General features: G+C 35.8%; 6 protein-coding genes and 1 non-coding gene across 12 annotated transcripts; 4 read left to right on the top strand and 3 right to left on the bottom strand.

Annotated features, from left to right (window-relative positions):
- The first annotated feature begins 3,453 nt into the window (after positions 1–3,453).
- LOC125496507 (uncharacterized) lies at positions 3,454–6,311 on the top strand. Its single transcript, XM_048641986.1, has 2 exons — positions 3,454–5,274; positions 5,472–6,311. The coding sequence occupies exons 1-2, from the start codon at positions 3,454–3,456 to the stop codon at positions 6,309–6,311; spliced, it is 2,661 nt and encodes an 886-aa protein (XP_048497943.1).
- Positions 6,312–12,123: 5,812 nt separating this feature from the next.
- Positions 12,124–20,709, bottom strand: LOC104891386 (uncharacterized). 4 transcript variants are annotated; one of them, XM_048642834.2, is made up of 5 exons: positions 19,760–20,709; positions 16,638–16,820; positions 13,446–13,634; positions 13,243–13,343; positions 12,124–12,389 (listed from the first exon to the last, which is right to left on the bottom strand). In XM_048642834.2, the coding sequence occupies exons 1-4, from the start codon at positions 20,663–20,665 to the stop codon at positions 13,314–13,316; spliced, it is 1,308 nt and encodes a 435-aa protein (XP_048498791.1). In that variant the 5' UTR covers positions 20,666–20,709; the 3' UTR covers positions 12,124–12,389; positions 13,243–13,313. The 4 variants fall into 4 exon arrangements, with proteins under 4 accessions (XP_048498791.1, XP_048498789.1, XP_048498795.1 ...); XM_048642832.2 differs by lacking the exons at positions 12,124–12,389; positions 13,243–13,343; positions 13,446–13,634 and adding an exon at positions 14,460–15,075; XM_048642838.2 differs by lacking the exons at positions 12,124–12,389; positions 13,243–13,343; positions 13,446–13,634 and adding an exon at positions 14,932–15,168.
- Positions 20,710–29,140: 8,431 nt separating this feature from the next.
- LOC104891387 (polynucleotide 3'-phosphatase ZDP) lies at positions 29,141–44,122 on the top strand. 2 transcript variants are annotated; one of them, XM_048642831.2, is made up of 12 exons: positions 29,141–29,796; positions 35,145–35,192; positions 35,746–35,814; positions 36,585–36,638; positions 36,816–36,884; positions 37,289–37,345; positions 38,109–38,185; positions 38,999–39,080; positions 39,213–39,329; positions 40,735–40,856; positions 40,972–41,041; positions 43,779–44,122. In XM_048642831.2, the coding sequence occupies exons 1-12, from the start codon at positions 29,431–29,433 to the stop codon at positions 43,824–43,826; spliced, it is 1,179 nt and encodes a 392-aa protein (XP_048498788.1). In that variant the 5' UTR covers positions 29,141–29,430; the 3' UTR covers positions 43,827–44,122. The 2 variants fall into 2 exon arrangements, with proteins under 2 accessions (XP_048498788.1, XP_010675377.2); XM_010677075.4 differs by having other exon boundaries at positions 29,142–29,796; positions 35,755–35,814.
- A 1,289-nt stretch (positions 44,123–45,411) lies between these two features.
- Positions 45,412–57,330, bottom strand: LOC104891388 (uncharacterized). Its single transcript, XM_010677076.4, has 8 exons — positions 56,903–57,330; positions 56,009–56,143; positions 54,696–54,887; positions 51,819–51,880; positions 51,505–51,662; positions 49,362–49,510; positions 49,136–49,273; positions 45,412–45,800 (listed from the first exon to the last, which is right to left on the bottom strand). Exons 1-8 carry the CDS (start codon positions 57,251–57,253, stop codon positions 45,615–45,617), a joined length of 1,371 nt encoding a protein of 456 aa, XP_010675378.2. The 5' UTR covers positions 57,254–57,330; the 3' UTR covers positions 45,412–45,614.
- Positions 57,331–87,137: 29,807 nt separating this feature from the next.
- Positions 87,138–90,500, top strand: LOC104891389 (peptide-N4-(N-acetyl-beta-glucosaminyl)asparagine amidase A). The gene is made up of 2 exons (XM_010677077.4): positions 87,138–87,643; positions 88,717–90,500. Exons 1-2 carry the CDS (start codon positions 87,218–87,220, stop codon positions 90,094–90,096), a joined length of 1,806 nt encoding a protein of 601 aa, XP_010675379.2. The 5' UTR covers positions 87,138–87,217; the 3' UTR covers positions 90,097–90,500.
- Positions 90,501–91,265: 765 nt separating this feature from the next.
- On the bottom strand, positions 91,266–91,338 carry TRNAF-GAA (transfer RNA phenylalanine (anticodon GAA)). Its single transcript has one exon. It is a non-coding gene; the product is annotated as a tRNA-Phe (tRNA).
- A 60-nt stretch (positions 91,339–91,398) lies between these two features.
- LOC104891390 (uroporphyrinogen decarboxylase 1, chloroplastic) lies at positions 91,399–97,462 on the top strand. Of its 2 annotated transcripts, none has more exons than XM_010677078.3 (6): positions 91,399–91,552; positions 91,666–91,808; positions 94,667–95,049; positions 95,138–95,422; positions 96,477–96,712; positions 97,081–97,462. In XM_010677078.3, the coding sequence occupies exons 1-6, from the start codon at positions 91,530–91,532 to the stop codon at positions 97,244–97,246; spliced, it is 1,236 nt and encodes a 411-aa protein (XP_010675380.2). In that variant the 5' UTR covers positions 91,399–91,529; the 3' UTR covers positions 97,247–97,462. The 2 variants fall into 2 exon arrangements, with proteins under 2 accessions (XP_010675380.2, XP_019104647.2); XM_019249102.2 differs by lacking the exon at positions 91,399–91,552 and adding an exon at positions 93,147–93,264 and having other exon boundaries at positions 91,671–91,808.
- The last annotated feature ends 21,111 nt before the right edge of the window (positions 97,463–118,573 follow it).

Raw genomic sequence — 118,573 nt, 5'->3', positions numbered from 1 at the left:
AGTAACAGATGCGATTTTTATAAAACCACATCAAAAAAATCAATTAAAAAATGGAAAGGAAATCTGGAAGGAAAATCTGATGTGATCCTCTTGTGGACCGCATCAGATTAATAAAACTGATGCGACTTTTTAAGAATCTGATGCGGTTCCTAGGACCGCATCAGATTTTCTTAAAAAAACGCGCGACCCATTTCCCTCCCTTACAACCCCAACCCACATAACTCTCCTCACTCAACCCTAATCCCCCTCCTCCTCACTCAACCTTAATCCTCCTCTCTGTCATTCACGGCACCCTCACTCCTCTCCCTCACTCCTCTCTCCTCTCTCCTTTCTCGTTCTCTCGTTTCCTCGTTCTCAAACACCACCACCTTCGTTTCCTCGTTCTCAAACACCACCACCACACATCCTCCTCTCTCCTTTGTCGTTCTCAAACACCAACGCCAAGCCACGACACACCGCCAACGCCAACGCCATGAAACCCTAACGACACACCGCCAACGCTAATGCCACCAACGCCAACGCCACCAACCACGCACGAAGGGAAACGACCGCGTCCTAGTCTTCAACGGCGCCCATATCTAGTCTTCACCTCCTTGAAACGCCGACCACCACCCATACATCATGGTTTTTTTTCGTTTTTTAGTTGATTTTGTTAACTTTTGTGGTGATTATTATCATGTAATTTCATATTATTCTAGACCTAGGTTTAATTTCGTTTGATTCTCGTTTTTTGTTTCTTATTTTTATATTAATTAGTTTATACTCTGTAATTTTAGATTTAATTAATTACTTTATTTTTTTCATTTAACTTCGTTTGTATAAATTAAAACCACTAACTTCGTTTGTATAAATTTCATTTAATTAGTTTCTTATTTTTCGTTTGTATAATTTCATTTGCTTTATTTTAGATTTTTGTTGTTGTAATAGCCCCATGTTTTCGTTGTTGTAAACGGATTTCGCTGTTGAACTTTTTTTTATTTTTCAAAAAACACAATATCTGATGCATTCTTGAAAACCGCATCAGATTCTTACCATATTGATGCGGTTTTGGACCGCATTAGTTTTTTTTTTAGCGGCTGCGGGTCCATCTGATGCGGACCAAAATCGCATCCGTAAGCCGGATTTTGACGGCATCAGATGGGGTTTTTTCCACTAGTGATTGTTTGTGGTGGTGCTGGCATTTTTTATGGTGATGGTGGTATACTGGTGGTTATCCAACCCTTTTTGCCCCTACCGTCTCTTTCGTAATTAACTTAATTACATGCCCTCTCTCTTTTTCAATCTTTCACTAAGAAAAATTGCCTAGAAGTCTGCAACATAGAAAGTGTAACATGTAAATGAAACGGAGAAAGTATAGAAAATGGAGTATTTGTTATGAAAAAAAAACTGACATCAAAATGGTTGTAAGAAACTAGAAACCGCAAATAAGAACATGCACCCAAGTACATGTATAGCATGGTGCATCCTCTGCTAAACGACGTAATTTTAATATTTTGAGGTCCGTGATTTTTAATGCGTGCATTGTGCTCCCGGGAGCACAATGAGAACTGTGCTCCCACAATACAAAATAGAACATATTATTTCGAGGGCATTGCATTGGATTTAAAAATTGAGGGTTGTGTGGATCCTAATCGAGGTTGATAAAAGATCCTCTAAAAATCCAATGTAACAGTAACTTTCACCACCATTTTCGATCCTCATCAAAGCTGGAGTCATGGCAAAAGGAGCGAAAAAGGGAAATGGAAGTAAGAAGAAAGGTCAGGAAGGTCATAATGTTAAAGTAGCCCGCAAACCTCAATCAGGAGATGCTCGGAATGAGATAAATATTAATGAGTTGCAGGATGATGCGTTGCTAAGTTGGAGCTCGGAGGATGATGATTCTCAGGCTTCACTTGATTTTGAAGCTTCGGAAAGGGATAAGGAGGCGTTTATTGAAGCTCGAAATAGAAGAAAGAAGTGGATAGCATCAGTTCATACACCGGCAAGTTCGGTTAAGCCAGTGATTCAGCCATCTCCACACCCGATGCAAGAACTGGTTAGTAATGCTGGAACAACAACAAACCCAGGTACTTGGAGACATTCTTTGTTTCGTAATATTGTAGATGAAGGCCTGAATCTAGAAATACCTGTGATGGCTACGGAGGTAGAAGCTAGTGCAAGTAGTGAAGTGAATGTTGTTAGAATAAACATGGAGGATGTTCAAAATGAACTTGATTATTGGAAAAGTGCTGTAGTATGTTATATTTTGGGGGTGAAACCACCATTTAGGATTGTGGAAGGATTTATAAGGAGGATGTGGAGGAAATTTGGAGTGGAAAAGGTGATTATGCTAAAATATGGAAGATTCATGGTGAGATTTCATAGTATTGAGTCCAAGAATAAAGCTATGGAGGCAGGCCCTATCATGTATGATAGTAATCCTGTTATTGTCAAAGAATGGTCCCCAGATATTGATTTAACTGCTGAATGTGTGAAAATGGTCCCTACTTGGATCAAATTACCAAGCCTTCCTTTGCAATATTGGGGACAAGTAGCTTTGAATAAGATAGTTGGATGTATAGGGAAGCCTATAAGAACAGACAGGGCTACTGCTCAGAAGGATTTACTTGACTATGCAAGAGTGCTAGTTGAAGTGGATCTTGACCAAGAATTTCCTAATGAGGTGGCGTTCTATAATGAAAAAGGAAAGTTGCAGATTCAGCAGATTATCTATGAATGTAAACCAGTGATGTGTAGTGACTGTGGAGGTATAGGACACAATATGGAGCAATGTAGGCAAAAAAGAAGGGAAGTTGCTATTGCTAAAATTAAGCCACAGCAGAAATGGGTACCTAAGGCTCAGGTGAATACTGTAAAGCCAGAAGCATCAAGGAAAAGGCCTGAAGTAGTGGTAGGAAACAGTCATGTAGGTGGTTTAGCCTCTATTGCAGAGGAGCCTGAAGATGAGGGGAAACAAAATGAAGATGTTGTTCAGCCAGGGACACAAGAAAGGACTGTTCATAGTTCACAAGAAGAGAACCTGGATAGGCCAATAGAGGAATTAGCAGGTGCTGAGAGGCAGATGACAGTAGGGAGAGAGATGGAGGAAGTAAGTATGCAGGGTGTTCAGGTTCTAAGCTTGGAACCAAATGGATAGTGTGGGATTCTGGAATATAAGGGGATTGAACAGCCTAAATAAACATGGTGATGTTAGAACTCTTCTCAATCATCATAAGTGTGGGTTGTTTGGTCTCCTAGAAACTAGGGTTAAACCTAAGAATGTTGATAAGGTTTATCCTAGAGTTTGTCCTAATTGGAGTATTGTGGCTAATTATTCCTATCATAAAGGTGGTAGAATATGGTTGATATGGCTACACAATAAATTTGAGGTGGAAATTTTGGAAAGCAGAGCTCAATATATCCATAGTAAGGTTACACACAAGGGGAAAGGTATATATGTGTTTCTACTTGACTATGGTATATTGTTCAAATGATCTTGCTGAAAGAATGATGATGTGGGAGGATTTGAAGAGATTGAAGATAAGGAGTGAACCTTGGGTAATTTGTGGGGACTTCAACAATGTGGTTAACTTCAATGAGAGAGTGGGATCTAATGTGACTCTTCATGAGGTGGAAGGGATAAGAAGATGTCTGTGGGACTGTGAGGTGCAGGATATGGTGAGTGTGGGTCCGTTCTACACTTGGTCAAATAAACAAGAGGGGGAAGAGAGGGTCTATTCGAAAATAGATAGAGTGTTTGTGAATGAAGCATGGATGGTGAAATTTGAAGGAGCAAAGGCACACTTCCTTCCTGAGAGTATATCTAATCATACTCCATGTATCATACACTTTGAAGATAATCAGGGTGGTGCCTCAAAGGTGTTTAGATTCTTCAATATGTGGACACAAGCAGCTGAGTTTGAGGCCATTGTGATGCGAGGTTGGCACAAACAATATACAGGATGTGCTATGTTTAAAGTAGTGAGGAGATTGAAGGGGCTAAAAGGGGACTTGAAAGAGCTAAACAAGAGTAAATTCTCTAATATAGAGAATGAGGCAGATCTGGCTTATAAGAAGCTAATTAGCATCCAGAAACAACTGCATTCAGACCTGAGAAATCATGAGTTGCAGGCAAGTGAAAGTGAAGCTAGAAGGAGATATATGGCACTGAATCAAGCTAGAATGTCATTTCTTCAGCAGAAAGTTAAATGTGAATGGTTGAAGGGTGGTGACTCAAACACAACTTATTTTCATGCGTGCTTGAGAAGAAGAGGTCAAAATCACATTTATAAAGTGAAAGATAGGTGGGGTGTGTGGGCTGAAAATCAGGAAGAAATTGAAAAAGCTTTTATGGAGTTTTATAAGGACCTTCTAGGGAATGAATTTCCTAATAGGAAAAAGGTTAGTAACAGTGTGTTGAATGAAGGTGAGAAATTGAATTCAAGACAGCAAGGAGACTTGTGTCAACCTTTTAGTAGTGAGGATGTAAAGCAGGCCTTGGGAGAAATTGAAGACAACAAGGCTCCAAGCCCTAATGGTTATTCAAGTCACTTTTTTAAGAAGCCATGGGAGGTTCTTGGGGAGGATGTCACTGAGGGTGTCCTAGATTTCTTCATCTCTGGGAAGATACTAAAGCAGATAAACAACACTACATTATGTTTAATTCCTAAATGTGAACAACCTCAGGATACAACACTAGATTTGCGCAAGGCCTATGACTCTCTTGACTGGGAATTCATTAAGGAAATGTTGCTAGGGTTGAAATTTCCAGAAAACTTTGTAAACTGGGTTATGTTATGTGTGACTACTCCCAGTTATTCATTGAGTATAAATGGGCAATTATGTGGTTTCTTTCAAGGGAAGAGAGGGGTGAGGCAAGGAGACCCTATTTCCCCTCTTCTATTTGTCATTGCTATGGAGTATTTTTCAAGGTTAATGAAGAAAATGCAGAAGAAAACTCAATTTGACTTTCATTATAGATGCTCTGAATTAAAGCTGTCACACCTGATATTTGCTGATGATCTGATGTTGTTTTGCAAAGGGGTACCTCAGTCTGCAATCATGATAAAAAGAGTGTTAAAAACATTCTCAGTTACCTCAGGCTTGTGTGCTAGTGCTGAAAAAACAACTGCATATTTTGGGAATGTGAAAGAGGAGATTCATAGGAGAATTTTACAAGTTACTGGAATTCAGAAAGGGCAATTCCCCTTTAGATACTTAGGGGTGCCTATTACCTCAAAAAGAATCTCTAAAGAAGATTGTGAAGTGTTGGTGGACAAAGTTTTGAAGAGAATGGTATGCATGAGCTCCAGACATCTCTCATATGCAGGGAGAGTGACATTGATTAATGCAGTCTTAATAAACTTACACACTTACTGGGCTCAAGTGTTTTATTGCCTAAAAGTGTCTTGGAGGCTATAACAAGAATCTGTAGAGCCTACTTATGGGAAGGGAAAGTTTATACCTCTAAACCCCCTCCTATAGCATGGTAGGAGGTGTGTTATGCAAAAAATAGGGGAGGCTTAGGGATTAGAGAATGCATAAGCTGGAATGTAGCTGCCATTGGGAAGTATGTATGGCAAATAACAGAAAAAGCTGATTTGTTATGGATCAAATGGATCCATTCAGTTTATATTAAGGAATCATCATGGTGGGAGTATCAAGCTCCAATGAATGCTAGCTGGTGCTGGAAGAATATATGCAAAGTCAAAGAGAAGATGAAACAGGCTTACACTGGTGACAAATGGTTAAACACTGATGCAAAATACACTATTAAGTCAGGGTATAAGTGGCTGCATCCTGAAGGTGAGAAAATCAGATGGCATAACTGGGTATGGAATTCGTTTAATATTCCTAAACACTCACTAATAGCATGGATGGCTATGAAAGGCAAGCTTAAAACAAGAGACAAGATGCTGAAAATAGGAATAAGCAGAGAAGACACTTGTGCACTGTGTGAACAAGATACTGAAGATGATCAGCATTTATTCTTTAGATGTCCATTCAGCAAGAGAGTGTGTCATGGCATTATGCAGTGGTTAGGGAAACAAAGCTCTGCAACTGAATGTCTTTATACTCATTGGAAGAAATGGGGAAGTAATTATAGAAGCAAGAGAAGACAGAAGATTTGGTATGCTGCCCTGACAGCAGTTGTCTATGAAGTGTGGAGAGCCAGAAACAACGCAATTTGGAACCTTAAGGTTCCTTGTCCTACTGTTGTGGTTCGTAACATCAAAAAGACTGTTTGTATTAGGTTTCAGCATCCGGTGACAAGTAAATGGTCTAGAGAAGACAAGGAATGGCTGGAAAAATTAACAGCAGATGTGAGTTAGTAACAGATAAAATTAGTTGAAGGTGTGAGTTTTTTTGTATAGCTCAGTAGGGTGTTTTTTGTTTGATGTGTTTTGATTGTAAGTAGGGGGTGTGTAGGCTAGCTTTGATGTTGTTTGGTGTTTATGTCTCTGTATTTGGTGGAACTTACTGATTTTGGTATAATATCTCTTACATTTTACCAAAAAAAAAAAAACAAAATAGAACATTTACGAACACAAAAACGAACATTTACGAATAAGAAAACGAACATTTTACTGTTGAAGTGGAACATTACAAAATTCATTTAAGAAAACGAACATTTTATTGTTGAAGTGGAATATTACAAAAATTCATTTATGAAAAAGAACATTTAACTGTTGAAGTAGAACATTACCAGAATCCAAATACGAAGATGAACATTTTTGGTTGAAGTGAAACATTACTAGAATTTAATTACTTAAATAGAACATATACTTATCAAATATAGAACATATTTTTAGTGAAAATAGAACTTATTTTTTGGTGGAAAATAAGTTTTAAAAGAACATTTTTTGAAATTGAACATTTGCTTATCGAAAATAAAACAGATTCACAAAATATAGAACATAATTTTTTGCTGAAAAATAAGCTTAAAACGAACATTTGTTGAAATAGAACAGTTGTTTATTGAAATTAGAACAATTTTTACGAAAACTAGAACATATTTTTTTTGCTGAAAAATATGCTTAAAATGAACATTTGTTGAAATAGAACATTTACTTATCGGAAATGCAACAAATTTACCTGGTGCATGGTGTGCACTGTGCTCCCGGGAGCACAATAGAATTTTCACGTGATTTTAAGAAAAATGTTGTTATTTGTTTCCTTAAATCTTGCAACTTGTTTTACCTTTTAAATAGTATGGTTGTTGGCCATATTCTTTTTTTCAAATTTTAATTTAAAAAGTATGTTCTTTTGATTTAAATTAGATGTTCATTTACAATATGTTCTTTTCATTACGACCTTTATTCTTTTATAATGGAGATTTTACATGTTCTTTAATTTCAAATTGTGTTAATTTTATCTTGAAAAGATGTTTAAAAAGTTCATGTTATTTTGCATGAATGGTATGTTCTTTGAGGTTTACAATGACTAGAAAGTAGAAATTGTTGTAAAAAGTTAATTTTCGCCTTTGAAATTAGTATAAGATATCGTTATTTGCCAAATTTAGGTTAACAAATAGAGAAAGAACAGAAAAGAAAATAACGAGAAGAAAAAGGTATATACGTTAGAAAAGGTGGTCAATGATCGAAATCCGACCAAGGGAGCAACATTTTGCTTTCTAGGGAATTATTTTTCCCTTTCCTCTATTTCATTTTTATAAATTCATGAAATAGATGAACAAAGAAACTCAAAATCAAAATTCTAGGTCATTATGAATTTAACAAAAACATGATTTGGATTGTTGTAAAATGTTGGAAAATCGCCGATTTGGGACCGATTTGTGCGTTTTTTGAGTATTGATAACCATTGTCAAACTAGATGAAGAATTCCATAGGAGAAAGAAAAAATCGAAAGGTTGAAGATGAAGTTGGAAGAAGCTGATTGAACGGACACTTTAGGTAATTACTAAAATGGATTTCGGAACGGACACTTTAGGTAATTACTAAAATGGGTTTCAGTAATTACCAAAACATGACGGAAACTAAGAAAAATCTCAAAACCTCCAATTCCAAAGTGTATTGAATATAAATAATTGAAATAAACAATTATAAGTACAAATTAATCAATATAATATGAATGTGTTAATCTAAATAAGCCAAATAGAGTTATAAAGTCACAACATGTAAGAGATAAGAATGTCTTAATAGGTTTAGTAATGCCCAAAATATTTTTTTGTAATAACCAAAACATGTTTGTTAATTACATGAAAGCATATGATATGAGGTTAATTTGGGCTTTTTATTACAATGAGGGAAATTGGGGGGAACAAAACTCAAATCAATGGGATTTAGTGATGTATTGGGTCTAATGGACCCAGTGGCATGATTTTGCAATCCACATAGAATTGCTTTGATTAGTAATGGGAATGTATTGTGATGGGATATGTTTGGTAATGTCCAAATCATGTTTGATAATAACCTAAAATCATATGATATGTGGTTAATTTGGGTTTTTTAGTACAAGTAGGGACAATGGGTTCCAAAACTCAAGTCAATGGGGATTGGTGAGGTATTGGACCTAATCACCTAATAGAGACTAAATAGCATTATTGTACAATCCTCATATGATTGTTTTGATGAGTAATGGGAATGGATTGTGATTGGATATTTGGTAATACCCAAAATATGTTTGGTAATTACCTAAAATCATACTCCATTTGTCCCAAAATACTCTTTATACTTGCCTTTATTATCTGTCCTAGTATACTCTTTACACTTCTATTTTGGGATGTGACCCACTATTATTTTAATCATTCTACATTTTAACTATTGGCCCACACTCTCTGATCCTCCGAATAAAATAATATCACTCTTATTACCTACCAACTCTAACCATGATCCACATTATCTCTGCTTAAAATAAAATAATACTACTTTTACTAACTACTAATTCTTATCACATCTACTTTTCAGTAAAATAACAATTGATAACTAAACAACAACTTATCATCTAAAAATATGTGTGGTAAGTGTCAAGAGTATTTTGGGACGGAGCGAGTATTATCTGGGATTAATTTGGGCTTTTTAGTACAATGAGGGATAATGGGGACCCAAAAAACTCAAGTCAACGGGGGTTCAACGAGATATTGGGCCTAATGACCTAGCGACATGATTGTCCAATCCCCATATGAATATATGATATTGCTTTGATGAATAATGGGAATGGATTGTGATTGATAGGTTTGGTAATGCACAAACAACTAGAAGCATATAATCCGGGGTTAATTTGAGATTTTTTATGAGTAATGAAAAGGATTATGATTGAATAGTTTTGATAAAGCCCAAAACATGTTTTGTAATTACTTAAAAGCGTATGATCTGGGGTTAATATGGACTTTTTAGTACAAGAAAAGATAATGGGGTTCAAAACTCAAGTCTGGAGTTAGGTGAGATATTAGGCATAATGGATCCAGTGGCATGATTGTTCAATCCCTATAGCATTACCTTAATGAGTAATGGAAATAAATTGTGATTGAATATGTTTGGTAATACCCAAAGCATGTTTGGTAATTACCTAAAATCATATGATTTTGGATTAATTTAGGCTTTTTAGGACAAGGAGGACAATGGAGGGGCCTAAAACTCAAGTCAATGAAGTTTGGTGAGGTATTAGGTCTAATAGAATCAGCATGATTGTCTGATCTACATAATATTGCTTTGATAAGTAATGATAAAATATTGTGATTGGGAGAACATTCTCCACTTAATAGGTTTGATAATCTTCATAACATGTTTAGTAATTACTTTAAAACATATGATTTACGGTTAAATTTGGGTTTTTTTTTTGTATAAGTAGAGACAATGAATGTCCAAAACTCAAGTCAATGGGATTTGATGAAGTATTGGGCCTAATGGATCAAGTGATATGATTGTCCAATCCCCATAGAATTGTTTTGATGAGTAATAGAAATGGATTGTGATTGGATAGGTTTGATAATGACCAAAACGTGTTTGGTAATTACCTAAAAGCATATGATATGAGGTTAATTTGGAATTTTTAGTACAACGATGAATAATGGGGCCAAAAACTCAAGTCAATGGAATTTGCTAAAGTATTCGACCTACTGGACCTAGTGACATGATTGTCCAATCTTCATACGATTGTTTTGATTAGTAATGAAAATGGATTGTGATTGGATATGTTTGATAATACCCAAAACATATTTAATAATTAACTAAAATCATTTGATATGAGATTAATTTTGATTTTTTTATACAAAAATGGACAATGAGGACCCAAAGATCAAATCAATGGAGCTAGGTGAAGTATTGGTCGTAATGAACCCAATGACATGATTGTTCAATCCCCATAAGATTGCTTTAATTAATAATGAAAATGGATTGTGATTAGTGTTTGATAACACCCAAAACATGTTTGATAATTACCTAAAGGAAAAATTGTCAAGAATAAGTCAACCTTTACGTTGACCGCTTTTAACAAGTCAACCTTCATTTATTCCAGTAGCAAGTAAAACTTGTACATGAATTAGCTTTTTTCAAGTTTTTTTAAATGGTAACCTGCAATAGTAGGTTCCAACAGTTAATTAAAGATCCGTTAGGTTTATTGCAATTAATCTTTTAAATTTTTTCCCACCTGTTATAAAACCCACCAACTGCTTCTTCCTCCCTCTTTGATACTCTGCTTCTTCTTCACTTCTTCCTCCTTTTCGTTTTTTTCCTCCCTCTTAAACATGTCATCACGAAGACAAAGCTCGTGTGGATCTGAGAATTCTTCGAATTCAGCTAGGGTTTTGTATCGCCCCTACAATTTTGTTCAGTTTTGAGTTTCTCAGGGAACTTTTATCAAATTCAAGCAGTGCAAATATCTTCTAGAGAACAATTTAATGAGTTCTAGAATACACACCTGTGAGAAAAAATAGATTTTGAAATTCAAAGGATTTAGACAACAATTAAATTATATTTTCTGAATTCTTCTGCGAATGGGACAAAAAATATTCCATGGTCAAATAAGTGATTGTGGCTGATGAGCAGTGGGTTGTTGGAGTCTGGGTGGATGATAGAATGGGGGTGACGGAAGGATTAAGGATGGAGAGAAAGAATTCGACCCTGTTCTCAAAAGCCTTCCCTTGCGTTATGGTGTTTTCATTTCCAAAAAGAATAATTAGTGTTTTCATTTTCAAAAAGAACAATTAGGAAACTAGATATGGAATTTCAGAATTTCTTATAAATGTTGACAGCACAGCCTGAATATGCTCACTTTTGACCAGGCCAAAATGGATCACGGTGTTTACACTTCGTAGCTTGTGAAATTGTGGGAGAAAAGGAATTTAATCATCTTCTGAAAAACTTTTCCTTGTGTTCTCATTTTGTAAAAGAACAGTTATTACACTGGAGATGGGAAATCAGAATATTTAACTTTTTAAGAGGCTTGCCAGTTGCTCAGCTGCTATACTCTTTTTTGTTGGGGAATGGTAAAACTTACTTCGAAGATAAACCATCTTCCAAGGCCATACTGTGGACAAACCACCCTCAGCAATCTTAAGAAATTACAATGTGAAAAAAAAGGTTGCATGACAATTAGCTTTTATCCAGTCATGTCGTGAAAGAAGAACAGGAGAGAGAGAGTGTGTTATAAGAATAGTTAGGGGAAATGAAATGTGGAGGGAATTTTTTTTCCAGAGTCAACAAGTCAAAGGGAATGGTAAGTTTAAAATGAAAGTTTACAGGTTGTTCAGGTCATAAGTAAAAGAACTTGTTAAAAGCTAATTCATGTACAAGCTTTACTTACTACTGGAATAAATGAAAGTTGACTTATTAAAAGTGGTCAACGCAAAGGTTGACTTATTCTTGACAATTTTTCCTTACCTAAAAACATATAATATGAGATTAATTTGGACTTTTTAGTACAAGATGGATGGAACTATTAACATCCACAAACTTGGTGGATTGATGGACTTACTACCACCCACAATTTTCGTCCTTTTTGCTTGGCTTTACCCCCATCTTTCCTCTTAATTTCGTTATAATTCTAACGTTTACATTCAGTCATTTCATTTTAACTCATTTCTAATCAATTGTTAAGCAACACCACATCAGTAATATCTACATACACACATTGCTAGCTGATGGAAAAATTTTGTTAGCCAGTGTCTACAATCTTGTCAAAACGTAGCCAGTGTCTACAATCTTGTCAAAACGAGGAAAAAACAGGAACAAGAAAGACAAACTCAATAAAGTACGAGGAGTTATACGCGTCTCATAGTGAGATGCAAAAAAAGACAAAAAATTAGTACCAAAACTAAGTCAAAGTGGTACCAAAATAAAGTCACAGTACCAAAATGTAACCTCGATACCAAACTGGAAGTTGGTACTCTACTCTTCAATTCTCGAACTTGCACATATACAATGTGAATTTTCATCGAATGTATATCAGGCCTGCAAATGGAAATCGATGTCACAATGATCATATTAGACATAGGAGTATAAATGCATAAACACAATCCCAATGCCACAACTACCAGCTCAAAAAGACAATTTATCACCCTTAAGTGTGCCACAACAATAAGCAGCTGAATAATGTTGATGAATAAAAGATATCTGCTCCTCTTTAGCAGTGCAGACGTCCCTTATAGAGCAGCATCATACAAAACAAAACCTGGAAGCTACTATTAAGTGTTTTTTGGAGTAAGGAAAGGACTTGAGACCTCAGGCCACAAAATCAATGAAATGACTGGGTGTGGCATAGGAGCAACAAGTTGTCAGACAATTCAAACTTAGACATCGCCCACTCATAATGAACAGATCTCTAGACTTCAAGAAATCCTGAACAAGTCTGTTGTACATTTTCAAACACCCAAATCAACTTGAATACTATGCATGTGTGGCTTTTGCTAATAGTTGCACAACAGTAGACTACAACTGAACAAATGTCTCATTCAAAACCAGTTCACTAATTTGCCCTATTCTGAAGTATTTGGAAAGTATCTAAAATGATAGAAATACGCAATCATCTGGGAGAATTTCCATATTAAGACAGAGGTTGCCATTCCTCGTGAAAACTGGCAAGAACTAGCAGATAATTCTAAAAGCAAAAGGCAGGTAAAAAATGGCAGCTTAAATCATATAAGAATAATAAAACAGCAGGAGTTACCCTTTCCTCCTCCCGCAGGGAATATGAGCTTACAAGAACATGAATTGCATGGCCTTCATAAAAGACAGCATTACCAGAACAACATAGAAGTTGAAATGATCATACACTTTGAGCTTTCAAGTATAATGAGCAACTCACGTTTACTATTGGCTATACACTTCATCCTAGATCTCCAACTCTCCAAGTCCAAGGCGCACTTTCCAACTATATTACTTGGCAACATCTCCTGTTAATGATACCTTCAATTCACGAGAGTCAAGCAGGAAACACAGTGTCATTAGCTATGTTCTAGCTCAAAAATTGCACAGAAGTGAAATACCGACTTCATGAACTTAACTCACCCCACAATCAACTGATTCGCCTCCAAGCGCGGAACATCCTTCTAGTAGTTTATTTGAAACCTCCTGAGCAAAATCAGTAGTATTGTTTTTCTCCAACTGAGCATTTTCAGAATTACAACAAACTCTGTCCTCTTGAAAACCTCCTTGACCATCAGTCTCACATCCATTAACAGTGACCTCACTCTCTTTCTGTTCCATATATAAAACAAATCAATTCAATTGTAAAATGCAACAGTACACTAACTCTAAAATTATAACCCCTACATGCAGCCACAGAAAAGGGCTACAAGATACAAATGATCATCAGCATATTCACATCTGAGAGGTCACAATAATCAATCAACTTTAAGTACACATAAACAAGCAACTGTTACATACTTCCATAAACCAGTCAAATCCCTACACTCAGCCAGAGAAAGAGACTACAGGAAACAAATTACCAACAGCATATTCAGATCTGAAAGGTCTTATTAATCAATCCACTCAAGTACCAAGTCAAAGCCTAGCAAGAAAAAGACAGGCAGAATCTAGAGAGTTCAAAATTAAACAAAAGAATATTCTTTTAATAAAAACTCGGATTTTTTTCTTTTTAGAAGGTACATTCTGAAGCAAAGATTTTTACACAATCTCAATACCTAGACTTCTATCACTATGATGTAGATGCACATCTTGGGAGCGAATATATATAGTAGCGCCAATTGCGCATTAAATACGTTGCCAAAATATAATTGCGCATTAAATAACTAGATCAACAAATATTGACATGACATCACATGTCCTTTGTCCCACTGATCATCTAATTATAGAAGTACTCAAGTACGTCATAGATCAACTTATCCAAACAACAAAATAACAGCAATTACATGTTCATAAAATCACGAACCTGAGAAAAGCTATGAAAAGAAAGTCCATGACCTGTTACCTATTACAGAAGACTGGATTACACCAGAACCATACGTAGTGCTATTACTGCTATCATAAATGCTAATAAATTACGCAATTACGAAACATAAGTAGCCAAAATGATGGGAAACATAAATACATGCTAACTTATATACTATTATGAGAAATCATATATGACATGCTCCAAGCTCAACTGGAAATCCACAAAGAGCTGAGAATTGATGAATTCATGGTTGTAACTGTAATGAACTGGCGTCACTAAAGCAGATTAAAGAAGAAGATTAAGAAGGGAAACCGATCTGTGATTGATAATCCGGAAATTGACAGCAAAATAAAGGTAGTAGCAAGCTTTCGAGAGCCTTGCTTCTCTCCCAAAACTAAACTACTAAACCCTCTAATATTCTCAGCAATTTCTCTCTTCTCAATCTATTCTATTTATAGAGTTTCTTCCCCACTAACTCTCTAACTTATTCCTAGAGCTACCCTTAACTAACATCCCTAAGATCCCCCTCCCCATTTGTATCAGTCTATTACAGGTTCTTAACGCACTTTGAGACAGTTCACTAGCAAGAGACCCTGCATCCAGAGCGCTATCATTCTCCATCTCAATAGCATCAGGTTTAACTTTTGTGCCTGGTTCACTATAACTGGTGTTTGCAAAGTCTTCTTCCCTCTTAACAGCAGCAGAATTGTCCTTCCAACCATCAGCATGGTTGTTGACCTCACCCTACAATAATTGCCAACCAAAATTATTGCATTTCAGTACTTTTATCAACATGTCACCCCAACTAATCAGCCTTCATAGGCAGGTGGTTGCAACCTGTTAAAGATATTGATAATGCTTTCAATCAGTTTCATCTGTCTATATAGAGTCAAACTTCAAAGTACGTATTCTATGATACAGGTGTAGGCATGGCAAAAGTCGGCAATAACATGCAGCTATGAGATCTTGAGATCACAATGGAAAAACTATGCAGTGCATTTGACATCTCTGGATATCGATTAACATGAACAAAGCATTCTAAATATCAAAGCAGGAGAGCAAACATAAACACACAACTCTTATTAGTCTCTTGAGCAGGACCTTGATTTTTTTTTTTCTCAGTTGCTATCAGTTTTAAAAGCTCAATTCCAAAATTTCATCTTGCTTTAAAATACTGTTCTAGGAACAAATAGCCTTTAGCAAAAATATCCCTGATTTTCGCATGTTACCCTTTCTGTCTCTTGCGCAAGCGCAATTCCTCCCATTATGGATTTTATCATTTTCTACTCAAGAGACTTTCGTCATTTCTAAAGCTCATTTGGAATCTTGGATGCTAATAATATGCTAATTTCTTATTTTACAATGTGCATCGTGGAACAATAGAAGGGATCATAGCCAGCCATTTATCTCTATCAATTACCATCCTTGTTAGTTGGTACATTATATCTAATGGCTCAGTAAAAGAGTTTCTCCCATTATTCTGGTCTTAAATGTTATGCTTTACAAAAATTTCATTATTTGGGATTGTCCTAAATCCCCTGAGCAATTCATCTCCTCCTGGATAATGAAGTTGTGCCCTTAGGCACCTGGGAAATTCCGAAGAAATAATTCATTTTTCAGAAAAAAAAGGTAAGTAATGAAGAAATAAGTGGTACTCTCGGTTGTAAATTTGTAATGTGATCCTTTTGCGCCTTAAAATTATCTTCTCCCTCCATCCAAGAACAGTCATCATATAGTCCTAATCCGTCATATTTAAGGCTTTAGCATGATTAACCTACATCACCGTATGTAATAAGTGTGCCCCTCATACCTCCTTAGTTCTCTCCCTTATTCTTTGGAAATTACCGAAATCAGGATATCCACACGTCAAGCATATTCGTTAATACTTTAGAAAGTGTACAACTTTTTCCAACATCTCAAAAGAGTATACTCCTTTTCCCCACCTCATCATCTAATATACATTAGTTTTCAAGTAAGACATAGATCAACTTATCCAAACAACTAATAACAGCAATTACATGTTCATCAAATCACAAACCCAAGAAAAGATATGGAAAGAAAGTCCATGACCTGTCACCTAATACGGAAGACTGGATTACACCAGAACCGTACGTGTTATTACTCCTATCATACATGCTAATAAATTAAACTATTATGAAATATAAGAAAGTAGCCAAAATGATGGGAAACATACATACATGCTAACAATATATACTATTACGAGATTTGCTATACAACACATGCTCCGAGCTTAACTGGAAATCCACAGAGAGCTGAGAATTGATGAATTCATGATTGTAACTTACTGCAGTTTCAGTCAGTTCACTAGCAAGACACGCTGCGTCCAGAGCACTATCATTCTCCATCTGAATAGCATCAGGCTTAACTTTTGTGCCTGCTTCACTATGACTGGTGTTTGCAAAGTCTTTTTCCCTCTCGACAACAGCAGAATTGTCCTTCCCACCATCAGCATGGTTGTTGACCTCACCCTACAATAAATTTCCAACAAAAATTATTACACTACAATACTTATTATCAACATTTCACCACAGCTTATCAGCCTTCACACACAGGTGGTTGCAACCTGTTAAAGATACTGATATTGCTTTCCACCGGTTTCATCTGTCTATATAGATTGAAACTTCAAAAAACATATTCCACATGGGCGTAGGCATGGTAAAAGTCAGCAATAAACATGCAGCTATGGGATCTTGAGTTCACATTGAAAAAAACATGCAGTGCATTTCACATCTCTGGATATCAATTGACAATAACAAAGGATAAGGTCTTTGGCATTCTAAAATATCAAACCAACAGAGCAAACATAAACACACAATTATTAGTCTCTTGAGCAGGACCTTGAATTTTTTTCCCAAGTTGCTATCAATTTAAAAGCTGAATTCCAATTTCTCGTCTTGCTAAAGACTTTTTAGGGACAGACTAAGCTCTCTAGCCTTTAACAAAATCTTTCCTGATATTTGCATACTACCCTTTGTGTCTCTTACGCAACCCCTCCCTTATGGGTTTTCTACTCAAGAGACCTTCGGCATTGCTAAAGCTCGTTTTGAGTCTAGGATGCCACTTACATACTAATTTCTCATTTCACAGATGTGCATCATGGAACAATAGAAGAATCATAACCAACAGAGCAAACATTCTAAAATATCAAACCAACAGAGCAAACATAAACACACAATTATTAGTCTCTTGAGCAGGACCTTGAATTTTTTTCCCAAGTTGCTATCAATTTAAAAGCTGAATTCCAATTTTTCGTCTTGCTAAAGACTTTTTAGGGACAGACTAAGCTCTCTAGCCTTTAACAAAATCTTTCCTGATATTTGCATACTACCCTTTGTGTCTCTTACGCAACCTCTCCCTTTCTCTTCGTCATTTCTAAAGCTTGTTTTGAGTCTAGGATGCCACTTACATACTAATTTCTCATTTCACAGATGTGCATCATGGAACAATAGAAGAATCATAACCAGCCACTTTTCCTTACATCGTAATTTCAGATCTTTACCTTGTTACTTTGCCTCCCTTCTCCTATCAATTACCATCGGTTGTTACATTATACCAAATAGCTCAATACTCAGAGCTCTCAAAGAGTTTCTCCCATTACTATAGTCTTCAATGTTGTGCTTTATCAAATATTTCATTATTTGGTGTTGTCTTGAATCCCTTAGCAATTTAACTCCTAGATAATGAAATTGAGCTCTTAGGCACCAGGGAAAATTCCAAAGCTATTAATATGTTGAGAAGATTAGCATGACAATTTACTTATAATAAAAAAGGTGGGTAATGTAAAAAAAAAAAAGCAGTATTTTCATTTGTAATGTGATCCTTTTGTGCTTTAAATCTATCTTCTCCCTCCATCCAAGAATAGTTATCATACAGTCCTAATCTATCATATCTTAGGCTTTAGCATGATTTTCCTACACCAACGTATGTAATAGGTGTGTCCCTCGTAGCTCCATAGTTCTCTCCCTCATTCTTTAGAAAGTAGGGAAATCATGATCACACGTCAAGCATATTCTTTACTAATTTAGGAACTAGAGATGTACAACTTTTCCGACATCTCAAAAGAGTATACAGCACCATTGTATAGCTACGCAAACACAATCTAACTAAGGCCATGTCTTTAATACTTATTTTTGTTGAATTAGAACTTGATATTCGTAAAAGTGAACTTACCCTTAATTCAAATATCACTTTAGTGAATACCAAGCACACGGGACTACGCAAAGCCTATAATATGTGGATACTCCTCCTTAGCTTAAGACTCTTGATCATGCTAATATCACTTTAGCAAGTATGAAGAGTTTTAGTAGATATCCTTTAGGGGGCTTTTAGTTAATGGTATTCTGAAACTTGATTCCCTTACTTGTTGTTTGTTTACTCCATTTAATGAAACCCTTTACCCTCTCTTTACCCCCAAAGTCCTCTACTCTTCTACCCCCATCCATATAAGGTTTCACTTACCCTTTTCTTTCATTGACCATCTCCTTGACCACTCAACCACCAATTGACCACCCAACCACTACCATTTGACCACCCAACCATCGCACAACACCTCGTCTCCTCCACACCAACCAAACCATCGTTCACCCACAAACCACCTCTGTCATCCACCACCTAAACCATTGTTCACCACAAACCCTAAAAAAATTGGGAGAAGTGCAACGCTGCCAAGGATCGCCTCATGGCTGAAAGGGAGGCACGGCTGGTGACGGCGGCAAGAAGGGGAGGGGGAGCGAGAGGAGGTGACGCGGGCAGGGGGGTGACAGTCTAACGCAAAGCGGAGAGGGAGATTGTGCGACGCGATGGGAAGGGGAGGAGGAGGTGCGGCGGGAAGAGGAGGGGGGGCTCGTGGCGCTACTGGGTGGGGAAAGGGTGGCGGTGGCACTACAAGGGAGGGAGGAAGTAGTGGTGCTATGGTGGAAGAAAGGTAGGAGGAGGAAGAAAGAGAATGACTTTGTACCAGCCAAACAACACTTAACATCTAAGGGTTTTGCTTTCCTTTCCCTCTCTACCCCTTTCTTGATTCCATTCCCTTTACCCCATGACAACCACACGCCCCTTAACCTAATTGCTCCACAATAACGACCATGAAGCACATTCCTCTAAATAATATATTCCATCTCTTGCTCAGTTTTGTAGCTGAACAAAATACAGGTCAAATAATGCAATCATGGAACTTCAAAGATTTAGGAGTTATATTAATCTACTCTATCAAATTCAATTCCTTACCGCATTCCTGAACGGCTCAACCTACATCAGAACGGCACCAGTACATGATAAAGAAGAAGAATATAATTTTTCATTATGCAATAATGCTACATTACTCAATGCTCTAAACCACATACTTTTTCAAAACATTTACTAAATCCCCAAGAAAACATGGAATTTTTCACTAAAGAATAGCGCTCACCTGATCCCCAACTGTAGAAGGAACTGACGGAAGCCGGTTAACATCCCATCCAAGAACCTTACAAATGACATGCCCGAAAGCTCTATGAGCATTCCTCTTCTTCGTATTCGAAATCGTGATCGAATGCTGAACAAGAGCAACACAATTCTTATACTTCCTCCTAAGTTTTTTCCCTATAACCCCACAAACCAAACAATAAAACTCCCCATTCTCACAATTCTTCTCATAATAACCCCTCAACTCACTATCCTCCTCAAACACCTTCATAAAAAACTCAAACTCCTCCACATCATCACCATCATCATCTTCTTCTTCTTCCACATCATCATCACTCTCATTATCACCCTCTCTATGAAACAACCCAGAGCAAGAATCCAAACCCTTCAAATGAATCTTCAAACCCAACACCTTCTCCCTCTCCTCGGCCGTGGCAGGCCGAGAAACCGGGGCCGAATGCGGCTTAAACTCGGGCCAAGATGACCCAGATGGAGATGGGCATTTGGGTAATGATTCAACAGGCCATTCTTTATCAGAAATGAGGTGGGCTTTTTTAGAAGTCTTGAATTTTTTGTGGGTTTTTTTGTAGTGAGTTGAATTTGAGGGTTTAAGAAAGTGGGGTGTTTGAGAAGGACGGTTTAAGGTAGGAGGAGGACCTCGATGCCAGAGAGAATGGAGGTAAATAACTTCATCTCTTAGTTGCTCGTAATCTAAGGAACAAGAAGAGGGATGATTAGATGGAGGAATTTGAGGGTTAAATGGGTGGTTTGAGGATTGAAATTGGGGGATGTAATGGGGATTGTAGGGGTTGATTGTTGGTGGGTTTTGAGGAATTTGAGAGGGGAATTGATGAATTTGGTGGTGGGTTGGGAAAGGATTCGTGCGAGGATTGAAGTTGCTGCGTTGCATTTTCACTCAGAAATGTTTCAGCAGTTCTTGAACTTGTGAGAGAAAAAAAGTCGGTAAAGACTAAAGACTACACAGGAGACAGGACTATAGGAGCCTACGTTGTGCACGCGTGGCCGCGTGGGTGAAATTTAGGATTTTTTGGTAAAAACACCCTTATGTTTGGTGATTTTTAGAACAATCCCCCTTATGTTTTTTCTTTTGAAATGCACCCCCAAACGTTTTATAAAAATTTTGGTTGCACCCCCAAAACCTAACGTCCGTCAAATTCAGACGTTTGTGGGGCCCTTTTTTTCATTTTTCCTCCTAAATGTTGCGTGAAATGACATTTGTATCCTTGGGTAATAGAACCCTTCAACTAACCTCTTCATCTCTCTCATTCAATTCCTTCGTTCTTTGAATTCATCTCTCTCACTTGCTTCAGTCAGAAATTTTCAACCTTTGGCTTAGTGTCTTGAATCCTTGCTATTTCACTCTTTTAAAACGTTACTTCATGTGTCAACAACCTCTTCTCCAGCACCAATTCATTAATGACCACCTTCTGCCACTCCTCATGGTTCTTGTCAATTCACCCAAAGAATCCACACCCTTCTCTTCCAGTATGAACATCTGAGAATTCGCAGGCATAGAAACTCCTCCCAGGATTGTCATGCATCCATGACCTCAAAATCTTAGCAGGAATTCGACAATTGCATTTGGTTGCTATAACCCTAATTGAACAATTAACCCAAATTAATTGTAGCAAATAAACCCTAGAATCGCAAAATTACCCAAAATTTAATGCCTAGAAATGAATGTAACACTTACTTGATTTGAAGGATGTCAAGAATTGTCAATTGAGAGTGGAATTGCAATTTTCCGTTCGAAAATTTGGATTACCAGCTTCAATTTGGGGGTGTTGGAAAATTACCATTGTGAGAGAGGGAATGTCCTGATTTGGGGATAAAGTGGTTGTTATAATAGCTTAGATGGGCCCCACAAACGTCTGAATTTGACGGACGTTAGGTTTTGGGGTGCAACCAAAATTTTTATAAAACGTTTGGGGGTGCATTTCAAAAGAAAAAACATAAGGGGGATTGTTCTAAAAATCACCAAACATAAGGGTGTTTTTACCAAAAAATCCTGAAATTTATGTACTCCATTAGTTCTACTTCATCCATGTCGTGAAAGATATATAGAGAGAAACTATTGATAGAAATATACCATAAGACTATAAGAGTGTATTTTATCGGGTTTTTTTTTTTTCAAACTCGCTTCTTATAAATGACGGTATTTATAGGTAAAAATTTCCCTGTGCAATTTGCACAAAATCAACATTTGTAGCGGCTAGGAGAAAATTTACCCAATATGCATTAAATGCATGTCAGGTGAATGTGGGACTTCATTATGCTTAACAGTGGATTTTACCATTTCATTGTTCTCTCAATACTCCCCCCTTGAATGTCCATTGTTAACTCATAATAGACGTTGTCTTATTAAGAACCTTTTTAGGAAAAACCCTGTGGGAAAAATTCATAACTGAGAAAAAGAGTACAACTATTATGTATCATTATATGCTTAAAATTAACTGCCTCGCCTTGTGAGGAAAAATCTGGTGGGATAAAAACCTGATCGAAGGGAAAAAGAGTGTAGCGCATATAATACTCCCCCTGAATCTAGCATATATCACGAAGATGAAGCATTCGAATTTTTCGGACTAATTCTTCAAATTTCTTCGCCGGAAGAGATTTGGTGAATAAATCCCTTCCTTTTGCACACGTGGGTGAAATCTATGTACTCCATCAGTTCAACTTCCTCCGTTCTTTTTCTATTAAACAATGGGAATATTACACTATCCACTCACCAATCTTTTAACTATTTATAATTTTTACGTAAGGGGTCTTATTAGATTCGGTTCGATATATACTCTGAAAATATCAAATTTGTATACTTTTTACTAAAATGTGATTAAAGATATTAATAATTGAAGTTGTACATTGCTAAGCATGAAAATTCAATTGTTGTGATAGAAAAAGAACGGAGGAAGTATAATTATTACGATTTCTTCTTTTCTTTTACTTACAACATTAAAACATGGTACAAGAATTTAGGAAAGGGAAATATAAAGAGATAGTAAACAAGACTTAATGTACTAGGAGGGTGAAAGAGATAATAAATTGTCAAAAATGTCAATGTTGCAAGTAATATGCAACTTGCTAATCAAAATGAAAAAAAAAAATTATGTGCAAATGTTATAAGAATGATGGAATGAAGGAAATAATAAGTAAAATAATTTTATGGTATAGTTTAGCAGACTAAAAATTTAGTTTGTTGACCTAAATTAACTAGAAAATCTTAAAGGGAATAATATATGATTAGGTAAATTACTATATTCGCAAAAACAGAAATTTTCATGATGTTTTACATAATTAAATAGAGTACATGGAAATTAGAGGGTACGCTTCTCACTTGAGTTCATGCAAGGGAATATTACACAATGGGTAACATATAATATGTCTATAACTCGAAATAATCAATTGGATTGTTGGTCAACTCTTTTTGGTATCATTGTATGGTGGTTATGGCGTTGGCAGAAATAACCGTGTTTTTTAGCGCAACCCAGACATACCAGTTGATCTTGGAGCTTTCTTGCATATCCGGTTCAATGAAACAAAAAGAGTTCTACTAAATTTGGAGGATGAAGAGCCACACAAAACAAATTTGAAGAAAGAAATTTTTGTGCAGTGGATTACTCCACCAGAAGGTTGGTACGGCTTAAACTCTAATGGGGCTGCAAAAGGGTCGCCAGGTCTCGTTAGTGGAGGAACAGTCATTAGAGACCATCTTAGCACCTTTGTGTCGGCAATTTCAGCAAACTTTGGCATTTGTTCAGCGTTCAAAGCTGAGATCTAGGCCCCGCACCGTGGCTTGAATATTGCTCGTAACCTGCAAATTTGAAAAATTATGATTCAAATGGATAATTTAGCTTGCGTGCAGATTTTCTAAGAGAAGAAGAAGCTATTGGTGAATGTGCTCACCTGATCCAACAGTGTAGGGTACTTTTAACATATCCTGATTGGAAGACGTACATAACCCATGTGTATCGAGAAGGCAATCGTGCAACAGACTGACTTGCTAACCATGGTTTGACCAAAGTTGTAGACTCCATTTATTTAATATCCCTCCCCCTATTTTAAGTAGAATTCTAGTTGAGGATACTCAAGGTGTGGCTACCCCACACTTAGTCCCTCCTTAGTGTTTTTTTTTTTTGAGTTTGGTTTTTAATTTTCTTTACTTTGGCCTCATTTGAATAATAAAAAAAAGTACATGGATGACGCATATCATGATTTGATACAATTTTTTCATGACAAAAATAATTAAACGGACATTGGGAGTGCAAGAATGATATCATTACAATACATAAATCAATTGAAAGATATTATGTTTTCACGAAGTAAGGCAAAAATTGGAAAAAAGATACTCTACGATCATATAGAAACCAAAAATAGGAGAATCAACTAAAGAGCTATTATGCCACAGTTACAACAATAATCAATAGATATAACAGTTCTGATTTTTATTACTACGACTTATAGTAATACTCGATCAAGACTAAACTTAATCAAATATTGGTGTATATATGTATGGCTTGATTGATAAAGGAGAGATTATAGTAGAAACTGAGAGTAAAAAAAATAATTAAAGATCGAATAAAAGTTAGAAATATGAGAAACGAAAAGGAGATATATTATTGTTAATTTTTATTTCAGCGTCTTAAACTTTATTTTTCACAAAAAAGACTATTTATGTTTCCGAAAGTTCATGTGCAAATGGGAAGTACTTTATGATGATATGAGTTATCTATTTGATTATAAATGATAAAAATTCCTACTTAATGCAATAATCTTTGTAGTTTTATTCATTTACTCCCTCCGTTTCATTTTAATCTACCTACTTACACTTTTCGCATGCCAATACAAAACTTTGAGGATATATATCTTTAGTTTTGTATTTGTAAAAATTATAAAAAGTATATATTAATAAAATACATATTAAGACGAATCTAACAAGATCCCACATGACTATATTTTTATTCACGTATAAATCACAAACGAGGGTCAAGGTGCAATTTGTAAATAGTGTAAAATGTCAAAGTGTGTAGATTAAAATGAAACGGATGGAGTATCTATTAAACTTTTGCATCCTTCTTTTTAGATAACATGAAAATAGGGAGTTTTAGTTTATAATTATAGAATGTAAAAGAAGGTAAATAAGATAGGACCGTATGCAATATAAGAACCATTAAGATATAACTCTAAAAACGATGACTGCTCTCATGCTAGACAAACAATCTGATTGAAAATCCTGAGTATGACTCGTATATTATCTAATTAAGGATATATCTGTTGGTACACCCTTTAGCTAAATAGGCTTTTTTTTGAAAGTGTGTGCTAAGATTAGTTTGTTAAGTAGGGACTAGGAAGTGACTAAAAAATTTCAATCTGCAAAGTTGTATCCAAGTAATTAGGTAATACTTCCTCCAGAATAAAAAAATGCAACATTTGCCATATTTGACTTTGTGTGGCTATTGTTAAATGATGTTGGATATCTAAGTACAATCAAATAAAACTCAATGACCTTTGGGAGAGGTTTTGCACATGGGGTGTCCATGTCCCTTTTTGTGGTCTATGAGACTTAAGTTGTTAATGTCCAAGTGATGATCATGAAGGGCTCAACACAATTGTTTATGATGTTTCAATTGCTCCGTTTACAACAATGGACCTATGTTCGTTACACCATTGGCATTAGTCCTTGTTGTGAACGTTGACTGAACAAACATAATAAATTTATTTGTGAAAAACCCTTAACCTGATGGACCTAAAGGCTGTAAAATGATGAGAGTTTTGAAAATAAAAGTGTGCATTCAATTGGATAATAACAACACATTCTTTTCCAACTAGGGATGGCAATCTAGTCCAGATCCGACCATAGTCCGCTCCGATCTGAAGAAAAAACCGAGTTGACTCCAACAAAAAGGTAGACTCCTCCGTTTAAAAAGTCCGACTTCCGAGTCGGAGGAGGGTTGGAGTCGAATCTCATAAAATAGTCCGACATCCGAATCCGACTCCGACTTTGAGTCAATCAACCTTTTTTCTTATTTATGTTAATGTATTATTTATGTATAAACTGACTTCGACTTTCAGCCAATTATATCATATATGATTTTCCCATTGAAGAAATGATTGTTAAAAATAATAGTAATATTTAGATTATTTGTACTATGTAAGATGTCCATATGATTATTAAAATAAATTATAATGATTAGATTATTGTATTATAGAAGACTATTCTATCATAAAAAATGGGCAAAAAATAAGTCGAATCTGATTCGAAGTCGGATGTTCGGATTTCAAGTCGGATTTTCGTATTTTAAGTCGGATCGGATTTTTCGGATGTCCGGATTTTAAGTCGGGTCGGAGTCGGATGTCGGAGTCAGACTCAGATTTAAAATCCGACTTCTTGTAGGATCGAAGTCGGATTATGCATAATCCGGTCCATGTCCGACCCGTTGCCATTCCTATTTCCAATCATTGACTTATAACAAGGCTACTATTCTATGGACGGATGCATGGTGAGCTAGCAATCCAAAGTCTGCTAACCCCTGAAACGACAGAACAAAAGTGTAAGATGCCTTGTTGAGGATATCAAAATTGCTGTAACAACTTCATTATCTTTCCAATGTATAAAGATCGACAAGGAAAGGATAAAGATAGCCCATAGCTTTGGCTATCAGGGGAGGAAACCTCCTTAATTTCTTCCTGTTCTGCCTTCTTTCGTTGTTGTGTTGTTGCCAAAATAAATCCAATTTTTCAAAATCGAGTTATACATTGTTGTAATATTCTATGTAAACAGTGAACCGATAAATACAACGTTGTATTTTGCCGCCCAAGATTAGACGTTTCACTGCACACTATAGTGATATATTGTATCACCGGGTGAATTATTCACCCGATATTATATATACCACAATTCGCATGAGAAAATATGATACACAGCTACAATAGCATTCTCTCTCAATCTTGCTTAAAATATCTCTAAATCACAACACGTTATCAGCACGAATTCGCTCTACTATCAAAAGGTACTTCTTCTCAACTGCTACTATTTCTTTTTTCAAAAAAAAAAAAATGGATCACCAATGTAATGGGATCAATACTATTCTAAACAATGTATCTCTTTATAGTATATATTTTATTATAGAACGTAATAGTGTACCTCGCACCACAAACCCGACACAAGAAATTGATAGTATACCCCAACGCCACAATATTCACGTTAATAGCCATGTCGGTGAATGCCGACAAACCACTATCCCGAACCTCAATGATAACCCTTCTCTAGAACCACCAACTGAAATCCGACAAACTCCTAGTAATAATAAGAGGAGTATGGACGAGGAAGGTCCTTCCGTTAGCAGCAAGGCGACGACAAAGTAATTAACTGGCGATATCGGTTTGGCTGCCGCCAAGCAAGTCATGCCACCTTCATGGAGGACAAAGACCTTGTATTTTAAAGTCGCTTATATGGACGGACTATATGGAGGGACTATTCTATTGAACTTGCCACCTAAATGGATGGGCTCCACTGTCTGAATGGACGGCTAACACCATATAGAAGAAGAATTTTTGGTTGGAAAATAACTATAATGGTGGAACTACCTGCTACCTTTTTTTATTTGCTATTTTTCATGGAAATCACGTCTTGTGTGAAGAAAAAATAAAGGTGGGGGATGGGGGAGAAAGCTTTTGAGACTATGTACAAGACAACGAAGAAGTAGCTAGGCTTCTTTGTTGCACCGAAAATAGCTCATATGTAGCAGATTTTGATTTGTTTTAAATTATAGCAGCTACTAGTTCCAATGCTAAATTGATAAAACATCAACCTGATGACATGTCCTAATAAATATCCTTTGTTATTTGTTGAGAACTATTTCCAATGTCTATTCAAAAAAAAAAAAAAAATTCCAATGTTAACTTTTTTTTTTGTCTTCTACTACAATTGCTATGCACATAACCACGTCATACGCCCATGCTGATGTTTTGGTTCATAGATAAAAACTACTTTAGGATCTTTTATGAAAACAAAACGAAAAAACAAAAACCAAGGAAAATAACAAAAAGGGGAGCAGTAACGTTGACTAGCTTTAATATTTTAAAACTTTTTTTTTGGTGAACAAAGAAGGAATATATCAAACCATTAGTTATATAAATACGGCGCTGTATTTTACCACCCAAGATTAGACGTTTCACTGCACACTTACTGCAGTAATATGTTGTATCACCGGGTGAATTATTCACCCGACACTATATATACCACAATTCGCTAGAGAAAATATAATACACAACTAGGGGTGCTTATCGAGCGAGCCGAGCCCGAATAGCACTGGGCTCGGCTCGAGCTCGTTTAAAATTTTCCAGGCTCGGCTCGGCTCGTGAGCTCGCCGAGCTTGAGAGAGCCGAGCTCGAGCTCGGCTCGTGATGGAAATTTGGGGCTCGAGCTCGGCTCGCGAGCTCGTTTAGGCTCGACTAATGAGCTCGGCTTGGCTCGAGTAGGTGAGCTTGTTCACTCACCCATCATATGCTTTTATAAGTTGATTTCCCTCTTAGCATTGCTAAGATTTCAATGTGGGACTCCATGGTTTGTTAAAGAAAAACAAACTCACTATCCCCATTTCAATGTGGAACTCCATGGTTTGTTTAAGATAAACAAAACACATCTACATATGCTTATATAACTTGGGATCCCTCTTAGCATTGCTAAAATTTCAATGTGGGACTCCATGTTTTGTTAAGAAAAAAAAACTCATTATACCCTTGTTTTGTTTACATATGCTTTTATAACTTGGAATCCCTCTTAGCATTGTTAAAATTTCAATGTGGGACTCCATGTTTTGCTAAAGAAAAAATTATCAAATATTTTAAGTATTAAATAATCAAATATTTAAAAATATACTTCATTCCCTCTATGAAGAAAATAAAGTATAGTTTTTGTTTTCCAACCAAGGAGATACAAAATTAAACTTTAAGTTGAAGTAAGGAGTAGTAGCTATTTATAAAGAAATAAGGTTGATCCTTGTTTTCTTAACCAATGTGGGACTTTAGTGCCTAGTGGAGTAGAGGTGAAGTTGGATCACAAATTAAAATATATAATTTGTAATCTAAATTAAAATATAAATTAGTATTAAATTTTTTTAATATAAAATATTTTTTTAATATAAATATTTTTTTAATATAAATATTTTTTTAATATAAAATAATAAACGAGCTGCTCACGAGCTTTACGAGCCGAGCTTTGCCTAGCTCGGCTCGGCTCGTTTAAGTCTCGAGCCGAGCCCGAGCTCGAGCCGAGCTTCAACGAGCCGAGCTTTGACCGAGCTTTGACCGAGCTGAGCCCGAGCTGCTCGCGAGCTTGTCAGGCTCATTATCACCCCTATACACAACTACAATAACATTCTCTCTTAATCTTGTTTAAAATCTCTCTAAATCACACCATACACAAAATTATAACTACCATAAAAATAGCCATTTCGTAGATGAAAAAACTGGATATCAATTATGAACACCCCATTTAAGTTGGCGCACCATCACTAAGCTTTGGCGGGAGACAATCACAAAACCCAAGGACTAGTATCCTGCATCCCCAGAGTGCTCTCTCTCTTTCTCGCTTTTTTCATTTTTCATCCATGGCAGATTGGCAGAGCAAAATCCAAAGTTGTGACTAAAAACCGAATGCTCATTAGTATCACCACCAAACCATTTCTCTCTCCTCGTCGTCTACTTCTCGCTCCTCTTATTCTCTCTTTCCGTCCATCTTTCATTCCCCTTAAAAACCCTATTCTTAAACCCTTATTCTCCAAGCTCAATTTCCAAGCTCCAATGGCGTCGTCTTTCCTTGCTGAGTACGCGAAATCAAGTCGCTCAGCTTGCAAAACTTGCTCAAAGACCATTGCTGCAAATTCATTGAGGTTTGGTGTTGTAACTAAAGACAAACAAAGAGGGTTTGCCATGACTAAATGGCACCATTTTCAATGCTTCTCCTTTGATTCTCATTCCGTTTCGTCCGTCGAGGCGATCGGAGGATTCGATTCATTGAAGGTTTCGCTTAGTTGATGTTTTTTTTAGTAATTTTTTGTGGAGTTTTTATTTGTGTGTGAGTGTAAGATAAGTTAGTTGTTTTGATTATGATGCAGGATAACAGATCCTGCTAAGATAGAATAGAAATAGAAGAGGTAGAATAGACTTTGAGAGAGAAGAGAGATTAAGAATCCAGAATTCAGAATGAAAGAGAAAGGAAGAGAGAGATAGAAATTAACAGGAGAGAAGAAGAGTGAGTTTATATTTCTGAATAAAATCCTCATACCAGATTTTACAGCTATTTATACAGCAATTAACAAACCCAGCAAGCTAACAGAATAACAGAAAGAGAGTTAACAGAATAACAGAATTCTGTTATTCTGTTACTTAACAACTTTTGGCTCCTAACATTCTTTATTAAAAATGCATTAAATTCTACCCTTATCATACTTTCCCCCTTAAAAAGACTTGTCCCAAGTCTTAAGTAACCACAAATGTAGGGTAAGCCTTTTCAAAGACTTCAGCAATTTCCCAAGTAGCTTCACTGGTAGAGTATCCTTCCCATTGCACCAAGTACTGAACTTGGGGTTTATTCTGAAATTTAATCACCTTCCTATCTAAGATAGCTGCTGGGTGCAAGATGACAGTATCATGTTGTCCTTGAAACCACTCTGGTATATGTGCAGCAACTGGAAGAATACCATGGAACCTTTTGAGTTGAGATACATGAAAAACATCATGTATCTGGGCAGTACTTGGGAGCTTCAATTTATAGGCAACCTTGCCAACTATAGCGAGCACTTGGAAAGGACCATAATACTTCTGAGAGAGTTTATTATTGCTGCGTTTCTGTACTGAAGTCTGTCTATAAGCCTGTAGCTTTAACCATACCCAATCCCCAACAAGAAAAGACCTCTCTGACCTGTGTTTGTCAGCTTGCATTTTCATTCTGTCCTGAGCTTTGAGTAAGTGACCCTTAAGCTCTGTAATCATAGCTTCTCTTCTTTGCAAACTCCTATCAACAGTAGCAACAGCAGATTCTCCAGCCAAATAAGGGAGATGTAGGGGAGGTGGTTGATTATACACCACTTCATAGGGAGTTAAATGAGTGGAGGAATGGAAGTGGGTGTTGTACCACCACTCAGCCAGAGGTAGCCACAAACACCAGTCTTTAGGCTGATTGCCACACATGCACCTTAAGTAACACTCCAAACATCTATTTACTACCTCTGTCTGACCATCAGTTTCAGGATGGTAGGAAGAAGATAGTAAAAATTCAGTGCCTTGTAATGAAAAACCCTTTCCAAAAGTTGCTAAGGAATATAGCATCCCTATCACTCACTATACTTCTTGGCCATCCATGAAGCTTGAAGATATTATCTAAGTAAGCTTGAGCAACTTGAAGGGCTGTAAATGGATGAGCCAAAGGAACAAAATGAGCATATTTGCTCAATCTGTCCACAACAACAAAGATTACTTCATACCCCATAGATTTGGGTAGACCTGTGATGAAATCCATGGATATGTCTACCCATACCTCCTCTGGTACTGGAAGAGGTTGTAATAACCCAGGATAAGCAGAAGAGTCATACTTAGCAGCTTGACAAATCACACAATTTCTGACAAACTGCCTAACAGTTTTGGTCATCCCTTTCCAATAGAAGACACTTTTGATTCTTTTGAGAGTTAAATCTCTCCCTGCATGTCCTCCCTCAGGAGAGGTGATGCCATTGGATCAATTTGAGCCTCAAATCTACATTATGGCCCACTACAATCTTGCCATGTCGTCTTAATAGACCATCCTTGAAAGTGAAAGAAGGATGAGTTTGTTGTTGTTGTAGTTGTTGAATCATATTTTGCAAAGCTGCATCATCTTGATAACTATCCTTGATTTGTTCTTCTAAGTTAGAAGAAACAATTGAGATAGCCATACATAAAATCTCAGAACCTTGCACTCTTGAAAGAGCATCTGCTACAACATTCTCTTGCCCACTTCTGTACTGTATTTCATAATCAAAACCCATGAGTTTTGAAAGCCAAAACTGCTAAAGGGTGTTGAAATCTTCTGTTGCAAAAGCCATTTTAAGCTTTTCTGATCAGTCTTGATAATGAAATGGCTACCAATAAGGTATTGTTCCCATTTCTGAACTGCAAAGACGATAGCTAGGAGCTCCTTCTCATAAACAGACAATTTTTGCCATTTTGGACCCAAAGTTCTACTAATAAAGGCAAGAGGATGGCCTGATTGCATGAGAACAGCCCCAATACCAGCATTGGAAGCATCTGTTTCCACAATGAACACATCAGAAAAATTAGGTACAGCAAGAACTGGAGCAGATACTAAGGCTGTTTTTAAAGCTTCAAAAGCGAGTTGAGCTTCTGTATCCCAACAAAAACTACCATGCTTGAGCAGTCCATGAAGAGGTTTACAAATAGCAGCATAGTTTTTGACAAATTTTCTATAGTAACCCGTCAAACCCAAAAAACTTCTAAGCTCTTTCACTGTTTTAGGAGAAGGCCATTTAGCAACTGCTTCCACCTTCTTAGGATCAGTCTCCACCCCTGCTGCTGAAATGAAGTGACCCAAGTATTCAACCCTATCAATGACAAAACTACATTTACTAGCTTTGGCATACATTGAATTATTCTTCATGAGCTGAAAAACAGCTTCAAGGTGTTGAATATGCTCCTGTTTATTCTTACTATAGACTAAAATATCATCAAAAATACAAGCACACATCTTCTCAAAAGAGGTCTGAAAACATTGTTCATCCAACTTTGGAAGGAAGCTGGGGCGTTAGTTAAGCCAAAAGGCATAACTAAAAACTCATAGTGGCCTGTATGAGTTTTGAAAGCAGTTTTATATACATCATCTGAATGAACTCTAAGTTGATGATAACCTGCCCTTAGATCCAGTTTACTGAACACAGTTGCTCCTGCCAACTCATCTATAAGTTCTTCCACAACTGGAATAGGAAATTTGTCTTTTACTGTCTTGTTATTCAGCTCCCTATAGTCCACACAGAGCCTCCATGTACCATCTTTCTTCCCAACAAGAACCACAGGAGAAGCAAAGGGACTGTTACTAGCTTGAATTATGCCTCTATCATACATTTCTTGCACCAATTGTTCAATCACATCTCTTTGCTTTAAAGGATATCTATAAGGCCTAATGTTAACAGGAGAAACATTAGGGAGCAAAGGAATTTTGTGATCAAATACCCCTCTATGAGGTGGAAGGTCTGTTGGGTCCTCAAATACTAAGCTATACTTCTTTTTGAGTTGCTCTAGCTCAACATCTTCACACTGTAGTTGATTAAATTCATGGAAAGAAGACTGAACAGAACAGTCCATAAGTTGAAGAAAACAAAGTTGAGCAGCTGTATTAATAGCTTTCCCAGATGATTTACCTTCCAAGATCTTCACTCTACTGGGTGGAGTACCTTTTAACACAAATGATTCTCCATTCAAAGCAAAACTCATCACCAATTTCTGAAAATCCCAACTAATCTGCCCCAAAGTGCTCAACCACTGCACACCTAACACCATATCACACCCTCCTAAAGGTATCAACATCACCTCAGCCACAAAATCTTTCTTATTCATTGTCCAAGCAAAATCTACACACCGATGATGACACACAAGTTGATTGCCATCAGCTACTGTAATAGATTGAATGGGTATAGTTTCCAGCGTACACCCTATCTTTTGAGCTAAAGATAGGTCCAAGAAATTGTGTGTGCTTCCAGAGTCAATCAAGATATGCAAAGGCTTATTGTTCACAAACTCCTACCACCCTCATAGTGTGAAAATTCTGATTGCCAGCCAAAGCACTAACAGATATCACAGGTTCTGTCAACTGCTTATCTTTCTCAACCATTTCTTCATCCTCCCATCATCTGATTCATCAGAATCTCCCAAGAATTCAACTGTAAATAACTGAGGTTCCTTAAACTGACATTTATGACCTCTCACAAATTTTTCATCACAGTAAAAGCATAATCCCTTGGCTATCTTTTCAGCTCTCACATCATGGGGAACATGTGTTTTGGTTATAGCTTGAGATGGTTTAGTTTGTGGAGTGGGTAAAAGAGGTGGTTTATTGGCATTGTTGTTGTAAGGAATGGCTTGTAAAGGTTTTGGATTATAAATTGCTTGTGGGTGAGTGTGTTTATAGGTTTTAAGGAAATTTTGAGATGATGCTGAAGCTTGTTCTTCTGCCAATCTAGCATATTCTACAGCTTTGGCAATATTATCAGGTCTGAAAGCCCTCACAAAAGGCTTGATGGATGGTTTAAGACCTCCTATAAAGCTGTCTAGAATATATGAATCAGGTAAAACATGGCTACTTTGCATCATAATGGATCTCAGGTTCTCAAATTCATCAAGATACACCTCCAAATCACCTAATTGTTGCAGTTTATTGAACTGTTCTACAACATTTATACTCCTAGTATCTTGAAATCTAGCAGACAAATCAATAATGAAATCATCCCAATCTACATGTTTTCTTACAGACAAATAACTAGAGACCCAATTCTCAGCTTTATTTGTCATATAAAGGGAAGCCAAATCTACTCTTTGATCATCCGGAACTTTGCACAGATTAAAGTACCTCATGCATTTTTTTATCCAATTCCTAGGATTAACTCCATCAAACTTAGGAAACTCAAGTTTGGGATTAATACCTTGAATATGATTTCTGGGTCTTGGACTAAACTCAGAACCATCATTAGATGCAGAAGTTGAAGCAGCAGAATCTTTTAATTCCTTCACCATCTGCAACAAGTTTTGCATCGTTTTGGCTTGATCTTCCAACTTTTTCTCCAATGATTTCACTTTTCTTCCATAACTACAGACTTCCTAGTAGCAGGCGCCAGAATGAAGAGTTTTCACCACAATTCTTCTAATCTTCACTTATGCATTTCATCAAACACTGAATATGCATTTAAGAAATAACAATGGCGTCATTGAATCGAAGTTTAGCTCTGATACCAATGATGCAGGATAACAGATCCTGCTAAGATAGAATAGAAATAGAAGAGGTAGAATAGACTTTGAGAGAGAAGAGAGATTAAGAATCCAGAATTCAGAATGAAAGAGAAAGGAAGAGAGAGATAGAAATTAACAGGAGAGAAGAAGAGTGAGTTTATATTTCTGAATAAAATCCTCATACCAGATTTTACAGCTATTTATACAGCAATTAACAAACCCAGCAAGCTAACAGAATAACAGAAAGAGAGTTAACAGAATAACAGAATTCTGTTATTCTGTTACTTAACAACTTTTGGCTCCTAACATTCTTTATTAAAAATGCATTAAATTCTACCCTTATCAGATTAGTTTCTGTTTGTTTGAATTTGATGTAGAGTGATGATCAAGAAGCTGTGAAGAAATCGTTGGAGGAGCACGGCAAGGTTTGGGTTTAATTTTATTGTTTTTGGTAAATTTTGTAATTTGATTTCATTTTTTTGGAATTAATTGAAGGTTGATTAATGATTATGATTGTACAATTTTAAGTTCAAGGTTTAAGTAGTTTTATTCTATTGTTGAACTTTGGGTGTCTTTGTTTAGTATGACCTTTAGATTTGTTGAAATTTTGGCCTAGTTTTCTGAGTTCTCAACACATAAAGGTAAAGACGGAAGCAAGGAGTTGTTAGAGATAAATTAATGATTTTGATCAAGTTGAAAGTAGGGATTATGCTTCTTTTGGTTAGACTCATTTTGATATTTGTAAGATTTTTTTTTTTGAAACCTTTTTAAGGAGTAGGAAAGAAAATTAATGGACATTTGACCTTAAGAATGTGTCTAGAGCAGCTTTTCGGAGTGACTCGAACTTATGATTGTTGCCGTCTTTTGTCTAATTTGGCACTTCCATTAGACTATGTTTTACTTTATGTGTTATAGACTTATAGTCTCTTGGCCTCTTATTTACGCCTGGAGAAAGACCTTTGAGTGACTCGTTACTAGTTTATGCAGGTGAAAGAGGCAGGTAAAGATCAAACTATCGGAGATAAACAAGAAGAGACCAAGAGAAAGGTAACAAGATGGTCTTTTCTTCTTTCCTTTTTTTTTTTTGTTTTCTTTAGGTCATATAGCAGGGGATAGAAAGAAGTGATTACTTTCGGAAGTGTTGTTGCATGACTACTTAATCCAATACTTATTCAGATGGTTGGTATGAGGGAGCAAAGTAACGTGAATCCTAAATGAAAAAAATGATAGAAAAGCAAGATTAGCTGCTCTGATAATCAAATTAATTCTCTACTGTACTTACTCTGGTCAGAGTATAAGGCTTACCCTGGTCAGACTAATTATTGTTTGCGGTCATTAAATTTAATCTGGTCAGACTAATTATGACTAGAAATGTTCTTCGTATGCCACACTATTGTTGCGAATGAGAAACCAAGGGATATAATGTTTCCTTAATTATTGGTGAATGATGCTTGTCCATTTTATTTCTCCCTGCGTTCCTGCGCAGCTCTATCCTTCCCATGTCAAAATACCGCTAAAGATGACACAAAAAGAACATTAAATGGTTTCCTTAAGCTGTGTTCAGATTTCAGAAATCAGGGCAATTTGTCAGCTTAAATTATCTCCTGTGTGATGCCGTACGTAACATAAATCAGGCATAAGAATAGATTTATATATTTTTATAATGATTTAGTACTTTGGATACCTTAAAAGCATTTGATATTTCATTTGAGATATGCTATCATATATTATGTGCTTACTGACGAATATTTTTAATTTAGCGCTGCAAGTGAACAAGTTCGTGCTATATTAGCTGTGTTTGTGCTTGATTTCTGCAGAGTAGAGCTAGAGATGATCTTGGAGAAAAGCAAGAAAGTCCAAAGAAGTTACAGGTAAGGAAAATGCTTGTTGCTTTCGAGGATCTCATCATTATTTGTTGGTCCCAGGATCTGATTTAGAGTATCGCATCAGGAAAGTCGTATTGTACTAGACCATAGAGGCTGGGGGCAGGGGGTACATTTCCAGTATTCATTTCTTTTTCTTTCTCTTTTTGACACAATTACTTTTAGCTTTCTGTGAGTGAGGATGCCAAGATTGAGATTGCACTTGCAGCATCTGATATAAAGGATATTTACAAGGTACAATATACTTCCAAGCTTTGTACATCTCGTGCATATTTTGTCCTCTTCTTTCCTTTTTTATCTTCTAGTAGTATGTGACAATATTCTGTTTCCATGTTCTTCTTTTACTTATCCGCCTGTACTCTTTCATTGTTAACTGGCTCAAGCTGATCTTTTGTGGTTTTTGAAGCTTTTTTTTCCCCATCTTTAACTTACATTTCTTGGCACTTGAAAAATATATAAATGATGTCTAAAAGCTACTCTTAAAAAGTAGTTTCAATGAGTACAGTTGCACACTTTAGATCAACATAATTGTTGAATAATTATTGATCAATACAAATTTGGATAATTGACAGTTCACTTGAGACGGTCAATTTAGCATTGAGGGAATATTATATTGACCTCACATTTTCTGGATTCAGGAAGCAACTCTACTGCCAAAATGGAAAGCATTCCATACTATCATCTTTCTTGAGAAGGTGAGGCTTCCCCCCCCCCCCCCCCCCCCCCCCAAACAAAATCCTGAGGTACTTATATGCTATGTTGTGCTGTATTAGAACTTCTACTCGAGTATGAGTTTAAGAGTTTGAGCCAAACACTTTTCCTGATTGATATTACATTCTGATATGATTTATTCTTCATGTATATATGTATATCTTGTTTTAGGTGCTGCACATACTAAATAAACTAGGAAAAGAAGAAAAAAAGGAATTCCTACATCTATTTGGAATCCAACTAAAAGTAGAATTCTAACTCAACTATAATTCTAATACAACTAGGACTACCAATCCTAATAGGACTAAGATTATAAAACTTACTCCTAAGACAAATAGTAAATCTAATCAATATAACTAAGATTACACAAATCCTAACCGAACTAGGTTTTCTAGTAATACTTCTAATAAAGCAATAAAAACAACTTAGGAACTGAATTTAAATAAGAGAATTTCGGCCCTTAACAATAAAAACTAACCCTAAAACACTACTTATGACCTTGAATTGTAAGATGATCCAAACCCAATAATTAAATATGTCAACTAATTTAATTATCTTGAATCTCCTAGTCGCATTTATATCTCATATTATATGGACCGAGGGAGGTGGCTGTCCATATTCTTAATTTCTTATACACACGTTTTGACATTTCATAATTCATAGTTTCTGTGATCTACCGTATCAGAATATGTTACCTGATGCTTCTTCATGTCATTTAACTCTCTTGTTTTTTTTACCCTTCTGTAGGATGATGGACTACAGGATTCAAGTAAGATTGCAGCATTTGATTTTGATGGATGCCTTGCAAACACTTCTGTGAAGAGGCATGTTCTAATGCTCAATCTGTTGCTTTTCTGCTTTGTGTACAAATTATTATTTCTGACACCCTCTTAGTTTGAGAAAGAGTCTCCGTCCTGAACACGGAAGGAAGGTGGGTTTGTCTGTGTGTGATTGGCAATTCAAAGTATTATTTTCTACATGGGTTTGAATTTAATTGTTGAATGAAATAAAAAAATCACCCCCTCCACGCCTAAGCTAAGAGAAGAGAGCGAACCCTTTTTAAGTGCATGTAATCTAAGCACTGCAGAATATCTTGCTCTTATAAACAGAGTACATAATGTGTGAAGTGACAGTGCTGTGCAATCTAATATGTAGTCTTTGCAATGATTGCTGACACTGCCTCATTTCTTGCATTGTGAGAGGTGATTTTCTGGCACAGGTTTGATATCTGACTTTTTCCCATTGTGGAGCATAGTATGAAAAGTTCTCCAGAAATCGCTGTAGCCTGTAACAAAAGCTTATTTGGATGCAGGCTTCTATTATCTCTATTAATTAGTTTCTCAATTTCGTTCACGTCACATAATGGATACTTTCTCTTTCCACTTACTCCTGTAAATGTGAGTGATACTGTCTGTGTTAGAAGACCCTGAATGTGCCTGGGTCTCATATATTGCCGCACAAACTAGGCAGATGAAATTGGAGATTTCAATGGATTTCCATTTCTTCTCTTGGTGAATTGAAATTTTGATGCTTAGTTGCTTTGCTTTGACATACTTGCAGATAATCCTTTTTACGGTAGAGAATGGTACATTGTCAGAATGAGTTGTGAACACTATTATTTTGGTATTTTGTCCCAGGACTGGTGCAGATGCCTGGTCGCTTATGTTTCCATCAATACCTGACAAATTGCAGAACCTGTACAATGATGGCTACAAGCTGGTATTGTCTTTTCTTGCCCCAGTTTGGCACACTTCGACTCTCTACTCTCCCTACCCCAGTCCAACCAAAAGAATTTCATGGGAAGTTCTCTCTTCCTGGGAATGTATTTGATAATGACAGCAATTATTTCAGGTCATATTTACTAATGAATCTAACATAGACCGCTGGAAGAATGCGAGACAGAAAGCTGTGGATTCAAAAATTGGACGCCTTAACAATTTTATCAAGCGCGTGAAAGTCCCGATTCAGGTAAATCTGAAAGATCTGTAGGAATTTGAGTATTAATGGCCTCATGAGAGTGAGATGTTGAATTTTTACTTAATTCGTAGTATCAAACTCTTGTTGCTAGGTTTCTTAAGCTCCTGCACTTACTAGGTATCTATCGAACTGTGATTGAATCCTGCTTATATTAAATATTCTTTTGTTCCCGTGGTTGGTGCCAATCTTGAATCTAGGAGAATCATGGGATGGCTTGAGTGAGTGGCAATAATGAAGAAGACTCCAACTGATAAGAGACTCCAATCAAAATATTTCCCTTTGTAGTAGCTTGACATGATTGAAACTAGATAGGGAAATTTATGAAATGAGATAATTTTGAGATGGATTACATTGTATAGGGGACTCCAATTAAACAAAAATGAAATTGAATTTGTTATAAAGGTTTCGTGGCATGTACAGAGATAAAATATGTAAAGTTGGAGAAGCTGAGAAACTACACGGAAACAGAAGGGTGCTGAATCGAGTTAAATAAATATCTTTCAGATATATTACAGAGTGAATCTTTCATAAGAAGATCGATTAACTGCAGCAATAATCAAGTGCACTTTATGGAATAAGGCTTAATTTGCTTTGATGTGCATGACTGCATGTCATGGATAGATGAAGAGGTTGCATCCATAAGATTTTTCACGTATTCTACTTATCGTGTTATTTGCAACTTTGCACTTCATTATTCTAACTTCTAAGGAAGAAGTATTTAGGGTAGGTTAAAAGGAATGGTGGCTTTACTGGGGTAGTGGGGTAGTTCAATGGCCTATAAAACCTGAATTTGAGGTTTAGAACTTGGACTAGGTCTAGTATATGGTTGCATTCCCACCCAACACTTTTATTTTTCGAACAGAAAAAAAAAAGAAAAAAGAACTTGTGGTAAAAGTTAATAGATAATTGAAAGAGTAACTCAGCTAGATGATAGCATGGGAAGGCTGGCATGTGTATGCTGTTACTTAGACAGGTGACTAACAGTTAGATTTTTGTTTTGCTCCTAAGGATATATGGAGATGTCTTATGATGAAGGCATATTTGTACGGGAAACTGATGGAGAAAAGGTTTCATAAGCAACATTATAGAGCAATTTGTTTTATATCATGCGGATTTCTGTTCTGTTTTTGTGACTAATTACTTAATGAGCTTATCTGAAAGCTGACATGTAATTGTTGGTAGCTATGTTGATATTGCTGTTGCTTGTTAAATTTGAAGTCGTAATTTTTGTTCAAATGATTGTCCTATTGTTTACTTGTCATTGTATAGAGTGGGATTTTTACTTTTCTGCAGAGTTCTGTATTATCATATCATGGTCGCAAAGGTATCATTTTGTTAATTTTGTCACTCTGTCATACAAGACCTAGGAACTGAATTCCTGGCAATTTATTTTCAGGTATTCATAGCATGTGGGTTTGATAAATCTGGATCTGAAGACCCATACCGTAAACCCAAAACTGGAATGTGGCATGTTATGGAGAAGCACTTTAATTCTGGGATTTCAGTCGATATGGATCAGTAATTTCTTTCTCGCTTATTGTGAAACTTGTTTGTCTTAGGACCTGGCTTCATATGCTATCAAAATTTTCCTTTGTTATTATCTATGAGCTGTTATAAGCTGTCAAATGGGCAGGTCCTTTTACGTTGGTGATGCAGCTGGAAGAGAAAACGATCACAGTGCTGCAGATATCAAATTTGCTCAGGTATTATAGAAGCTCTCGTAGTTGAACACCTTTTATCATTCATAGGGCAATTTTTCAGTTCTTGTTCATTGTCGCTTGCTCTTGTTTGAAGTTTTCTCTATCCTAAAACTTTGAGCCTTTGAGGAGAAATGGATTCACATAATGCAAAATTTGATGCTTATCAATGATTGGTATAGAGTGGATACCTTGAACAATACTTGGGAGATCTTAAACATTGAAGTAGCTTACATGTCATATATCTCTGATAAAATCATAATATTAATCATTATGTAAAATTCTATAATATTAGAACTTGGTATTGTGAAAAGAATCAAAATAAATTTTGGGTCGACCTACTCCGCTTAAGAAATATAATTTTATTTTCTTTTAAAGATAATTTTGGTATTCTAGAAACTACCGTTTGCTTAACAGATGATTTAATTACTCATACGTGAGGGGTCCTTATATTGCCTTTTTACTTTTTAGTCTTGCAGGTCGATATAAACTTATATGCATATGTAATGCAACTAGTAGATGCAAAATTTATTGCTAGCTGTAAAAAAAGGAAAGAAAACTTCATATAAATTATGAAACATACTAGAAGTTTTTTATTTGATATACAAAAATAACCCTTGACAATCTGTCTTTTGTATTCCTCTTGACTGTTAGGACTGTAGGAGAATCTATAACTTTCTACGACATGGGTCCATTATAATTCACATATTTCATTCCTTACCATGCTTACTTCGATATGATTGCAATAGTGAAACCACTTTTGCGGTCAGTTCGGATAATTTGTGGTTATCACAGCCTAATATCACACCTGTTGTAATCTCAAAACCCTTACATCACAGTTGTGGTGTGGTGTTGTGGCCGAGATTTAATACCATATTTCTTACATATATGAGTTTATGACAATGATTCATTTTCTAGCAATTATTTGTGCTATAACAAATACTAACATTGTATATTTGCCACATCATATTCAGTAATATACCTGGCAATCCGTTGTAGTGGGCTTTACGAATCATATTTCTAGGTACTTTTTTAAATTACAGCTAGTATAAAAGGCTAATTATATGAATATCAACCTTCATTATTTAAGCTTCGCTTGACATGATGCTCTAGTATTAAGAGCACCTGCCTTGCACTTTGAGTCTGTCAGCAATCAAATTCTTGCACTTTCTACATTGTCTCTCACAAGAATAACAAAAGGGCCTAGAACAGCTAAATATGAATACTTCCAGTAGAAGCTTAATTGGATATCTTTTGGTTGCAAAGCACTCACGTAGAGCCGAGTTGTCATCAAGGGATTGTGTTAAAAGAAGTGATTACCTAAAATTCTGTCTTATCTCATCATTGCACTACAGTAGGCTGTCCAAGAAATTATGAAACTATCAGACAGAAAACACAAAAAGTTGTGAAACTAAAGTTAATTACAAAAATCATATGCCTGACAGAATGATGAAAGGGCCTAGAGAAGTTAATTATGAAGACTTCCAGTAGAAGCTCAATTCGAGAACTTGTGGTTGCCAAGCTCTCACATAGAGCTGAGTCGTCTTTGAGTCGTTATGTTAAAAGATTTAACTTTGATCTCTGTGTTTTTGTGTTATTCCACTAGAGTAGGCTGTCCAAGAAAGTATGAAACTGAAGTTAATATAGTGCTGTGATTGTCTAAAAAAATAAATCATTGTCATTATTGCAAAAAGTGAAATTTATGATAGGTGTCTTTGAACTCTGGAGGTTCAATATGTGTAGCAACAGAGAGGGTAAAAAGGGGACATTGTTTCTGAGGTTTTATGGGCATACCAAATAATAAATTTATTCTCCTAGTTCCTCTTGCTCAATACTCTCTGATCAAAAAAATAATGAACATATTTTTGGTCTCACAATTTAATATAGAAATATATATATGTATTTTAAATTTTTTTGCTGTAAGCACCCCTATTGTCAGATTTTAGAGAAGCCACTAATATATGTGTAAGATTTTACGAACTGCTTCACCGCCTTAACTTGAAATACTCAAATTTCTATAAAGCGGTTTCTGTTTCATATAAATTTATCAATCATATGTTGTTTCTCATTTGAAGCTTTTTTTTCCTCCATGTATAAAGTATATACTTGTAAGGGCTACATCAAACATGATAGAAATCTGCCTTTTGGTGTATACTTTTCCTTTATATTATAAGCTCAGACATGTTTGAAAATTCTATATTATGATGACATAGCAAGATGCATGACTACTGGACACGGGGCTTGGCTAGTAGTTATATTAGAATTATAGTAAAGAAGATGAACATAACATGTGTTTCTTCTATGAAATGGTTTTTCTCTAGACCACGAGAGCCTATGATAAAGTAGTTTGCACTTTGCATGTCGGTGACATTTTTCTGAGCCTTAAGTAGACATTTACAGTTTGTTTGAATAAGAGGAAATGGAGAGAAAGGGAGGGGAACAAGTGTCCTTGTTTGGATAAGGGGTTGGGGGAAGGAAGGGGAGGGTTTCACTCACTCTTTAATTAACACCATCCCTCCAAAATTGGAGTGGGAAGAGAGGTAAGCTCTTAACTGAGCTACCCCTCAGCCTCAGCTGATTGAGATAATATGTATGAAATTTTCAGCTATAGCTTGCTGCAATACTCATTTTTGGCCTTTGAAGATTCTGAAATAAAATGTTGTAGTGATGTAAATAGAACAGCTTCAGGGAACAGATATAATATTGTTCTAAATGCAAATAAATTGACCATATTTCATTGCAGGACATTGGGTTGAAGTTCTATCTTCCCGAGGAGTTCTTCACAGAATAGGCGTGCACTGATCTTAGCATGTATATGGATCGGCATTCCTGGGCTGCTGGAAGTGGCTGACTGTACATTACAATTTTGCGATGGTGATCTCCAATTTCTACTTATGCATTAGAAACATAGACCATCTATGTCAAGCTAGTATTCCCGATCCTATGTATGCTCTTAAGATTGTCCTACACAGTCAAAGATAAAATTTGATTTTGCAGCCGAGTGCCCGAGTCAGAATCGCAGCTACACTTTGGTAGAAGTAATATTTGTACCTTTACTATTACAATAGTTGTTTCTACAAATTCTAATGTTTGTGCTCTACACGTGATAGACAACAATCAAAATAATAGCAGTAGAAACACTACAACCAACTCAAAAGGAACATCACCGTAATAGTCGAAGAGGAAGATCATAACTTGGTCCATCATTTTCGATCATGGTGACACTTTTTGAAGTAGATGTTCCGCTTAAAATTAGTGCCTTGGACTCCTCTACCTTGTTCATTTCTGTGCTTCTCTGCAACGGTACAAGCATGTATCCATGTTGAAACCTCGTGGTTCACGAACCCGATATACTAGCACCAAGTAGCAGAATTATCATGTGATGAAGTCGCTTTGTATTGGATATTGCAAGGACCTATTCACATTATCATTTATGATTCCAATATTTCTCCCATTCTTAAGTCTCTTTGCCAGCCTCTCCACCATGGTTTCTGCAACTCTAAACAGGCTTCTTCCACCCGTGTGGTTAATGCTAGATGGGGAACCTACAAAGCCCGCACAATGAATCTCCTCTCCTTGTATTTCCCTTGAAGATCTTGCTCACCAGCAGGCTTGGTTATTGAGCATACTTCGTTTATTTACAAAGAATTGCCAGAGCTGGGTGGTGCAAATTCTTAAAAGCATATCCCTCCAGCTTTTTTTGTTTTTGCAAAAGTTGAATAGACTACTATATGTTAACAAAAGTTGAATTGTCTACTATATGTTTCATATCCAAGGAATTGGCCCAAGTTTAGTCGTTATAGAGCAGATGGATCAGTTTGGTTTGATGAAAAATTATTTTTCATGGAAAACGCTTTCCATAAAAAAAAATTCTGTTAAAAAAAACACAAATGAATATTAGTTTTACTTTGGTTTGATGGAAAACTATTAAGCTAAGAAGGGAAAAATGGAGATGTTGGGAATGAAAAGTGGAGGAAAACAGTTTTCTTCAAATTTTGGAGGAAAATGTTAGCAGAGAGATGAAAAACTCTTTTTTACCTTAATTTTCCTTTTTAAATCCCTTGTCCAAACAAAAAAAAAAGAAAAATGGAAAGATCATTTTCTTAGAAAACGTTTTCCTTCAAGACAAATGGAGCCTTAATCTAGGACGACCTTTGGTATGCGAAAGACTGTCTTATATGAATAGCCAGCACAACCAAGCATATTTTTGATCAATTTAAGTTGGTTTTGGAGTTCTTGCTATATGGTCAATATCTTAAATGCATAGTCCAGAACTTGGCTCAAGTAATGCATACATTTGGTGGCCGCCGTCTCTTTTTTTTCGGGACATTGCCTGTACAATCACAGTCTCATCCATTCTAGTGCAGCAGCTAAGATTAAAGAATTAGGTCTAACATTAATTGCTAAAATGATAAATTTACAATTCTGTCAATGTCCCTGAAGAAATTATGCCCCAGTAAGGTACTCCAAAATACTTCAATCAATTCAACTTGAATCAAGTACACGTATATGAGCACTATTATGACTACATGATAGTTTATACAACTTTAAAAAATACAAAAGAATGTATTTAATCAAATTAGTGAAGAGATCTGTTTATAACTGACAAATGACCAGACTCTCCATTCAATATAAAAACCTCTAACGGCATGTATAATGAAGAGGATGCCATTGACGAGCTGAATCTGTACGTTGGCTGAAGAATCTTACTTCCCTTGGCGCATTGAATCGTTAGAAGACGTGGACCTGTTCTCATCTGCCACACCTGTGTCATTTGGAAAAGAACAATTCAATCATTAAAGTCCTATATATTTCTTCTAGGCATTTGTCATCATTGAGAATTGGATGAGAGATTGATGCTTATCATCACCTCCCAACCTAGGATCAATTCTCATTTGGTAATTGAACACCATTCAGTTCAGGTTTGGGATAATTAGTCTGGAATGAACCGGTCAGATAGGCCCATCTTGCCATTTAGTTCAGGTCAGGGATGAACACATGGGATTGGAGAAAATTCCTTTGATGGGTCAACAAGTTCATAAAGCATTTGTATATTACTGTACAAGAAGGTCTTGTCTCCATTTGAGCTTGTTCGAACAAAAGCCAAGTCATTAAAAAAAAATTGAGTTCCAAGAGTTCTTTAAGCACCAACATGTCCCATTTCTCGATATTGAAATACAAATTCACAAATCTTAAGCCTCCTCAACAAAATCCATCCTGGTAAACTTCCCTCCACTTTGCCCCAGAAGTGGACTCCTACCAATTTCACAGCAAGGTCAACGATATGCCTAGTGAAATCTCACCAACGCCACAGAAGAAGCAATCAGGTCTCAGAAAAGGGTGCCTTCAAGTGTGCCAAACAGAGAGATCCAAATTGTCTACTCTATCTAACAGCCTGAGCCCTGAGCCGAGGTTAAAGCCCTAAACATGATTCTCAAGCCAAGTATGATCTACAGGTGATGAAGCACTTTGACTCACTATAAGGAAAGAAACTTAAAAGGCAGCATCAAGTTATTGATATCTGGCTCAACTCAGCACATATTATGACTATACAATGGAAGGAAAACCTAGTCATCATCATTGTGAAATGTAAGAGTTAATAGTTGTCTCAATTGGCGGCAATATAAGCTCACGGATTCACTTCTGCCATGTGTCCATCCTAAATTTCCCACTTCTTAATCAGTAACGCAAGTACGCAATGTCATTCTAACGCCTCTCACTACACTAGTACACTCCCTTTTAAGCAGGCTTAGGGTCTAGGGATCAAAACCAGCTTGAAGGCCTACTGAACTATTAGATCAGCCCAGTAGCATGCAGTGCAAACATTTTGAGTAGTCAGAACTACAGCTGAAGATGTCAAAAGTTAATAGGAGAGGAGGCAATAAAGAAGACATAAGATGCTAGGATAAACATATGAAGAACAGAATAGGATTTGACTGTCATTTGATATGATGTTATACCTGAAGGAAGAATTTAAGAATCGACAGAAATGACAGACCTTGCTGCAGATCCAGGTGATGAAGAATGGAAGAAAAACTTGCACTGATAAAATGCCAGTTATAGGATCGACCAATCCAACCCCCAATAAGTTCATCTATCTCTGTGGGTCTAACTCAATATGATGCATAAATCAGCAATGTATTTCCATGGGCGCCTAATGAAAATTTTACAGGAGATTGAAGGAGAGATGACATATTAACTACCTCTTAAGCATTTCTACATAAGAACACATCTTGAACCAAGACCAGATAGGAGGGAGAACTCCAAGTGTCATCAACCAAACATGTATCTTTTAGTCTACAATGTGGGAATGTGGGATAGTAATGTCGCTTTGATAAATACAAGGAGAATAATCCCCAAATTCCTCTCCAATAGATGTATGCTCAGGATCTCCCCCAAAATGTACCTAACAAAACATAGCTGAACAACACTAGATTCCAAGTAAACTACGATGTGAAACCAGTAAGACAACATGGAAATCACTACTTCTGGAGAGGCATCTACTTCTTTTCTCTCAAGCTCATGCAAAACATAGCTCCAGTGAGAGATCCGCTATATTAGCTTTAATGTGACATTTTCAAAATCCCTCAAAAAGGTTAAAAAGCAACACTGTTCAACAATCTGCAACAAAACCAGGATAAGTTTTTTTTTTTTAAAAAATTTTTTATCAGAACCAGAATATAATTTTAGTTAAGTACGAAATCGATATATAAACAAACTACTCCTATTCATGACTTCATATATTGAATTTGCAACATGTTTAGGCTGCTGGTACTGAAAATTGAGGAAATAGTGACAATCAACAGATTTACATTCAAGAGGAAACCTATGTACCTCTAACCCTCCCTATGCAACCTTTGTGCAGTAAGTTGTTATTGTTATAGACTCATACGCAAAAGGCGGATTGTAGCACCAAGAAAAACAACGCAATTGTCCCATCTATTCACCCAGAGGGGAAAAGACTACAATAGTCCGAGTGTCTTAGGCACAAGTTCATAAACTAAGAAAAAGAAAATGAATCTGCATGTGTTGTGGCATGGAAATAACTACGGAATGTTCAGGATGATGCATCTTATCCCAATTATGTGCTTTTCTACCTAAATTTACATTACTACTAGAGGTGGTAATGTTAAGAACAGAAAAATGCATTACCATGTACTTAACATGAAATTTTTATGCAAAAGTACACAAAAACTCAGTACTATTACCTCAATCTATGACCTTGTACAGAAAGGGTCAGACAGAATATTCATCTAAAGTCTGAGTAAATAACATAGAAACACCATAAGATTGAGTGAATAGCACAGGGATAGTCTGATACCCCTAATAGACTATAACTCGCACCCACTGTCAAACTCATCTGTGCATTGTAATATCAAAACAACTTCATAACTCAAAAATGAAATCCAAGTGCAGCCACTTTCAGTTTAGAGCTTGAAGCTCAAAAATAACATTAAAAAAAACACACAATGACGCGCACAGGTTTGCAAGGGTGAACTCCATGACTAAAAGATGGAACTAAATACAAGCATCTTCAATTTGCAAGTAACAAATGAGAGGTTTCTATCTTTTGAATGATAACATTATAATTACTATTTTGTTGAACCATTTCGAGATTCTCACTCATCCCTAAAATGTGGATAAGATCATTTATGGCATTGGTGCAATTCACGAATATTAACCCGAGAAAATATATCCACACCACTTTTAACCCAAAACAATATCTACGGGTAAAATGCGAAAAATCATTCGGATAAGATATGACTAAAGTACATACAAGATGTGCAAAACAGATTTCTACCTTAAGAGATGGCAGTCCCAGTTCAGTTTCAAAAAATAAAAAGAGAAAATAGATAAAAGATGATTGCAACAAATAGAGTTTTGTCAAAGGACTCAAATCCTCTATCCTGCAATCTGTGTATAATTAGGTGCCACTTTTTTTTCTTATTGGTTGATTATAATGTGATTTTGAATTTCATTTTAAAAGGTAGCGGGCCATAGTAACAAAAGCAATCAACAAAATATAGTAGCACACAAGTGATACGCCCATTTTGGAGCAGAATATTTTTATTCTTTGTCAAATGCCAATCACGAAATTACCTCAATAATTCCTTTTCGGGGAGCATGAATAGCCAGACACAAACAATAATCGCTCTTCTTGTGCTCATGGTAAGAAGTTGACACAGTCTCTTTATTAGCCAGCATCTCCATGAAAAAACAGTTGGCATCACGATATCCCTGGTATGAATATCATCAAGTAAGATAACCTTTGAATTTGCCTAGAGACCAATAAAATTAAGCTGGTGCGGTGGTGCATGGATCAAACCTTCCATAGTCGCACCACAACAAGGGCTTGTGTGTCTAAGAGCAATATACGACCAAGTGAATCAGTAATAGCAGCCAATGTACCGCTAGGGGACAAGGTCAATTTCTCTCCCTTCCTTGGCGGATCTTTTAAGCAAGTCAGAGAAGCAGCTGTCACACAACACAGCAATAAATCAGCTCAGACAATTCAAATTTGCAACATGCAATTAGATGGTTGGAGCATAGAAAGATGGAGTCAATGAGTTGACGTTATAGCAGAAATGTGAATGCGAAAAATAGAAAAAAGGGTCATTACTTCTCTTCGCAACACTAAAGGAATTAAAATCCACAACATAAAGTCATCTAAAAGGCAATGGATCTTGGAAGTAGCAGGTTCTGAGGCATAATTTGTTAAGGCATCAAAAGAAGCAAGAAGCTCAATGAATTTAAGGAAACTGAAAAAGGTCACGCCTTCAGCAAACTGATCAAAACTCATATTGACCAGTAGACAGTAAGCATGCACATGTGGAAAGAAAGAACTGCTATGCTTACCCTCATTTGACAGTGCAATTTGCACTCTAACTTTACCATATGACATGTGACCTCTTTTTCCTTTCACCTTCTGTTTTGAGCTTTATATTATTAGAGATTGAAACCAGTCAAACAATATAATCAGGGGTGCAATCTGCACTCTGAAGTGTGGATGCATGTAGCACTTCTAAAGATAAAATGATTCTAATCTAAGCAAGCATTTACTCTGTTCCTTTTCTTCTTGTTTCAAACTCTTTTAGTAGCCTGGAAAGAAGCTAAAACCTTTTAATCAAAAGGAAGCTGAAAAAGGTAGGATAGCTTCGAAAGCTGAAAAACATATGAGCCACTACACACCACAAGATAGATGTTTAAATTCTTTGTAGGAATGATATTTTGGAATGATCGACTATTTGTAGTCGCTGGTAGGCCTAAACAGGGTCTCAGCTTTCAATACATGACTCGATTATGCAAAATTAATTAACATACCTGGCCGAATGTGAAAACTAACATGAAAAACATAACCGCATGAAATAAAAAACAACCGACCCTAGCACCAAAAGGGATGTTCATGGTCAGTGGTCACAATTCCCGCAATTTAGAAAAAGAACTGCTCACTCATGATTTTGGGGATCAAAACCATGTTAATCAGTGGAGACAAGATAAGATAAAGTTTATGTATAAACTATCAAAGAGACACCTTTTCTAACTGTATTCATCTTACTAGTAATAAAAAGCAATTTTTACGAAACCTTATCCTCATTCACTTTACCTTTGAGAGGACATACTCTGAAACACATTTCCCCTTCCATATAAATCATTCATATTGATATTCAAATTTTGTGAGGACACACTCTGAAACGCAGGGTAACTTAATGTGTACTTCCTTTCCATTAATTCATTCAGATTGATACATAAAGACAACAGAAATGAACAGAAAGACGTGTCAAAAAAACATGCTGAAGGTGAATAAACACATCACTTCCTACTTCAAATTTTATAATTTTTGTGTGCGTCAATAGTATTTAGAAGTAATCATCATTTCTGCTCAGAATGTATACATCATTCACACTAAAAATTCAATATGCACGCATATCCCACCCACATATTGATAATTATCTATACACATGAAACTGTGTATTTGTATTAATTTATGTACTAAGGAACATTATAATGGGGGGACTTTTGTTACCAACTTCTTTATAACCCTACATCCAAAAATATCTGTGTTCGAAACAATCCAATTTCTTATCTTGTATGTGTGTGTGCATGTGTGAGAAGAAATTTCGGTTACCTGGGAGAATGATATGAGCCCATTGTCAAAGCAACTTTCTAGCATTTACTAACAAGTAAGAAGTCTAGTTGACTTGGAATATGAAGAGAAAGTTAATAATATTAGCCATAACGCATTAATGATTCCTTTTTAATTCCTCCAAATTTCTCAAGTTGCTAAATAAAAAAATAATTTGATGACACAAGTGGCAAGGCTTAAACATGATAGCAATCTAGCATAGTTACCAAAATAGAATACTAAATTTAAAACCTTACTTCTAGCTAGAATTCAGATGGTATCTTGTACAGTTATACCATATGCATGATACAAGAAACTTTGAAGAACAGGAAATAAGATCTTCTACCTCGAGCAAATGGCTGAGGCTTCGGTTCCGATTTCTTGGGTTCTGATCTATCACTCCTCCATATCAATTTGGAGAATGACGCTATTGTTGAAAATGTGGCGGGAACAACTTTTGATAGAATAGCGCCAACAAGAGATCTATTCTTGTCTTCTGAGAGCCTGTGTTATATAGAAAACCTCATTCATGCATATTTTATGATAAATGAAAAGGTGATGACAATAATTCAATTAGTAAAGCTCAATATATGAGAATCTAAAACACCCAAATTTAAGGAGAGAGTGGCAATAAAGATGAAAGATTACAAAAAAAAATACCTGTACGCTGAAATGACAGCATCATTGCCAATTGCAACTGCACGATAATAACGATGGCTTGACTGCTCAACAATAAAAGCAGCTGAATTCAAGTACCAGAATAACTTCAGATAGCTTCCATAGCACATAAATATACTATGATTAACAACAAACAGCTGCTTTTCTTATTCACACAGGAGACTTAATTTGAGAGAGTCAGAAAACACTTATAAGAACAGAAAGCCCTTGTAAATTGTAATGGAACCTTGAGATAGAAATATTCAACTGTAAACACACAGCATAAATTCAAATTTCAGAGACATAAGAACACTCCTCAGTCCTCACAACTAATCTAAATGCCTCCAGGCTCCAGCGTCCATACAACCTTCTCAATCACAGTGCAATCACCACATCAACTCAACTTTCACCCATCCCCAGCAAGTATTGATTTGTGCTGTCCAAACTTCTAACAAATCTAGAACTCTCAGTGCCTCACCCTATATCATGCCTCCCAACTCCCAACCTATATAACTTAAAAATAGATTATTTTGGTTACTACTACAACAGCAAATCCCTGGTCAATTACAACAACAAACCCTTGGTCCCAAAATGATTTACGGTCAGGGTCGGGTTTTTTGGATAACTAGTTATTACTGCATTTTATCTTCCAAAATATAGGAATTCATTACCACTATCAGGAAAGATGGATGATCTCATATAGGTTCTCTCCGAATTTAGGCAGAAATTCACGTAACAAGGTTGTAAGAGCCGGAAAAAGGTAGGGGGGAAAAGGGGGGGGGGGGGGGCTCATCTTCTTCTGGAGTTGAGGTGTTCGTGGCGGCTGGAGTGTAGGGAGATCGTGATGAGGTGGTAGTGGATGCTGGAGGTGGTGAGGAGATGGCGGTTCATGGTGATCTTTAACGAATTCCGTTTATTGGTAATAAACATAACTTTTGAACATAAAAGGTAGTTATTCAAAAAAGATTGAAAGGCAACCATACTAGAGTTAAACACAATTTTTTTCTTTATTTATACATTTTTGTTTAAGAGGGCAGCGGGAAAATTGGGACAGAGATCAATCTTTCGAGTATGAGTTATGAAACGCCAGAACCCTATGATGCTCGAAACCGTCGGTCGTCACTTGGATCTCTCGTAATCATCTCGACACGAACTGAACCAGGTGTGGACACGGTCAATCCCGACAAGAGAAAATGGAAGCAATATTGTATGATCCATAGCAGGGGCGAGAAGATAATTGAATTATCAGATCTATGGTCCAAGTAGTAAGGTTTTGATAGTTAGATCTCAATTCAAAGAGTAGGACCCTAAATTAAGATTTGAATAAATGGGGCTTTTATTCTACTTATTATGATGAATCAACAATAGGTGCATTGTTCAAGTGCTCCTGTGGTCCAGGCACTCTCATCAATAACTTTGTTGGACTGAATATTTCCGGCTGACTATTGTTTTTCTTCTTTTCTCTCTTGTTTTTTCATTAGCCATGTCTTTACCTCTCTCATTCTGATTTTCTCTCTCCACCTAATGAATTGTAGGTGGGGTAAGTCACATGGGTATTTTAGTATTTTGACCATTTTAATCGTTGTAGCTCTTTTTTGCATTTACCTACACGCACTTTCCTCCTTTTTACATTAAAGTTACCACTTCCCTCATATCACATGCATGCTATTTTTTTAATAAGTATGTCCTATTTGAATAAACAATTTTTCTATCATGTGCTCGAGTCCATATCCTAGTTTTGGATCCTTTCCAAACATGCCCTCAGTGCGTCATTTCATGTTTTTCGATATCCAGCCCATTGATCCACAAGTCCACACCGGTACCCATGGTGTCAAAGCAAGGCCGCATCGTATCGTATAGCCTGTGTCGTAAAGGTTTTCAGATCTACCAAACCGATATTACCCGAATCGTAAAGGTGTACGAAAAACCGCATTTTAGTCGGGTTTTAGGGATATTTCATGGTTTAAGCCGATATTCAGCGGTAAGACTACCGAATCATCCCCGTTCCCGCATCACCGTGACCGTTACCGCGACCGTGACCGAAACCGTATTTTGGAACTATGCCGGTACCCGGGTTTGAGAATCATAGCTAGACCCCTAGTGTATTACCAGCCACAACCTCCACATCCATCCAACGGGAAGGAGCACATGTACCTTCAGCGGTTCAGCCCACCCCGAATAATGGAGAGAGACTTAATATTTAAAATAAGAAAAACACCACATTCTAGATTGTGCTGACTGAAAAGTGGTATTCTATTTATGCTCTACAGTCAATGGCCCAATATAAAACAGCTAAGTAGCATTATATCTCCATACTTGTCCAAGTATTAGAACATGTATTGCTCTTAGAATCACAAAGAACCCAACTATCATTCAAGAATTGATCACAATGAATACGCCAAGCGGGGAGGATTGGTGAAAAAGACATTTAGTTCTTTTTCTTCCCTTTCCTCTACCCTGACAGTGTTGCTGATTGTGGGTGTAATTGAGGGAAAACAGAAGAGATGGAGAATATAGACATAGAGATTGAAGAGAGGAAGAGGGAATAGGATTTCGCACTGTGTTTGGTGAGGTCGGTGATAAATAGTCATTTGAGCAATTGCTCCTATCCTAAACACAAATCAACAAAATCCCTTTTTCCCCATTGAACATGCCATTTAAGTGTACTATTCCATTACAAGGAGGTTGATTGAGGTAATAAAATAGAAGTAAATAAATAAATACAAAAGTAGAAAATTATTACTATGTACAGCTATAGAAAAGACTTATAAGCTGAAGTAGTTGAACAAGAGGGGAAATGAAGGAGATAAATATTAAAAAGAGCCATAAGTCACTCAACAACCATATTAAGATCCAATGAGAACCTAACATAGCAAATACCTCAAGTTCCATTAATGGAGGTGGCATGACACCCGTGATTGCTGCATCAGCACAAGCTCCATATTTATTAACACTCCACAGCTGGTACGGTACCTTTTCAAAAGAATTCTCAAAATCATCTAAATCTCTCTTCTTCCTTTTCTGGTCCCAAAGGTTCGTTTGTGTTTCTTGGAACCATCGCTGTAGCATATTCTATACATCATAAGATGAAACTGTGATCAACTAAAACTCATAGAAGTCAAGACTTTAGAGCTATACCAGTATTAGAAGGAGACAGTAATGGAAATATGAACACTTGGCTGGATAAATCATGATCATTAACACAACTTGCACCAAACATCTATCACATGACCTATTAGTACTGCTACTTATGATAGAACCCCCCTGGTACCAGAAGCGAGAGGTAGACACTGAAAAAATAGTAAACGGTGATGGATCCAGAATTTTTTAGTAATTTCTATTTAATATGTAATCATAGACAGCACAAGCTAAGTAATCTAATTACGAAAACATAAAAGAAAATTGAGTAGATAAAAGACAAACTACACAGTCCAACTAAAGAGAGTACACATAACAATAATTCAACAACAGTTGAAATCTCCAACAGGGTATGGATTTGAGACAAATGGATACTCTCAAATAGAGCTTAAGGTTAAAACTCATCATATTGCATGGTGCAACACAAAGCATAAACACAGTAATGGCATATTTGTGTCTACACTCTACACTCTTACCTTTGAAATCTCCAATTGGGTTAAAATGTTGCTAATAAATCGAAGAGTCATAACTCATAATGCAAGTTCTATAGATTTAGGCATTTAGCTGTCAATTAATGGGATCAAGTTTATGAATTTTTTTGGTTTAAAATACCTGCTCCCGGAAGTATAAGGTCTATCCGCCACTGTCCACTCGTGCTAATATGTGAAAAAGAGTAGATAAAGAGTCTGTGGAACCTTATTGCAGCAGATTCCTCCTATTCTGAGACAATGTTAATGATTCTAATTTTCTAAAAATGAATAATTTTTTTTTCTTTGGTTACTGGTTGCATTCACCTTTTCAGTCAAGAGTTTTTACCCGTCTAAAAGGAAACTTGTCATGCTCCCAGTGAGAAAAGCAAATTGAAGTATATAACACGGGTTATCAGAAAATACCACATGTTCCAATGGAAACTTGAAGTGGAGGAAGAAGTAACTGAAGGAAAAAAATGAAGGTTCTTCAAGACAGCTACAGTACAGAATTTGGACATTTGATAGATCAAATAGAAAGCATACTTCAGCAAACTTTAATATAGTTACTACATTGAAATCAATTACCTGTAAATCAGATCCATCAAAACGTGCAATCACTCTATCCATAACAAAGCAAACCTCCTCATTTGAAATATCTTGTGCAATATCTTTCTTTGTTCCACGAACACGAAGCTTCAGAATTCGTGCAGGATATATCATCTAAATAGAGAATTGAACAGTTGAATGTGTCAGCAAAATAACCTACTTCATAAATGTTTGTATATTCAAGAACTGTCTCAAAAGTGTTCTATATGAAAATTAGGGCATCGACATAATCTATTAGTTACATATAAATTTCGATTTCTGTATACAACATTTCTGATCTAACATACAAACTTTGTAACATATCCGATCAAAAACAGGTTATAAACTCATTACAAACCTTGCACCACTCATAAACTTAACTACCTAGCATTCATCATAAACCTTCACACTCATAGCAGTCACAAAAGCAGAACAGATACAACGGGTACGCATATTACCAAAAAGAATTAACTTTAGAATCATGATTTATAATTCAAGCCAACACATTCAAACAAAAGCATGAATCTCCAAAGCCGTCGAAATTACGGGTATCCACAACAACCATGAGATGCTAATCAAAAGGCAATTGGATATATTTGAATGCAATTCATAGAAGTGATGGAAATTACGAGTTCCTGGCAAAGACCCATTTCCATAAACCTCCAACTAATTAAACCAGCATAGACAAAATTTATGACCCAATTCATAATAAATGATTTGGGGTCGACTAACATGAATCGTTGTAATAAAATACATGAGCTAATCAAAATTCAGGGAATACAGATTTCAAGATTAACAGAAAAAGTAAACCCATATCACAATTTACAATACTACACAGAAAAAAAAGGATAAAAATGCAGGAAAGTAAAAGAGAGGAGAGAGAAAATGAAAGACCTGTTTATGGATCAACCCACCATCCAAAGAATAAATGAAGATATACCCAGAAGAAGTGGCAACAGCAAGAACACGAATATCATCAAAAACAAGCCATTCAATGGCACTAATGAACTCAGCATCAATGGGGGAAAGTTCAGGGTGGATCTTGACCTTGATATTATTAAAGGGATCATCAGACCATCCGAGAATGAGGATCAAGGATTTGTTAGAGAGAGCAAGAGAGTGAGTGTCGAGTGCAGAGAGAAGGAAAGGGTTGTCAACGAGCCAGGATTCTTTGCCTGCGCCTAAATCGCTCAGCTCGTCGCATGCTATGCAGCCAAGCGTTGTCGTGTGGTTTCGTCGCGCCATTAGTGCCGATCATGGAAAAAAGACTGGGACAAAGGAACGGACAATAGAGGGAAGATAGATAATTCTTTTCTTTCCAAGGGGATATACAATTTTCAATGTTGAGGTAAGGATTAAGGACCAAGGACTAGCTACTAGCCTACTACAAAGTAACGAGCATGAGTCACAGCAGTTTTTAAGTTGGGTAGTGTAAAATTTTAGCTGTGATTAATGGTGGCAATGGATCGAAAATGGGTCGAGTAGACCTTAATCTACTCCATCACTTGTGACCTAAATTCCCATCTACACCATTCATCACCTGTTTAGAATGACAATTCTATCTTTTTAGTATTATATGTTGTGACTTGTGTCATCTTACAATCAACCTAGTTTCCTTTATATAGTAGGGAAATATACAAGGTAGCAACTAGCAATTCCTAGAAAGATTGATTACAAAGTCCAAGGTAAGGACAAATAAGCCTAGACACCTAAACTAGATGTCATCTGACTTGCACATGATTAGTATTAGGTCTTTTACACTCCCTCTCAAGATGAGATTAAGGTGAATTCTTCACTGTCATCTTGTACAATAGCTTGTTATGTTAATGAGCTTGAAGAGACTTGGATAGAACGTCTGCTAGCTGCTCTTTGGGGGGACATAGGATGTCATGATATTGCATTGGTTACCGCACATGTGGTAAGAGCCATGGCTCTATACTCAGCTTCTATTGAGGATCTTGCTACAACAACTTGTTTCTTGCTTTTCCAAGAGATGGGAGATGTATCTAAAAGAATACAGTATCCAGTAGTGGATCTTCTAGAATAGCGACATGAAGCCTAGCCTGAGTCACAGTATGCAGTAAGTTTTGTTGTTGCGTTACTAGCTAGCAAAATACCATGTGCAGGTTCTTGTTTAATGTACCTAACTAGGAGGCCCGTAGCAAGGGGTGTGCAAAGTGCCCCTTTGCACAGGCCCCCAACCTAAAAAAAATAAAGTTTAATTTGGAGGGCCCAATCTTATTTTGTGCTTTGTAGTTTGAGATCAGTAAAAGAAAGTATAGCCCATCCCTCACGCTTAAAATCTTCCGTCTATCTTTCCTTCCTCGTACATCACGCCACTAATTACACTTTCCTCTATCTTGATCACGCTCCATTATTCATTGATTCACCTTCCTCAATCTTCAAGTCTTTCAAATTTCTTTGATTCTTCATCAATTCTTTCTGTAATATTTTCATCAATTTTCTCTATTATCTATGGAAAGTTGGGGTTTTTTTATCTCTCTCTAATGGGAAAAAAAATTCTTTACCCAATTTGAGATTGTCATTCATTATCAATGGCAAGCAACAATTAATGTTAATTTCTCCGTATTTCTTCTTATCAAACGACTAATTTTTGAGCGGCCTATATAATGTAGTAATCTTCAAAATTCTTAATCAACTACTTCCCAATTATCAATCGATAGATGAAAAGGAAGTGGAATATACAAGACTCAATCATCTCAATTCTCATGTTGGAAGTCTCCAATTGACAATCTTGAATTGAAGTAAGTAGTATTTTAATTTTCCTGCAATTATGTGTCCCACACTTGATTATGTTCTGTTTTAATTTTGAATTCAATTATTTAATCTGATTTCTGCAATTAATTTTGAGTTTGAGTAAGTAGAATACGTTTGATTTAATTTTTAATTTTTATTTTGATCATTGTTCTTATGCTTAAATCTTAAATCAACCGTTAGTCATTAGACATTAGTCAATCAATAAAACTTAAATTCTTTAGTGCCGCCATCTCCAAGTGAATGTACTGCTAGTGCTGGATTTTTAATCTCCTTTATCTGCTGCCATATGCAATTAATTCATTTTTTTGGATATATATATTTTGCGCTTTTTAGTGGTATACTTGGATTCATCTTCTGGCTTTGGTTTAGCTATAAGATTTACTCCCTCCGTTTCCTAAAGATCTTCTCTCTTTCCGTTTAAGTGTGTTTCCAAAAGATCTTGCCTCTTTTACTTTATTCTTTATTTAGAATTTTTCCCCCTTTTTACCCTCTCATGTCCCTATCATATGGTCCACCATTACATTATTAATTTAATTTTGCTCCATTTCTCTTTCCTACTTTAACTTCTTTTTATTTGTTTATTTAACTTAACCCCTTTCTCTCTCCTACTTTACCCATCCCACACCCTACACAAATTAATTCTCATTGGTATCTGTAGTAACAGTAATAAGGAAGATCTTTAGGAAACGGAGATAGTATACAGTAATCTAGCCCCTTCTTTTCTTCCCATCTGTAATAGAATAAATCTATATGTTGAAAATAGATGGATGATAACCAATTGGTTTTATGTAGAAACATGTTCAAACAAAGTATGTAGTTACACTCTCAATGACGAAGGCTTGGTGTATATATTGAAGATTTGATTGTTGTTATATAATTCAGTAATTGTTTCGTGATTCCTCTTTATGCAACTGTGAATTATTGTGCGTCTATGTATTGTTACAGTATCAATGGTACTGCTACATCTCTTTTTTTGTTTTTTTTAATTCATTTCTCTATGCGTTTATTTTTTTTTCTGCAATTATGTGTGTTTTAAGCTTGGATTTAATTAATTTAATTTTAAATTTGTATAAAAATTTATCAGTTAGCACCTCAATTGACATAATTTTTTTGCAAATCTGCATTTTTTATGCGACTAAATTTGCAATTAAGTAGTTCGAGAATTTTAATGCGACTATAAGATGTAACTATATTATACATCTTTATGCGACTAAATTTCTGCAAATCTAAAATGATCTTTTAATATTCTGTGTTGAAGGTTAACTTTATTTGAACGGACTCGACGTGATCTGACTTTGATATTGGAGAAATTTAATCAGAAGACGTTATTGATATAAACTTCACTCTCCAGGTTATATCAATCCATTTGGAACTCAAATATAATTGTTAAATTGCTGGAATCTTTTATGAGTTTGTAGATAATGACCCATAATACTAGAAAATATGATTGTGGATATGAAAAGCGTAAGAAAAGAAAAAAAAATGGAATTGTTGATTGAGTCTCAAAAAGGAGCTCTTGATAAATTCATCATCAAAGAACCACAAGCTACTAATGATAATATTGAAAATGAAAATGTTGATGTTGGATCACCAATAGATCTTGAAAGTGATATTAATGTTGAACATGTCAATGATGTGCCTATTGTGAATAATGATGTCAATGATGTGCCTATTGTGAATAATGATGTCAATGATGTGCCTATTGTGAATAATGATGTCAATGATGTGCCTAGTGATAATATTAATGTTGATAATGTGCCTAATGATAATCCTACTTTTGACAATGCGCCTAATGATACTCCTAATGTTGATGCCAATTGAGAATGATAATGTCAATCGTGAAAATGTTAATGATAAGCATAATGACAATGTCGATCCATGTGAGACTAGTTATATGCCTGATATACATATATATATGATAAAAGAGTTTGGGATGGTCTCGATTCTAAAATGATTGATCTATTAGTACAAAAGGGACCTAAAAGAGATTATTCTATTGCGAAAGATCCTAAAGATAAATCCTCTAGGCGATTTACCACTAATGTATATACTAGAGTTTTATCCAATGGTGAGAAATGCGATAGAGATTGCCTTGTGTATTCAAAAGAGCTTGTTAGATTTTTTGTTTTTGCTGCAAATTATTTAAAAAAGGAATTGATGTGGGTCAATTAGCAAATGAAGGCTTTTTCGATTGGGGTCATATTGGCATAAGACTAAAAGAACATGAGACAAGCATGGATCATGTTAAAAAATATGACCACTTGGTATGAGTTGCGTCTAAGATTTTAAAAGAATCAAATTATTGATAAGACAACTCAAAGATTAATTGAGAAAGAAAAGGATCATTGGAAAAAAGTGTTGAAAAGAATTATTTCTATTGTCAAATTTCTTGCTAAACATAATTAGCATTCCGTGGTTCTAACGAAAAACTCTACCAAAAAAGTAATGGTAATTTTTTGGGCTTAATTGAGATGTTGGCAGAGTTTGACCCAATTATCCAAGAACATGTCAAGCGTATTATTACTAATAATGAGACTCAATTTCATTATCTTGGTCATACCATCCAAAATGAGTTGATACATTTACTCGGTTCCGCTATTAAAACTGAAACTATTAAGCAAATCAAGCAAGCAAAGTACTTTTCAGTGATACTTGATTGTACTCCTGATGTTAGCCATCAAGAGCAGATGATTTTGATATTGAGATATGTGAATGTTTTTTACGAATCTTGTTTACATTGAGGAATCTTTCTTAGAATTTTTGAATGTAAATGATACAACTGGACAAGGGTTGTTTGATGTTTTAATAAGTGAGTTGAATTTTTTTGATCTTGATGTAATCGATATGAGAGGTCAAGGTTATGATAATGGATCAAGTATGAAAGGCAAACACCAAGGAGTTCAAAAGAAATTGATGGATTTGAATTCTAGAGCTTTTTATACATCTTGTGGTTGTCATAGCCTAAACTTGACATTACGTGACATGGCCAACTCATGTAGTAAAGCTAGAGATTTTTTTGGAGTCATTCAACGTATATATACAATTTTTGCATCTTCCACTAAGAGATGACAGATTTTGAAAGACAATGTGAAAACAAGAACTCCTAAATCTTTATCCTCTACTCGTTGGGAGAGTCCGTTAGAAAGTGTTGAGGCTATTAGATTCCAAATGTCAGACTTACGAGAAGCTTTATTTGAAGTAGGTGATTTGATAATGATTCCAAAATAAAAAAGTGAAGCTAAATCCTTAGCAAATAATGAGCTTGGTGATTCTGTGATTTTAATTGCAATAATAATTTGGTATGACATATTATATGTAATTAATTCGGTAAGCAAGCTTTTACAATCAAAAGATATGCAAATTGATTTGGCTATGGGAAAAATAAGGGGTTTGATTTTTTTTTTGAGAAGTATAGAGAGAATGGTATTGAACAGTGGCGTATCTAGGAATTTACTCATGGGGGTACGAATATGTAAGTAGTTAGACTCGTTAAATTTTTTTTTTCAAAATAAAGCTTTATTAACATTTTTTCCTCCCTAACTTTAAGTAAGAACTTAGATATAATTGCTAACTATTTAAGTGTTCAATGTTTCAATTTAAATAACCAGATCTTTAGAAATAAGTTGTTCAATTTAAAAACAGTTGTTTAAGTATATAAACAAGAAATTTTTTTTCTCCTTAAGTTTAAGTAAGAACTTAGATATAATTGCTAACTATTTAAGTGTTCAATGTTTCAATTTAAATAACCAGATCTTTAAAATAAGTTGTTCAATTTAAGAGACAAAATTATTATTTCGGAGCTTTTATTTTTGTGGGCTTATGAATTTGTGGTAGAGAGTAGTATATAGTAAAAGTGTTGAAGATAAATTAAACATGAGTCAAAGGGTAAGTAATTTAAATAACCAGATCTTTAAAATAAGTTGTTCAATTTAAGAGACAAAATTATTATTTCGGAGCTTTTATTTTTGTGGGCTTATGAATTTGTGGTAGAGAGTAGTATATAGTAAAAGTGTTGAAGATAAATTAAACATGAGTCAAAGGGTAAGTAATTAAAAGCATAAAAAAACTTTGTGGGGTTTTGAACTCGAGACCTCCTCATAAATTCATAGATCTTTCTTTTCCCTTTTGCTACCAACAAGGCAAACCTCAACTTATTGATTTGTTTTCATTATTTTCCATAAATAATGGGGGTACAGCTGTACCCCTTGTACCCCCTCTAGATCCGCCCATGGTATTGAAGATGCCTTGGATAGTGCTAAAAAACTTACACTGGAAATGGATATTGATCCTATCTTTCCTCAAAGGCGTGAAATTCAAAAAAAAAAAAACATTTTGATGAAAATCCAAGTACATCATCAAATGCTCCATTATCTGCACAAGAATCCTTTAGAGTTAATTACTTTCTTTACATTGTTGATCAAGCAATCAACTCTCTTAATAAGAGGTTTGAGTAATTTGAGGAATATGAAAGTATATTTGGTTTCTTATTCACTCTCATAATTTGAAGTCATTGAATGATTTGAGTTTAAAGTCTTCATGTATTAAACTTGAAAATGCACTGAAATCTGATGATCAATCTGATATTGATGGGAATGAATTATTTGTGGACTTGAAGTTGGTTAGAGAAATTTTATCCGACGACATAGAGGGACCTCATGACATTTTGAATTTAGTGAAAGATTTATATTGGTGTCCTAATGTAAGTGTTGTTTATAGAATTTTGTTGACTATTCCTGTAACTGTTGCAATCTGCAGAAAGAAGTTTATCAAAGTTGAAGCTATTGAAATCATTTCTTCGTTCAACGATGTTACAAGAGAGACTTAATGGTTTAGCGTTGATAGCAATTGAGAATGACTTTTGGAGAAAGTAGAATATGAAGATTAATTGATAATTTTGCTTCAAAAAATGCTACTAGAACCACACTTTTTAGATAGAAGGTTGTTATTAAGTTTAGTTTGTATTGATTTACTATTATTTATTTGAATAAAAATTTGAAAATTTTGGTGTTTAAAAAGATATTTGTTATGTTGAAAAATGAATATATATATATATATATATATATATATATATATATATATATATATATATATATATATATATATATATATATATATATATATATGTATAGGGCCCAATTTCGATTTTAGAATAGGGCCCCATAATTCACTAAGACGGCCCTGTACCTAAGCATTGTTCAAACTGCTTGCATGTGTATAGAAGTAGGTGCTTGCATAAACTGACTGCGAAGCTGCATAGAGAATGTGATATCAGGCCTTGACAATGTTGGATAGATCAGTTGACCTAGGGGTGATAATGAGCATGTCAAGCTCGCGAGCAGCTCGAGCTCGGCTCGGTCAAAGCTCGGCTCGAGCTCGACTCGAGACTTAAACGAGTCGAGCCGAGCTAGGCAAAGCTCGGCTCGTGAACAGCTCGATTATTATTTTATACTAAAAAAAATATCTTATATTAAAAAAATATTTTATATAAAAAAATTGTTTTTACATTAAAAATTATATATATATATTAAAAATTATATTAAGTATTTTTTTTAAGATATCAACTAAAGTATATAATAGAAGAAAGATAAAAAGAAAAGGTAAAAATAATTAAAAAGGGTATTTTCATTAAGGTGTGATTGTTTGATCATTCTCACACTTGAAATAGAAAGAGGAGAGAGAAAGAGAAAGTGGAAATCTCTATTTATAAGCCAAGGGGGAGTTATGGTGTCCCCCTTTGAAAAGACTTTTTAACCCTTTATTGAATAAAAAAGATTACCTGTTAAGATTTTGAGATTTTCCTCAATCATAGCATTTCCTAATTTAAAATATGTATATCAAAGGAAGTTCAAAGTAGCTAAAATGAACTTTTATAAAAATATGTATATTGAAAGAAAAAAGTTTATGATTGAAGAACAAATTAACATAACCCAAATAGTTTTCAAATCAAAGACATAAAATTTTAATTTTACCTAAACTTTGAAATACAATAACAATATACCAACATCCATTAACAAGTAATAAAAATACCAAGAATACAACTTCTTCATCAAGTAATTTTTATATTTTGTATTTACACCACATAATATTTAATTAGAACTAGTGATGATTGTAAATTACATCCTTCAAAATTACAATTAGATGAAATTTAATAATAATCACTATAATACTTCATGCACGCATTGCGTGCAAAAAAGGCTAGTAATTACTTAAGATAATTCACACATGGACAATGGGGAGCAATGTTGCAAGATGGAGGCAAGTGACAAAGAAATATGGCTTTCTAGAGTCCCACATCGATGGAATAGGATGATGATGTGAGTTAGAGGCTTTATAAAAGAAATCTTTCACTCCCTAACTCTCTATCATTGGCCTGCTACTACTTGCTTGGCCATGTAATAACAAGTTTTAGTTATTGGGCCTTTGAACTACTAAACGTTCGGGCCTAATGAACTATGACCTTAGACTTGTTTAGAGTTGAGCCTTGAAGTTATATTCGAGCTCGAGCCGAGTTTTAAAAATTATATTAAGTATTTCTTTTAAGATATTAACTAAGGTATATAATAGAAGAAAGATAAAAAGAAAAGGTAAAAATAATTAAAAAGGGTATTTTCATTAAGGTGTGATTGCTTGATCATTCTCACACTTGAAATAGAAAGAGGAGAGAGAAAGAGAAAGTGGGAATAGTTACTAAAGAGAATTCATGCATGGACAATGGGGAGCAATGTTGCAAGATGGAAGCAAGTGAAAAAGAAATTTGGCTTTCTCGAGTCCCACATCGGTGGAATAGGATGAGGGTGTGAGTTAGAGGCTTTATAAAAGAAACCTTTCACTCACTAACTCTCTACCATTGGCCTGCTACTACTTGCTTGGCTATGCAATAACAAGTGTTAGTTATTGGGCCTTCGAACTACTAAACGTTCGGGCCTAATGAACTATGACCTTATTAGACTTGCTTAGGGTTGAACCTTGAAGTTATATTTGGAATCGGGCTGAGTTGCAATTTTTGGACTCGAGCTTGAGCCTAATTAGGTTCGGTTTCGGTTTGGCTCTTTAAGACCCCTAGCCGAGCCTAAACAAGCTCACGAGCCAAGCCTAAACGAGCTCACGAGCCAAGCCTAAACGAGCTCACGAGCCGAGCCTAAACGAGCTCACGAGTTGAACCTAAACGAGCTCACGAGCCGAGCCTAATTAATATCAATAATTCTACTAATTAATATCACAAGTTGTGTAGTAGCTTCATAATAGGATCATTTAGGCTCCTCTATCTCAATAATTCTACTAATCATGGTAGCAAAGTGCTCATTGACATTGGTTGTTGTCAACACTGGTGTAGCAATACCTGCTTAATAAATATCATTTTGAGAAGTTGGAGTGACAAATTCACTTAGCCAAGCAGGTTGATTTAACCCTCTTGTAAATTTTATTAAAGGTATAGGTTCAGGTGTAGGTGTGGCAGTAGGATTAGGATAGGAATAAATGGTGTGCAAATATCAGGTTGAGTAGTCACGAAGTCTATGAAGAGATTTTGATTTCTTGAGGTAGGTTCAATATACACATCTGTAGTTGGTGTTTGTGAGGGATGTTGTATAGGAACAAGTGTCATGAAGTTGTGAGTTTGGCTTTTTAACATAAGGAACACATGCATGTTCATAGAATGGTAAATCCCTAGAAAAAATTGATGTTTGGTGAGAATGTTTTCAAGCTTATAGCCTTGTTATGTTGTTGGATAGCCAAAGAACAAGCAAGGCACAACTCTTGCTTTGAACTTATCTTTCTGTCCATATGGATTATATGTTATAGCGAGGCACAAAAGACTTCAAGTGAGGATAATCAGGTGTCTTACCAAACATCATTTCATGTGGAGTCTTGTTCTTAAGCACAGAAGAGCGAAGTCTATATATAATGTGAGTTGCAGCCAGCACACAATCACCCCAATATGACGAAAATAACCCTGATCCAAACTGTACTGCTTTACTTATTTCAAGCAAATGCATGTGGTATGTCAACACAGCTAGTCTAATGCATAATTCCCTTCTTAGTGAACAAAAAGATACACTCTTGATCTTTGAATTCAAGAGCATTATCAGATCTAATGATCTTAATATTTCTGCCAAATTGATTCTTTACGTACACACGAAAATTCTTAATAGTTAAAAAGCAATCATACTTATTTTTTGAGGAGATGAACACAAGTTGCTCTTATGTAGTAATTAACTACAGTTAATAAGAACCTATATTTATATGGTCCCCAAGTGTCAACATGAATTAGATCATATGGACATGCCACTGTCGTTTCACTTAAAGGAAAGGGCATTTTTGTGATTTTAGCCATGGGACAAGATAGACAAATTTCATTTTCAAGGTTCTTTACACAATCTTTCAAGCATGGAATGTGTTTCAGTTTTCCCAAGGATGCATGCGAAGTCTAACATGCCACAGAGAATAGTCAAATAAACCATGCAAGTTAATACTTGTCTCTCATTTTGTTTTACTTTATTAATGCTCTTGTTAATATTTCCTATTTCCATTGCTCATAGTAAACCTATTATTTAAGCTCATCCATATTTCTTTGGATGACTTCATGTACATGACTGATCTTCTTATTGATTCAGTCATGTTGTTAAGCAGTCAAGCTATTACCATGTTATTACATGCTTCCTAGGCTTCCTTTAGCACTGAATCATTATTGGATTTAGTTAATGCACCCGTAATAGATCCAAGCTTTCTCTTAGTTGCAAGATATATTTACATGGACCTCTTCCATGGTCTATAATCTCGTGATCATGTGAGTCGAGATTTTACCTTCAGGGTATTTGGACCATCAGAAGGGTGCACATACAGGGGACTATTGCCCTCAATGGTTGTTTTCACACCTTCTCCTCCAACCATAGTTTTAGAAAATAGTTTTGCGTTTTTTTTATAAACTCAAAGTTTGAAACTTTGACAAGAAATTTCTACAGTTCTTCAGTTTGTATAGCAAATACTCAAAGACGGCAACTTTGAATATCTTTCAACACTATGAAAGCAACAAACTTTAACAATTACTCCACTTACTTGTCATCACTTCTCTAGATACCATGTAGACAAAATAAAGATGAGAGAATAATGAAGAATGTTAGTTGCTGGCGGTCATAAAAATGCATGAAATTGAGATATGTTTGAGGTTGATAGCCTAGAATGACAACTCCCCCTTTTTAGTATTATATTTTTTTAATGTTGTGTCACCTTATAACCAACCTAGTCCCCTTTATGTAATAGAGAAACATACAAGGTATCAATCCTTAGAAAGATTGGTTACAAGTCCAAGGTAAGGACAAATAAGACTAGAATTCTAAGCTAGTTGTCATGTGACTTGCACATGATTAGTATTAAGTCCTTTACAAAGATAAAAATGTTTGGGTAGAGAATCTTTGTTCCTATTCTCACCATTACTCCACCATTTTCTCTCTCTTTCTCCCAAATACCCTCGCCCCCTCCCTTCACCACCACCACCTTATCCTGCCCTCCCCCCTTCTTTCTTTTCATTCTCCACTACTATTAAAAGGTCAAATTCTTCTATAAATAAAACTTTAGATATGGAATTTCCATGGACAACTTTCGCCATTTGAAGCTATAATTAATGATAACAAAATGTAATTATCCACAATTGCTCTTGATTTTCTTTTCCGATCTATTAGGGTTATGGATTTTCAAGTGGTGTTCGTGGATTTTTGGGGGTGGTTGTGTTGTTTTAGAGGAGATGGGGATGGGTTTATGGGGTGGTGGAGATTTTTTCCTATTGCGTTAAAGTGGTGGTTTCCTAGCCGGGGTTCTTTTGGATGGGTAGGAATGGGGTAAATTCTATGGTTGGGGTAGTGTTTTTGGTGGGTAAGGCGATTATTCAGTGACTAGGTGGTTGAGATAGTGGTGTTGATGACTATGTGATGGGATTGATGGTTGATGTGGTGGCTCAATGGCTGAAATGGTGGTCAATGAGTGGTCACATAGTAAAGGAGAAAAAGGTTAAGTGAAAACCTTTGAGGGAAGGGGGTGGGGGGGGGGGGGTAAAAATAGAGGATTTTGGGGGAAATGAGAGAATAAGTGAAATGATTAAATTGCCTGACCTTCCGAATAGTTTTTTGGTTGTGAAAACCAAAGAGAATAATGACTCTGGGTTGTACCAAGTCTGAAACCAAGTGGATTATTTTTTGTCCCATATTATCCCATCATACTTACTTTAAAAAATTAACTGTGTACGGTAAAACAAAGGCTTTACTTTATTGGACATAGATCCAATTTTTCAAATTTTTTGAGTCCTTGGAATTTGTTCGGCTTGGTGGTATCAAAATGCCACTGTGTCGGGATATCTTATCTGTCTCTCCAGGAAAATGGATATCTCCCGAAAAAATTTTAAGTTCAATCTATGGCTCACTTCAAATTCGTTCCAATTATATACTTTATCCCTCAAACTCTCTGCAGGCTTAGTACTCCACATGACTTTAACATTATGTTATGCATTCCATTTCAAATTTTCATAAACATTAATTTTTAACCTCTTCAATGCCCATATTATATATAAGTTGATTATCAGAATTATATCCAACACTAATTGGAGTAATTAGAAGTTGATTCATATTATGACTTGTGGGATTATTTAGGTAATTTGAGTTTGGAGAAATTGGGTTAAATTTTGCTGAGGTGTGATACTTCTAGAAAAAGCAATTTTTGGATTTTGGGAATTTTGGTGTTGGTTTTGTTGATCTAAAATAGAATAAATTGGGGATTATTTTGAATGAAGCTCATAAGAGAAGTCAGATCAAAAATTTATTTGGATCTATTAAAATAAAATAGATGGATATTTTTTTTTGAGAGAAAATTATTATAGAGGTGAGAGAACTTGGAAGAGTATTTACAAGAAAAGATAAAAAAATATTATTCATATGCATAGTAGAAAACTAGACGTTGATATGGTAAAATGGAATTTCCAAGTAAAAAAAAGGAAAAATTGTGAATAACCACCTGCCAGATACCCCTGTTTCAAAATAACCACCCCAATTTCATTTGTATTTAAATAACCACCTCTACTTAGCTTCACGTTTTTAAATACCCACCTCTTAACAAAAAGGTGACTCCGTTAACAGTGGGCCTGTTGACACGCTTTTTTATTAAATTTCCCGCCAATTTTCCTCGACTTTGACCTCTATATATTTCTCTAACATTTACAAACCTAATATAAACAATTTGGCAAAGATTTACTTCAATTCCACTGTGATTCCTCTTGAAGCTCAAAATTCAGGTATGTCTTTGCAATTTCTAGGGTTTTAATGTATATATCTAGGGGAAATTCGGGCTTTTTCTTGTATTCTTATGAATTCTAAAAATTCTACTCTTATGAACTTGTTAGAATTTGCATGCTGAAAGGGAATCAATTACTTCCATTACTCTCCTGTTGAAGGAGGACTTCTTGGCCTGAGAAGAACCCGGACGAAGGTTCATGTCTTGCAAATTCATGAGCATAAACGGAGTGAGGGCTGCGTTTTTTAGATGGATTGATGAGAGACAACTGAATGGCAGAACTATTATAAATCAACTTATGTGCAGAAGAGGTTGTTGGAGGCAGAGTTACATTGGAAGATGAAGTGACAGTTTGCAAGACAACGAAGACGTTTGGTGAATGATTATGGTAATTTGGGGTTAAGTATAAGACTTTGAAGGGTGAATTGAAGCTGAAGAAAAAACCCAATCCAAAGCAAATGAAGGGTGGATTATGCAAGGGATTTATCACTACTACAAATATGGGTAAAGTGACCACCCATAAGAGACCACTTTGATGATATAAGTGATTATTTAGCAAAAAACACCTAATTTCTTAGACAAGAGGTCTCTATATTATATAAAAGACCTCCTTTTTAACATGTCTTTTTGCACATCTTAAAATCACAAATATTAAAGAAACCACTTATTTTTATTAAGTGGTTATTTTAATTTTATATCCTTTTAGAGAAAATATGAATTTCTAAAATATATATTAAAGAATATGGTGATGAATTGTAATTTTTTTTTTGACGGGATGAATTGTAAATTGAAAAGGAAAAATAGGCGCTTGAATTTTTTAAACAAGGAAATAAGGAATAAACTTATTCCTTCTAAAAAACCCTAATTAAAAGAATACTTCATCTATTCCTTAGTAATAACAATTCACATCTCGTTCTTTCTCCCTAGAGCAGCGATAGCATAGAACCTTCGAATTTTGCAACCCACCCCAAATTCCTTTGCCAACTAGCGTCGCCAGTACTCGAAATTCGCCGGTCTACTCGTCTTCGCGCCATTTATCCCGTCGGTATACTCTGTTCCATTACAGCCCACCACCACCGCATTATCGCCGGTATCGTGAGCATTTCTAGGTTCTTTTTCGTTTAGATTGAAATTTTAATGTTTGTCCATTTTATTTGATGTTTGATTCTTGATTTCAGTATGTGAAAATATAAAATACTGCATATAATATGATTAAGGTTTTAAATGATTGTATTATTTTCTAAAGCTTTCATCTTTAGATACATGAACTTTTATTAAAGTTCTCTATTTATGAACCCTAATCACTAATTAGGCTTTAATGAAGGGGAGATGGGATATTTTGGCATAAAGAAGTGAATTTGGTTACTTTTGAAGATGAGGTTTAGGTTTAATTAGTATTGCTGAAAACCATATACTTAGTTTTTTTCTGTTCCTTTTACAAGGAAGATACAAGGGGCATTATTGATGCTTCCTTTTTGAATACATATATGAGGCTTTACGAATCACAGTAAATACTATCATAAGGGTCGTCGTTGAGTAAGAGGGTTTGTTGTTGCTTGAAAAGTTGTGAAATCTTATTGAGTGGCACTGTTGATGGTGTTCATGTTTGGGGTAATAGTATTGGAAGTGTTCAGTTCAAATTGAACTATTGAAAAGGTCCACGATAGGTGCTATTGGAGTTTTATCTGTAATATTTTGGGAGTGCTTGATGTTACTGGATTAAATTTTGCCATAATACTATACTAAGTTCAAATTGAACCATTGTACTATTGTCAAATCTCACGATAATGTTGATTTATTTTTATTTTTTTGGAAAATTGGTGAACATTTATGTATGTGAGTCAGATCAGTGCATTTCTGCAGCTAATATTCGTATCATAGTACTTGCCTGATCTTTTTGTTATAGTCTGTTCATCAAGGACCCGAAATTCCCTACGTTTTAGCCTGTGAATTGATTTGATAGGCTGAACAAATGTGGACGAGGAGATGGAGTTCCCACATGGTTATGTGGTTCTTATTAGGACACTGAATGTTGTGTTTAGCTGTGGCTTGTAGTTTTTGGTTGCTGAAATAAGTCCCTTAAACTGGATCTGTAATAATTTTGGAGAAGACACTTGTTAACTGTTCCACTTTAAGAATTCTGTCAGACTGATTTGTTTGAGCTTTGGGAAGGCCATCAATAGTTATAAGTTATAAGTTATAAGTCTAGAAGAAGCATGCTTATCATTTTTTTCTTGGATGTCTTATATCCTGCGTAAAGAAGTTAAATTTTTGAGCTTGGCTCATATTATATATGTCTGAAACCCCCCGTTATGTGAACCTTTAAAGTTGATTTTTTGTATAATATTTCTTCTCCGACTCTAAATACCTGCACCACTTCGACTTTTACGCTTAGTAAAAGTTATAAATAGTTGATATGTTGAATTATACATTAAGAGTATTGAGACTAACCTAACTATATTATGTCATTCTTTTTTTATGGCAACTTGTGTTTATACTATGTCAATCAAGTGGAAAATATCAATGTACTAATTGTTTACTGCTTTTGGTATTCTCCTTTACTAAAAAAATCTATGAATTAGTGTCCTCGTCAACACCAAGAATCTCATGACTGTGGATATTATGTGTGCCGATATATGCTCGAGACTGTAGAGAAAAGGCGACAAGCAATTCCTATAAGTATCATTCTTAAGAACACTGATATTATATTTATAATGTATTTGTTATGTGTCGATAAATTGTTTTGTTATAGCATATTCAACTTGTATTTTCTTTTATATTTTATATTTTAATGAGTACTTTGGCGGAGTTACAACTGAATTTTCTCAAAATAAACTTGATGAGCTCAAAGACTTGTGGATCAAATATGTAGATGAGTATGAAAGATGCGTGAATTGGAATTGTTTTTTTTTTTTTATTATTGCTGGTAAATCCGCCACTGCGTACAGTAAGTTTCATGGATCGAGAGAGGGTTCAAATGCTCGGGTTGTCAACCGGAGCATTTGACATCAAATGCTCGGTTGATTAATCAACCCGAGCATTTGTGAATTTTTATATTAAAATTTTCACAAATGCTCGGGTTGATTAGTCAACCGGAGCATTTGAAAAGTAGCAAAAGTAGTTTTTTCCACTAGTGGTGCTTCTATTTTTGTGCACATGAATTGGAAGAAACGATAGGCCTAGGTGTTCTATTTTATTTTTATTACTTAGTTGAATTTTTGGAATCTTTTAAACATTATATGTGATTTTGTAGTGAATGATATTAAATGAATGAAAAAGTATTTCAATTTTAAAGTCATTTGAATTATTTCAATACAAGTCTCTAAATTCTATATATATGTAAATTAGGAGCAAGTGAAACAGATTGGAAAAGCGCGCGTATAATAATATTAAAATATTTTTATTGTCGTTTTTTTTAAAAAAAAAAAACAAGTTAAAGAGTCCACCTTCTTCTTTCAGGTGGTGTTTTAAGGAATGACTAATAAGACCACCTACATATTAAAAATGATTTCTTTGTAAGATAAAAAGATCACCTATCTGTAAAATGTGGCGTCTTATCCTCTCTTTTTTTCCCCTATTTAAATTCCTAAATAACCACTTATTTTAAGGAAGTGGTCTCTTTTATCAAATTAAGAAACCACCCACAATAAGTGGTTATTTATCCTAAGAGACCTGTGAGCTGAAGACCACCTCTCATGTGGTCTCTAAATGAGATTTTAGGGGGTCTCTTTAGGCTTTATTGTAGTAGTGTATATTTGTTTGTGTGTTATGTATGTTGTTGATTGCAACTGCTAGGGTAATATAAGGTGCAATTAGGGTTGTATTAGCTAAGTTAGGAGGGAGTTTTTTTTTTTTTTAGCTTTCCAGTAGTGAGAAAGCTTATTGTTGTAGTAGGTGTGTTAGGAAAAATGAAATGAACTAACTAGCTAGTGTTAATGGTGGAAATCATGTATTTTGACATTCACTCTTAATGAATGAAGAATGAACTTATCTTAGCTATATCATCATCCATATGTCAACTTATTGAACTGATATATCAAACTCATATCACACACAAACTGAACAGAAACTGATATTCACACACTTACACTTTTCCATATCAGAAACTGATATCAGTTTGTGACTTACATCATTCACACACCTAAACACCAACCATACCAGAAACTGATACTTGTTGATATATCAGTTCAATAACACCAACCAATGGTTAATCCATCATTCACACACCTAAACACCAACCATACCACAAACTATAACATGTTCACAAACTAATAGATGATGCATAAACTGATATTTTCATATCAGAAATTCATATTGCAAAAATAAAAATATCCATATGTTCACAGATATCACAAATTGATATCATTCAGCTTAAACCAAAAAAAATCCAAAGCATACAGTTACCAATATCAGATTACAAAAAATGTTCTGCTTTGTTATCCTAACACAATCACTACAAGTCTGAAAGTTGTTTCTTCTTTGAGCCTTTGAGAGGCAGCTTAGGTCTGAACTGAGGTGTGGATGTTGTTGCTTGTTTTTGAAGTGAAGATGATCATCACTGCTACCATCAATGCTCCTCAACTCATCAAAATCATGTTCAATCTCAGGTTGCAAACTGATTTCTTCCCCAGCAACATCTTCCACAACCTGTTTTCCCTTTTTTGAACTTGTTTCACCCTTGTGAAACTGAAGTGAACCGTTCACTTCTTTCAACAAATTATCCTTTGCAACTCTTCCCCTATTTTTTCACAAAAAGCTCTTCATGTTTACCACCTTTCAAGTCAGCTTCTTCTTCCCCAGCAACCCAATCAATATCATCTAAGCTTGTGTATTCAGATGAACTCTCACTGAGTGAATCTGCCTCACTGTCACTCTTAACAAAAAGCTTTTTCTTTGCCTTTGGCTTCCTAACAGCCTTGCCTTTCACCTTCCCCTCATCTTCAATCTGCTTTTGCTTACCTTTTTCTTTTCTCTTAGGTTTATCCTCTGTTAATTCCTCTGCACCACTATCCACTCTACAACTTTTCTTCTTCCTAGCAATGTGTTTAACCCTAGGAGTGGATCTTTGTCCCTTTGGTAGTCCTCTCTCAAACTCTTCTCTGGTCATAGGCCAAACATCATTGTCAATCACTACATCTCTAGGTGGCAGATTCAACCTTGGGATTCTCCTTTGTTCTAGTTTAACTTTGGCCAACTTCAGATTTGTTTGGCTATTTTGAGTTGGAGGCTTCACTGTGGCTGGGTTAGATAATGTAGAAGAAGTTGTGGAGTTTCTTGTATTGGGTCTCAAAGTGGGCTTTTGTTGAGTGGCTTTTTGGGTTGAAATTTGTTCTTGTGTAGGAGAGCTAACAACTGGTGCAAAAGCATTCCAAAGTTTGGCTTTTGTCAACAGTTTCAAGCCACAATAAAATGGACTCTTGGTTTGTCACAAAACTAACCCAGTGCTTAATGTTTTACCCTTCTCACTAAAATGAAACTTCAATCTACTTGGCAAACTCATACTACTAGCAGCATATGCATTCTCTGGCTCTCTGCCATTCCCCATAAATACCTCAAATTAATTAATTCTTTCTCTATTTGACAACTAAGGTAACTGAACCCCCCTTCATACTGAACCACCTTCCTCCCTTTACTAATCTTCTTCACAAAATCCCCTCCAACTTGAAGCCTAATTTGATATTTCGACATTCTAGCAAGGGCAAAACTGAAATTAGGATTCTACCAATTTCATAAGGCAATCAATAACAATTAAAAATCAATCAAAAACGAAAAAGCAATTGCTTAACCAAGCTTCTAATTACTTAATTGAATAATTTATACATAGATTAGTATAGTATAAAGGTTAAAGTTTCAATTTTTTTTTACCTTGTTTAGGGCATATACTCAACTTCACTGACGACACAATGCAGTAACACCAGCGTCACTCACACCATCTTCTCACTATAAAAAACTCAGTTGCAGATTAGAGAGAGAAAGAATCTTCTCCAGAAAAATTGAATGAAGAATTTAAAATGGGGAAGGTGAAATAATAATTGAAGTTTGAAGAAGAAAGAAGAGAGAGGAAAGAGAGAATAGGAAGAAATGCGTGGTCTGTTGGAGGGAATTGAGGTCAGTAAAAAAAAATGGGCCCCACTGTTAACGGAGTTACCTTTTTCTGTTAAGAGGTGGGTATTTAAAAACGTGAAGCTAAGTAGAGGTGGTTATTTAAATGCAAATGAAATTGAGGTGGTTATTTTGAAACAGGGGTATCTGGCAGGTGGTTATTCACAATTTTTCCTAAAAAAAAAGAAAACAAATGTCATTTTCTAATGGCCTGAAAATTAAGTTGTTTCATGTCATCGATCTTGGATGAAGTCCCCGCACTCTCTACCTTTTTGTTTCATGATTATCACAGAGTCTGGTACAAGCTAGACTCCCAAAGTTTTCGCTCAAAACTCTCTCCAGACTACGTGATAAGGATACACTTAACAAACAAATTAGGGTTTTTCTACATTATACCCTTGTGTTTCTTTAGTTTCTACGTTGTACCCCAATTTTTTAAAAACTACATACGGTACCCTCAAGCTTACCTTTATTAATGCACGATGTCCAAACTGCTGATTATATGTCATAAATTTAATTTATTCTTTTTACCTTATTGGAACTGATTTGACTTATACATAGTTTAACCCTTAGATAGATAATTACTACTAAGATTCGTTCCACCAAATTATAAAAAGTAGATGAAATTAATGACGTATAATTAGCGGTAGGGGTATTGTGTATTAAAAAAGGTAAGTTTGAGGGTATTGTGTGGAATTTTTAAAAGCTTGGGATGCAACGCAGAAATTGAAAAAACACAAGGGTATAACATAGAAAAACCCAACAAATTATGAGATTCAACCCACTTGATTCTCATACCCTTTTATCAAAACTCTAGACCAAATGCCTCCTTAATATATGTATTAGTATCTCACGCACAAAATCAATACGAAAATCTAAATAAATTAGTACAAACTTGAATTCCTTTGAATATTTGAATGATATAAAAAAAATCTCCAAATATAAGCAAAAAAATAACAAAAATGAGTGACACAAAGTATTGAAACCAACATTTATAAAAAGAACACAATTGACCCAATGCCCAAAGTAGTGCTATAACATAGTTTTCCCTCATAGTAATAAAAACCAAGATGGTCGAAAATATTTAGATTAATATAGGACGACTCAAATTTGAGAATCAGAAACATGTGTTTCAACAATTAAGGATTTTATGCTTTCATCCAAAGCTAACCATTTATAGAGTTACTAAGTTGTGTCAAGCGCCTTCTGGGCTCCCAGCTGAGCGGACGCATATCACGATTCTTACGGTTCGCTTACCGAGGAATAGAAAGGTAGGACCTCGGGGACTTGGCACGAAAGGCTCTATCCCATATGATGAGGTGACATTGTCAAATCTGGCTAGATGATAAAGCATTACAGAGATTGGCCTAACAAAGTGCAAACCAACTAAGTCGTAATAAATCTAATATACAAAATTTAATAAATATGCAAAATCATGGGGAAGGCCATGGCCCACCTAGCCCCTTGGTTCTACCTTTAAGTCAAGCTTCAACTCTCAACTATTTCAAGTTTCAATTAGGATACCTCTCTATTCGAGAGCCTCTCTCTCTAGATTTCTAGAGCCTTAAACTCTAAACAAACCTTACTAACCCATATACTTCAAGAACACCAAACTCCCCCCCTCTTCAGCTTACTACACAACAAATCTCCACAAAACTAAACCAATTGATCCTTAAGAACTTTTTCGAAAATTCTGGGAGATAGTGAAACTAAGGTATGAAGGCGTTATTTGGGGCAGTCAACCAAGGCCCGCCGCTTGGAATAAAGAAAATGGGGCCAATTATTCCCTCACAAGTAGGGGATATGAACCCGGAAGATGCGATCTTCCCAATGGCAGTAATCGGGCATTTCATAGATTACAGAAACTTCACTGCTAATCAAATCCAAAATTGGGTTAATAATCAATGGGTGATCAATGGTGAAATAAAAGTTGAAAAAGTGGGAAAGATTTTCTTCTTCTATTGCACTGATATAGATGATAGAGATAATCTCCTATCAAGGAAAAATGCGAATTATAAGGGTGCTCTACTAATCCTGAAATGTTGGTTCCCAAGTGCTGCCCTGAGGTGCTTTGACTTCTCAGAGAGCCTGATATGGGTAAGAGTGGAAGGCATACCACTTACTTCAAACAAGGCCCATGTAGCAGAAAGAGCGCTGAGGAAAATAGGTCGTGTGATTGGGATGGATGCAGGGTCTCTCAGGGAAGGGCCCAAAGAGTTCATTAGAGCAAGAGTTAATCACTAGTACAGAAAAGGCGATTTGCGTCGGATGTGAGGCGCCCATTTGCGTCGGACGCAGGTGCGACGCCAAAGCCCTCGACGCAAATGACTAGGAAACTATCTGCGTCGGACAAGAAACGACGCAAATGGGTGGGCTATTTCCATTTCTAACCCAGCAGCCATTTTTAAGTGATTTGCGTCGCATGAATCACTTGGAGCGACGCAAATCAGGTATTTTTTGCTTAAAAAAAATGAATTTGCGTCGCATCCGTGATTAGGTGCGACGCAAATCAGGTCTTTTTTATTAAAAAAAAATATTTTTGCATCCTTCAAACATCAGATCTAAAACAGAATGAAAATCTTAATAGTATTGCAAAAATTCATCTGTGTTGTGTCCAAACTAAAATCCAAATCATCCGTTTACAGAAAAAAAAAACTAAAAATAATACATGATTTACAGAAACTTAAGATGAGAAAATTACTGAAAATTAAAAAAGAAAATTACAACAATACAGAAGATGGAGCAGATCTAGAGATACTCGAGCACAATTACAACAATACTCGAGCAGATTATTTGTGAAATCAACAAATAATCTGATATCTTCTTCCTGTTTGGGCTATCAATTGTTGCTCGTGTTTCATACTCGAGCAAAATACCGAAATCTCTGAAATGAGAAAAGATAAAAAAAATCAAAATCCTAATTCAAGATGAGCACTAAACTGATGTAATTCATCGACTATGATTATGACGAAACGAAATTAGTAGAGACTTATTATTTTTACAAAAATCGAGAAAGAATTGAAATCAGAACCCTAACCATTCGTATTTCGCTTTGCCATGGATGTCAGCGTTTCTTTGAACGAAGATGGAGCAGATCTAGAGATGAACAAAGATGTCGGGGCATTTTTCGTTGAACTTCACATCAAAAACTTCGCCGGAGAGGTTGCGTTCCTGCGTCAGAGAGAGAGAGGTTGTGCGCGCCGATTCTCGAAAACTAGTGACGAAATGAAACGAAAAAGAAAGAACAAACCGTCGGTGCATGAGATGGTGAACGAACCGTCGGAGAGAGAGATGGTGAACGAGATGTAAACGAGTTATCTGAAACGAACGATGAACGCATTCGTAGATCTGATTGAATTCGTCGACTGTAAAGAAGTGGCCGGAGAGAGAGAGAGTTTGAGGAGAGAGTTTGAGGAGAGAGATAGAGTTTTAGGGTTTGAGAGACTGTGAGGAGAGAGGCGCGAGAGAGAAAGGGGGATTTTAGGGTTTGAGAGACTGTGAGGAGAGAGGCGCGAGGGAGAGAGGGGAAAATGAAGAGGCGCGGTTACTTTTTAGGTTAAATATTTGGATGGGCCAAAATCTGCGTCGGATGGGCCATGTGGTCCGACGCAATTTTGGTTTTGCAACGCACACAAATACGATGCGACGCAGATAGCTTAGATGTGCGTCGCACTCTTCTTCATGTGCGACGCAAATAGGGTTTTTGCGTCATTTCCGTTTAAGTGCGACGCACATCAGGGGACGCAAATTGTCGTTTTTCTACTAGTGAATGTGGATCTTAGTAAACCTCTAATCCCAGGGTATTTTTATGAATACTCTCCGGATCACTTCAAATGGATTGACTTCAGATATGAAGGCATATTTATTTATTGCAAGAAGTGTGGCATGACTGGCCATAAGGCTACGGGGTGCCCTTACTCAATGGAGGAAGCTCAAAGAAGGTTCGGTAGGAGAATGTATGAAGTTTGTATCGATATTCAAAATCTGTTAGTTGGGCAACCCCCCTCACAATGCTTTACTAACAAGATAATTGGATTACGTCGAATTGAAGTATTAAGAACGTCACGCATTGATCTCACAACTCCACCATCTGATGAAATCCCTTTCGACGCAAATTTCCAGAGCTCTCCTTCGAAATCAACATATTCATCCTCTTCATCTGATAGTCCAAGCAGAGGTAATTGTTCTGTTGTGGGGAAACGGGAAAGGACTAAATCGTCCAGTGAAGATGATGGTCCTAGAAAGAAAAGACTATTATGGGAAAGAAGGAACTCAATTCCAATTGCTCCTATAAAAACAAGTGCTGTAAAAAATGGCAATCATGATGACGGAAAGCAAAAAAGAAATCTCTCTGCAACAGATGGAGTCAAGAAGAGGAAGGAGGGAAAATGTGTGAGTCAAAAACGAAAGGCCTACTGTAGCGCGGTCAATCAACCTGAAGCTAAGAGGGCAAATCGTCAACAATGCAGCATAGGTGCCTCAGTCAAACTGAATGAAGCTACAACAGGTATGCATTTACTTCCTGTAGTAAACAGCCTGGGGCTGCTAGAGGGAAAAAATGAAAAGAAAACTTTCAAATTTGGCCTTAGCCCACTAGGGGAGAATAGTAATGGTATTAATACAATTTTGAGAAATGAATGGCTATTGAGCAGGCCTCTAACCACCCCCTTTGGAACGAAATTACTTCTGGATAAATCTCCCAACCAGATTTTGCTTGAAACTACTGCCTTGAGCAATGAATACCTGCACAATAAATCTCAGTTCTTGAGTAGTGCGCTGGACCTTTGGAATAGTGCAATAAAAATTACTCAGAAAATGGCGGCGATACATATTTATTCCTCTTCAACTCTGCAAATTCCCTTTAAACTCCCTTATTCCCCGGGTCAGAAGAGAGACTCTAGTTACCTTGCCAACTCTATTTATACCCCTCCTTTTCTTCAAACCTTGACCCATCCTTTTCCTTCTTTTAAAACTCTCTTCTGTCCTTTTCCTAAAACAAATCTTGTTGCTTTAAAAATGGTAAGTTCAGGAGCTGAGCTGGATGACCAAGTGGTCGCAAACATTGGGCTGGGCTTAGTTGATTCTTCTAGGCTTTATTGCCCAACAAACCCTCTAAATGACCCCTTCATTCCTTTAGGGGAAATATTTCCTGTTAACATGGCAATTGTCTCCCTTCGAGATCTAATGGAAAGCCCCCAATACCCAAGCCCAAAAACATCTGACTCGGAACCTCATGAAGAGTCTAGCGACTCATCTCAATCCTTCTCTTTCTCAACCCCACTGACTAGCCCAGCCCCACCTGCTTATTTGTCCAAAGAATTCCTGTTATCTGTGCAAGGAAGAAATGATAAAATGAAAGAACCTTGGGATCCAGTGACTCCAGTTGAAACCCAGGAGAGAAAGGAAGGGCTGGCCCAAAATGACTCTTCGAAATCGGACTCACTAAGATTGTTTGAGGGAAAACACTATGATAAGGCCTCCTCTTCGAGGCCTGCTATCTTGATCAATGGGTCAAGTGAAGGGATTCATGTGAAAGCTAAGGGGAAAGTTGAACCTCTGGAAGCTCATCAGAAGCCTCTCAGCATTTTGGACCACAACAACGATCGTCAAAAATCTGCTTTGCTGGGTGTGGTGACGGGTGCAAGAGAGAAAAATGGGGCAAATGAGAAGGGGAAAGCAGTTGTTGGGGTAGAGGACCCTTTTTTCTCAGCTGACTCAGACCTCAGCCCAAGTGAAGAAGACTTAATGGAATTAGATAACATGCAAGGCATAGCTGAAGCCACTGGCAATGGAAGCGGACCAAGTAAAATAAGTGCTAGGTTCCCAAGGAAGGGAAAATCGCAGAAGAAGATCGCGAAAGAGAGAGCAAGGAGGACTAAAGAGCTAGCAAAGAAGAAACTAGGCTGGGTGGGTTGTTTCTGGGACAAGCTGAAAATCTCAGAAGAAAAGAAGAAAGCGCATGTTGTACCTCAAGTAGGAGACAAGCTAATTACCATTGAAGAAGAATCGGAAGATTGGGTCCCCATGAAAAAGAGGCGCAAGTTCCAGAAGTGTTTTAAGGGCAAATACACGTGCAAATATGGACTAAGTGGAAGTGATGATATCACTACTACTTCAGAGGATTCAAGCAATGGAAAGGGTGAGGTGGCTGGCCCCAAGCAGCCCCCAAAAGGATTATGAGAGCCGGCGCCTGGAATTGCCGGGGCCTTAAAGCTGATGACTCCCCGACAATTCCGTTCCTTCGATGGCTAGTCAGTAGTAAAGCTTTAAATTTTCTTTTCCTCTCTGAAACTAAAAGTAAAGTAGCAGACTTAGATAGTACGTTAAGTAGATTAGGGTTTATTTGTGGGCAGGGCATGATGCAAATGACCTCTCAGGGGGGCTAATTTTGTGCTGGGATAATTCTGTTGTAGTGTCTATCATGTTTGTATCTGCTAACTATGTATGTTGTGAAGTAACATATGAATGTAATGTCGTTTTCTATGTTGTGTGTGTGTATGGTGAGCCAGTACTAGAAAAAAGGGCTGAAGTATGGAATACTATCAGGGCCTTCATCTGGTCACACCCAGGTAAACTCCTCCTCTTGGGGGATTTTAACCAAGTTGAAACAAACGAACAAAAACTGGGAGGGAACATGCTCATTAAAAGGGGCAAATTCCTTCCTAGAATGGAAGCAGGATTGTAATCTCATTGATATTCCCTTTCATGGAGTACAATACACATGGACAAATAATCGCCAAGATGATGCAGCTATTTTTGAAAGATTGGACCGAGCCTATTGCAACGGTACTTGGAGATGTGAGTTCCCAGAAGCACTGGTAATAAATTATCCGATTTTTGTCTCAGACCATGGACTAATAATTGTAGAATGCCACCCTACATCAAAGAAGAAAAAACGACCATATAAGATTGAAGCATGGTGCCTTGAGTATGAACCAATAGACAAAATAGTCACAAATGCTTGGCAATCTGTAATTCAAGGATCTGCTTTGTTCAGGATTCAAAGAAAACTTCAGAAAATAGCAAAAGAATGTAAGCATTGGTGCTTAGACTTTAAAAAGGACCAAGGTATCCAATGGGATGACTTTAATCAGGAGCTTGTAAAGGCGCAAAGTGAGCTCTCGGGAAGAGAGAAGAGAAGTAAAGAAAGGGCAAAGAGAAAGGAACTCAAAGTGTCCACGGACGTGAGATTAATTTTCTGGAAGCAAAGGGCACGTAACAAATGGGATCAACTAGGAGATCAACCATCAAAAATTTTCTTCAAAAGCATGAAGATGAGAAAGGGATGCAATGAAATTAGAGCAATAAAGGACTCCATGGGGAGTTGGACTGCAGATGAGGAAAGAATTAAGGAGGAGTTCTCTTCTTATTTTGAAAACTTATTCAACCCGGAAGATGCAACGGTGGACAGTGTAGTCAGAAAGGAATGGCTGGATGAGATGCCACGACTGTCGAGTGACCAATGTGCTCACCTGGAGGTTCCCTTCTCCTCAGAAGAAATTAAGCTTGCAGCATTTAGTATGGAGCCTCTAAAGTCTCAAGGTCCAGATGGATTCCCTCCGATCTTCTACCAAAAGAAGTGGGACACTATTGGAGAGGGAGTGTGTCAAGCAACAAAAAATTTCCTGGAAGGGGGTTTTATGCTAAAAGAAACAAATAGGACATTTATTGCCCTAATACCAAAAGTAAGTAGACCGGAAACAGTGGGACAGTTTCGGCCTATCAGTCTGTGTAATACATCATATAAGGTGATAGCTAAGTGTTTGGTAAGAAGGATCCAACCCCTGTTGAACTCCTTAATAGGGCAATTCCAAAACGCTTTTGTCCCAGGAAGATCAATAACCGATAATTGCATCATAGCGCATGAAATGCTCCACAAGGTGAAGAAAGCAAAGAAGAATGAAAAATTTACCATGGTGCTAAATCTTGACCTTAATAAGGCATATGATAGGGTTCGATGGGATTTCGTGAGGGAAGTGCTCACTACAATAGGGTTCCCAGAAAAATGGATACACCTTATAATGGAATGCATCTCTTCTGTTACATATTCAGTCTTAGTTAATGGTGAGCCTACAAAAAGTTTCAGGCCAAGAGCTGGGTTAAGGCAAGGAGACCCACTGTCTCCATACATTTTCATTCTGTGCATGGAAGTTTTGTCGCGTAGAATAGTGCAGCAGCAGAATTTGGGACTCATAAAGGGGCTTAAAGTACATAGGAAAGCACCGGAGGTGTCGCACTTACTATTTGCAGATGATGCCTTGTTCTTCTTAAAGGGCACGCTGGAGAATGCTTGGAGTATCCACAAAAACCTGGAGGCTTTTTGCTCCATGTCGGGTGAGATGATAAATAACCAAAAATCGTACGCAGTGTTTAGCAAGAATACACCCAAGAAATTCATAAGGATACTTAGTAAAGGGATGAAAGTGGGAAACAAGGAAAAATTGGGTAAATACCTAGGATGCCTTATGGATGTGACGGGGCACTCCTCACAAGTGTTTCAGGACCTGCCTCAAAAAATTTCAAATACGATAACGTCTTGGAGCTTTTCCTCCCTAAATCAAGCAGGTAAGTTGTTATTAATAAATAGTATTCTTATGGCTTATGCTTCTCACGTCATGGCTATTTTCTTGTTCCCCAAGAAAGTGCTTGCTGCCTCCACCTCAATCCTTCTGAAATTCTGGTGGAAATCGAGTAAAGATAAGAAGCCAATTTACTGGCGGAAGCGGAGCCTTCTTGAGAAACACAAGTGTGAAGGGGGTTTAGGGATGAGGAACTTGCTGGCGGTAAACAAAGCACTCTGTTTAGGCAAGCGTGGCGCATGCAGAGTAATCCCCACCTGCTAGCCAGCCAAATCTTTAGAGCGAAATACTCAGAGTCATGGTTCACAAATAGTATGAGGGGAAAAATACCAGGCGCGTGCTCATGGGGAAGTAGAAGATAGAAAAGTGTCCAGGCCATGGTCCCTGGGGTGGGAACCCTGATTGGGAATGGAAAGGATACAAAAATTCGTGGCCCCAAATGGGTAGAAGGAAAGCAGGTAACTTGTGTAGATCAAATGGAAGACATGCAAGATACACAACCGGAGTGGGTTAGTGATCTAATAAGTGAGAATGCTTGGAAGGAAGAAATGTTGGATAGATGGTTTGGATGGGAGGAAGCCATGAACATAAGAGCCATCCATATCCCTTTGGTGGAATGTAAAGACGAGTATATCTGGTTAGAATCGCAATTTGGCCAATACTCCCAAAAATCAGGTTACTGGTCCATAATGAGAAACTCTTGGAGTAAGCCTAACTCCATTCTCTTCTGGAAGAAATTCTGGAATCTAAAACTCTGGCCAAAATGGAAGTTCTTCTATTGGAAGCTAGTTAATGGTGCTCTTGCCACCAGAGTAAACCTTAGGAAAAAGAAAATCCTAAGCGAGGCTCCCTGTGCATTATGTGGACAGGAGGAAGAGTCTGATACTCATTTATTTAGAGACTGTGAAATAACAAAAAGAATCTGGGCGACTTCAGACCTAGGAATCATAAACTTGGACAAGTGTAAGGTGCCAATTTCAAGATGGGCAAGGAATTGGATTTGGTACTTCATGATGAGTGACACAGCAGGAAATGAAGGGAGCTATGAGTTTGTGGCGATTCTATGGAGTATTTGGATTTTTAGAAATCAATGTATCTTCAAGCCAACAAACAAAACTGACCCAAGGGTAGTGTTTGATATAATTCAAGACTGGAAGATCAAAAGTTAACTAAGCCAAAGACCAAAAGAGCAAAAGGAAGATCAGAACTGGTTCCCTAAAGCTCAAAGGGCGTATGAGCAAGTAAACTGGAGCCTTAATTGGAACAGTATCGAGGCAAGGTTTCTACTAATTGTAGATGGAGCATGGAAAGGAAACAGCAAGGGGCAATGTGGATCAAGTACTGCAGCTTATGGATGGGTACTGATGGAGAGGAAGGAGGAAATAGATAGAGGGGGGCACTGCGTTCATGCAAAAACTGCTGATCAGGCGGAAGCCTTGGCAGTCCTAAACAGCCTACGGGAAATAATGGATAGAGAATTAAGGGAGCTAGAAGTATGGACAGACTCTAGAACACTTGTGGTGGGCCTGAGGGAAGGAAGCAAGACTGCATTCCCAATCAGGAATATTTTGCTTGACATAAAAGAACTAGTTAGTAGAATTAGCAGTATTAAGATAACAAAAGTGGAAAGAACAAAAGTGGTAGAAGCTCATAATATTGCCACAAAGTTGAGGAAAGTGGGCACTAGGATGTAATTTTCTTCTTTTATCTATATTGTTGCCAAAAAAAAAAAAAAACTCTCAACTATTTCCAATATCTAACATTTCCCCCATTTTTACTCGACTTATTTAGACTATGCTTAAAAACACTAGTTGAAATAAGATTGAAGTCAATAGAGATCAACCGAAACTAATAATAATAGGAATCTCATTACCTTTAATAATAAACAAAAGACTTTAAGACATTTTCAATCATATTGCCAAAGGAAGATAAGTTTAAAGTCCAATGGCTTCATCAATCAAAATTCAAATAGGTGCCTTTATTAAGATCGAAAGCACAAGCAACTAAAGAATTAGCATTGTGATCTTTGACTCTTTGAGGACAACACCTATGATGATGAATTGCTCATTATATGACCCATCAAAAACAAGTGTGATAGATAATCTCAAGGTAGAAAGACCAAGAATGTATAAACATCAAGGATTGATATTAGGTCGTACGATAATAGAATGAGAAATATTACTTAATACTTCTATCCTAAGATCTTATAACAGACTTGTAAATCTATTCTATTCTATTTTAAAATATAGTTTCTTACAATATTTTCTCTCTTTTATACTTTTTCTCACAATATGATTTTATGATGTAATTTACACCCGGATTTTTCCTTTTATCAACATGTCCATATAAAAAAACCAAAAAAGCAAAAAAAAAAAAAAAAAAAAAAAAACAAGAGACCATTGTGATAGTACCATAATATTGCTTCAAGTCTTAAACAACATGATGAAGTGTATTGGTAGTTGAAAATTGAATAACAATGCACTCCATCATTTTCTCTCTCCTCCTCACTTCACTCGCTCTCCTCTCATCAGCAATCCCACACCACCACCCTCCACCCTTAACTCCCACCCCTCTCCTCCCTTCCGCCGTATCACCACCACTCCGCCACCCCACCACTGAATTCTTCGAAGTCAGAAAACCCATAAAACTCCCGCACACTACCCCTTGTTCTCACCTCTTCCTCTCCCATGACTTCGCCTACACCTACGCTCACCCCCCTGTCACCGCCCCTTACTCCCCGCCTTCTCACTGCCCCTTCACCCGCTATTCCTCCGTCGTCCTCGAATTCTCCGCCACTTGCCAAGGCCGACAGTTCGACCGCATCTTCGGCATTTGGCTCAGCGGCGTTGAGCTCCTCCGTAGCTGCACTGCTGAGCCTACCCGCGATGGTATTTTCTGGCAGGTCCGTTCTGTTCAACTTATTTTAACTTGTATTAATTTATTAATTTGTTTGTTATTTGAACTTATTATAATTTATAAGTACTTACCTCCTCGGTTCTTCTTTAATTGATCTTCTTTAATTCGTGTCGATGTATAGTTTTTGTTAATATCTCGTCTGTAATTTTTTTTACAAATACTTAACTAAATTTATTAATGGTCAAGATTGTGGCTGGGCTAAGTGTGATAAGAGCATCTCCAATGGTTTCATATAAGGCATGCTTGCAATTTTTGCTAAATATGTAGCTGTAGCTTAACCACTGGAGAGAAGAAAAATAAATCTGCTTGCAAGCAAGTGTTGCCCAAACAAGCACAGTAGCTTGAAAAAAATAAGAGGATCACATCCAATTATGATATGCCATGTGAAAACTTTTAGTTATTTCTATGTTTTAAAAAAATGACAAGCTAAAAAATGATGTAGCTTACCATTGGGAGACATTATAGCTAGCAAACAATGTTGCTTAAAAGGCTGATGTGGTAAGTCAAGCTACAAGGTGTTATAGCTCACCATTGGAGATGATGTTGCGATTTAAAAAGAAGGGAGGAAAGGAAGGATTTATTTGAAACGATGATCCGATTTGACTTTTGTAATATTTAGACTCTCATTTGATCGTGTTTGTGATTCATTAGAACTGATCGTAGCTTATTTGTTATATAACATAACGCGGGGAAGGTAATCAAAACAGAAAGAAAAATTCGTCTTCTTTCTTTTATCACTTAGGGGCCTTGCGAGATGAAAGTTTGATGCACGGTTTTGAATGAGAGAAAGAAGTGAGGAATCCTCTTTTGCAAATTTTTAGGCGCTCGCAAGTTACTTAGAATTATGTGTTTGCAAACCTTTTCTTTCACATTTATCACATACTTTTGTCAAATGAGCATAATGTAAAATGTAAAATGGACAAACATAAAATATGCAAAATATTTGTGGGGGAGTTGTTCCAACTTCCAAGTGCTTCCGTAAGATCTATGGAGGCTTTGTATAACATATCACTACTTATTAGAACTTATCCTAATGAACTCGACACTATCTTGTGGCAGGTTCGTAAGGATATCACCAAGTATTCTTCCCTTCTTTTGCGATCTAATCAGACGATTTCTGTTTATCTTGGGAATCTCATTGATAAGACTTATACTGGTGTTTACCATGTTAATCTCACTTTTCATTACTACCCAGTTGAGCATTCTGGTCAAAAGAATCAGTTGAGTTCAGATGATTTATATCGGAATTCGGCGGATTTGATTCTTCCCATTTCCAGGAGTTTGCCGTTGAATGATGGGTTGTGGTTTGAAATTCAGAACTCCACTGATTTTGAGTCTAAGGAAGTAGTGATTCCTAGGAATGTGTACAGGGCTGTGTTGGAAGTTTATGTTTCATACCATGAAAATGATGAATTTTGGTGTACTAATCTGCCTAATGATTATTTGATGGCTAATAATTTGACTGATAAGCAGCCTGGAAATGGGCCTTTTAGGGAGGTATTAGTGAGTTTGGATGGTGATCTAGTTGGGGCTGTTTGGCCTTTCACTGTGATCTTTACTGGAGGAATTAATCCTCTTCTTTGGAGGCCTATTAGCGCAATTGGTTCGTTTAATCTTCCTTCTTATGACATTGAAATTACTCCGTTGTTGGGCAAGTTGTTGGATGGAAAACCACATAGTATCAGGTTTAGTGTTATGAATTCGCTGAATGTGTGGTATATTGATGCTAATTTGCATCTTTGGTTGGACAAGAATGTTAAGGTATTGAAGGGGAAACTCTTGGAGAACAATGCTGAGCCTCTAACCTTATCGTCGAGATCCAAATTTAAAGGTCTTGATGGGAAGTTCTTTACTGGTGCAAGTAGGTCTATAATGTCTAAAGGGTGGATAGAATCCTCTAAAGGGAATATAACAACCATTTCAATCCAAAAATTTGATTTCCGAAACTTGATTGTGCTTACAAATGATGGAAATTGTCAGACTGTGAATCAGACTATAGACTTTAACACCAGTGTTTCCGCAAACATGCTGTCATCTTCTCCATTTTACACGATTGAATCACGCAAGAACTTTCCACTGTTTTTGTACACCAATGAGATGGATCAAGGTAACAAAAGCTATAGTTTGTTGAGCAATCTGACCTTGGGATTCAACGAGGATAAGACATCGGTTGCTGAAAGTGTGATTTCGTCGAGTACACTGAGGAACCAGCAAAAAGGCGAGGGAACTATGTTGGTAAAGAACAATTTGGTGGTGAGTGGATTAGGAAGTACTCATCAGATATATGATTATGATGAGAACAATGGTGGATTATGTTACTTCAGGAATGTGAGCAGCTACAACTACACCATTATTTTCGATAATGTAAGAGACAAATGCGAATCGGCAACTCGAGATTATGTTCCTCTCTTGTCTAATCATGGGATTGTACTACTATAAGAATAGTTTCTACATTGAGTTTATTTGGTTTAGAACCAACTTCCTCAAAGGTTCATTTACGTTTAATCTGGTTTTTTTTTTCAGATTGTTAGATTAGGATGTCAATGTTGTTGTAATAAACGATTTCCAAATAAAGAAGGAAGCGGAAAAATGTAAGGACAAGTGCCTCGTTCATGTTGAGAAGGAATAGTTTAGGCTTGAAATGATGGCAGAACTAAGAATGCGAGCTCTAAGCTTAATTAAGAAGTGTTGCATCTATGTTTAATAGGAATCTGACGAAAGTTGGAACTTGATTTTTTTTTTTATATATTTATGAAATTAGTTTGTAAGGTTGAGTTTTCAATTTTGAATTGAATATGGCTTGTAAAATTGAATTATTAGTTGAATATATTGCCAGATTTACAGCTTCTTGTCGCACTAAGTTCAACTTTGTAATATATTTGGAACTTGCTGCCTTTGTAATAGGGGGTAGGGGCTGTTAGATAGAAGAAGTGGTTAGCCGTGAGCTTCTAGTTGTAGGATAGAGGTTAGCTTTTAGTTGTGAAATTAGTTGTCTAAAGTTCGGTAATAGTAGTTGTCGACAAAATTTTAATGTGTAAATAATATATGTAAAAATGGTAGTTTTTTGCTAAAGCTACTCAAAAGCTAATATTTTTTTAGCTTTTGGCTAAATCTACTCTAAAACTGAAAGCAACTTGAAAAGTAGGTAACTCCAAAAGCTACTTTAACAAACAGTAAAATAAAAAAAAAAACTATCTAAAAGCTATCTCAAAAGTTGCACCAAACAACTGACAAGTCCATAGTCCTTCACTTTCTGTTTTTTCAAAAGATTATGCTATATGCATATAAAATATAAATACACTACTTAAAATGAAAATAAGTTGTGAATTTATGAAAAAATTATGCATCAATCGATGTAACAAATGATCAATTAATGTATATTTGTTTCATTATCAACTTCTTATATGCAGCCTTGAGGACTGCATATAACTTTTCCTTTTTAAAATAATTGCAAACAATTATCCTAACACTACTAGAAAATTCCCTTCCCTTGTAATAAGCCATAAGCCATTGACTTCCTCTATTCCCAAAAATTTATTTAACATAATAGCATATACTTTACGTATGGAAAAAGGAAAAAAAAAAAAAAAAGAAAAGAAAAAGAAAAATGCGGTGAGCGTGGATCGAACACGCGACCTTCAGATCTTCAGTCTGACGCTCTCCCAACTGAGCTATCCCCGCTTTTTGGTAAACAGCCAACTACTAGAATACTGTTTAAAACACTCAACCTTATATACTGAGAGTTTATTTAGACTGTTTCATATATGTAGCTGAATCCTATCCTCTACTGACGAAAAACTCCAAGGTTTTCCCTCTCCATTGAAGATAATAATAACTGGAGAGAGAGAGAGAAACTAATTCAATATCCAAACATGACCCCTTCTTCCCTCACCAGGTCAGTTCATTCTTTCTTCTTCTCATTTTCATACTTTCGATTTCACATTAATTTCGTTTTCAATGTTGATGAATTTTTCCCTTTCTTTTGTTTCTAAATGCTGAAATTTGCAGTGGTTGCCACACTATTGGTTGGAATTCATCGACTTTGTTTTCTCCGCATGATTTTCTTCTTAATTTCAAATTCAAACACACTCTCTCTCCTCATTTCAACCTCAATTGCACCAAATTTCCTCGAGCTTCTTCTGCTCCCACTGGTATTTTTCTCGTCTTGCTTATTCTATGTTTGATTTCATTATTTTATGTCAATTAGTTGAACAAGGGAATGCAAGTGATTCTTCTCTGGGTTTTGTCGAAACTCCGAAATCGACATGGTTTTGTTGATTAACATTAATGGAATAATGGACTAAAAATCTTTGGAACAAGTTCATTTTTAATTAATAACTAGAGTTTCGTTTAGTTGATTTAAGGTAAGAGTGAATTTAGTTGTGTTTTCTTAGTTTGTTTGAATAATGTAGATTAGTGGAAACACATAAAATGATTCTTTTCCATTACAATGTACAATTCGTGATGTATCTTTACAATATAATGTATCTTCTAAAGAGTTCCTTGAGGGCCAATTTTAAGTAAAGATACTCACACAAAAGACTCTACATATCAATGTTATCGAAATTGTTGTTGTCAACAACATCAAACTCGAAAACTTGACCATTTTGACAACTTTAGTTGTGCCCGCTTCATTTCTTCCTCTATCGTTGAACCTGAAACAATAAATACATGGAGATAAGCACCATTCTCTAGGATATTTACATGTTTACCTGAAGATATGTGACTTCTCATATATTTCGCATTGAACATTTTTGTCAATGTCGTCAACTTGGTGATGAGGATATTAAATATTATTGCCTTATTCTATTTTCATTGCAATTTGATGTAAGTTGAAGCACTTCTGAAAGCGTAGAAGCACTGAACATATGCTAAAACTTTAGTGGCAAATAGCTCAAGAACAAAAGATTATTTGTTGAAGAGACCACAATTTTAGAGTGAATAGTGCGTAAGTTGGAGTTCTTATATTCAATGTTGCATGTTAGGATTTACTTTCGTAAAGAGCCATTGTACAAAGATATATAACATTAAAGGAAATTAAACCAATATTGAATTAATTATAGAGAAAATCAAAATGCAGAGAAGTTGACACTGGATTGAAACAAAGACATACTCTATGCCTTCAAGTCCATGTATACTGTCCAACAACTTTGCATGTTCATGTATTTATTCCACTTTATTTTTATAAATAATGAAATCACATTCAAAGATAGTACGAGGTCCACCATTGTTTTAGTAACTTCCTCCTACTTTCCCACATAAGGTATACTCAGAGGTGATGGTTCTCTAATGGTTGAGTGAAGAATGATTTAGGTGGTATAATTACAAGAACTTCGTAATTTGGAATTAAGATTGCAATTGCTGTATGCACAAAGTCATAATTAATAAAATGGAGCATGCTTTAACTGCAGAGTGAGGCATCTCTCATTTTCGTGAAATTTAGATTAAGAGTACGGCCAAGTTAACATGTAGTATTTGAAAATCAATAGGTTATGGTGCTTTAAGTCACTGAGATCCTGAGGAGTGGATTAAACTTGTTCGAGCAAGATCTTATGGTTTTAGTGACAGACTTCCTAGAAGAGTAAACCAAGTACTTGGGTAACTAAGGTGAATTCTCATATCCTTGTTACCTTATTGTATATTGTATTCAAACTTTCTGAAATTCTGAGCATTTTCCTGTGTTTTCGTTGTCCAAATGGAGATTGTGTCTTCTTCTCAGGAAAGACGGCAATTTTATAATTTCTGTCAGACAGGAAAAACACTTCAATTACATTAAGTTCATCTCCTATATTTGGTTAATTTTAGGACTACGTTTAGGATTTTGAGGTATTTTTCCCAGGGGGTTTTTAGTAGTAACAAAGTTAGCTTAGGCTTCTGCGAATCCTTCTTACAGCTTTACAGCTACTCCTTGTATCATATTCATCTAAATGTTATTGTGTAAGCATTATGATGAGAAGCAAATCATCATGTTTTAAAAGGTTATGGTGCTTGAACTTATATAGATCAACTATACCATGTTGCTGCTGAACAATATCTATTGGGCTTTTATTATTTTGTTAGAAGAAAACTGAAAAAACAATGCTGGCAATAGCTTCAGCACAAGAATACCTTTACTATGCAACTTAAGGCAGAGAGGAAAAGAGAGCATTTTCACCTTGTACCTTAGGACTATTTCATTTAGGACTGCTGGCTTATGATAGATAAACCTGTGCCTCAAGAAATCTGCATTACCACAACAAACCAACTTTTTCCACCTTGTTTTTCCCCTTCTCTTGTTTTAGACATTACATTAGTTATTTTGAAGCCTGCAAGAGTCACAGGTAAGCATATCAAATAAAGGAATATAGAATCAAATTGGGAGATTTATGCAACTTATGACACACAGTAACATTGGAGACAGAACAAAGACTTCTTTGTGTGAGTCTTTACCACTTTTTGCAACCTGACTGCCCAGGCAAAGTTATGCTTTAAACTCTCATATATAGTTGGTACAGGGTTTAGTAAAGATCTAGTTTTTTAATAGATAGTAGTATGCTGGTTTCACCTTATGCATGATTAATGATGCGTATTCTTATTGACTTTGTGGAACTGATGCTATAATAATAGTGAAAGCATCAGTGATTTCGACCCCTTACATTCCATTTAATGATGTTTATGATGGTTTTATTCAGAGTGCTATCTAGATTTTTATGAGCTGCATAGAATCCACTCATTGTCTCATAGGGATAACTTAATTCTTCTGGCCGTCGTACAGCAAATGCTTATCCTGTTTTGATATATAATTTCATACTGCGATTAACTAAACTGGAAGTGTATGCTTTTCTGCTCATCAGTAGCTCAGTACTTTCCTTGTGCTAATAGTACTTCTAGATTAATGAGCATTATTGACTAGTAGTGGTTTTTGCAAGGACTTGCTGTTAATATGAAGTGCTTGGAGAATTTCTTTTTCTTTGTTGTGTTTCGTATTTGCACTATGTCTCTTATTTCCTCCACATTTCACAAAATTCAGATCCACTCTTGGTTAAGGCTGCGCGAGGACATCCTGTTAGTCGACCCCCAGCATGGATGATGCGCCAGGCAGGAAGGTATATGGCTGTTTACAGAAAGCTTGCAGAGAAATACCCATCCTTTAGAGAGAGATCAGAGACAACTGATCTCATTGTGAAAATTTCTTTGCAGCCTTGGGAAGCTTTTCGCCCTGATGGGGTTATAATTTTTTCTGACATTCTCACACCTCTTCCTGCTTTTGGGGTTCCTTTTGACATAGAAGAAGTCAGAGGTCCTGTTATCCATTCTCCTATCCGCGATGAAAATGCCTTGAAAGCATTGCATACAATTGACTTGGAGAAACTTGATTTTGTTGGCGAATCTCTTAAAATATTGCGCCATGAGGTGACTTTTGCTTTCTGCATGATACCTGAGTGAATGCCTCATGCTGTATGAGTCTTTGCTGTTTCTAAATATACTCCCTCCCCCTTAGGTTGGTGACAAGGCTGCAGTTCTGGGTTTTGTGGGTGCACCTTGGACTATTGCAACATACATAGTGGAAGGGGGCACTACTCGCACGTACACCACAATAAAGAGGATGTGCCATACTTCACCTCATGTACTCGAGGCACTCTTGTCACACTTAACTGAGGCAATTACTGAATATATAGTTTACCAGATTAAGTCTGGAGCTCATTGTATTCAAATATTTGATTCATGGGGTGGACAACTTCCACCTCAAATGTGGGAACGCTGGTCTAAGCCTTATATTAAACAGGTAATTCTCTTTATATGCTCTTCATTTTGTGGCTTGTAGATCATTGTTCATTTGTCTGCTTCTGCTTCTGCTTCCTTGAGCTTGTTTAATTTTGAAGGTCAAGGAATGTGTATTATATTTAGTAGGTTGTCTTCGAGGAGACTAATTTTCTTTATCTGTAAAGCTAGAAAATTCTAGATGCAAACCCCTAATTCCCTATAGTCCCCTAATGGAGGAAAACAACCCTCTACAACACCTTCAACTTAAAGAAAAGAAGAAGCTGAAGAAGTTCTTTTGTGTCAAATCTTAAGCCCTTGTCCCTTGTCCCTTGTCCCACAAAGATGCATTCTCTATGCTCTGCTGATTGCATTGTACAGCAGTCCAATACAAGAAAGATTTGCAATGTAATTATAAGTAAACAATTTTCTTTAAAAGCTGGATACTTTGGTCCTCAAATTTTATGAGTCACCTATTACCTCCTCTTTCCTTCCTTTTTGCTGCCAATTTTATAATAATGCTTTCCTTTCTATGATTGGTGTTTTTTACGTTCCTCCTTCCCTTCCGGTTTTCTTGCCTTCCTTTGAGGTGTGGTTAATGATGTTTAAGTTGATTGTGGGGCAGGGTTGCATAGCATGATTTGTAATTCTATAGCTGCTGCTGGTGTGGGTTTTATTTCGGTTTCATGGCTTTGCTAGATTTTGTTGAACTATATTCCTGTTATCGTGTATCTGTGAAACACCAAGCACCAAGGTTTTTCTGGATTTCTGAGCTGCCTAATCTGAATGTAGATAATAGCTTCATCTGCGTGACAGTTGCAAAGTGCCTTTTTGAAAACACTGTAGGCATTAGCTTAATCTTTTTTAACACCATGTTAGCAGAAGACATCCCTCCTAGCATAATTGTATTCTCTTCTTTGGGTGGTATTATTGTCCTTCATAGCCTTGAGTTTGATTTTAAGAGGTATACTATATTGTCATCACTTTCTTTCTTAGGGGAGTTGTAACTTTTGAGGTAAAATCTGATGGAGTTTGTTTCTCTATATTTTATTGTTATTTTTTTTGTCTATATTATGCAGATAGTAGATGCCGTGAGGAAAAGATGCCCTGAAACGCCACTGGTTCTCTACATCAATGGAAATGGTGGCCTGCTTGAAAGGATGAAAGATGTTGGAGTTGATGTGATTGGGCTGGACTGGACAGTAGACATGGCTGATGGAAGATCACGATTGGGTCCGGAAGTTAGTGTGCAGGGGAATGTAGACCCTGCTTATTTGTTTTCTCCTCTTCCAGCCTTGACTGATGAAATCCATAGGTTGTCATCTCAAACTAAGCAACCATATATATAACTAGTCTTACATGCAAGCAATGCGTTCGATAACATGTGATAACAAATGAAGTAGAAAATAAAATTAATTGGGTAGAAAAACTGTCTTTACATTTTATTTTCTCAAAAAACTGATGTTCAGTTTAAATGTCCTACTTCCCCCCCCCCCCTTTTTCATTCAAATGAAACAATTAGTTATCCTCTTTTTTTTTTCTTTTTTTTTTTCCTTTTTCTATTTTTTGGTGTCCCCCATGTGTTGCTTTATATAATAGAGATAAATTATTTTAGTTTGGTGGTGGATTATGCTTCTTGAACAAGGACGTGATTAGACTGATCTCTTTTTATGTCATTTGCAGAGTCGTGAGATGTGCAGGGCCGAGGGGTCACATCTTAAATCTTGGACATGGTGTTCTTGTGGGAACACCAGAGGAAGCGGTTGCCCACTTCTTTGAAGTTGCCAAAAGCTTCAAGTTTGACGAGTTTTTTCCACAAGTAACAGAAGAGTCTAAGTTAGTAGTTTGATTCAGTTTAGCAGGCAATTTGTGTTAGGTAACCTGATTTATAGAGTACTATGTTAAATGATAATGTTTTCAGGCTGGATATTCCATATTCCGACCAAGTTCTTGTTTTTGTTCATGTTAATGCTAAGGAAATCTATTGTTTGTAGTTGAGTTTCTTCTGAAAAGAACTACTTCCTGGTATCTTCTTCAAATTGAGCCTTAGCTTTGCTTTAGTCAATTTTAATGCTATACCTGAGCAAATCTGAACTCCTGTTGATGTCCAGGTCTTGTTAAAATTGCAGTCTATTTGATATTTCGTGGGCTGCCTTCGATGATGCTTATGGTATGAACTTGGGGGATATGAATGTTCGATGCGTGCAAGTATGCAACCATTGTTATGACTTCTGAACTTAATACTCTATCTTCAATGATATAATTCTTGTAATAATATCTCTACATTTGGCCGATATGACAATCATAGTAGCTTTACCCAATTTGGAACCTTTATTTTTTTATACTGATGGTAGAAAATACTTCCTCTGAGTATATTAGTTTATCCACTTCTTTGATGGTAGAGTTTTAGGAGGAAAAAGTTATGTGGGTCATTAAAGGAAAAGAAAATACTTTTTTTTTTGAGTTTTTTCCATAGATATTGCAAAGTAAGTCTTAATTCCCTACCAACTTACATTAATTTGGTGCTAACTTACAATTATAATATCTTTGATACTCAAACGTATGAAATTAGTTTGATAGCTTTGTTTGAGTTCAAAATTCGACAATGAGATGCCAATCCAATCTCAAATTACTGCTGGCACTACAACTTCCTTGAATAAGACAAAAAAAGAAATAAAGGCTACTCGAGATACAATACTAGATGTCTAGATTGATTACAAATTACAAAGGGGCCCATATGATATTGTGAATAGTATATATATATATATATATATATATATATATAATATATATATATATATATATATATATATATATATATATATATATATATATATATATATATATATATTATATATATATATATATATATATATTATATAGGATCTTGTGAAAACCACTCCTAGGCTGAAAACTGAAAACATTCTATCTTGACCGTTCAATACTCCCACCCTTTATAACTCATTACGCGTCACCATCTCTCTCTTCCTTTTTCTCTCTCCTCTTCACCCCGTCACTTCCTTTTTCTCTCTCCTCATTTCTTCCTCCTTCCTCTCACACTGTTCTTCCTTTTACTCTCTCTATACTCTCTCAAGTAAAAACCAAAAAAAAGAACTCCACAAAAAAAGCAAAATTCATGTCTGATCAAAATTTGTAGGAGAGAAAGAGAAAAACTCCGGCGAAATTTCGTCATGATTTCCCGATTTACCCCTGATTTTCCGGTTTATGTCATCTTCTATTCATCTTTTTCCGGTCGTTCTCTCGTCGGCGCTAACCACAACTCCTCCAGATTTTGCTCTCGTTAGAGTTTTGTTTCTCTCTCTAACTTTTTATTTCTCTTCAACTGCACAACAAGCAAAAACACTGATTATTTTGAATCGATTTTTTTTTTGTTTTTCATTGATTAAACACAGTATTGTTATTAGAACTGTAAAGTAATCAGATTATTTTAAAAAAAAAATTTTTTTTGATTTTTTTTTTGCATTTATTTCGAATTTCCTCCATGAAGAAGCTTCCACACAGTACGGAAAGTGTGTTAATGGAGTCGACGATGAAGCCGAACTTCTTGCGAAACTTTCTGGTGAAGATTTTATTGTTCTGTCGGAGGTGTTACTTGTCATTTGTCAACATCAAGTGTCAAGTTTTTGTAATTGGAAAACAAAATGGTACATTAACCCTTGAAATATATATATTTACCTTAGATGTGGAAGAAGTTACTCTTATAGCATATAAAGTTACCTTAAAAGTGCTAAAAGTTACCCTTGAAATATATATAAAATTACCCTAAAATTGCTAAAAGTTACCCTAAAAATGGTAAAAGTTACCCTAAAAGTGGTAATAGTTACTCTTATAATAAATAAAGTTATCCTTGAAATATATAAAACGAAAAGTGTTAAAAGTTACCCTAAAAGGGTTAAAAGTTACCCTTGTTTTCAGTTTTCAGATTAAGAGCTGTTTTTAGCGGATCCTACCCCTATATATATATATATATATATATATATATATATATATATATATATATATATATATATATTGTTAGGATCTGATTAGAATGGTTACTTATGTGAGAAAAAATATATGTTTAGAACATATGCAACACTTTCCAGAACATACTTAACTTTTTGTTTTTAGACCATATTTAGCACTTTTGAGAACATATGCAACACTTTAGTACAATAACTTAGAGAATATATGTTATGATTTTTAGAACATCAATACATCTTTTTTACTACACGAGATGCTAGCATAGAGGATTGATTAGCAACTAAATCAAAAAGACCCTTTAACTTGAGTAAGGGGCAGCTGTAAAGACTGCTTTTTTTTTTTTTTTGTTAAGGATAACCCTAGGCTATAGCTATGTTCAGTTCACCTTATTTTTGCTTATTTCAGATCTAATCAGATCAGATCAGAAAAAATAAGTTCAGATCAGTTCAGATCATGCTTATATTTAATAACTCATTATTACTATTAAATATCATTCATTACATATTAGTAAAAATTATAATAATTGAATATTAATAAAGTACTCATTGAGACGAATCAAACAAGACCCCACATGACTATATTTTTTCTTATATATTGAGAAAAATCTAAAAGATTCTCTCTAATTGTTAATAGTGTCAAGATTCTAAGTGAGAAAGATAAAAAAATACAAAAGGAGTATTATTATTTACTAGTACATTTGTTCAAAAGGATTATTATTGTTGTTGTTGTACTTATTAATTATTAATATTGGTAATTACTATTAATCTTGTTGTTATCATTATAAATATCATTGTTATTAGTTTAAGTTATTTTGTTGTTATTAAATAATAGAAAATTAAAAGCCACGTGTTAAGAACATAAGATTGACGCAAAAATAAGAAATATATAAAATATGATAGCTGAAATTCATGACAACGAAACTACTGAGTTCGGATTACATTTCAAAATAAGCTAAGTGCGAGATACAAATTATAAATTTAGATTTGGTATACCTCTTCCTACCGAATTCCAAATCTCTCAAGCTATTTAAAGTTGCACACTATTTATTTCTTTCTTACGTAAGTCATAGTTGTTTATATATCTTATGTTATTTTATATGAAAAAAAAGAGTTGAATCGACCGACTTCTCAAGTGTGAAATTTTTTTTTAAGGGAAAGTGTGAAACATTGTATAAGTGCTCTTATAAATTAATGACTTGGGTTATATAATTATTTTTAGTAGTAATTATTATTGTTATGATTATAATTATTGTTGTTGTTATTATAATAATGACGATAGTTATTATTATTAATAATAATAAAAGTTGTGTAAAAGTTGTAATAGAAATAAAATGATAATAATAGTAATACTATTAATAAAATCTTATAATGTATTGCATAATAATGAATTACAAAGTAATAATATAATGTTAATAATATATTTTATAAAAGATAAAATCTTGTAAATCAGACCAGATCAGATCAGATCAGATAAGTTCAGATCAGATCAGATCAGGTGAACTAAACATAGTCTATGTCTTAAGTTTCTTAAGGACTTAATTTTAAATTTTCAAGCTTATGTTCTAAATTATTTCAAGTATGTTCTAAAATATTTAAGTACGTTCTAAGTTATTTAAATATGTTTTGAATTATTTTAAACATGTTATAAATTATTTCAAATATATGATAAATGATGTGTACATTCTAAATAAGGAAAAATTCACAATAATAATCCCAACTATGACCACTCTTCTCATATTAATCCTAACTACGTAGTTATTCCAGTATAATCCAAATTATATGAGTTGTCTTCCCAAATTGATCAATTACCTGTTATAACCTATTTAACAGGTTACCTCATCCACATGGCGTAAGCTGGTTCGTAGATCAAGTTTTTTTTTAAAGAAAAAAAAAAATAATTTCTTTCTCTCTTCCTTTCACTCATTAATTGCCGCCTCCACTATTGAAACACTAGTACTTGTAACCCCCTGAAACCACCTCACCCACCCCCGAAAATCACCACCACCAACCTGGGAACTATCCCACACACTCGAAAACAATCCCAACCCCCCTTTAAAAACCATCAGACCGACCAAAAAACCACCCCCATCCACCCTTAGAAGTTAGAACCATTTCATTCCCTATTTATCCAAGCCATTGCCTCCACCATAGCAAGGTCAAGCCACCCTGGAAACATCCCCACCCCATCGAAAATCATTTGCCACAAACAACAACCACCACGCCAGCACAAAAACAATCAAATCGAAACACCAAATCAATAAATCAACCAAGTTACATTATTCACAACTACTTAAGCCTTCATAAAAAAAAGAATCATTATACAAAGGAACACCACCATAAACCTCAAACGAAGGAACAAAAAACATTTCCTCTCAAGCATATTGATCGCGCTTTGATGAAACACCTCTTTACTATCACCTCCATTACTCTTCACAACCGCTTGATTTTGCTCTTCAATCGAAGACTTCTCCAACTTCAAACCTTTGAGAGCTTCAATGGCGGCGTCAATGACGGACTTATCAGCACATCGCGCATAGTGTTGGTTGTGTGTTGATTGTAGCTTGCTTCTCGCTAAAGTTTGTAGAAGAGAGATTTCGTGGGAATCCATTGATGAAGATTGAAGGTTGATGATAAACGTATGGAAGAATGAAATTAGGGGTTTGGAGGAGAGAGAAATTGAGGAAGGTTGCTGCTTCTTTGATGCCGAAGTGAGAGGAGAGAGTGAGAGGACAAAAAAAGGTGGAGGAGGAGTGAACGCCGGTGAAGTGGTTCAGGTGGTTTTAAGGGAGTGGTTAAATGCGAAGGTGGTTTCGGGTTAGGTGGTGGCTGGGTGAAGGAGGTGGTGGTTCGGAGAGGTCACAAGAGAGGAAGATAATAGATAGAGTAAGGATGAAATAAAATTAAAAATAGAAAAAATCTCAAAATTTACCTGTTTAGTAAGTTACTAGTCAACTGAGATCATTTTGAGAAGATACATACCATAGTTTGGATTATACTGGAATAACATGTAATTAGGATTAATATGAGAAAAGTGGTTATAGTTGGGATTATTGTTGTGAATTTTTCCTCTAAATAATTCCACTAAAAGTTTAGAACATGCACACAATTTTGTAGAACATATTCACTATTTTTTAGTTCATATATAATAACTTGTAGAACATATGTAACACTACATATGTAAAATCACATTGTGAGGCAAACAAAGTCTACTAGAGGAAAAAAAATGGGGTATTCTTGAGGAGAAAGAATTAGTCTTCTAGAGGAGAGAGATATGAAATAATTTCGTAGTTAATAAATGAGAGCTAATAAGATTGAATTTCAGAAAATTTAATAAAAAAATTTAGTATAATTTGTGAAAACTTGGTTTAATTTGAGTTCAAAACTTTAATGGAGTCTTTTCGAGAAAAATACATAATTTAGAACATATCACTCTATTTATAGAGCATAGGATGTATTTTCACATAAAAAACAATCTGACATAAAGGAGGTGTTTTCACAAGAGCCTTACCCTAAATTATATATATAAACCTATGTCTATGTATTTAGCATAAATTTTCAATTTCAAATGGACGATTACATTCTCGATAAAATATTTCTCGATTTCAGCTATTCAAGAATTCTTGACGATGTGGAAAAAACTCCATTAGGATCTAAATTCAATACAAAGTCATACAAGAAAAGAAGTAGGTCCTCCTCCATCAAAAATTTCAGAGACATTAGAGTTCATCGAAGAACCAAAAGGATCAAGTTTGTTGAACCGTAGTTTTGATGATAACAAAGGAACAGAGATAGAAACTAAGTTATAAACTAACTGTTGAACCCTAGTTTTGATGATGAGAAAAGAACAAAGATGCAAACTAAGTAGTGAACTAATGAGTTATTTTAAGTGTATGATTTATAAGGTATCATCGAAAGGAACAAAGAGAATACTAAGTCAAGGAAGAAGTCAAGTGAGGATTTCGAAGAACTAAGTGAAGATGTTCCCAAGTTGATACTGGAGCAGCATTGGATCAAGAAGAATAAAGCAAGGCGTTTTATTTTCTAGTTCCATTGTAAAGGAACAAGTAATGTTGGTAAGGAACATTGGCAGTCTTATTTGAGAATGAGAGTTTGTTTCTTTCTAAGGAACAAACGAATTGGCACTAACAAATCTGTTAAAGGAACTTAACAATAAAAGGAACTAGACTTAGGCTTGAAGCAGTATAACGGTTCAATATGAAGTTGAGTAAGTCACGCCTAAATAATAGGTAACCGTTTTCTATCTAAGAGAAAATCAGTTTTTATGGAAAATCTTTTTAAGGAAAAGATTTTAATTTTCGAAAAAGATAAGAAAAGTATTATTCGGTTTTTAAGATTTTAATTAGAAGATAATATTTTCTTAAAAATTTAATTTAGTTTTAATATTTATCTGTTTTAAATTAAACTGATTTTCGGATAAAGACTCAAGTAACTCCTATAATCTAGGAGCAGTAACAATAACATGTCCACGTCCAAACAAGTAATCATGGGATCATGGGTGTGTTAAGAACGTGTTCCTTAAGGGAAGGAACATCATGGGATAATGGTTTACATGAACACAGTTTTAACTCCCACGTTCTACATTATTGTCACTATAAATATTGAAGTCTAAATAAGTTCCAAAGTGTGTCTGACTAAGTAATTAAGTGAGTTTAACTAATTAAGTGTCAGTGCCTTCATTCTCTCATAATAGCCATTTGTTCTTTGCTTACTTACTCTAATTCCACTAAGCTTATTTCGATCAATTGTATTTTGGTTTTTGGGGTAAGGGACTTTGAGTGAAGTTCTGTAAGAGAGAAGCTTTGAGTAAAGCTAGTAAGAGTGAGAAAACTTCGAGTGAAGTTGAGAGGAACTACTGTTAAGGGAACAGTGGCTCAGGAACTTGAGTTTAGGAACTCAAGGTGTGGCTCGAGAATAGAATTAGGTTGTAACAAAGTTGTTTGGCCTAATTAGTGAAAGAGTTGAGTTTAAAATCCCTAGTGGTCGAGGTTGTTTCTTCTTGTTGGGCCCAAGAAGTTTTTCCTCGTAAAAATCCCTTGTGTTCCTCTAGCTTGTTTATTGTTTAAGTTTAAATTTCCGCAAAAAGTTACGTTTATTTCTACACATACAATTCACCCCCCCTCTTGTAGTGTTCCTAGGGAAATAACAATTGGTATCAGAGCTAGAACTCACGAAGATAGGAAACCCTATTGAGAAAAAGATCCAAGGAACAATGAATACCACGAGAAACTTGAGAAGGTTACTCTACTCAAAGGCCTCCATGTTCAATGGGAAGTACTACAACTACTGGAAGAACCGATGGAGATATTCATCAAAGCTGAAAACTACAGGTATGGAGAGTCATTGAAGTTGGTGATTTCGAAGTCACAACTACAAATGACAAAAATGAGGTAACTCTAAAACCCCTCTCTGATTATGACAAATCTGATTTTGAAAAAATGGAAGTAAATGCCATGGCTATTAAATGTTGCATTGTGGACTTGGACCCCATGAACATAATAGGATCATGGGATGCAAATCCGCAAAGCAAATATGGGATTTACTAGAAGTAACCCATGAAGGAACTAATGAAGTCAAAAGATCCAAAATTGATTTACTTATGAATCAATATGAACTGTTCTCATGAAACTAAGGAAAGCATTCGAGATATGTTTACTTATTTTACTAACATTATTAATGAGTTAGCTTCTCTTGGAAATTTTATTTCATCTGAGGAACATGTTCGAAAGGTTCTTAGGAGTCTTCCTAAGGCACTAGGGGAAAAAAAAAGGAAGGGCTGCGCAGGAAGGGCTGCGCTTTTTCTAACAAGCGCAGCCCTACTAAGTGAAGGGTTGCGCTTGTTAAAAAGGCGCAGCCCTTCTGACTAAGTAGGGCTGCGCTTTTTAGTCAAACGCAGCCCTTTTAAATGAAGGGCTGCATTTTTTGGGACAAGCGATGCCCTTCATGGGCTTTTTTTTATTTTATTTTGAAAGGAAGCGCTAGGGTTTATTATCTGAGTCTCTCGCGTCTCTCACACTCCCATTCTCTCTCTCCTCCCTCACATTCGCCCGCCTCTCTCTCCTACCCCCACATTCGCCCGCCTCTCTCTCCTACCCTCACATTCGCCTGCCTCTCTCTCCTCCCTTCACTCAAATTCTCCCTTTCCCTCTCCTTCCCAAAATCAATCCTCAAAAAGTTGAGAAAATCGCCTGCGAAAAGAAAAAACTGAGATCTATGGATTGATGGATCTGGAAACGAAAATGGGGAATAGTAGACTTGTGCGACTGTTTCGATTGAAGTGCGGAAATCGCAAATGAATCGACTGTTTCGATTGTTTAATTGTTCGTTTCGTTCATCAAGTACAATTTTTGTTGCGATTTTGCTTCACCCTTTCTTGCGTCAACAACTTGGCCTGAGTTCGTATTCTTAGCTTCAATGATTCGTTCAATGATCCTCCTCGAGATTTCTATTTCTTCGACTGTTCTTCTATTTTTTAGATCTGTTTTTTTTTCGTTTTTGTTTGGGGTGAAGGTAGATCTGGTTTTTTTTTCCAATCATAGGTTTAAGGAATTTCTAATTTGGAATTTCGTAAGGTTATATGAATAGGTTTATTATTTTCTCCGATTTTTAGCATCAGTTAAAGTGTAGTTGGAGATTTTATTTGTTGTGTCGGTATTCTAATATTGTAAGGTTTAGAGATTCATGAGATAAAGGATTTCCTTCTGACTGCCAGAAGGAAAGATGCGCGTTTCGTGAAGATCAAGAGAAGCAAGGATGTCGTCAAGTTCAATATGATAGATTGTTTGAGATGAACTTTTTGATTTATTGTTGTTGACATAAAAAATAGGAAATAGTAGACTGTTTCGATTGTTTAATCGATTGTTTTGATTTATTGTTGTTGTAATTTAATTTTTAATTTTTCTTAGATCTGGTTTCTTTCATATCATTTCTTAATTTTTCTTTTTGTAATTTATTTGTTTAATTATAATATTTACTGTTCATAATATATTCATCTGTTTTTGCGATAATATATATCTGGCTGAATATTTGTTTTTGTGATTTTGTTATAATTTTATCAGTTTAGAATTGATTTTGTGTCAATTTGACATAAAAAAATGCAAAAATATTTTTATTTTTATTTTTTTTTGGGGTCAAACGGGTTGCGCTTTTAACAATTAGCGCAGCCCTTCATGCTTAAAAGGGCTGTGCTTTTTAGGTAAAAGCGCAGCCCTTCGTTGTGAAGTGCTGCGCTTGTAAAGCGCAGCCCTACTTAAAAAGTGAAGGGCTGCTATTGAAAGGGCTGCTGTCAAAAAGCGCAGCCCTTCCTTATTTTTCCACTAGTGAGGACAGATGGATGTCTAAAGTCACTGCTCTACAAGAAACAAAAGACTTCACTAAGTTCAACTTAGAACAGTTGGAAGGGTCACTTATGACTCATGAGCTTCACCTTGATACTGAATATAGTGAAAGCTCCAAATCAAAATCCATTGCTCTCAAAGCAGATGATGAAGATGATTCAGACTCAGAAGAAGAAGAAGCAGCTCTCATGGTTCGAAAATTTCGAAAGATGTATAGGAACATGAAGAATGGGAACTTCAAAGGTAAAACTAAGAAATTTTCTAACAAAGCTGCTTGTCATAAATGTGGTAGTACAGATCACTTCATCAAGGAATGTCCACTTTGGAAAAATGATAAAACCAAAGAAAGGAACAAGGAACGCTTTGCTGAAAGGAACAAAGAATCCAAGGCACCTTTCTCTAAGGCAAATGTACGCAAAGCAATGATAGCTGCTTGGGGAGATTCAGAGACGGAAGAAGAAGAGGAACAACAAACTGAAGAAACAGCAAACCTTTGCCTCATGGCAAACATTGATGAAAAAGAAGATGAAGAAAAGGTTGAGGTAAGTCAATGTCTTGAGTCAGACTTAGATTGTAAAACTAGGCCTGAAATATATGATCTTCTTTATGATGCAATTCTTGAATGTAGAGATGAACGTGAAAAACGTGAACAAACTGAACAAGCCCTAAAGGTCTGCAAAGAACAGAGAGAATGGCTTAAGAAAATGAGAATAGATGTTGAAAAAAGATTCTTTGATTTATTTGACAAAAACTTAAAAATCAAAGAATATTATGAAAGTGTGAAAAATGAAAATTATCTAATCAATTTAGAGATTTCACACTTGAAGGAGTTTGTCCCTGTTCTAAGTTCTTTTGATATAAGATCAACTCCTTTGAAAGGTTACAGATCTGAGATTGAAAATTTGAATAAAGAAAAAATTTCTTTTAAGGAACAGATCTGCAATCTTAAAAAGGAATTGGTTGTCGTAAGGAACAGAGGCAAAACGATGGCTGTGCCTAAGTGGATTGAGAAACCACAGACCAGAAGAAAAGAAGGTCTTGGTTTTGAAAACTACAAGAAAAGGAACGAGACCAAGAAATATGTAGATCTACCTAGTGACAAATTTTGCATGTATTGTGGAAAGGTAGGTCATTACATAAATCAATGTCAACTAAAAACTAAGCTGATTGACAAAAATGTTAAGATAAGTAACAAGAAATGGGTTGTCAAATCAAGTCCTAGTCAAGAACAGGAACCCCGAAAGAAGGGTTCTTACAACTAACAATTGTTGATTTTTGCAGGTTGGAGTGAGGGGAACAACACATGGTATCTTGATAGTGGATGTTCCAAGCACATGACAGGAGACAAAACTAAGTTTCTCTCACTCACAACCTATGAAGGTGGAAGTGTAACATTTGGTGACAATAAGAAAGGTAACATAGTTGTCATGGGCAAGGTTGGTAAGTCACCACTACACTCCGTTGAGAATGTATTTTTAGTTGAAGGTCTAAAACATAATCTATTGAGTATTTCCAATTCTGTACAAGGAAATACTGTAAAATTTGATAACGAAAAATGCTTGATCATCAACATTAAAACTAAGAAGGTTATCTTGAAGGAACAAGGAAAGGAAACATATATTGTGGATCTTGACCTTGTTCCTAAAGTCAACTTAACCTGTCTTAGTACTATTGAAGATGATTCACTTCTTTGGCACAAGCGTCTAGGACATGCTGCTTTTATTACTTGATAAACTTAGATCAAAAGATTTGTTTTAGGATTACCATCCATAAAAGTTCATATTGATCAAGTTTTGTGACATGTGCACGAGGCAAGCAAGTTAGATCCTCTTTCAAATCTAAAACGATTGTAAGTACCACTAAACCATTAAAATTAATTCATATGGACTTATGTGGACCTATGAGAATTCAAAGTCGAAGTGCAAAGAGGTATGTTCTAGTTATTGTCGATGACTACTCTAGGTATACATGGGTTATTTTTCTCGCTAGTAAAGATAAGACTTATGATGAGTTCCTTGTCTTTGCTAAAGGAGTTCAACATTTGAGTGGTCATAAACTAATGCATATTAGATCCGATCATGGCAAAGAATTTGAGAATTATAAATTTGATGACTTAAGCAGAGATAATGGCCTAGATCATAATTTTTCTGCCCCTAGAACACCACAAACAAAATGGTGTTGTAGAAAGGAAAATAGAACTTTGGAGGAAATGTCTAGAACAATGTTAATTGCTAGTGAGCTTCCAAGAACTTTTGGGCTGAAGCTGTTTAATACTGCTTGTCACATAATTAATCGTGCCATGATGAGACCTATCATTAACAAAACTCCTTATGAGCTATATTTTGGAAAGAAACCCAATATCACTTATTTTAGAACATTTGGCTGCTAGTGTTTTGTGCATAATAATGGAAAAGATAATCTTGGGAAATTCGATGCAAGGAGTGATGAAACAATATTTTTAGGATACTCATCACATAGTAAAGCTTATAGAGTATATAACAAAAGAACTATGTGTGTTGAAGAAAGTATTCACATAATATTTGATGAATCTGACAAATACAATCCAGCATACAGGTTGATGACTATGAAATTGGGTTGGTACAACCAAGTGAGAAAAATGCAGATTCAAATGAAGAAGAAGATGTAAAAGAGGAAAGGAACGAAGAAAATGGAGATAATCACATCAATGATGTTCCTGTTCCTCAATGAGAAGAAGATGTTCTTGTTCCTCAAGATGAAGGAACAGAGTCTGCCGAGGCTAACAGAGGAACAACTGATCACAGTTCCTCATCTACTCAAGGAACTCACGAGGAACAACCTGTTCCTATAAGAGAGTTTCATCCAAAACCTTGTAAACAACAAAAGTCACATCTAATGGAACTCATAATCAGTGACATATCCAAAGGTACTCAAACTAGATCTCAGTTAAGGAATTTTTGTGCATTTCATGCGTTCCTATCAATGATGGAACCAAGAAATCATGAAGAAGCCCTAACTGACTCTGATTGGATCACTGCCATGCAAGCTGAATTAAATGAGTTTGAAAGAAACAAGGTATGACATCTAGTTCCCTCTTCTAAACAACAAAAAGTAATTGGCTTAAAATGGGTGTTTAGAAATAAACTAGATGAATATGGAACCATTGTCAGGAACAAAGCTAGACTTGTAGTAAAAGGTTACAATCAACAAGAAGGAATAGACTATGAAGAAACCTTTGCTCCTGTAGCTAGATTAGAAGCCATTAGAGTTCTAATTGCATTTGCTGCTTATGGGATTTAAATTATATCAAATGTATGTTAAGTGTGCATTTCTAAATGGCTATTTAAATGAAGATGTATATGTTGAACAACCCCCAGGTAGGAATGACAACGGGTCGGACTTGGACCGGATTATGCATAATCCGACTCCGACCCTACGGAAAGTCGGATTTTAAATCTGAGTCCGACTCCGACTCCGACATCCGACATCCGACTTTGAAAATCCGAATCCGACCCGACTTAAAATCTGAACATCCGACTCCGAGATCCGACCCGACTTAAAATCCGAACGTCCGACTTAAAATCCGAACATCCGACTCCGAACCTGATTCGACTTATTTTTCTTCCAATTTTTAATAATAGAATAGTCTTCTATAATACAATAATTTAATCATTACAATTTATTCTAATCATCATATGGAAATCTTATATGGTACAAATAATCTAATTATTACTATTACTTTTTAACAATAATTTTTTCTATGGGAAAATCCTATATAATACAATTGGCTGAAAGTCAAGTCAGATTATACATAAATAATACATTACATAAATAAGAAAAAAGGATTGATTATTGACTCAAAGTCGGAGTCGGATTCGGATGTCGGATTATTTTATGAGATCCGACTCCGACCCTCCTCCGACTCGGAGTCGTATTTTTTAAATGGAGTCGGAGTCGGATTACTTTTTTGTCGGAGTCAACTCGAATTTTTTCCTTCGGATCGGAGCGGACTAGGGTCGGATTCGGACTGGATTGCCATCCTTTGAAAACAATAATCTTCCAAACCATATCTACAAGCTTGATAAGGCTCTTTATGGGTTAAAACAAGCACCTAGATTATGGTATGAAAGATTATCTAAGTTCCTTTTAGAAAACAATTTTAAAAGAGGAAAGGTTGACAAAACCTTGTTCCTAAAATGAAAGGAACTGACATTTTACTTGTTCAAATATATGTTGATGACATCATATTCGGAGCAACAAATGAAACATTATCAAAGATTCTCAAATCTATGAGTAATGAATTTGAAATGAGTATGATGGGTGAGTTAAATTTCTTTCTTGGGCTACAAATCAAACAAACTGAAAAGGGAATAATTGTTCACCAACAAAAATACATAAAGGAACTATTGAAGAAATATGGCCTCGAAAACTCAAAGATAAATCACACTCCTATGGGAACTTCAACTAGATTAGATGAAGACTCCATAGGAACAAGTGTTGATCAAACAAAATATAGAGGAATGATTGGTTCACTTTTGTATCTAACTGCTAGTCGTCCAGACATAGCTTTCAGTGTTGGTTTGTGTGCTAGATTTCAAGCAAATCCAAAAGAGTCTCATCTAACTGCCGTGAAGAGAATTCTTAGATATCTTAAAGGAACAGATGATCTTGGACTCTACTATCCAAGAAGTGATACATTTGAGCTAAGAGGATATGCAGATGCAGATTATGCTGGAGATCTTGTAAATAGGAAAAGCACCTCAGGTATGGTTCAATTCCTTAGTCATAGTTTAGTTTCTTGGAGTACCAAGAAACAAAACACAGTTGCTTTATCCACTGCTGAAGCAGAATATGTAGCAGCAGCTGCATGTTGCTCGCAAATGCTTTGGATAAAACAACAACTTAGTGACTATGGAATAAACTTTGATTGTGTTCCTATTTATTATGATAATACTAGTGCTATTAGTATTTCTAAAGATCCAGTGCATCATTCAAGAGTTAAACATATACATATCAGACATCACTTTCTAAAAGAAAATGTGGAAAAAGGTTTGATTAAACTTGAGTTTTGTCAAACTGAGAATCAGATTGCTGATATACTAACTAAGCCTTTACAAAGAGATAGATATGAAAAATTAAGGCTTGAGTTAGGATTAATAAAACTTAAGTGATTGTTCCTTATTCATTCCCCATGTTGAATTAATTTGAGTGACTTGTGTGATAGAAAGTGATTGTGTTTAATTGCCTAAGACCATTGCAAAATAGAATGTTAAAAACATAAACATGAATTCAAAGGAATAAAACAACTCACAAATGTCACATAATACTCCCCTTACTGTTCCTAAGGTAAAGAAACATGCATAATTGAAGAACATTGATATGTAGCATTAGTTGTTCCTATAGCACAAGTTCCTTAGCATTTATTTTCTTTCCAAAAATTAAAAATCATAAAAATCCAATAATCCGAAAAATCCCAAAAATATAGGAATCAGATTTAATTAAATCTTGACTCATTTATCTCTTTTCGCATTTTTTTTTTTTTTATTTTTTTTCTTTTTACGCGTGTACCCTTCACTGTTCATCTCCTTCTCTTTATTCATCTTTCTAGAAACCGTGTTCCTTAGACTCTTCACTTCGCCATTGACAAATCCTCACACTCTTCACAAACCATAAAACCCCAACCTTACCTCACATATGGCAAAAACCTCACGAAATTCACCTTTTCCAACTCAAAATCTCCCAACTCCTCTAAAATGGAAACACCCTTCTCCTACCAAAACCCTCGAAACGAACAAATCAAGAAACACCAAATTGTGAGAAAAATTAGAATCTCCAAGAAGGAGTATGAGAAGAAGGAAATTAAGGGGAGGATGATGAAGAAGAGTCCCCGGAACAAACTCAGGGGAAGAAGATACCCTGTTCCTTCCAAAGGAACTGCTCCTTCTTCATAAAAAACGGGTTGAAAGAAGTGAGTCAAGGTAGTGTTAGGTTTTGTGTAGACCTAGAAGCAAATGAGGTGAAATTTAATGAATTAACAGACTCTCTAAAGGAACAGGGTATGGAATACCTCTTTGAATATGCTTTTAACAATGCTCTAGTTCCTTTAGCAATGGATGAATTCTGTGCGAATTTTACCAACACTGATGGTATTTGCACACTGAAGTAAGGGGAAGAAAATAAATTTACTCAAGAAACATTGGCAAGATTTGGGAACATGTTTGTATTTTAAAAGGAAAGGAACTGTTTCTTCTCCTAATTTTCCCAAGATAAATATTGTTGAAACTTTTGGGGAACTGCTGGTCAGAACAATAAACCTACAACCTACTCTCTCTTCTCCACAAAGTCTTGTTTAATTTAGTTTGGAGAGACTCATTCCTCGCACTGAAAAGAGGAATGAAGTGGGTCTCTTGGACATGTGCTATATGTTCTGTTTAGACCATCACATACAAATAAACTTCCCTTCTCTTTTCTCCAACATCTTACACATTGATAGAAAACAATTGCGTAGTTGGTATGGGCTTTGATTACATCCCTTCTTTCATTTTAAGGTTAAGCTAACTGGTTGGCCCACTTTAGGAATTAAGCAGGGAATATTTGAATGAGAAAATCTAAGTGGTTGACTCTCTGTCAAGAGGGAGTACTCCTCAAGGGAGAGCAACTCCCAGTTCCTCTAGCAAGAGGAAACTGCCTAGGGCAGTTGAAGAGGAACTGGACAGATGTGATTTTGGAGGAACCAGTTCCTACACCTATTGAACCAAAGGAACCTAAACCAAAGAGGCGCAAAACAGTAGCCAAAAAGCCTACCCCTCTTGTTCCTAGGAGAGTTAGGCAGAGCACAAGATTGAAAATTGCTCTTTCTGCCCCTATTCCTTCCAACAAGGACTCACCTTTATCCTTTCTGATGTGGAGGAACAGGAACAACCTCTCTCAAGGAACCCACACCATCTCACCAAAACTCTTGTTCCTCTCACACAAACTATCCTCCATCTCCCCTCATCCTTTTTGTTCCTTCCAGCTTTGAACAGATTAAGGATGAGTTGACTGGACCTAATCCCTTTTCCACCACTCTACAATCTTCCACCACCACCTTTTTCTCCTCCCATTTACACCACCTCCCATCTGTTTCTCTCCAGGACTGATGGTCCTTCAACCAACCTACTCCAGTTCCTCCACCAAAATCCTACTGCCTCTGTTCCAAGGGTGAGGAACAAGTTCCTACGGATGATTGTGGCTGGGTAAGAAGTTTGTCTTCCTGCACAACATATGATAAAATTTTATAATCACCTTCACTGGACCTTATAGATAAAACTGACAAAATGCTGGGTCTCATGAAAGTTCTAAGTGATACGGTGATTGAGCAACAGAAGAAGATGGAGACAATGGCCCTAGCCTTGGAGTTTGAAGAAAGTTGGTGAAAACATGGTGAAGTGATGAAGAAACTGGAGGATGTGGTAGAAGAAGAAGTTGTTGAGGAACACCATTCCCCTCCCTTTCTAGTTCTTAGTTCCTGTTTTTTTGAGGAACAAGACTGTTGTTTGTTTAGTTTCTTTTCTTTTTCTTTCTTTGTTTTTTTAGGAACAAGTGCTATATAAAAATGACTTTTCTATTTGTCTTGTTTGTGATTATTTGTGCATAATTTCTTCCTTGGAATGGCTAGTATTTGTGATTGATGTTTGAGCATGATACCTTTGCAATTCTAACTTAACCATATTGGTGCTTGCTTATGGTCTTAGGTCTTACAACAATTATACATCACGCAAGAGCTCTCTTTTTGAGATGACAAAGGGGGAAAAGATTTAAGGAACAAACTGAAACATAAAGTAAATGAAAAATCAAAAATAGTAAAATATAATAAAATGGTTAAGGTAAATGAAAAATCAAAAATAGGTTAAGGTAAATGAAAAATCAAAATCAAACATTAAGTAGGTTACTTAATTTTGTTGTATTTTTCATTTTCTGCTTTATTGTTTTATCTTTTTCATTCACTTATATTATTTGTTATTTCCTTAGTTTGTACCTTTGTTGTCATCATCAAAAAGGGGGAAATTGTTGAACCCTAGTTTTGATGATGACAAAGAACAAAGATGCAAACTAAGTAGTGAACTAATGAGTTATTTAAGTGTATGATTTTTAAGGTATCATGAAAGGAACAAAGAGAATACTAAGTCAAGGAAGAATCAAGTGAGGATTTCGAAGACTAAGTGAAGATGTTTTCCAAGTTGATACTGGAGCAGCATTGGATCAAGAAGAATAAAGCAAGGCGTTTTATTTTCTAGTTCCATTGTAAAGGAACAAGTAAGTTGGTAAGGAACATTGGCAGTCTTATTTGAGAATGAGAGTTTGTTCCTTTTAAGGAACAAACGAATGGCACTAAACAAATCTGTTAAAGGAACTTAACAATAAAAGGAACTAGACTTAGGCTTGAAGCAGTATAACGGTTCAATATGAAGTTGAGTAAGTCATGCCTAAATAATAGGTAACTTTTTATTAAGAGAAAATCAGTTTTATGGAAAATCTTTTTAAGGAAAAGATTTTGTTTTTCGAAAAAGATAAGAAAATATTATTCGGTTTTTAAAGATTTTATTTTAAAAGATAATATTTTCTTAAGGATTTAACTTTAGTTTTAATATTAAATCTGTTTTAAATTAAACTGATTTTCGGATAAAGCTCAAGTAACTCCTATAATCTAGGAGCAGTAACAACACATGTCCACGTCCAAAAGAACATGGGATCATGGGATGTGTTAAGGAACGTGTTCCTTAAGGGAAGGAACATCATGGGATAATGGTTTTCAAATGAACACAGTTTTAATCCACGTTCTATATTATTGTCACTATAAATATTGAAGTCTAAATAAGTTCCAAAGTGTGTCTGACTAAGTAATTAAGTGAGTTTAACTAATTAAGTGTCAGTGCCTTCATTCTCTCATAATAGCCATTTGTTCTTTGCTATTACTCTAATTCCACTAAGCTTATTTCGATCAATTGTATTTTGGTTTTTGGGGTAAGGGGACTTTGAGTGAAGTTCTGTAAGAGAGAAGCTTTGAGTAAAGCTAGTAAGAGTGAGAAAACTTCGAGTGAAGTTGAGAGGAACTCTGTTAAGGGAACAGTGGCTCAGGAACTTGAGTTTAGGAACTCAAGGTGTGGCTCGAGAATAGAATTAGGTTGTAACAAAGTTGTTTGGCCTAATTAGTGAAAGAGTTGAGTTTAAAATCTCTAGTGGTCGAGGTTGTTTCTTCTTGTTGGGCCCAAGAAGTTTTTCTTCGTAAAAATCCCTTGTGTTCCTCTAGCTTGTTTATTTGTTTAAGTTTAAATTTCCGCAAAAATTTACGTTTATTTCTACACATACAATTCACCCCCCCTATTGTAGTGTTCCTAGGGAAATAACACTAACAAATTGGTGAGTGAATGGAATTTACAAGCACCAGTACAAAAACAACATTTGCTTCGGTTCCCAGACCATCATTTGCGTCGGATCTGGGTCTAACGGAAAGGCCTTGACGCAAATCTCACGTAGATGATCTACGTAGATTAGGACTCGGCGTAAATCCCTAGCTATATGCGTCGGATGAAGAGCTACGTGCGATGCAAGTGCTTATCACAGCACCACACCAGCAACAACCATGTATATGGCCTATTTGCGTTAGATAAAGGACAATATGCGATGCAAATAAGCTTATTTGTGTCGCATATTGTCCTTCATCCGATGCAAATAACATTTTTTTTTAAAAAAATATTATGACTTTCACCCATAACCAAACGAAAACATCCAAAAAAAATGAAATTCAAAGAACAACAAACAACAAATAAACATAGAAGAATTTGTAGAAATTGAGAATGGAAAATCAAAGAGAACAAATAAACAATAAAGCAAGAATTTGTAGAACTACTTGGAAGTTCAGAACATGTACTAATACAACAATTCGTAAACACAAATCTCCCAATAACTAATATAATAATAAAAAAAATCATATATATATCCTAACTCATCGATTTCAGATTCCATATTGATCTTCGAATTTGAGAATTTTCCAAAATTTGAAGTTCTTCAGTACTTGAGCTTTTTTCTTGTTCTTATAATTCGAACAAAACAACGAAATAAAGAGATTTTGAGAAAATGAAAAATGAGGTCTTTAGTCTCCAGACAGAATACACAACGAAAAACCAGATTTGGAGAAATAGAAAAAAGATTAAAACGAAAAAGGAAAAGAGAACGAGCAAAAGACAAAGAAAAAAGTTACCAAATATAAGCTCGCCAATTCTATTAGAAGGAAAATGTCTTCGGTCTGCAGTGATTCAAATAATTCAAAAATCTTTCTCTCTTCATCGCTTACTTAAGCTCGCCGCAAGAAAATGATTTTAGTTCAAATTAGAAAGAAGAGAGAGAGAGAGAGAGATAGAGATAGAGAGAGAGAGAGAGAGATAGAGATAGAGATAGAGAGAGAGAGATAGATAATGAGGTGGGGATTTGGGTGGGAGAGCGGCTATGAGATATTTAGGGTTTGGGGAAATAAGTGTGTGTAGCTGGGTGTGGGCCTATGGGGAGTTTTAAAAATGACACATAAATCATTTGCGTTGCGTGAAAATCATAAACAATGTAAATCGTTCTCTAATAGTGATTTAGGTCGCCTCTATGGCCCATCCCACGCAAATCATGGCCAAGAATTGATTTTGTTCCTGTTGCATTTGCGTTGCGTGCATATTAGTATCCGAAGCAAATCTTATCTTCCATTTGCAGTAGTGATATGCGTCAGATGCTCTAGGCAAACTGACGCACATTACTTATCATTTGCGTCGGATATGTCGCCTATCCGACGCAAATGATCTGTGCCTTAGCACTTACGTCGGCTCCTTAAATTTTCGACGCAAATTCGGAGACGCAAATTTGCATTTTTCAACTAGTGAAGTATCAATGCATTGAGTAAAGAGAATACTAAGTCTAAGGAAGAAATCAAGTCTGGATTTTGAAAACTAAGTGAAGATGCTCAAGGAACTGAGAAACATTGGAGCAAAAGAATGAAGCGAGACTTTTATTTTTATTTCCTCTGTAAGGAACGAGTAACTAATGGTAAGGAACAATGGCAAAGCTAAAAGAGAATGTGTGACTGTACCTTTAAAAGGAACAAATGTACTAGTACTGGTAAGTTAAGTCAAAGGAACTAATGAATTTAAAGGAACTAGACATATATTTTATAGTGCAACGATTATTTTGTGTCGGTTGAAATATTGAAACCTCAAAAATAGGAAACTGTTTTTATTTTCTTTAAAATTTGATTTCAAAGAAAATCTTTATTAGGATAAGATTTTATCTTTGTTGAAAAATTAAAATCCTTTTTCAGTTTTAGAAGAAAATATTCTAAAGATATTATTTTGATAAAATGATTTAATTTTGGTTTTATTAATTAAAAATCAGATTTAAATTGTTGCACAAGTAAATGCTATATTTTAAGTTGCAATGTTAATCTTTTATACACGTTCATTGAGATCGTGGAGTTCATAGGCGAATAATGGAATGTGTTCCTCTAGTTAAGGAACATCATGAAAAAAATATTTTTACCACTAACACAAGTTTTAATCCTACACTAGTATTTGGGTCCGGGCGTTGCTACGGGTTGGTACTGTTTTTACGAACATGATATGCATTTTTTTTCATTTCCATTAAAATATATTAAGGAAAACTCAACATTTTAAAGGTACAAATATAATAATGTGGAAGATCTTTTAACTAGAATAATACAAACTTTGAGCAGTTCGCTTGTAATAATACAACCTTTAGATTATTTTTTAATAATACAAACTTCACACCAAATTTCCTACAACAAGACAATTTTACCTGTGACCTCTAAAACAGGTAATTTTT

The sequence above is a fragment of the Beta vulgaris genome, chromosome 4 (genome assembly GCF_026745355.1).
Source record: "Beta vulgaris subsp. vulgaris cultivar EL10 chromosome 4, EL10.2, whole genome shotgun sequence".
Classification (NCBI taxonomy): domain Eukaryota; kingdom Viridiplantae; phylum Streptophyta; class Magnoliopsida; order Caryophyllales; family Amaranthaceae; genus Beta; species Beta vulgaris.
Note: the sequence above shows the minus strand (reverse complement) of the source record. Positions and strands in the feature narration are given on the sequence as shown.

What these genes read in the sequence shown, in the direction of transcription:
- LOC104891390 (XM_010677078.3), top strand. Translation starts at nt 91,530, where the DNA reads ATGACCCCTTCTTCCCTCACCAG. An exon ending in AGCTTCTTCTGCTCCCACTG is followed by an intron (nt 91,809 to 94,666) that starts GTATTTTTCTCG and finishes CACAAAATTCAG; the next exon opens with ATCCACTCTTGGTTAAGGCT. An exon ending in TTAAAATATTGCGCCATGAG is followed by an intron (nt 95,050 to 95,137) that starts GTGACTTTTGCT and finishes CCTCCCCCTTAG; the next exon opens with GTTGGTGACAAGGCTGCAGT.
- LOC104891386 (XM_048642832.2), bottom strand. Translation starts at nt 20,665, where the DNA reads ATGCAACGCAGCAACTTCAATCCTCGCACGAATCCTTTCCCAACCCAC. An exon ending in CTTCTACAGTTGGGGATCAG is followed by an intron (nt 16,821 to 19,759) that starts GTGAGCGCTATT and finishes AATTTATTGTAG; the next exon opens with GGTGAGGTCAACAACCATGC. An exon ending in GTGAACTGACTGAAACTGCA is followed by an intron (nt 15,076 to 16,637) that starts GTAAGTTACAAT and finishes CAATTATTGTAG; the next exon opens with GGTGAGGTCAACAACCATGC.
- LOC104891389 (XM_010677077.4), top strand. Translation starts at nt 87,218, where the DNA reads ATGCACTCCATCATTTTCTCTCTCCTCCTCACTTCACTCGCTCTCCTC. An exon ending in GCGATGGTATTTTCTGGCAG is followed by an intron (nt 87,644 to 88,716) that starts GTCCGTTCTGTT and finishes ATCTTGTGGCAG; the next exon opens with GTTCGTAAGGATATCACCAA.
- LOC104891388 (XM_010677076.4), bottom strand. Translation starts at nt 57,253, where the DNA reads ATGGCGCGACGAAACCACACGACAACGCTTGGCTGCATAGCATGCGAC. An exon ending in GCTGTCATTTCAGCGTACAG is followed by an intron (nt 51,663 to 51,818) that starts GTATTTTTTTTT and finishes TATATAACACAG; the next exon opens with GCTCTCAGAAGACAAGAATA. An exon ending in GCCTCAGCCATTTGCTCGAG is followed by an intron (nt 49,511 to 51,504) that starts GTAGAAGATCTT and finishes GTTGTGTGACAG; the next exon opens with CTGCTTCTCTGACTTGCTTA.
- LOC104891387 (XM_048642831.2), top strand. Translation starts at nt 29,431, where the DNA reads ATGCTCATTAGTATCACCACCAAACCATTTCTCTCTCCTCGTCGTCTA. An exon ending in AAGAAGAGACCAAGAGAAAG is followed by an intron (nt 35,815 to 36,584) that starts GTAACAAGATGG and finishes TGATTTCTGCAG; the next exon opens with AGTAGAGCTAGAGATGATCT. An exon ending in GCAAACACTTCTGTGAAGAG is followed by an intron (nt 38,186 to 38,998) that starts GCATGTTCTAAT and finishes ATTTTGTCCCAG; the next exon opens with GACTGGTGCAGATGCCTGGT.
- LOC125496507 (XM_048641986.1), top strand. Translation starts at nt 3,454, where the DNA reads ATGGTATATTGTTCAAATGATCTTGCTGAAAGAATGATGATGTGGGAG. An exon ending in ACAAAGTTTTGAAGAGAATG is followed by an intron (nt 5,275 to 5,471) that starts GTATGCATGAGC and finishes ATAGCATGGTAG; the next exon opens with GAGGTGTGTTATGCAAAAAA.